The 144,179-nt window shown below is 41.0% G+C and overlaps 1 protein-coding gene across 1 annotated transcript; it reads right to left on the bottom strand.

The window, feature by feature from the left end:
* Positions 1–64,947: 64,947 nt before the first annotated feature.
* On the bottom strand, positions 64,948–135,203 carry PAH (phenylalanine hydroxylase). The gene is made up of 13 exons (XM_063075784.1): positions 135,144–135,203; positions 126,197–126,304; positions 108,587–108,770; positions 92,817–92,905; positions 82,941–83,008; positions 77,825–78,021; positions 75,549–75,684; positions 73,939–74,008; positions 72,142–72,198; positions 70,125–70,220; positions 69,436–69,569; positions 66,934–67,049; positions 64,948–64,991 (listed from the first exon to the last, which is right to left on the bottom strand). The coding sequence occupies exons 1-13, from the start codon at positions 135,201–135,203 to the stop codon at positions 64,948–64,950; spliced, it is 1,359 nt and encodes a 452-aa protein (XP_062931854.1).
* Positions 135,204–144,179: the final 8,976 nt, after the last annotated feature.

Here is a 144,179-nt window from a genome sequence, read left to right as displayed (position 1 = left end):
CCATTTTTGTTATTGGGGAACATGGTCTTCTTTCCCAGACTAAATGAAATGGGAATGGATGAGATGATGAGTTCTACCTAATGTGCCTCAGCTGGAGATAAGTACCGTAGTTATTAGCTGAAATGAATGCCCTAAAGGCAATCATTACCAACCCCAGCCTAATAGGAACCCAGGGCAGCTCTGATAATGCAGTCCTAATTTCCTCCTAACATGTTTCAAATAAAGTGAAACAACAACAGATTCCTTAACAACAGAAGACTAGAAGTCGCTATGCTGAGTGAATCTTGATGCAGAACTCAGTCACAATAACAGGACCAAAGGGGGTCCAAAAGTTACCCATTCTAATATTTTCTTGATGATGAATCTCCTGTGCCCCATCTCCAACAAGTGTCTGTGCTCTGATACCCCTAGGGTTGGAGAACTCATTCATGCTTAAGGTAGCCCATTTCAACTTTGGAATGAGCTTATTGGAAAGTCTATCACATATTGAGCTGAAACCTGCTTCAGGTGGCTTCTCCTCACTGGTTTAAATTTTCTCTCTTGGAGATCACTCAGAAATCTGATCTGCTATTCACATGAGTAGTGTTTCCACATGACTCTTATATTATTTGCCCTACCACACACTTATACATTGAATATTTGTTTGTTCAATCATTTTAATTTTACCTATTTCAATCTCCAACTAAGCAATAATATCTGTGAAATCATAGGTTGATGTGTTAGTTTTATGTTTTTCTAACAAATATTAATTACATTATTATTAATGTTTCAATGTGTCAATGGTGGTATGACTACCTCATTTGGGAAATCCCCAACATGTCCCTTCTCTACACACAGGATTTGAAGACAACAACCAATTTTCATTGAGTTTTTGCTTTTCAAAGACAAACATCCCAATCATATGACATTGTGTAAAATTAATTTACTGTCCTTGTTATTTGCCTCCAACTTATCGATATGCCTATTTAGGCTTGGGAGCCAGTCTCACATATGATTTTCTCATTGCGTAAGCTGTGATTTTATTCATCTGAGTTTTCATTAGCTTTTTTGGCAATCTGTATTTCTAAAGAGTTTACACATCCTTAAACATTCTTAAGCCTTTTTTACCGACAGCAGTATTATATCATCTTTTCTTGTTTATTCTTTTGGAAGCAAGTTCAAGAGATTGCATATATCCTCACTACATTTCATCTTGGCCTATTAATTTAACCTGTAAAGATGCTTGTTGATTTTGATTCTGTTTCCTAACCTATTCCTTCTCTCCTAGCCTTTAGCCATCTACAGATTTGATAAACATATTTTCTGTATCTTCATGTAAATCATTGACAGGCATGTGGCCCTAGAAACCACCAATCATTTTGCCTTGGACATTAGTTACTATAATCAAAGCCAAGTTCCTTTATTATCAATCTTCTTGAGACTTTTATCATTTAATATGGCCTATATAATACTCTGGTAATTACTTTTGACACACTTAAGTACTGCTCCATATGGACACTTTCGATTTTTGTAAAATTACTAAAGAATTCTTTAAAGATCACTCAGCTCTGGAAGTTATAATGAGGTTTATTGAATACCTGCTTATCTATTCACTGTACCAAACTCTGGACATATACTGAGCAGTTTTGCTAAAATCAACTCATAATGGTAGATATTACTATCTGTAAGATACAGGGGAGGAGTTTCTGAAAGATCATAACATCAATAAAGGTAATCCAGCTAGTAGATGAAGAAGATAAGATTCAAACTCAGGTCTGTCTGACATCAAAGCACATTCATTTCTATTCTAATATGGTAGGCTTGGAATGGAAAATGGATTTGGACAGATGGATATTTCTGCTTTCAAGTTTGCTGAGTACAGAGTCTGCATTTGCTAAGCTAGTACGTAACAGCAATCCTGGGAAAATATCAAGTCCTTGGCTGATGGCTTTGATTTGAAAAAAAGGAAAATCATAGTCACATAATCTTCACAGAAGAGAGGCTCCTGTAGAAGTGAAGATGAGTCATTCTTTGACCTTGGTAGGAGCCTGAGCATGGAAGCTCTGAGCAGAGAGCTTCATTAGCATGTGTACACAATTGAGTTTTGCACATTGGGGTGATACTTCTAAAGGCTGATATGCTAAGCCAGAAACTAGAATTTAAAGTGAGCTTATCTATGGTCTTTAGTTGTGGCATAATTCCTTAGAAAGAAGAAATAAACGTCTCAATTTATCCCCCAATCCCAAAGCTGCTGTCACCGTGGCTACCACTATCTTGCTTCTACTGTTGCACACACAGTAATGCCGTCTCTCTAACTGTTGGACTTTTCCAACACACACTTATGGACACATAAGCAATCCAGCTCCTCTCCTTTTAAGAGCTGCTTCCTTAGAAATGGAGCTACATTCTTATCCCATTCTACAGAGGCTATAGAAGGCCAATAAATATGGGGACCATTTCACAGTGATGTAGGAGACTGATGGCTCCCAAAGGAAAAGGCAGATCAGTGGCTATGCTGTACAGACTTGAGTTTCTGGGCATTAGGCCTTTTGGGAGAGAGTTGGGATGGCTGCTTTTCAATAGGTGCAGCCTTGGCCCTGTCTTCTAGCTCTTAGAGAGTGGGTAGTAAGCAAACTTTTCCAGCAGAAGGCTGTGTCTCCAGATTCCAAAAATGCACTTGGCCATGGAGCTGTTGCAGAAGGCCCCTGGGGGAGCCTCTGTGTTTTTGCATGGTTGTGGGTTGCTAGGTCTGGGATAACCCAGGGCAGGCTGCATTGCTCACCAAATCCTTAAATGAAGTGCTTCAGCAAGGGAACGTGGGGTAAGTTCACTTGGCTTTTCTGTCAGGGTTGGCAAAGCCAACTACATAGCTGCCATGTCAAAGACCTCACTCAAGGTATGTCCAGCTGAAAGCATGGAACAATTTGGTCAGACCAGATGGCTGGACTGTGTGGGAGGGAGCCAGACATCTACCAATGCTCATTTAAGGTAATCCGAAACATTTTTTAATAATAATTTCATTAAAAACTTTTTTCCACCTGCTTCTAAATAGCAGTGGAACCAAGTTCATGTAACTGGGGAGAATTTCATTGCATTGAAAACTGTTTTATACATGTTGTTTTCCTCTGTGGTCCAGTAACTGTGCTCCCAAGAGAGATTCAGCTGGGACTTCCCAGGATACACTTTCATCAGTGATGTCAGTGCCACCCAGAGCCCCAGAGAACCTGGAATCTGACTTGATCTATAATGTGATCTGAATGATTGCTAGAAAACAGAAGGCCCTCCCACAGCTCCAGAGAGAGAAAGGTTTGTGTCAGTATCCACTGGGTGAGGCCCCTCCACCCTGTAAAGTGAACCTTCTGCTGTTTTGGGTGGGTGCCTCTGATGGCCATCAAGGTGTTTTGACAGAGGCTAGCTGGCACAGAGTACCTTCTTTATTTGGCTCATGGGGTTTGCCCTTTGGGGTTCCATATCTGGCCCAACCAAAAGCCAGTGAAGGCTGTTTCCACAGTTTCCCAGCATGCCCTGATGTATGTGGCCATCAGAACGTATTTAGAAGATATCCACACAACAGAGTGGGGGAAATTATGTTTTTTACAGAGCGGCTGCTGTGATGCCCTTCCTTCTCTCTTTGCCTATAACACTCTTTCAAGAGCAAATCAAAGCCCTGTCAAACAAACCAGTTTCTCTGTAACCTTCTTAAACGGAAGCTCCTCCCTTCCATTTCCCCAAGTACCTCAAGACCTAGAAATGAGGTAGGCATCCTCTGTGCCAGGAATTACTAATCCTAAACTATTTCTTCTTCCTCCTTCAAAAACCCAGTTTCTTTGAGGCTCTCTTGGCCTTCCATGCCTCTATGTTGTTGACATTTACTGACCACGTGATGACTGGCCCCATTCATCGAGGACTTTAGCACCTACCGTAGTATTTTCTTCTACACCTCTGTTTCTGTTTTCATTCTTGATAACTTCCACATCTACAAGGATGACTCATTAACACTCTGCCTTCTCAGTTCTCTCAACCATCTACCACTAATAATCCTGCTTTCATCCCACCTCGACCACCCACTCCCCACAGTCACAAACCCCTAGTAAAAGCCCTCTCCCCCAATACGTTCCAAGCATTGTCTGCTCTAACTACACTCCCTCTTCTTCAGCTCGATCACTAGCACCTGGGCCCTGACAAGACCTCAGTCGCATTAACATCCCCCTCAATCCACTGGGAAGACTCTATTTTTCTCTCTCTCCCCTTCCTTTCTTCTCTTCCCTTTTCCCTTTATCATCTTGCCTGGAAAAACCATAGTCCCATTTAAACCTAACTGTCCATAGTGTTCATGCCTGCACCTAAGGAGCTTGATGTTGCTGGGGAAAATTAGAGGACTGAACTGATCGATTTGGTTGAATTTAAAAATCTCAAATTTCATAATTCAAAGTATACAGGAAAATGTGTGTAGGTGATATGCAAATACTATGCCATTAACTAGTTTTCTAAATGTATTTCAGTGTTATCTGTGTGTGTGTGACCATTAAGCTTCTGTCTTACTATAAAAGCTGTTACCTCTTTACAGAATTTAAGTCTGAAGATGCAAAGAGAGAATGGGCTTTGGGTAACAGGATTCTCTTTTATGTTCCTTCCTGTGATCACAGAAAAAAAAAAAAATCCAAGTGCTCTCTAGATTTTCTTGATAAATTTTATGCTTGCATTTAAACTTGAAATGTATGAGCAGAATGAGACAATCAGTTAAAGTCAGAAATGAGAAGGGTTATAATTTAATGGCCTTATTTTGCTGTACTTATTTTGCTATAGCAATAAAATGACCAAGTGCCATGACTTGATTTAATAAAATCATCTTTTAAAAGTTAGAAAAAAAAAATCTCAAATCTCAGATGATCATTTGACCTTCACCTACTAAACTTTCTAGTAAGTTCGCTTTACCACACTCTAAGATGGTTATTGTATACCTTCGCTCCTTTCTTCAAATTCCCACGCCCTCCTTTCTTCCCCTCCCCCCAACTCTTGGCTGATGGCCTTACAGGAAAAAACAGGAAAAAGAAGTCAGAATCCCTTTGTTTATTGGACACAAGCACTACAAGAACCTACCTGTCCTTACCTACATTCTCTGCCTACCTCCCTGTTACGGTGCAGTTGTGTTCCTGCTCCTGCCCCCGTCACCCACTGGAGATCCGAAATCTACACCTCACCATCTCAGCACTTTCCTTCTATAGCATCAGTTTGTCCTACTCTGCTGCCCCATTTTTATCAGCATCTAAACCTGTCCTACATCAGTGCTACATAACATGCTGGTCCAGGAGGAGATAAGAAGATCACACCACAATGTAAACCAATGAATTGCTTCCTTCACTGAGGAAGTCTAACTGTAAACAATAATGTCCACTGAACTAAGCATTTTGCGTAGTGATATTGTTGACGTACATTTGGTTCATAGACTGGCACGCGTCTGCAGAACCAGCACAGGTCTCTGAACCACATTTTGAATAGTACTGCTCTGGATTTCTCATCATTAAAAACTCTCCCTTGACCTCAGTCCCTCCACAGGTACTTCTGATTTCTGAACTCCCCCAGAAATATTTCACTGAAGAGTTGTCTAAGCCTGCTGTCTTGACTTCCTTGACACACATCTGCTGTTCAATCTACTCAAGTTTCGCTTCTGTCCCCTCTCTCTAGTGAATTCCATTTGTCATGGCTGCCTTCAGCCCCAGTCTTATCATATCATTATTACTTCTGTGCCCTCTTTTTCCTCTTATCCCTCAGTGGTAGTTAACTCAGTTAATCTTTCCTTTTTCCTAAAACACTTCAGTTGCTTAGCATTTATGCCATTGTGTTATCTTGGGTTTCCTCCTGCTTCACTGGGATTCCTGCCTTCTCCTACGCAACATCTAAATTAATTGATGAAGAAATAAACAGAATGCCAACTCCTTTGGAAAGCCTTTTCTGATAATCTGGGATGGATTTTAATTTTCCCCTGCACTTCTAGACTTCTTTATTCCAACTTCTATGTGTCCGTGATTTCATTCTTTTGTTATCTGTAGTTGTTTCTATGTCTTACTTCCCATAATCTAGAAACAATCTGAGGATTTCTGCTATAGTTTTTGCCCATGATCTTTTCACCTGGACTGCCTTTCTCTCTCTTCATGAATTCATTCTTGTAACAAATATTTACTGGGTGACTTCTGTGTGCTGAGCACCATGCTAAGTGCTGGACATGTCATAGTGTAAGCAAAGAACCCTGCCCTTACAGAGCTTACAATCTACTGCCTTTCCCCATTTCAAAGTCCTTCCCATTATGGGCACATCTCAAATGCCATTTCCTACCCCACAGTGCTAGATGACATCTTGTTATTATTAGTCTTCACAACAACCCTGAAAAGCACATATCATTGTCCCATTTTATAGATGAGGAAACTGAGGCTAATAAAGGTTAAGCAACTTGCTGGTTCACTAAGGAAGGTTAGAGGCAGAACTGAAACTCAGGACTGCGAAGTTTGAGTCCTGTAAAACCCCTTTCCCTTTTACTACACCGAGGACAGACTTACAGGGAAAGATGAAAGAGCATGAGGGAAGACAAATGCAGTTAAATGTACAGAAATAGGAGAGAAAGTGGGGCAGGGTGGACTGTGCCAAGGCCAAAGAACTATATGACAGTCCAAATGTATGGGGTTCCAAATTTGGACTTAGAGTAGACCCTATTGGAAGACTAATGTACAGTGGTGCACAAGACTTCTTATGATGTGTGTGCCTTCTAATTAATGCTCTGTTCAGTGTACCAGTTAGCTTGTCATGACCTCGAACCTGATAGCAGTGTTGTATGATAAGATGGTCATGAGTCTCCCATCCTAAAGGAATTTCTATTTAAAGGAGTAAACAAAAATAAAAAGTAGGTTTTTTCAGTCTCTTTTAATCTCTCTCTCTCCAACACACACACACACACACACACACACACACACACACACACACACACACACACACACACACACACACACACACTTAATACACTTCCTGGCTTTCTTTCAAAAACACCTAAAATCAGCATTTATTTATAGCTCTAAATCAGAGTTTTAATTGGTGCAAAGTACAAGTCTTGTTTACCAGACATATAGTAAGATGACCATAGTAAAGGGATTGAGTTCACATGAGAAACAAAGATTTTAGGTTTACTTTGAAAAGATAGGCTTCATTATAGGCATTTAAGTGTGTTGCTAAGAATCTTAAATGCTGAGTCAAGGCTTCACTCTGCTCCAGACTAGCCGTGTGACCTTGAGAGAATCTCTGAACCTCTTTGTGCCTTAGTTATCTCCTCAGGGAGCCTAAAGGCATTAATGGCAATTTCTGAACCAGCATGAATTTTAAAGAGTGCTATAAAAATCATGTATGTAGCCATTCAAACTAGCTGTGTGACTTTTAGCTTAACCTCACTTAACCTCTCTCTGCCTCAATTTCCTCATCTGAAAATGGGGATAATAATAGTACCTGACTTGTGGGCTTCTTGTGAGGATTACACAACATAATGCCCCTAAAAGAACTTAGAACTGTGTCTGCGATGTGGAAATTATTGGGTAATAAATGTTAGCTTTTGTTTTTATCTTCATCATCGTCATAATGATGATGATGAAATGGAAAAGCAGTGGTACACACTTGAAACAAATTAATTATTATCTAATTAATGTGGTCTGGTGATTAAAATATTTTAAAACAAGGATTTGAGGGGAGAATTTAAAATCAGTATTGAAAATCTGGTAACCACATCTCCAAGGCATATGGGAGTTAGTGGCTGTTATGCATCTGCTAGGTGCCTTGTAGCAGATGCCATACACATAAGATCTCTTTTAACAAACCGTCCCTTGGTTCAGACAATGGTCAGTTAACCCCAGCTTATACCTCTGCCATTAACACCTCAAACGTTTTGTAGAACATTAGCGATAAGCAAACTGCTGACCTATACTTCAAACTTAACACTTTAAAAATTTGTTTCCAACATTGGGCATATAGCACGGTCCCAACTCATTATGTATGTATTCTATTCAGTGCTTCTTTGTGACTCTTAAATGTACGACACTCCTACTTGTATATGTTTGGGGTAAGGAGTAGCAGACATTTACTGCATGAAACACTTAGAACAATTCCTGAAATGTAGTTAGTGATTGATAAATGCAAACTACTCATCAGTCGTGTGTTGTTATTCCTCCTTTGTTTAACAATAATATTGAAAGTGGTGATGGAGGTTAAACCATATTTTTAGTGACTGGTATGTGCCAGACACAGTACTAGATGCTTTGTGTACATTTTTCTCATTTACTTCTCAACTGCACTCATACACCTGAGCAAAACTGGAGAAAAACAAACAGCCATGCTGGTTATGACGTGTAATAGACTGGACCACTGTCCTTTGGAGACCTGCCTTGTGCAAGAATTATACATCTATGCCCTTTGCCATGTGACTTTGCTTTACCACCTACTGCAGTAGGCATATCCCTAGCCCATTACACAGAGCTTGGTTACCTGACTTGCTTTGGATAAAAGAACGTTGGCAGGAATGACTCACTGCCAGCGCGGGGCCAAGGCTTCAAGAGGCCTGTGGGTTCCACCTGCTCCCTTTCACTTCCACATTTCCTTGGGAAGAGCTTCCCTTGCGTATTTGCTGCCCCTTCAGCCTGGGCCCTGGAATGAACACCCACTCAGCAGACCTAAGCACAGTCAGCAGAGAGGAATGAATACCAGCTGGACTCATGGCCTGATGCAGAGCTGTCCTGCTTACCCGAGCACAGATCGGCCACCCCCCCAGACAACCTACAACAGCAGCATGTTAAGTAGAATGCTCACAGTGGTAGCCACTGGGGTTCTGTGGTCCATTACACAATGTTGATTTCACAATAGTAACTGATACATAATCACTTCAAACTCAGGATCATCAATCTCAAGTTGCCATTCAGTGCTACCTGGCATCAATGTACATTTCCCTACTCTCCCATCCTCACTTTCAGCTGATGTCTTTTGCTTCCTATTTCACTGAGAAAAGTGGAAGGAAGTAGGAAAGAATGTTCCCTCAGTCCCTATCCTACTGGCCAACACCTGTGCCCACACAGTCTGCCATTTCTTCTGCTACTCAATAAACTGTCCTTGCACCTATCAAAAGTGATTCCTCCCCTTGAGCTTTGGGTCATATCCCTTCTTGATCCAGCAATTTCTTCTCTTTCCATATTCTGCATTATAAGCTGTCCCCCCTGAAATGCTTTGTTTCTATCAACATACGGGAAGGAAGGAAGGAAGGAAGGAAGGAAGGAAGGAAGGAAGGAAGGAAGGAAGGAAGGAAGGAAGGAAGGAAGGAAGGAAGGAACTTTTCTTGATTCCTGTTTTCTAAACAACTACCACCTCCTTTCCCTGATCCATGCTACAGCAAAGTTCCTTGAAAGGATTGGCTATGTTCTCCATCACCAAATCTTCTCACTATCGAATCCACTGCAGTCAGAATTTTGTCCCTATCACTCCATCAAACCATGCTAGTTAAGGTCCCAATACTCTCCACATTACTAAATCCAGCGGTCAATGCTCAGTCCTCATCTTATTTGACATGTCAGTTGCTTACGACTCCATTATCACTTCTGCTTTTCTGAAAACACCATTTGTTTTCCAGGACTCTACACTCCCTGATTTTTCTCCTACCTCCCTACTCCTCCTTCTCAGGCTCCTGAAAAGCTGGAGTGCTCTAATACTCAAGTCTTGGGAACTCTTCTCTTGATAATCTTAACCAGGATCATTGCTTTAATTAACATTTAAATACTAATGACTCTCAATTTATTTTTTTAGCCCTGATTTCTCCCTGAATTCCAGACTTGTGTATCCAACTGCCTATTTGATGTCCTCTGCTTGGATATCTAATGGGCATCTCAAACTTCATGTATGTTTTACCAAACTCTTGATACCCCCTTACAAACACACACACAAAACTCTTTTTCCCATCTCAGTTTATGGTAACTCCATTTCTCTACTTGAATAATATCAAAACATTGGTGTCATTGTTGACTCTTTCTCTTGCATCCATATCTGTCTGTCATCAAATCCTGTCAGTTTCATCTTCAAAATATATCCACAGTCTCACAACTTATAACACCTCCACCAGCATGGTACAAGCCACTGCCATCTCTGGCTGGGATTATTGCAATGATCTCCTAATGGTCTCCCTGCTTCCTCCTTTGTCTGCTCAGTCTGTGCTTAACATAGCAGCAAAGTCATGCCATTCAAACCTAAGCTAGGTCACTTCACTGCTCTGGTCAGACCCTTCCAAATGCTGCATACCTCACTCAGAGTAAATTGAATGCAAAAGTCTTCCTGGTAACCTATAAGGCTTTACTGACTCTAACCTCATCTTCTTTGCTCTTTTCTTTTATCCACATTGCTCAGCCACACTGGCCTCCTGGCTCTTCCTCAGGCACATTTCTGCCTCAGCACCCTCACACTTACCTTTTCTTTGCCTAACTTCATGGCTTACCCCCTTATATCCTGTAGACTTGCTCCAATGTAATCTTCTCAGTGAGAACGCTGTCCCTCCTAACCTGTCAGCACCCCCCCCCTCCACTTCCTTGCTGAATTTTTCTCCCTAGTATTTATCACCATCTAACATGCTACAATGTTCTTATTTATTTCTTTGATTGTTTGTTTCTTCTGGACAATCTCTAGGAGCAGGGACTTTTGTCAAATTTGTTCTCTGTCGAATCTCCAGATCAAAAGTGTGCTGATAACATCAAAAGCATTCAGAAAATACGTTTTCAGTAAGTGAATCACATCATTTAATCCTCTCAACAAACTTGTGAAGCATATTCTGCTCTATCTATTTCACAGAAAAGGAAAATAAGGCTCAGAGAGGTTGAGTGACTTGTCCCAGGTCACACTAATGGTCATTGCTGTTTCTTGGGACAACCTGCTTATTGCAGAGCACCATTGTACTGCTTCTACTGTACGACCGCTCCGCCTAAAATCCTCACACCAATTTCTCAGTCTGAAGTTAGCAGCATTTTCATCATTATTCCATCAGCCCTTCCAAAGTAGAAAGACACACTTCGCCAGGTTTCAACTTATTCTTTGCCCAGACAGAGTGAACCAACGAGATAAGGGGCTCTCCTTTAGCCCAGCCCAGTCAGATACTAAAAAGAAAGTTTATAAAATAGAACATTCTAAGTAGATTTTCTGCATCATATTGGATATGAAATGTGCTTTATAAAATCTTCTAATTGTGTATTCTTCCTGATCACTCCAGTTCAGAACTTTGACGTTGGACTCAGAAAGTCCTAGTTCAGATTCTGACTCTGCTGTGGGCTAGCTGTGTGATCAAGGGCAAGTTTCTTAATATCTCTTTGACCTAATGTCCTACTATATAGAATAGTTCCTACTGCACAGGGCTATTGTAAGGAGTGAATGAGATTATGTTCATGAAGCAGTGATGAATATAATAAGAATGCAGAGAACATTTAGGATAATAAGGAGATGGTAGCACAAATGTCAAGAGTAGGGGTCTAAAGAGACCCACAGGAGCTAAGTGACTTGCCACCATTTCATAGCCACAATCCACACTCTTGATTTCAGAAAACTGATCTAATAAATGAATCCACCGTTGACACATTGGCCCAAGTTAGAATGTGTGAGTGAATTCATCACCATGGTTAGAAACAACTGTAAATCACCAAATCATCACTCAATCGAAAGACATTAGTTAAACAATTTCCACTACATTCTCTTCATCTGGTCCTGAGATTTGAAAAAAAGAAAAGAAAGGAAGGAAAAAGAAATAGGAACAAAAGGAGTCCCATGGGTCATACCAGTAAATTAATATATTCATGGAGATAAACATTTACATGGGGGGGAAAGAAAACTAAAAGTACCTTATAGTAAGTGAGTACAGCCAAAGAAACAGCAATGGCCATCAGCATTAAAAGGTAGAGATCTTTCCCAGAAAACATACTCAAGGAAAGCTTCAGAAGGGAGGTGGTACTTTGGGCTGGCTTTATATGTGAATTGGATCTCAACAGGAGACAAGAAAGCAGAAGTGTTACTTAAATGGTGAGGCTTAAAAGGAAGGCTGGAATTAGGAGCTAGAGGACCTTGAATAACAGTTGAAGAACTTTGGCCTCAATCCTGCAAGAAATCGGAGAAGTGGGTCAATATTTAAGAACATCGGAATGACATGGAGTCAAAGCAACCTGGAATGTTGGAGCTGGAAAGTATCTTATCCAGTTCAGCCTCCACCTGGGACCCAGGAAGAAACCTAGGGCCAGGGAGCTGAAGTGACTGTCCAAGAGACCAGCCAATCCATTGACAAAGCCAAGACTTCACTCTGAGTCCTAGTTCAGTATTCTCTCCAATCATGCTGTCTTCATAAAAGGACAACTATCCATGACTAATTTTATGGGTCATAAACCAAAATAGTCTTATATATCTTCTCCTATTTCCTTACATGTGAATAAACCATGAGCATGCAATGCAGGCTTACTGATGCCAAATTTTAATATCAGTATCACATGACCCAAGAGAGGTCCAATATTTTAGCGAGCAAAAGAGAAATAAAAGTTAGCACAGGCATCTATGCTTGCTTTTCTGACAGCCCGAAATCAAATGGTACCTGCTTTTCTTTCACATTTGCTCCATTTTCCCTTCAAACTCTACTTCTTCCCCTCTCTCATTATTCAGTCAGAAGACCCGAATGCCAGTCCTTGCCCATACCATGTCCGAGCCTTGCAACTAGGTCCTGGCTTGCAAACGGCCAGGTATTTTCTCAAAAAACTAGAATTGATTAGGCCCTGATTGGAATAAAATTTGCTTTTACAATTCACATTTGAAATAAAATTTAAACTTCTACTTGATGTGTTGATAGAAGCCAAAAAATAAATTGATAGTGAAATTGTTGTCCCTCCATATGACCCAGGAACCTCATGGGATTGTGATTTGCCTGGACCAAGAGGTGATGATGGTCTGATGGTGTGATGGGGCTGAATGTTGGATGGTGATCAGTCTGGGATGTGAGGTATGTTTCTCCAGGAATTATTTCCTGGAAACAGAATGACCTCACTGTACAAAACTCTTGGCTGTGTCCTTGTTTGCACATCTATAACATAAGGGTGGGTAAATAGGTGGATGAACTGGATGACAGGATGACCTTTGAGATACATTGAAGCTCTATTCAGTGTTAACCAAAATGTCTCAGAGTGATTTTTGCAGCATTCTGGCCATTAGGGGGAAGAAAGTCTATGCATTGTTGAATTGTACATAGTTTTAGCCTCATACTATATCCCATAGTCGGAGATCACAATGTGATTAAGTTATTAAAGGCTCCAAGAAGTACTGTAGTAAGTGAACTTTGGTTGAACAGCTATTGCCCACACTAATTTGACCATGGAATCCTTCCTTTTCCCGCACAAAAAATTCCTAGCTTAGCTATTTTAAACATATGACCAAGACAATATGAGTGAAAAAAAAAAAAAAAGAATTATTACCTGTGAGAACTGAGTAAATTCCTTATCTGCAAACATGGAAACATGATCCAGTAATTTATGACAATGAACTCTAGAGGAAAAAAACAAGAGGTGATGGATATGACTTATAGTCACATAGGATAGGCTATATGAAGAAGTATTTATGGAAAAAGCTAAACAAAATGTATGTTTTGACATTCAGAAATTATTCCAGAGTAGCTCACCTGCTAATTCATTAAAATAATGTTATCGCAGAAAGTCCAGCTATCTGGAAGATTAATTTCAATATAAAACAAATATTTCTACATGAGTACAAATAGGTTCTAATATCATAAAAACTTCATGGCAGAGGCACTAAATCTTAGCAAATACCCTGTAATATCAGCAACCACATTTGCATAATTATGTCATCATAAAGTCCTTTCTTATATCACATGTCAGTCACTCAACCATTCTGATTTTTATCTCCAGTTTTCAAATAAAAAAAAAGTAAAACTGAGAGATGCTAAGTGTAGCGGATGTTGTGGTTTGCCACCCAGATTCTGCTAAGGACCAAGGATTCCTTCTCCCAGGCAAAATTGCAGGCTGCTGATGGATCACAGTTAAGTCTCTCCCCAGGTCTCTGCCCAAGGTAGATTTCTTGCCCAAGTTCAGGTCCCCTTCCCAGAGCAGCCCACATCTACTGGTTTGTCAATAAAAGGGTAAAAACTTTATGCCCTTCCCTGAATTCAGGATATCTCTAAAGGGCCATCCCAGCTTCATAGCTCTTGTGTGATCAGCTGAGTCTTCTGTTGCCACTTCATCACAGTTTACCTTTGGCCTCTTCGTGGTTCTATCCCCCTCACTCCCTCATGGGTATGGATCCTCACTGCCCTCCCTGCCACACACACACAATAAACATCCTACATGCAGATCTCTGCCTCAGAGCCTGTTTCCTGAGGAGTCCAACCTAATGATGCTAAGCAACTTGGCTAAAGTCATCCTCCTAGCAAATAACACAACCAGAACTTGAAAGAAATTTCATTTTCTCTCCAGAGAACACCAATCTACCACCTGTCAGGTGGGCCTATGCTGTGGTCTGAATGTTTCTGTCCCTGCAAAATTCATATGCTGAAATTCTAGCCCCCAATGAGATAGTATTAAGAGGTAGGGCCTTCGGGAGGTGATTAGCTCATGAATGGTATTAGTGCACTTACAGAAGAATCCTGAGGAAGCTTGTTCATCTTTTCACCATGTGAGGACCCAGCTAGAAGGTGCCATCACTGAAGCACAGAGACACCAAATTCTGCTGGTACCTTGATCTTGGACTTCCCAACCTCCAGAACTGTCAGCAATAAATTGTGTTGTTTATTGTATCAGTCTGCCTATGTTGCTTATAACAGAATACCTGAAACTGGATAATTTATAAAGGAATAGAATTTATTTCTTACAGTTTCAGACGTTAGGAAGCCCAAAGTCCAGGGAACACATCTGGTGAGGGCCTTGTTCTTCTTGGTGGTGACTCTCTACAGTGATGCAAGGTGTCACAGGGTGAAGTGGCTGAGCAAGAGAGAGAGACTAACCTTCTCACTCCCTGTCCTTATGAAGCCATCAAAACCATGCCAATAACCACCATAAAATCCATTGACTAGGGCATGGTGCTCACAGTCTAATCACCTCTTAAAGGCCCCAGCTTTCAATTAACATAATAGAATTATTCACCTTCTTAACTCTGTCACAGTGGGGATTCAGTTTCAATGAGCTTTGGGGGGACATTCAATCCACAGCATTTATCAATTACCCAGTCTAAGATACTTTGTTACAGCAGCCTGAATGGACTAATACAGCCTATGAATGGCTTTGAGCTCTACAATAACATCTCTGCCATTAGGCACCTCATTTGCTAGCTTCAATCACGCTGGCCTCCTTTGCCTTCCTGATTATGCCAAGCCCAATATCAGGGATTTGCACTACCTCTTCAGTCTGTCTGGAAATCTCTTCCTCCAGATAATTATGTGACTGGCACTTATCATTCAGGGTTCAGCTTCAGTGTCACTGCCTCAAAGATGCTTCCTGGACAATCCAACATAAAGCAGTTCCTTTGTTCTAATACCACTGTCCTCATACCACTCTGCAATATGTTCATCATGGGACTTACTACTCTGAAGTTAGCTTGTTCATTTATTTGAGTATTTGTCTATTGTGTTCTTCCCCAGCATCTGAGCTCTAGAATAATGTGATCCCCATGACAGCAGGGACTTTGTGATTATTCTCAGTGCCTTGAATGGCAGTTTCCAAAGTGAGATTCATAGATGCCTGATTAGCCTATTTTCATAATAATTATAAGACCTTAAAAGCTTTTTTTCACTGTGTTGACATTTGCAGTAATTGTGCAAAAGCATCGGTAGATGAAACTTCTGTTTCCTTAGCACAAATCAAGCAGTGACACCAGACTGTACAAATAGTCATTGCATTCTTCTTTTTTATGCCCTTGCAGAAAAAAATTTAAAAAGCTTGTTTCACTAAAGAATGACAAAGCAGTAAAAATGAGTAATTGTTTTAAAATTGTGACCTTTGAGGACACATACTTTTAATATTCCATGTGATGAATAGGAAAGCATGTATAAAGCACCTCCCCCAACCCCCATGTAACGAAGTGTAATGATTGTCTTGAGGAAAAGTACTTGTGTGATTGATTTTGAGTTGCTCTAGTTGCATTTTTCATAAAGCACCAATGTTACTTGAAAGGATGACCTATAGTCAAACTAGACTTGGGTATCTGTCAGATATATTCTCAAAAATAAATTAAAATGTCACTTCAAAGAAAATAATTGATAGTGTAGTTGCCCATAATAATAAAATATAAAATTTTGAATGAAAACTAGAATTTCAGAAAACTGAATTTGTTACCACATTTGACAGCTTTCTAATATTTAAGACTTTTCGGATGAAATTGATGGTGATATTAACAAACGCATGATTTTTTTGATCTATTATATGTAGTATAATGTAATGTGCCAACTTTTTATACCTTGTTAACAAATCAATGAACCAATATTTTTCAAGTGAACAATGCATGGGGTTACAAAATTATGCATGGTTAAATGATCCATTCAGAGTTCAAGATAGAGAGATGACTTTTAATGTAATATAGTATGAAAAGTTAATCAATATGGTTTTAAATTTCTCATTGCAACTAATTTTTAAGAACTTACTGCTAATTGAGTTTTATTTTAGCATCAAAGAAGATTAAATATAATTATCTCAAAAGGCTATTAAAATATTTTCCCCTTCCTAAGTGCATAACTATGTGAGGCTAGATTTTCTTTATATACTTCAACAAAAACATATCACAGAAGATTGAATGCAGAGTATAAGAATTCACCTGCCAGATAAATCCAGATACTAAGAAATTTGCAAAAACATAAAACAATGACTCTCTTCTCACTGATTGTTTTGTTTTGAAAAATAAAGCTATTTTATAACATTTAATAAACGTAAATGATATATTAATACATAATTGATTTATTACTCACTTAAAATTAACCAGTCAATATTTTTGAATCTCTTAGTTTTAATTTCAAAATTGGTAAATATTCGTTAATATAACAATAAGCAAAACACATAAACAAAAGCTCTTTGGGGTTCTCAATAATTTTTTATTGGTTATGAATATTCATGAGATACAAAGCTGATTGTCATCCCTCATGCCCAAGATGTGGGGGCCAGACTCATACTGGCTGTATACCCATAACCACAAATTGCATTTGTACCCCTACGTCCCCCACCCAATTATCCCCAACCTCCCTCCCCTTACCCCCTTCTCCCCACTCCTTTAAGAGTGTTACAGGATACTGAGACCAAAAAGTTTGAGAACCATTGACCTAGAATCAGTTCCGGCATAGAATTGACATTCAAAAACTATTTATTGAATGATTCCAATATTTACAAAAGGAAATAAATAATAAAAATGCACTCCTTATTGGATTATACCTAGTGTCTCTGCACATTACAAAAATAAAATATTGTATCCACCTGAGTGGATGTGTATACTTTCACAGTGGCTAAAAGTAGGTAGCTGTCAAGAAAGAGTATCCATCCCGTTTCATGTTCAGAAAGGAAATCTCCATTTCCCACAGACAGCCAAAATCTCAGGTATTTTTAGAATACAGGAAATCTGTCAGCTTAAAGTTAGTTCTCTTAGGTCTTACCTTGCCCAGTCGTGTTCTTTACCTGTAGCCAAGGAACAATTATGTATCTATGCTCTACTCATCAGATTGCCTCAAAACATGATGGAAAATGCTTTCATGGAGATGTGTAAAATAAAATTCATAGTCAGGAGCACCAAGCTGATCTTCTTCCTCAAGCTCTCCTCTCGAGCCAGGGCATGATATCAGAGAGAACCAGAAAAACTAAGATGATCAACTGAACTGAGGATGCTTTGGCAGTGCCAATGTTAGGAAAGCTAAAATTAAGGAGCACTGAAGTGAACATTCTGGATATTGAGACTCAGAGACCCAGAGATGACTTGGGGCCTTCTACCCAATATTTTCTGAGCTGGCACTGAGACTTTCAACAGTTTGAAAGTAGGCATACTCTGTGGTTGGCCAGATTTTGGACAATAGTTTTGACCAGCTTTCATAAGAAAAGTACAAGAGGTTTTCTTCAAATTTTGGAACAAGGAGATTGCTCATATTTGAATTATAAAAACATCTTGATGAAATAGAGCCAAAGTAAGAAGACCTTTCCATTAGACACTTTTTATCATACAAAGTACAGTCTTCTGTACTTTCAGTGTTTGGTTGCACTTGATATGATAGTAACTAGGGCTCAAAATGATTCAGAGGCATAAGAGATTCAGGTACTCACCAACTCCTCATGCATTTTAGAAAGTTATCAGACACAATTGATCTTTGAGAAATTTGCATCATCATATCTTAGGATAACTTGGTAGCCTATGAGGTTCTGCAAGGCTAGACCACAAACTATTGCTATTGGTTCCCCTGGTGATGAACACCATCACACCAATAGACAATCTCAGTTAAAAAATAGTTGGTTACTTCTGACAAAGGATTAATATCCAGAATATATAAGGAACTCGAACAACTTTACAAGAAAAAAACAAGCAACCCAATTAAAAAATGGGCAAAAGAGCTAAGTAGGCATTTCTCTAAGGAAGATATAGAAATGGCCAACAGACATATGAAAAAATGCTCAACATCACTCAGCATCCGGGAAATGCAAATCAAAACCACACTGAGATACCATCTAACCCCAGTTAGGATGGCTAAAATCCAAAAGACCCTGAACGATAAATGCTGGCGAGGTTGTGGAGAAAAAGGAACTCTCATACATTGTTGGTGGGACTGCAAAATGGTGCAGCCTCTATGGAAAATGGTATGGAGGTTCCTCAAACAATTGCAGATAGATCTACCATATGACCCAGCTATCCCACTGTTGGGAATATACCCAGAGGAATGGAAATCATCAAGTCGAAGGTATACCTGTTCCCCAATGTTCATTGCAGCACTCTTTACAATAGCCAAGAGTTGGAACCAGCCCAAATGCCCATCAATAGATGAGTGGATACGGAAAATGTGGTACATCTACACAATGGAATACTACTCAGCTATAAAAATGAATGAAATACTGCCATTTGCAACAACATGGATGGACCTTGAGAGAATTATATTAAGTGAAACAAGTCAGGCACAGAAAGAGAAATACCACATGTTCTCACTTATTGGTGGGAGCTAAAAATTAATATATAATTCACACACACACACACACACACACACACACACACACACACACACACACACACACACACAAAATCCGGGGGGGGGGGAGAAGATATAACAACCACAATTACTTGAAGTTGATACAACAAGCAAACAGAAAGGACATTGTTGGGGGGGAGGGGGGAGGGAGGGAGGTTTTGGTGATGGGGAGCAATAATCAGCCACAATGTATATCGACAAAATAAAGTTTAAAAAATAAATAAATAAATAAATAAAATAAAAAATATATGTATAAATTAAAAAAATAAATTAATTAAATTAAAAATAGTTGGTTACTGATAACAGATAAAATATGAAAGGTGAATACAAAATTATCTTTATTATGACAGAATGGAAATAATAGTTTTAAAAGGATTAATGTGCTTTCTTTGCTTCCTTTTCTTTTTACTTTTACTTCCTTTTCTTTTTACTTTTACTTCCTTTTCTTTCTTGACTTCACTGTACTTGACCTGGTCATCCATTTGCTGGAGGACTAAGGATATTACAAAGAAGTCCACAGTTAAAGATGAGGGTGATTTTCCTACAAAATAAGATTTCAAAGCAAGAAACAAAATGTGAAACTGAAGTTTTTGTCCAGAAGGGTTTTTTTCTAGTCCCTTTGTCTCCCTTTTAGCATGGACCTAGCTCTAAGACTTTTCCTGTAGAGTGACAGGGATACCCCTCCTAGATGTGACAAGTGCTTGTTAATTCATGGTAGCAGAGTAGAATGTAAAAGGATACAAAATAAAAGTCATATCCCTTTTCCATATACCCAGACACCAGTCTCAGGAAAAAGAAAAAATAGAGACAGAAATCAAAGCAGGTAGATTGCATGTCTTGTTGTTCTCTCCTCCCATAATTGGACTGGAGAAAAGAAGGTATATTAGAAAAGTGGAGGCAACCCTGAGGGAAGAGGGGTGTCTCCTGCTCTTAACTTTCCATTTAAGGTTCTGGGACAGTGCCTAGTCACAGACTTCCCTGTACCATCCTGAGGCATACACTTGGCAGGGCAGTGTGGTCAAGCTAAAGGTGACCTGAGTTGAGATTTTCTGAAGCTGCTTTTTGTTCCCATTTGGGGTAAAAGTGGAGTTGAGAGTCAACAGGTTTGTGACAGGGTCTTTTCTGTGCATGGTGGGTGTATTAGTCAGGGTTATCCAGACAAACAGAACTAATAGGAGAAGTATATACACACACACACACACACACACACACACACACACACACACACACACACACACACACACACACACACACACACACACATATATTTATATAATAAATAAATAAATAAATATGCATAAGGTTTATTATGGGAGTTGGCTCACATTGCTATGGAGGCCAAGAAGTTCTACAATTTGCCGTTTGTAAACTGGAGAAAACACGAAAACCGTTGGTATAATTCAGTCCCAGCCTGAAGGCCTGAGAACTAAGCACTTTTGGAACATGGAGGGTCACTAAGTTATGATGTCTCTGGCCTTCTCTTTCTTATCTAGCTTCTTACCAACTTCCCCCATCTCCTCAGAAACACCACAAAATATTCAAGATGCTCTTCATGATCAAAAATAGCTTTCAGTTAAGCAGATACCAGAAACTTATCCTTTGACATGAATTTAAGCCAAATGACCACTCCTAAGGAGTATTGGGTTCTCACCCACTACGTATATTGCCCCATATAGCAATATGCTTTCAAGCTTCTGTACTTGCTTATATTCTGTTCCCTCTGCCTGAAACGTACCCCCTGCTGCCCCAATCCCCTCACAGCCTCCAGCTGCTTCACAGCATCCACAACTCTCTGCAGCTATTGTATTTGCATATGTGTTTCTTGTTTATTGCCCATCTCTCCCCCTGAGAAAGGAAGCTCATCTCATTCACTATGGTTTCCCTGGCACCAAGAACAGAGCCTGGTACATTTTTAGGACTAATAACTATCGTCGACTGTGTGAGTCTCTTGTATTCCTCAAATGCTTGTCGTGTTGTATCACATGAACATGTTCATTTCTCTCTGTCTCTCTCTCTCCCTCCTTGTATTCATATTCAGCTGTGTTTTCAGCACCTAATTGGGTAGCTGGTGCATAACAGGAGTATGTCAGATATCTAATAAAAAAAAGAAAGAATAAGTAGACTCTTTTCTATTTGCTTGAGGAAAAGTTTTGTCTGATTTTAACCATTCATGAGTGGATGCAGAAGGAGCTTCTCTGGTGTCCCTGAAAATGTTTTTCCAGAGAGTACCACCAGTCTGCCTACAGGTAATGCAGATGGCTTGGGGCAAGTGGTGATATTCAAAATACGTAACAACTACCTGGCAGCATTCACCTGTGAGTTCCAAAGTCAGCAGTAGGCTTGCAGCAGAACTCTGGGCCAGGAATCAACCCTTTACTGGCTCGATCCTATGATGTTTGGGGCATGAGGAGAGTGGTTGGGGTCATTAGGGATCACATAGCAAGCTTGGAGCAGCTGCTTTTATCAAGCTGTACAGACATGTTTAAATATTTTAATAATCACCACATCTGTATCCTGGCCCTTCGCTGAATCTCATCCCTGCCCTAGTACCCTTGCAGGGAAGAGGACCTTCCTGGGAGAGTATTCACAGGCACAGCCTGTGTGACTCAGCCCTGGAAGGATGCACAGTGAGAACAATGCTTTTGGTAGAGCCCAAGGCATGCAGAAACAGGGTGACCACTCCCAGCACATACGGTTCAAGGGAGCACTTCAGGGACAAGGGGCATTTGATGCACTGGGTGCTGTGGAAGACCTGAAAAGCCAGGCTGGCAAGGGAGTCCAAGACTAGCAGTCCTGCAGTGGCACAGCTAAAACTGCTGCTGGCTTGGGACTCCCTTGCCAGCCTGGCTTTTCAGTCTGTTCAGTCTGCACATACAAAAGAGAATAAGCCAGACTCTGACAGAATCCCAGGCCATCACCTCATGCCCAGATCCACTAGGACAATCTCTCATTGTAAGGGTGGGTTTTGAAGCCCAGGAAGGAGAAAGGGTTTACCCAGCTACTTTATAGTGGAGTTTCAACTAGAGTCCAAGTCCCCAGCTCTAATGCAGGAGCCCTCTCTCCTGTTCACCCCAGAGCATGAGAATAAGGCCATCGGCTTTGCAATCAGCCAGACCTTGGCCAGCATTCTGGTTCCGCTTCATGGCAACTATGTGTAACTGAGCAGCCCACTGTGTCTCTCTGAGCCTCAGGCTCCTCAACTGTGTAGTGGAAGCAGCTGTATCTGACTCACTTAAAGCTTCGAAGGTGCTAAGCACAGTCCCTGGCACATTGTGCAGACTCAGGGAATATTAGTTCTCACTAATATGACTGCTGTTATTATCTGCTTTCTAATGTCAGAATATTTTGGTTGGCTTAATCCAAATTTACGTGCTGAATGCTGCACTCAATCAGTAGGAGCTCAGACCCTAATCTTTGCCTCTCCATCCTCTGTACCCTATTTCTACTTCAGCCACAAGTAACCTTGACACTGAGCTTCACAAAGGGCAGCTGACTTGACCAGGGAGGTCCACAGTTGCCTAGACTTGATTGATGTTTAATACCGTGCTTGGAGAGAGGGCAACTCTGTTGAGCAGTTTTCTGATTAACTAGAGCCTTCCGCAGGGAAACCTTCCATACTCAGAGTCTCCCTGACAGTCATGTTAGTGGATGTGAAGGGCCTCCCCGCTTTAATGAAGCACAGGACGAGGAGTACGATTGAATTATGCTGATTCTGAATCTGCAGTGCACAAGGGTAGTTACTCTGAATCTGAATAGTTCCCGTTCTGCCAAACTGTCACTCAGTTGGGGCCTGCAGATGGGGGTCCCAGAAACAACGATGCCAGGAGGCTGACTCTAAACATTGTTTTTCAAGTCCTGATGCCAGCTGGTTCCTTATCCTTTTTCTTTAAAAGAAAAGATGTCTAGTTAACTAAAGGCTGTTTATTGCTCACTGGGTTTTAGTTAATTGAGAGGTTTACCATCATTCACACCAGGCAAACCACCCTTTGTCCCCTTTGTGTGATTAACTTGAAAGAAAGGAGCAGAATCTGTTTTTTTCCCACTTGATTTTCAATATGTGCATTGAGCTGACTTCGATGGTCTGTCACACCACCTCTGTGTCTGTTCCCTCTGGGTGAGGGAGTCTAGAGTCCACTGGAAACATGAGCAGTTTTGGATCCCAGCTAACAAGAAGGGGAATGTCTCTATTGTTGGGTTATGCAATTTTCCATATTGCTGAAACAGGCCTGTCCCACTTGCCAGAGGATCTACGTGGACTGATACTCTATGAAAGGAGCTAGAAGCAGGGAAGAAGGGAAGACACAAGGCAGCAGGATGTGCGCAGGGGATGAAGGCTCGTGGGTGGGACCGACAGAGGTGCTTGGCTGAACAGAGCTTGCTGTGAGTACCAGGTTTCCCTCTTGGCCTAAGAAAACCTTTGCAGGGGCCTAAATAAAACTATTTAGCTTAAAAAACTTCGGCAGTAATGAGTTCCAGCTGTGTGGCAGAGCAAATTCCCAATTCCAAATAGTTTCCCTAGAAAGAAACAACTGTGTCTGTCCCTGCCTCCTTAACTCTTTCATCCCTGAGGGAGAAACACATCCCAGCCTGTTCTCCAGTCCCTGGGAGGGAAAATGTGCTGAGTGGCCTTTGCAAGGTGGAGCAGGTTCCTGTGGCCTCCCCTGTCCCCATAAGATCCCTGAGATGGGCCAAGTTTCTGTCTCCACTGCTCCCTTGACCCTGTGTGTTACTATCATCATCTAAATCGGGGATGGGTAAAGTGAAGCTCGCTAGCCAAATCCCACCTGTTGCCTTCTGTTTGTTTTTATAAATAAAGTGTTATTGGTACATAGCCATGTCCATCATTTCCATATTGCCTGCGGCTGCTTTTATGCTACAATGGCCCAGCTGAGTTGTTCAGACCCAGAGAATATGGCCCACACAGCCTAAAATATTTAAAATATTTACTACCTGGTCCTTTGCAGAAAAACTTTGCAGAGCCCTGACCTCAGTAAAATTTAAGGCTCCTCAAGGTTTTCCTGTCTATATGTTTCAAGGCTTTGGTCTTGTTTTATTGTATAATTGGGTGAACAAGTTTCTTCGGAGATCATGGAATCCAATCCATTTTAGATTAAGAAACTGAGACTCACAAAGTAAAGTGATTTACCCAGAGTTAGTATTGTGACCTCCTGATTCCCAGGCCAGTACCCTTTCCACCATACAAGCTGCCCCTCAAATAAGGGAGCTCATTCACACAGCAATTGAACCAAAATGACAGGCCTTTGTGGTCCATGATCAATAGCAGAATATCCACACTGAACTGGTTTTCAGATGGGACATTTTATAAAGATATTTTTGCTACGTATCACACAGAGATACTCTAGTGTTCGATAAAATACAATTTGTAACTTGTGTGTGCAATGATCTAGAGTTTTAATAGTTGAATATTTGTATCTGATGATTAATATGGGGACACCAGGAAACTGATGATTCAATAATCATCAGATTATTTCACACAGGAAAAGGGCTCCCCAAAAAGTGCTTTCTGCTCATTTGATCGAACTCTATGAACAGTGACAAGAAATCGTATAGTGATTTTAATGGGTTATTACTCTTATGCACAGAATAAGTTATTTTTTCAACCAAGGTTTAATTTAATTTTTTCTAATGATTTTTCAAGTATAAATTTTGACTCTGACCAAAGAGATCAAAAGTTTCAGGAAGGTAAACAACAGATCTTTTGAAAGTTGTGTGACCCTTCCAGCTTTTTTAGAACTTGAAAAGTACAATAACACAATAGAGTGAACTCAAAATTAACTGGAATCCATCTAAACCAGAGCCTTCAAATAACTGAAATTCTGTTTTTGGGTCACTCTTCCCATCACTCAACATTTAGGGGGAAAAAAGCCTCATAGCAACAAAACAAGTGGGTGGAAATTTAGTTTAAAAATTGACAAAGCAACTTCTGGAAAGTGTCTCTGTAGTCAGTACCGACATGAAATGGGGAAGGTGAGTAATTTCCCGGGGTCGCGTAGCCTGTTAGGTATATGCCTCTTGGGGGACTGGGTAGTGGATTCCAGGAAGCAGCCAGAGGGAAAGGCGGAGTCACCAGCTAGAGCCCAAGAAAAAACAAGGCTCTGTTCTTACAACCAGCCCTGACTTAAACTGCTCCAGGCACCAAGGCTCGCTTGGCCCACGCCCTTCCACTCCTTCAGCCTTTGTCTCTCTCTCTCCAACCCCAGTGCTGAGCATCTGCCAAATTGAACTACTCACTACTCGAGGTGTTCCAAAGCACCCTTGCTCTCAAGAGGCAGAGGAGAGCAGTGTGGACTCTGTAGCTCGGTTCTGTGGGTTCTAATGCAATGTTTGTTCTTTATCAGTGGTGTAACCTTAAGCAGGTTACCTAATCTCTCTGTGCCTTTGTTTCCTCACCTATTAAACAGGAATTAGTTCCTACCTGACAGGGTGGTTGTGAGGTTTAAATGAGCTAATACAAGCCCAGTGCTGAGGACACAGCCCATTACTCCAGGATTTTGCACATGCTGCCTCTTCAGCCTGGAACACCCTCATGCCACCACCCAGTAGGAAAGCGACTTTCCTTGACTCTACCCATTCTGTCCATCTGCTCTCATACAAGGCTGGGTTCTGTTTCCTGCCCGTAGGTTCTCATAAATCCCTGTGCTACTAGAAGGCATTTTATCTATTTGTCTGATTCTCCCATTAGACTAAACTTCCTGACAGCAGGAATTTGGTCTCAAGCATCCCAGTGTCTGACACATTTTTAGCATAGACTGTCACCCAAACTCTAATTTTAAAATGAATGCATAATGCATGCATGAATGAATGCATGAACAAATCAATGAATGAATGAATGAATGATTAAGTAAACAAACGAAAGTCAAATTTCTCTTCCATATCTTCCATCTATCTGGACCCTAGATTGTGTCCATGACACTCACCTATCCAGCTTTAAGTGGATCAGAAAAAAAGAGGCCACTGCCTCAACACACTTCACTTCTTTCTCTAGAAAACTGTTGTAATATGTTGATTTTGTTAGAACAAGACATTTTACTGTCATCTTTCTGAAAATTGCAATAATAAATATATAAATCTACAGTGCTATCTTGTGAATGTACCACCCAGGGGTTGTGCAATGTCCAACCTACACAGAGATGGCAGCCCTGCCTGTGCTTCCTAAGGCAGGAAACCAGACTGGTGTATTTAGAGATAAATGTTTGCTTTCTGAAACTCAGAAATCAGACAATCCTGTGAACTAGCTGCTTGGCCTTCTTTTTGGATGGATATTTTGCTGTGAAGGACTGCAAGTCTAATGCACAAGGGGACCGACCATGGAATCAGTCCTTTAACTTGGTTCATCCATCCTCCGCAGACATCCTCATTCTGGACCTCTGTAGGCTTTTCCTTCAGCAGTGAGATGTGCAGTGAGAACAGCATGGGCTGGAAGCCAAGAGACTTGGGTTTTATTTCCAGCTCTACCGCTAATCAGTCGGGTGATCTTGGGCAAAACTCTTAACTGACCTGAGACTTAGTTCCCTCCTAGAAAGACAATTATAAAACAATTTGAAGACCACAAATTATCTGTGAAAGTAAAGTGCTATTATTATCATCAGTAATAATAATTATTATTACTTTAGTAATAACAACAGTAACACTATTTCTAATAAACCCACCGTGAATGTCACATTTTAAATCGATTCAAATATTTTATAAATTAGATGAGATAACACATTAATTCGTTAAGAAGGTTGCAAAGATGTGATCATCTGACCAACTCTACCTTCATCTCAGAACAGAGAGAACGATCCTAGGAAGAAGTGACACTTGATAAGTGTTGATTAGTGAGAAAGAGCTTAGGAACATGAGATGTCTCCATGCTGGAAGAGTTTGAAGCAGGAAACAACAGGAAAGCAATGAATATCTGAAAGGAGATGGAGGTTTTGTCATCTCCAAAGTTTGGCATGAGGATTGCTCTGAACATAGGATTCAGGGCTTTGGGATGGCTTCTGATGGATAACATACAATTACACATCTGCATGTGCACCAAGCACCACAGTGACCTTATTGGCCTCAAAGGGTCAGTTCCAACTTGAGTTAAAAGAGAGATGACCGGGAAGAAATTGTTTAAACAGAACCTTTCCCCTTAATATAGAAAGGGCCAGATTCTAGTGATACTTTGCCACCTAGGGGTTTAGGGTAAGACATTTTGAGTCAAGATGCTAAAACGGCAGAACTGGAAATGCAGATAATGTAGCCCAACAACATTCCTCCTAAATATAAGGAAACAGGTAACTTGCCCAAAGACAAGCATCAGATTAGTGTGAGAGCAATAGCCCAACCAGTTACCCCAAATCTGTGGATATTAACAGGCCACATTGCTCCAAATGTGTATACATCAATGAGGCACTAACAAGAGTTCCTGATGGCATCTGGAGGTGTCACTAATGGAGGTTCCCTGAATTCCTGTATCCATTTGCTCCACTTGCAGCCACCACAGGCGCTGAGGTCCCCCAGGTTTTCTCTGATGTTTGTCAGTACACAGCCGAGTGTAGCATTGCAGACTGATAAGTGTGGGGAGGTGGCAATAATGAAGGCAACGAACATGATGGGCTGAATGATGATGCTGGAAACACTCCTGTGTGCTGGGTCTCTAGAACTGCTGCCAAGGGTGGGACCCAGTACAGAATTCTGACCAGTGCAAGCCCTCTTTCCCAATATTTTTTGGGAGATTCATGTACCACTGGGAGACATTCCCTCTCCTGTCCAGGTTCACACCTCTATTTACAAACTGAGGCTAATTGCAGTGCTAGATATTGTTTTGTTTGGCAACTATCTGTTCATTTCTACCTGTTTTATGCTCTCCCCAGAATCTTAGGAGATGGAAGTCAGGGAACATCTCCCAGGCTCCTTTGCCTCCAATGTGGTCTAAATGTGATTTCACCTAAATATGATTTACTGTCTGCCAGTGAGATGCACTGTGTAAGACATGAGTATAAGACATAGAAGGTGGAAGAGAGACCAAAACCATAATTTTCTTTTGGAAGGAGCAGCATGTGATGCCATGCAGATATGAGGTTTTGTCATAGTCCCCTGGAATTTATCTGCCTTGGGCGTATGGAGGTAACTGCTTTCTGAGCTATGGGGAGTTTCTGAAGTTTTACAACTCTTGGAACCACAGCTTTAAAGCTAATGGTAGTCTTGCTGACTTGCCCTTTTAGCCTTTTCAATGATTTTGTAAGTACTTATTACTCAGTGTTAAATCTCTTTTTGATTGACAAACCTAGAGTGATTATATTTTATTGGCTGAATTGCCTGATGAAACCAGCCTGCCACCAACCATTGTGTGACATTGGGAAAGTGACTTCCCCATTCTGGGCTTCAGTTTCTGCTCTGTCAATGACAGGTTTGGAGGAGATGACCTCTAGGTTTCCTTCTAGTTTTAAGAGCAGTAAAATTCTGTGAAACTACAAGTTCTCTCTCATAGGTTTGTGAGCAAACAAGGATAGAAGGGAACAGAATCTAGGTGTGTATGTTCTGCAGCTAAGGGATGTGGTCCTATGAGTAGTCACAGAATTTCTCTGTAGCTGAAAGGCATCCAGGTACTGCCTACAGGCATGGGTTTGAGAGAAACTACTCAGTTTCTGAGACTTCTCTCCTGGAAAGAATACTGGTGGCATTTTTCTCCATTTTGAAAGTGGACTTCACCTCACTCAGAATCTCAAGAAAAGTTTGTGCATCTGACATATTTAAGTGGGGACTCATTTGACCCCCTTCCACCACAGAACCTGTACTTCCTTGTTCATCTTTCAATCTGAATAAGAGAAGCATTCACTGGAGTTAGGGAATTGTCTCATCCAAGCTTTTCTGCAGAAAGTCAGACCCCTTCAGGAAGGTGATTTGTGGTAGATGTAAGCAGCCATTTCACGTATAAGAGTTAGGGTGGCCAATGCTGTCAGCAGTCCCCCCACCCCCCGCCAGGTGTCTTCAGATCCACCACATCAATGTACCCAGTTATTTCCAGCCATGGGCATTTGCATCACTTTGCCTGACTGCTCTCTCCAAAGCGGAGAAAGGCCAATCTGCCCATGTGCAAGGAAGCCTGGATGTGCCAGAGGATTAACACTCCTCAACCAATGACTGACAGGGTAGTGCATGAGCATCCCAGCTCCCTTGCCCCAACATGAGATGACTCAGAGTAGGTGGCCTATTTTCACATCACTTTTTAGATTTTCCACATGGGGTAAGGTCAAGTTGCCCATAGTGGTAACTGGCTTAACTTTCTGACCCTTGATTGGCTGTCTTTCCTTCCCAGCCTCTCTTTCCAAATAAATGCCATGAACTTGGATTCTTGTCTCAGGGTCTGCTTCTTAGGGAACTTAACCTAGACTTAACCTTAATTCAGTTAGTCTACTGAATGCTTTTCATCATGCCAGCCAGTGGACTGAGATACCGGTAACTTTTACAGGTTAAGAGGGAAAGTAAATTCTGGAATTAGAGGTGAAGAGCAGCCTGTGTCAGGGGCTATAGCAAGCAGCGTGGAGTCCTTGAGGAACCAAGGAGAAGCCAGTAAGAGCAGGAGGCAGGGTGAAGTGCAGGAGGCAGGGTGGGGTGCGCAGGACACTTTCTTCATTGTCATCACATGTAAGGCTATGAACATAGAGCCTGACCTGTAACAAGGGCTCAAACATGGTGCTCTCATAGGGTGTCTTCATTCTCTTTAGCACTAGCCCTGGGATCTGATTACTCATTCATGTTTCTATTCATTGGTTTAGTCACGTATTCACTCACTCAACAGTCAAACTCATTTCTCTTTCTTTTTTTTTTTTTTTTTTTGGACTCATTTCTTAAATGCTTATATTGTGTCGGGTGCTGGGATGGAAAGATGAATAGGGCATAGCCCCTGCCTTTAAGATGCTTCCAGTTAAAAGACCCAGAACAAAAGTCCCTACTAGTCCCAAAGAAACCTCCCAACTCAGGCTCGCCTGCCTGGAGGCTTTGTAAAGAGGTCTTTGCCTGGCTCTTGAAGGGGTCGGCTGCACACGGTGTTTTGCTCATTCAAAGCAAACAAGCAATAATGTAATGGCAGGAAACCTCATAAAACAGTTATTTCTATTCCCGGACTGCTCCGGGGTTCCATCTAATTTATAAACATTGTTTTATGAAAAATTGAGATCATTCTTGGAAGTGCCCAGAGAGAGTGACCTTTGCTTGTTTTGGTGCAGTGTTTGTGTGTGAATGTGTGCATGGCTATTGTTGCTAAGGAGATGATGGCCAGCCTTGGGTAACAGCTGTCTTTCCATTCTGCACATTTCTTTAGTCAGGGTGGGTGTAACTGATACCCCCCTCCACAGCCAGTTCTCCCCAGAAGGAAAGAATGGAGTTCAGGCCATGGAGGCAGTAGCCCCACTGAGTGCCCAGAAAGGCTGGCCTTACCCACAACTCAATTAGGACAAGTTCCACCAATGCCTCCCGGTGCTTTCAGACCCAGAAATCTTTGGGCACAAGCTGCAAGTGGCTTCTCAGGGGTTCCTCATCTAACTGTTTTATGAGAGTCAGGCATTAATACCAAGCTTGGTCTCCAGGGATCTACATCAAATCCCAGAACTTGAAGCTGGTAGAAGCTTAGGATGCTGGTGGTGTCTGTGTGTGTGCAGGGAGAGAGGAGGAGGGTGCTTTATGTGGGGGCAGCAGAGAATCAGATTCAAGTGACTCCCAGGAGTGCCTAGTCCCAGGAACAATTTGACATGGGAATGCAAAGAACTGAGTTAGAGTCCCTTTCCAACTCTGCCACTTAAGGTGTTTGTGGCCCTCGGTATATCATTTCACCTCTCTGTGCCTCAGTTTTTTCAAATGTCAGTATAAACACCCTTATTATATTTTATGAACTAATTCAGCAAATATTTATAACGTGTTTAAAATACATAATGGCCAGCCTCAGTACATATTTTGTTAGGCTATTTCCTTTGTGTGGAATGTTCTTTCCTCAGATATCTGTCGGGATCACCCCCTCCCTGTATTTAAGCTTCTGCTGAAATGTTACATTAGTCAAGAAGTCTTCCCTGCACACCCCCTTCTTAAAGAGCAGCTCTTCCCTCCTTTTTTTTCTCTATCCTCTTTCCTGCTTTCCTTTTCTTCATAGCAGTTGTCATTATGAGAAATTATATCATGCATATCTTTTTATTGAATTAGTTTGTTTATCTTTTATGTCTCTCCTAACTAGAACATATCTACCCTGAGGGCAAAGACTTTTGTTCATCTTCGTATCCCCAATACCCATATGATGTCAAGCACATCATAGCTGTTCAATACATATTAGTTAAGCAGACAGTGATTATGTATATATAATCCCACGGTATGTATTCTGAAGTCATTTAGTAATTGGGAAGCCCAGATTAAACCTAACTGTTCATAAAAATGCCCCCATCAGAATTTTCCAGACTTAGTTAGGCTTGTGATTGGAAGAATGCATATTTTCCCTTAATACTCGCAGATATCGCTCTTGGGGGATCTCCTTTTTTTTTCCCCCCCCTGTGGGTATCATCTACCTCCTTTTTCTCACCAGTTCTCCATTACAGTTTGTCTTAGCCTTGGAGATGTTTCAGCTGTGAATCTTTCTCTGGGATCATTTCTTTTGTTTTTATGGCCCTGAGGCACCACCGAAGGGAAGCATCCTGCCACTGCTCCTCTGAAAGCCCCTGGAGGAAGCTGTAGTGGGCTATGCAGCTCCCTGGGGTTTTGCTGGAGCCATCACATGCCTGAGGTAATGGGTAGGACCCTCTCACATAGCCTGAGTGCATGAGAGCTAACTTGGAGAGAAAATTTGGAAAAGGTTGGTGTAATTGGCTCTGGGGGTCCCTGGGTGGGACTATGTGGGGAAGACAGCCTTTTCATTGGTCTGGCAAGGCCCAGCTCTAAATAAACAGGAATTGATTAATAGGAAGGTAAAGGCACAAGCACCAATGAAATATCAATATAGGTGGCAACCTACTGATTCTCTAAGGCCATTGGTACTTCTATAGGGGCTATGCTAAGCCAGGGGTTAAAACAAGAAAGCAGAGACCCATAGAGGTGAATTGGCTTATCCAAGGTCACACAGCTTGTGAATGGCAGAGCTGGGTTTAAAGCCTAGTTTGCCCCATTCTGAGCTAGACAGTAAGCAAGTTTAAGACAAAGACTGAGTCTAATTTGCTCATCATGGATTTCTCAGCACCTAGGACAGTGCCTGGCACGTATGTATTTGGAAGATTCTACACATCCATACATCCACCATTTTGAACTAAAATATTTAGAAAAAAAGAAGCCAATGAAGCAGAGAAAGCAAAAGCTGGAGAGGCTGCAGTAGTTATCCCTGCACTTCTACCAAGGGAGCTTTTCCATTTCCGTCCTCAGTTCCCCTCCGTCATCGTTTTGACCAGCAGATCCAAAGATCTTCTTCCAAGAGAGCTTTGAAATATTTGATTCAATGGCATTGTTGAGAAAAAATGTAAGTATTGTTGTTTCTCCATTTCAGAGTTATTTCAAACACACACACACACACACACACTTTTGGGTTTATCACATCCACATTGTGCCAACAGGTCAACTGAATCCAATTCATCAACTTTATGGAAACAAATTGGCTAGCTGAACTGACTAGCACTGGCTAGCTAAATATGTCCCTGGAAAGAGATAAATGACAGGCAGCATTGTGTGGGGCACAATGCAGATTCCTGGGTTTGAAACCCAAAGGTTCTAATTCAGTAGCACTGTAGTTTGGCCTATGAATCTTCATTTTCACAGGCATCCTGATTAATAAAATGCAGATTATCCGGAGCCTTTGCACAATATTTTGTGCAAAAGCCCTCATGCAGGAGTCAGGGATGGACATTCTAGTCAACAAAATGCCTCTACATAGCTATGGGAACTTATTCAACTCATTTGACTTTCTTGGATGTGAGTTGCTTATCTAGACAGTGAGCACATTGTTCAGGGCTTGTGAGCTGGTGGCTTGGTGACTCAGAGTGGCTTCCAGAAAGGTTTGGTATTGCCATTTTGTTCAGAGCTCCAGGCACTCTTTTTTTGTAGGCCCATGAAATATATCAAACATGTTTGAATCAACCATATCCCACATTCCAAATTACATATAATTTAAATTATCGACAGAATAGTTGAGTTACAGTCAATTGTTTGGTATGTTACATTTTGTAGGCATTTAACTAATATTAGGCTTGATTTTGTAATTTTCTTTTTATGTTTTGGAGCCAAAACATTTCTTTTTTCAGGTCTCAAACATGTCTATAGGGTCTAAAAAATTTTTAGATCGTAGAAAATATATCTTTCATTCACTAATAGATGAAACTGCCCTAATCTTGTCTGGCCAATAGAGTATTTTAACACTCAGTGAAACTAGCCAGGAGTTAGCTTGATAGGAATGTAATCAGCTTAGCCTCTGTGGTCTTATACACTATCCGTATCACACCATCTAATTTGTATTACCTGCCTGGCCCTGGGATTGTTACCCATTAATCTATCATGTGAAAAATTTTAAGGTGCCTTTCAACCCAAGTGTTATTTTATAAATAGAAACATCCCTGCCTACAAAGCATAGTTCTAGCTTGGCTAGCATATCTAAGTTGTACAAGTAGTTTTCTTCAATCAGTTAGGATTACCCGTCTGTGATAGAGAATAAATGTTTTGTTCAACTCAGACCTTAACTTCACCTGCTTAATGACACCAAGGGGACTGACATACAAAGTAACACATTCCCCAAGCCTGAATGGCAGAGCCATCAACAGGAAATTATACAAAGAATACATTCACGATGATTTTAGAAACTCTTCACAAAGTGTAAATACAATCTATATAAAAGGCAATGAATGAATGACTAAATAGGGCATGTTCACCAAGTTGAAATCTCCCAGGTTGTAATAATCTACTCTTGGCAAGGGATCATCACTTGAAAAGAAGGGAAAAAGAAAACACACAGAAAGACATTCTGTAAATTGATTCACACTTTCTGGTTTAGTTTCCTCCCATACAGGTGAATTAAATATACATGTCTGAGTTCTGTGCAAATTAGCTCCTGGATTATGTATCTGTACAATGCTCTCACAAGGCTGTTGTCTCAATGATGATGCTTGATGACACCAACACACCTCACCCAACTAGTTCTAAGTTCCATAATGGCAGGAATTATGTCTGTCTTGTCTAGAACATCTCCAGGATCTTGCCAAGTGTAGTCTTGCAATAAATAGTTATCAAATAAATGGACTCCAGTTACTTTTGCAATTTTCACACTGCTACCAAGTGGCAATAAAGAAAACAAGTAGTCAGAATTTAAGCCTACTAAGAAATCTGGAAATAGCATTACTGAGAGAGAGAGATGAGTCTGACCAAGTCAGTCTGGCATCTGCTCTATCTGGGGTCCAGACTGAGAAAATAATTTAAAAAGTTGATTATTAAGGTAAATTTTTGGTTATGCCATTATGATGTGATGTGTATATGACATCGTTTCTCATGCTTTGGGCATGAGCTACATCACACTATGTCAATCAGTTGATTGGTATAAAACTATCTCAAGATAGATTGCCCTTCTGTAGTGCAGTACAGTTAGCTTCTGGCTTAGTTCTGACTTCATTTTATCCTTGTCTATCAAACAGGCTAAAAACTATCATTCGATATTGGTCCATATCTCCCATAAGCAATAATGATGTCTTTCGTTAGAGTATATAATTTTCTCATATCAGAAAATACTATTTTAGCGTAAAAGCAGTTTAAAATAAAAAAAGTCCAGCTCCCTTAAACAGAAATCTTTTTTAATGTCTAAAAATTTTTAAGAAAAAAATTTTGATATGAGTTATATTTTCATTAAGTAAGAACATTTGCCTGTTCATATAAATCAATATATTTATCTCTGATAGCACTGAATATATGAGCTAAGGTCATCAAATAGCTGAAGATGCTATTTCATTTTTATTTTATCATACTGTAGTTGAATGCTTTAATTATGACTATTTATGAAACTAATTATTAAATAGAATACTCAAACCACTTTATTAAAATATGTACATGAACATGTGACTTTCTCTTAAAGAAAAGGAATCAACTGTGAATGAAAGAGTTTTCTCCACACTCTCTTTAAAAGACAGTATCTTGTGCAGAATGTTTACTACCCTACAGAGCTCTGTTTTCCATTGTGTAGGTGACTAGCTACCTTTTGTCATTTAATTATAAATTTAGATTAATTAAGATTAAATAAAATTAAAAATTCAGTTTCTTAGGCACACTAGCCATGTTTCACCTGCTCAATGGCCACATGTAGCTAGCAGGTATTGAATTGGACAGTGCAGAGACAGAACATTTCCATCATCATAGAAAGTTCTATTGAATAGTATTACTGTAAGAAGTGTCTCTTTTCAAAATAATCTGCTGATTCACATTTTGTTGAAACAGGTTTAATTATCTGTTCTTCAATTTTTATGTCAAATATCAACATGGAAGAATGTTTGGTGCCGTGGGAAGTAAATGGATCAATGAAATGTTATTTGATGGAATGGGCTTTGTAGTATGTTGACATGTCTTTTACTTGTTAGAAGCAAAAGATGAGTTTTTAAAAATTCAAAATTGATTTATAAAAACTCACACAAGCTAATGTTAACTTGAAGCTGCAATGTAGATGGTCATTAACAAAATGTCCCATATAGCGAACATCCTTCTGGTTTGACAGTTTAAGTAAAGTGTATTTAATGTTTTTGTTGCAATTATCAGACAGAACTTAGAAAAAGATAATCTACTTATGAAACTAGATCATCTGTTTATTCAACCATTGTATTAAATAGAAGCAAAAGAGCAACTGGTATTTTCAGAACAAGCTATGAAAAATTTGAAATTGTACCTCAAATTAGAGACAAATATATTTCATGTCTCATCTTTAGTTCTATCCTTCAACTTTATTTTCACTGGCTTTAACTCAGTCTTAATTTTCCCTTTTTCTTTTCTCACAGCACTGGCAATTTTTTATCCTTTAAAAATTTATTTCCAAAGAATGGCATACATGCTACTTTAGATGAAATACAGACAACTTTTTAATTTTAAAATGTATATATTAGGAAAAATATAATTATTCCCTCAAAACCATAAATTCTCAGATATTTTAAAAAAATAAATTTAAGCAACGATATAAGACAATTTAAAGAGAATACCACTTTGGGTAGTATGGACATTTTCACAATGTTGATTCTTCCAATCCAAGAGCATAGGATATCTTTCCATCTTCTTGTATCCTCTCTAATTTCTCTCAGCAGTGGTCAAAGTGATATACAAATTCAATGCAATCCCAATCAAAATTCCAATGACATTTTTCTCAGAAATGGAAAAAAACTATCCAGACATTTATATGGAATAAAAAAAACCCCCACACATAGCCAAAGCAATGCTGAGCAAAAAAATAATAAAGCTGGAGGCGTAACACTACCTGACTTTAAACTATACTGCAAAGCTATAATAACCCAAACAGCATGGTACTGGCATAAAAACACACACTGATCAATGGAATAGAATAGGAAACCCAGAAATCAACCCACACACTTACTGCCATCTGATCTTTGACAAAGGCACCAAGCCTATACACTGGGGAAGAGACTGCCTCTTCAGCAAATGGTGCTGGGATAACTGGATATCAATATGCAGGAGAATGAAGCTAGACCCATACCTTTCACCATATACTGAAGTCAACTCAAAATGGATTAAAGAATTAAATATACACCCTGAAACAATAAAACTTCTTAAAGAAAACATAGGACAAACACTTCAGGAAGTAGGACTGGCCATAGACTTCATGAATACGACCCCAAAAGCACAGGGAACCAAAGGAAAAATAAACAAATGGGATTATATCAAGCTAAAAAGCTTCTGCACAGCGAAAGAAACAATTAACAGAGTTAAAAGAACACCAACAGAATGGGAGAAAATATTTGCAAAATATACATCTGACAAAGGATTAATATCCAGAATATACAAGGAACTCAAACAACTTTACAAGAAAAAAACAAGCAACCCAATTAAAAAATGGGCAAAAGAACTAAATAGGCATTTCTCAAAGGAAGATATACGAATGGCCAACAGACATATGAAAAAATGCTCAACATCACTCAGCATTCGGGAAATGCAAATCAAAACCACACTGAGATACCATTTCACCCCAGTTAGGATGGCTAATATCCAAAAGACTCTGAACGATAAATGCTGGCGAGGTTGTGGAGAAAAAGGAACTCTCATACAATGCTTTGTGAAAGCATTCCTCAACATGTGCTCCATTCAATGCTAGTCTGTACATTGATGAGAAAGAGTAAAAGAGTTCCAAAGCCAAATGAATTTGGGAAACACTGAATATTAAATTCTTCCTCTTGGAGTCTTCCATTGCAAAACGTTTAGTGTAATGGTAAGCATGCAAGTCCTGTAGCTAGATGGCCTGAATTTGAAACTTAACTGACACTTACAAGCTCTATGCCTCTTTTTCTTCATTCGTAAAATGGGAATAATATTAGTGCCTATTTTATAGGGTTATTGTGAATATTAAATAGGTCAATGTAGATAAAGCACTTAGCACAGTGCCAGTCACAGAGTAAGCAAGCCAGTGTTGATTTTGTACCATGAAAGTATATTAAATGTTCTGAAAAGTCTTGCAGGGTTAAACATCTGTTTAACTTTGCTTCACCCAGAATTTCCCAAATGTATATGTCTTTAGAACCCTTTAAAGTATAATTTTGCAGAATATTAATAGGTCAACAATTTAGAATATACTATTCCAATGGTCTGTGTTAGAAAGCCAGGAGCTCAGAAAGCCAGTTGTTTCTTTCAAAGTACTTTAAAAATAATTTTTTAAAAAATTTATTATTAGCATATTCATTCTTACAAACCGTGATATTTCTTTATGCCCTTTGCTGGGCCGTACTTTTAAGGATATGCTGCCCCCAGGTGGACTGAAAGACCTTGGCCAGAAACCTAGAGGCTGCAGAGCCAAGGTCTCCATAGGTGTGGTTAGGACAAAGTGAAACAGACAAAACAAACCTTTTTTTTCTGTTCACATATGCTTTAAAATAATTTGAAGCATTGCTCTTTATTAAAATACTTATTACAAAAATAGATATTACCAGGCAAAGGGAACAGCAGGAGCTAAGGCTCTTGTGGCTCCCCATGAAAAGACAGTCTTCATTTTCATTTCATCGTTGTGTGGCTGATGCACTGCTGGGACAGGCCCACAACAGGTGACCAACCAATATTTGCAGAACAAGTGCCTGGCTAACTGATTTCTCTGCAAAGAGGTGCAGGACATCTGAGAGAACGATGTGTCTCTAATTTGGCTCTTTAGGGAGCTCAGGGAGCTGCTGCAGATCTATGAAAAATTCTAGTAATAGGGCTGGGAACCCTTTCTCTGGTGCAATTCAATACTCACTAAGTTGATAACATTGTAACAAAGGTGTCAACTAGAATGAAAATTTAAAGGTGCTGAGCAGTTAACTAGCAAATTTGATTAACCAGAACAGCCAACCCTATGAAAATTACAACCCTATAATTAAGATTTTCTCTGAAAGAACATGAAAAAGTGGAAGGTGGGACTAGTGGTTTTCAACAGGACCAAGTCAAAGAAGTTCTTACTTCCCAAGTTTCTAAAATTATTATTACCTCTTGTGCCTGTTGTCCTCCTCCTGCTTCTCCTCTCTATTATTGTTACTATTAAACATGAGCCCTTTTGTTAAATACAGTTGGAGATATAAACGTAAATGCAATGATGTAACTACTCATAGAGGAGACTGGAGTGACTGGGAGGAAATGTGGACATTGTTCAGTTGGGGAACTTTGGGTTATGAGCAACAGTAAGCGCCTTTCTTTTTTTTTTTTTTTTTTTTTTTGTGACATGTAAGGGGATCGTAACCCTTGGCTTGGTGTCGCCCGCAGCGTGCTCAGCCAGTAAGCGCACCAGCCATCCCTATATAGGATCCAAACCTGCGGCCTTGGCGCTCCCAGCGCTGCGCTCTCCTGAGTGAGCAACCAGGCCGGCCCAGTAAGCGCCTTTGATTAGGGAAAGCAGTAGTAAGGGACTTAGGAAGGTCCCTGGAAGCTCAGCACCCAATGTGTAGAAGGAATGGAAGCAGAAAAGCTCAAGATTCCTCAGCAGCAATTCATGGACTTTCTGTCACAAATCATTCACATATTCATTTCTAATGACAGTTTTGGTATCTCCACATTCTCAATCTCAAATTCTAGAAAGAGGGGAGCTGATTGGCCAAACTGAGACCAGACGTGCACTGAAAATATTTTCTATTCGCTCCTCCAGGTCCGTTATCCTTTCCTCACCCTTTTTGCCTCTGCTCTGTGCACCAGGGAGGTCAGCCTGTGTCTGAGTCATGGGCCCTTTGCCCTCTGACTTCCAGTTGGGTTCAGTGGATGGAGAGCACTGTAGGAGATGAGAGGGAAAGAGGGGACTGTTTGGGGTGTTTATTCCCCCAGCTCCCTCCCTGCTGGGCCATTTGGCCTGGCTACCTCTCTTCACTCCAGGCCGTAGCTCCTGTCAGAGGTCTTTCCCTATAAGTTGAGGGCTGCAGCACCATGCATCCCTTTCAGATTTCCTTACACCTTACCCATCCCCTACATCTAGTCCCAATATTAAACCCTCCCCAACTTACCCATTTTGAATGTCCCTTCTGTTGCCTTCTGGGTCCTGATAGATATCAGAAATCCACCACAGAATCCATCAGGCAATTACTTCACCTCTGTGGGCTACAGTTTCCTCGGCCGAGACATTAGGTCAGTACCTCACAGGGTTATGGTAAGGCTTAAGCAGGTTAATACACGTACAGCTTGACACACACACAAAACCTTCAATAAATCTAGGCTATTATTATCATCATTTTGTCTTTGCAATGAGGATATTAAATATATATACATATATGTAAATGTGTTTTAAAATGTTATGTTTGTCAGAGTTTTCACATAAGCACTTTTCAAATATGCAGGAAAAGTTCACGTGTGACCAAGTATCCCCATTTGAGTCAGAGGAAAGTGGGGTCAGAATGGCTCTGGTGTCCTGCCCAGTGGTAGGTAGGTGGCAGGTTCTTGGGGGTTATGGACTTATGTTAAAGTCTTATGTTGACGTCTGAGAGATGGCCTGTGAGCAGCTTTCCCACCCACTGATCAGCTCCTGCTGCTGAACACAAGGAGAGATGGACTCAGATGAGCCTGGAAAGCAGACACTGCCCTCTTCCCCATGGAACAATACTACCTGCTGGCCCATCCACAGGATTAAAAATATTCCCATGGAGAAAATAACTCACCTTCCAAGGAGCTCTGGACCTAAGAACCCTGCATGAGGGGTTCACTTACTCTTTGTAGCCCAAAGCCAGTTCTTCAATGTCTGCTCTTAACCTCTTGTACTTTAGGTCTGTGTTACCCTGGAAAGAAAGAGACTTGCTGAGGAAACTCCATCCCTGGGACATGGCCCCATTCGTGCAGCAAGAGTTTCTGTTTGTTTTCTCTCTCCCCAACAGAAGAAGTTACAGCAGTCCTGAGGTTGAGGAATGCTATTAAAGACAGGCAGCATGACATCATTGACACAGCTGAGCTCTGAAGCAAGAGACACCTGGGTTAAAATCTTAATTTGGGTCAATTATTAGCAGGAAGACCTTGGGAAAGTTGCTCACCCTCTTAGGGCCAAAAGATCATCATCAGTAAAGTGGGGGATACTTCCTATTTCCGTAGGATTCTTTATGAGGTTGAGAGAATATGTAAAGTGTCTAACATGGTGCTTGGCACACTCAAGAAGCAGTAGCTATTATTGGCAGAAATAGCAGTTTTTATTGTCAATGTCCTTGTCTGTCATGCAGAGGCTCCACAGCATCTCATAGACCCATAGATTCTGAGTTGGAAGGGACCAAAATATTTAGCTACTTCAACATTCTCAGCTCACCACTCCGATGCCAGCAGGACTCTGCAAAACTCAGCTGGGGAGAGTGGAGAAATCCTTCTGGGACTTCATTTGGTTTTCATCTAAACACATAATAATAGTGTGCATTTAATGAGGATTCACTCTGTGGTAGACACTACACTGACACTTTCATAAACATTTTCTAACTTAATACTCAAAACTGTCTATGTTATAGTTCCTACCTTTGCCCAATTTTACAGATGATGAAATTGAGCCTCAAAAGGATTAAGTGACTTTCCCAAAGTCTCATAGCCCATGAGTGGACTTAGCATTTGACCCAGGCATCTCAGAGCACTCATTTCTTCACCCCTCTATCGTACTGTCTCAGTACCCAGCTAAAAGACACAGCAAAACAGAGCCATAGGCTCTGCATGCCAGGATGGCTGTTTGGATTGAACTGATGAATCAGCATAGCAACTGATCTGATTGACAGGACATGCTGCATCTGTTGGAGATGCAGGTATTCTATAAACCAGAGGTTCTCAACCCTGACAGTGTATTAGGATCAGTAAGGGAGCTTTTCAAAAAGCACCCATGCCTGGGCCTCCCTGAAAGAGTTTCTTATTTAATTGCTCTGGAGTGGAGTCTGGGCATAGAAATGTTTTTAAAGCTCCCCAAGGAGTTCTAATACGCACCAGGGTTGATAACCACTCCTTGTCCTGGATGGTGCCACTTAGTCATGGAGCTTCTTGGAGTTCTTTGGGGGTTAGCTTTGTTTATCCTGACATTTAGTTCAGAATTAATTAGCTGGTACTCATACACTAGGCAATAGTACATTGTGTAAATTCTGGCTTGGGATACCACTTTGCATAGAAATAAGAGACTTTCCAAGGAGAACATTTCTCTCTATCACTAACTGTAGTCAAGTTTCCTCTGAAAAATGGCGATATCCAAATCTCCTTTTTCTACAAATCATGTATTGAGAAAAAAAAAAAAAAATGCCTTGCAACATTGCAAGGCAGCCAACAGCATTCAGTAAATTACACCATGTAACTGGCTTAGGCCTTATTAGGCTTGTCCTCTGTGACCTTATCAAGGGAACAGCCACTTCCCTTTGCAATCCCTCCTGGAAATGGATTTCTTCACTTTTCCCTGAAAGGTCAGGGCATCCTCTTTTCCCTGAATCCCTCATCAAGTAGTGACAGTTCAGCCTTTTGTTATCTTCTTGTGCCGCTCCCTTGAGGACAAATTTTACTTACAAATTAAAGCTGTTGGGAGTTTTAGGGAATTTACATTTGAAAAAGTCACAGAACACTTTTATTTTGAACGAGGATACTTATAGTGAATCCTGTTAGATGTCTGTGCAGCATTCCCCTTCCTCTTTCCTATCAGGATGTGATTTTGTTTAGATTCCTCTCCCCTCCTCTGTTCAGCCCATGTGTGCTCAGCACCCACACATGCTCAATATTCCATTTGCTCCTCTGAACGCACATTTAGCTTCTCACTCTGACCTAGGGCCTTGGTGCCTGACCCGGTGATGGATGTACACTGATGATGTTAACAACTCCCTTGCACTGTGGCTTTCAGAGGGAGGTTGGGTATTTATTTTGCTGGCTTCCTCCTTTGCTGAGCAGTTGCAAGTTGACAGCATCCCTCCATGAATGGACAAAGATCCTCTTGGGCAGCCCTCCCTATCCAACTCCCTGCACTTATTTTTAAAAATAGCTCCCTACTCCTCAGGCAGAGGGCAGTCTGGGCTTCTCGGTGTTACCAGCCCCTGCATGCTGCACCCTCTCTTGTTAGGTTCCCTAAACTTTGCCCACAACTTTATAGTCACTTTATTAAATTCTTTGCATTTAACTAGTATTAATGTGCCACCTACTTCCTGCTGGCACACTGACTGAGACATTGTGTGATTCACTTTTCCAGTTTCAGGGGCTGTATCATGATTAGTCTAATCTAGTCACTGTATCTGATTTACTAGTAGTCAATTCAGACACCCAGGGTTAAGGCAATCAGTGTGTGCTAATGTTTAAGAAATATTTTTGATATAGAGGTGAGCACCTGCCGTACATTGGCCCATGAGATGAAGGGGAAAAGGGAAGTATTCAGCCTCTACTCTCACAAGCAGCCACCTTATGGGTGAGAGGGAAGGCTCTGCAAGAACACAGACAACACACTCACAGGGCAGAGACCAGAATAATGGCGCTGGAGCCCTCGTTGTCACACCTGTGGACTTATGGGAAATAATAAATCTTCCCATAGGTTAAGATAGCTTTAGTTTTATGTCTTTTTTTTTTTTTAGTAATTTGCTGCTGAAAGTAGCATAACTAAAATAATTTCATCAGCATTTCTTTCACTTATGTAGCAGTCATAGGGTTTTAGGCATTTTCCACACATTATCCCATTTGATTTCTTTACAACCGTGTTAATGATGATAATAATAGTAAAGATAATATGTAACAATAATAGCTATGTGCCAAGCTCTATTCAAAGCACTTTATCTACACATGCTAACTCGGTTAATCATCACAACAACGGTATTATTCCTATTGCGGTGTATTAGTCTGTTTTTGTTGCTTATAACAAAATACCTGCAACTGAGTGATTTATAAAGAAAACAAAATTTATCACTTATAGTTTCTGAGGCTGGGAAGTCCAAAGTCCATCTGGTGGTGGCAACAGTGACTCAGGGGTCTCACATTGCAAGATGGTGGAAGCAGAGAGAGCAGAGAAAGCAGACAGAGAGCGCAAGAGAGACAGACTCTCTCTTCTTTTAAAGCCCTCAGAACCACTCCCCTGACCACCATTTTTATTCCATTCACTCTAGTATGATCCTACAATCCAATCACCTTTTCAAGGCCCCCCTTTCAAATTAGATAATAGGATTTCCCACCCTCTTAACAGTCATAATGAAGGCTAAGATTCTAATACGTAAAGCTCTGGGAACACAATTCAAGCTTCACTGAGTTTGGGAGTCATAATTCAATGCACTACATGTGGTTATTGTTAGATGACAGACAGAAGGCCTGAGATACATACATCAGGTCACCCAGCTGGTAAGTAGCAAAGCTGGAATTTGAACTCAGGCAGTCCAATCCCAGAGTCAGTGGTTTTGTTGCTGTTTTTTTGTTTTTGTTTTTGGCAGCTGGTAGCTGGCCAGTATGGGGATCTGAACCCTTAGATCTTGGTGTTATAATTGTGCTCTAACCAACTGAGCTAACTGGCCAGTCCTGTGTTCTCTATTTCTACATTCTACCATCCATATTTCAATAGGGAAACTGAGGCCCAGAGAGCCAGAGAGCTCTTTAGGAGAAGAATCGGGATTCACATTACATCTAGTGCTGTTTCCACTATGCCATATGTCCTTCCCAGTGAGCTTCCTATCAGGGCCTTTCTAATAATTTGTGAAACAGATAATGCAAATGAGAGCTCTCCACCCATTCAAGCTGTCCTTGAAGTGGAACTGGGGCCAGGTGTGAGAAGAGACTCCTTCTAGGGGGCACTAATTGTGGTGCAACCTACAGATTATATACATGATATTCAAACTTTTATCTCATACACTCCCTAAAAGAAGTTTGAAAATCTATATACTCCTCATGTATTTCTAGGTTACCATCTAAAAAATTTATGTCATATATTGGAAAGAATATAATTCTTGGTGTATTAAAATATTGACATTTAAAATAAAACTGTTAGATCATTCTTCTATAAGTATCTGTTGAAATTTGAATTCCATTGTAATTTGATATTCATAATAATGCAGTCAAAAACTGCAATAAGCACTTTGCTAATAGAAGATTTACATCCTTCCTTTTTTTCTTGGAATACTATTTCTATTCCATATTGCACACAGAATTTTATCCCAATGCAATATATTTTATTCTTAAAAGCACTTTATTGATCTTTGCAAGAAAAATATGAATACGAATTAAAAGTAAATCTATTTTTAAATTTTTCTGTAACCATAGATCATAAGGGTTAAAATATTTCTTTTAGATTGAATAATATTTACAAATATTACTAATACACAATTTATAATTAATTGTTAGCCACAAAAGTGCAACTTATTTGAAAATGCATTTATTAATTAAATAGATGGGAATTTTTTACCCCACCATATGAAATTTACTTGTTGCTAGAATGAGACAGGAGCCAGGATTGATTTTATTTGTTTGTTTTTTAAAGTTTTTAATAATTGTATGTGCTCAGAAACATTATTGATATAAATAGGCAAACGAAAATATAAGGCTTATTACAGTAATGTCAATCAATTCTTCGAGAACTTTCAGAGTATTTGCTAAAAGTGTATCATGATCTATTCTCAAAAATTATTTTAATGAGCAATCAGATGTTTATTTTCTTCATAGTCTTTATCACACAAAAGAATTATATTTTTTCTTTATTTATTTATGTCTCTCCTCCTGCCTCCCTATCCATATATATGAATGCAGACTCCACGAAAGCAGAAATCTTGCCTGTATTTTTTTGGAATAGTGTCAGGCACATAATAGGTGCTTAACAAATATTTGTTGAGCAAATGACTAGGGCAATCTGTTTCCAAGGAAAGACAACTACAACGATTCTGTTAGGACAGGAGATAAGTGAAGATTAGATGTGTAGGTGACTGGTTTTTCCATGAGCTCAAATGTTAAAACTTCCTTCTTCATCATGAATTGCCTCTCTGAAGTACACTGTTGCTCCGATAAAACAGATTCTCCTCCCTGCCCCAAATGTACAGTGAGGGAAACTCTTCAATTTCCCTGTATCTCTGGCCACAGGTACCTTGGAAGACACCTCTCTGTCCTCTCCTTAGTAGGTTCCCTTAGTAGATCCCCTAGTAGATGGAATGGACATCTGTGGTGTCCTTAGGTGATTTTGGTGTGTTTGGTGTATCCATCAAGTTTGTCCACTCCCCCGCAGTGTGCCACTTAGGGAAAAGCTTTTAGAAGGCTTCAGTGATACCTGAACAATACCACATTTAAATTTGCATGCCACTGGAAGGTCTATAAACTGTATTTTCATATTTAATTTGAATTCTTACCCTAGCTTTGTAAGGTGAACAGATCAGGTATCATCACATCTTAATTTAGAGGTGAGAAAACTGAGGCCAAGGGAGGTAGAGAAACACACCCAATATCATATCATCAGCAGATGGCTGAGTATAAGTTTGAATGCCTAGTTTAGAAATAGTACAGATTAGAATTGAGGTCCAGCCTGGTTCAGTAACTTCCTAGTGTGACTATAGGAAAGTAACTTAACCTCTCAGAACTTCAGTTGACTCGGTAAAATGGAATCATTAATAGAATTTGATTTCAGGAGGAAATTAATGCATTTACAGCCTTACCACTCACCAGTGCCTTGTCTTGCCTGTCATGAGGAGGCATTATTATTATCCCCATATTAAAGATGAGAAAACTGAGGCATAACATAGCAGAATAGCATAGTCTTCAAGAGTGTGGGGCTTTGGAGTCAAACTACTTGAGCTCGGATTACGGCTCTATTGCTAACTAGTCAAGTAACCTTGGGCAAGTTACTTAACACTGCATGACATGAAGTAAAAGTCAAAATATGTCAACTAATATTAGGCAACTTTTCCAACGCCACAAACAAACCGTGACAGTGCCAGGGTTCAAAGCCAGTCAATCGGGTTCTAGAGACTATGCTCTGAACCATAAATACTATGTTATCTTTAGAGGCAGGAAGTCAGAAGGAAACAGGAAGGTAAGTATGAGAGCGAGAAACAAAAAAAGCTGGAGGTTTGAGAGAGATAGAAAGTGCAGGGGAAAGAGAGGAGAGAAATTTGTGAAGTATCAGGGCATTTTACTATATGGCAAGTAGTGGACTTTCTCTTAGATGCCCTTTCCAAAGATTCCAGTAAAGAATTAAATTGCTCAACAGTGTTTCTTTGCCATGGTAATGATGTTTCTTTAGAAAACAATACTGTTTCTAAGCTAGACCACAAGGCAGCCCAGCTTTATTTGGATTAAAACTTCTGAAAATATTTCAGACGCTCATTCTGGATAGGACCACCAAGATGAGGACTTGTGAAGAAAAGATAGAAATTTGTAGAGCGAATGCCCTTGTGTTCCCCCAGCAGTGATGTGACCTACACACTGTGGATACTCATTTTATCTTAAGAACTGACCAACTGGCTGATCAAGATATCAATCCAGTAAGAGTATCTAGGCAGAAGCTGTGCTCCCTTCTCTGTTTCTGTCTACTTTTATCTCAGTGCCCATAATAATTAAACCTCCCCTTTCCTCTGACAAACTACACCCAGAAAGTCCTACCTCTCCTTCCAAGATACATAGGTTCCTGGCAATACTCTTGGCCTATGGAAGAGAAATGGTCTCCTACTTTCAGCTGATGTTAGGTGTTACCTGTGGCCACTTGCTGGATGGCAATAAATAGGGTTGTCCCTAACATATATCTTTATTGTCTTCCAAATACCAGCTGTCCCCTTTGCCTGTAGTACCTTTAATAACAACCCTGATATCAACAATCACATATAACATGTAGAAAGTAATTACTACATTCTCTTGCTGAAACCAATTGTGTGTCTTTTAGAATGTCACCTCATCTGACCTCAGTTAGGGGATTGCTGGGCTGCAGAATGTCTATGGTCTCTTTTCAACTTCCAAGTTTAATAAATTGAGTGGGTACTATGTAGTCCCTTGTAGTTCCTCTATAAAATGCTATTGTTGTCATTATCAACAGGAATAATGAGGGCTAACATTTCTTAGACACATACTATATGCCATTGTGTTAAGTACTTAATATGCATTAGTACATATAATCCCTACCAAAAAAGCCTGTGAGGACATTATTATTATTCTCAATTTTCAGATGAGGAAACCAAAGTTTAGGGAGATTAAATAAATTTCCCAAAGTTACACAGCTAAGAATGGAAGAGCCAGGATGTGAATTCAGCCTGATTCCAGACCACTCAATCTACTACCTGGAATTACTCTTCCCAAGGTACACATGAACAAGAGAGTTCAACTTGCCTCTGTCTATATATTTGGGGTTAGAGTTTTTGTGGTACACATGTACATTGGCCTAAATCCATATTCAAATTTCCAGCCATATTCTGAGGAAAGATAGGGGCCTGCCTGTCAGGTTCCTGCATGACAGTGGCAATGATGCTATTTACTTTCAGTGCAGAGGAAAAGCCTACCTGGAATCCTCTTTTGGAAGGTTAGGGAGTATAAACAATTAGTTACAAAATGAAATTAAGATAAATAAGGGCATTTAATTTACAAGGTGATAGTGGTCCACATTGTGTTCATACTTGGCTCCTGGGTGCTGGCAGTTGTCAAGATCCTGTATTTTCCTTGGAAACCAGGGAACTATAAGAAAGAGAAGTGAAGATATCTGAGTTAAGAAAGAAGTTAAAATTAATCGTGTCATAGGATCAGGGCTTATGGATGGGAATTTTGGAAGGAAACAATGCGGAAGCTTATATGAGCAACACGTCGCCACCACCACCACCACCATCATCATCATCAGTACGTTTGTCTTAGTTTCGGTTCTCTCAGAAACAGACCCCGAGAAAAGGGTTTTGGCACAAGTAGCTTAGTTGGGAACTAAAGATAGAAAAGTGGGCAAGAGAGAAAAGGAAAAAAAGGCAATAATTAGATGGAGTGTTAGCAAGCCGCTGTAATCATGAGCAACTGAGCTGAATCCCACTGGTGAAACTCTGAAAGCCAGTGGGGGAAAAGCCTCCACCAATTCTCACTGGCATTGGTAGGGATCTAATGGGTGCTTATTAATTCTCAGGCACTTTTGGTCTACTATAAGGGCAGGCAAAGTGCCTGAGAATCCAAGTAAATTTTTAAGAAGAGAAATTCAGGATCTGGTTGTTGCAAGTCAGCCACCCTACACTGAAAGGCAAAGGGATATGGTTGAGTCATTGACAGTATCTGAAGAAGTTTTGCTTTCAGAGGGTGAGAGACAGGGAGTAGCTAGCACTTATGAATGTTTAGAATTCATTTAATTATCACAGCCACCATATAAAGTGTGTACTATTATTGTTGGCATTTCGTAGTTAAAAAAGTACAGTGGTAACATAATTGCTTATGTGGGAATAGCTGGTAATTGATAGAGTCAGGAATCCAGGGGGCCTGACTCTAAAATCCATCATTTTGTTTTAAGTATGTACACTGTAGCTTCAGGCTCCTTAATCTATTCATCTTCAGCTACATCCCTCTTGTCCACCCTGGATGTTTTTATCCAGAAAGGATTCAAGTTGCTTCTGACAGGTTTCCACTGCCCCTTGATTTGCATTTTTCCAGATGGGTTAGTGGTAATAACTGCTGACAGTACTTCCCTGAGCTCTTTACAGGTTTATCTCACTTAATACTCTCATCAAACCTACGAGGTAAGAACTGTTATATCCCCACCTTGCTGATGAGGAAACCAAAACACAAGATGACAAACAACTTGCTGGAAGCCATATATTAGTGAAAGGGAAAACCATGGCTCAGTCTCGCTTCAACCCCCTCTCTTAATCACTTTGTTCTACTGTCTCCTTAGTCAGAAAGGCTTGAAAGAAGAAAGTTTTGAGTAGGCCGTGGCACTTGGCAATTCTAGGATCTGCCTTTAAAATATAACAAGGTTTCTAAGCATAGCCAATCCAGGCAAATGACCCAACTTCATCCTTACTCTGAGTTTTGACTCAGAAGGTATGAATAGGGAAGTACAATGATATTCTGCTTTCTTTTGGGTGAGCACACACATCTCTTGAGCTCTTGTTATAAGGCACCAAAAACTGGCTGACACTAGACTTAGGAATGTTACATTTCATATAAATTTCCACCTAGGAGAAAGTACCCTTGGCTTTGAAATCAGGTCTATACTGTAGATGGTGAATCTTTGCTTCAAAGGACTGAAAGGGAGAGATGGATCAGCAATTGACATCTTCTTCTTCTTTTTTTTAAAAATTTTAATTGAACTTTTATTTTTTTATTTTTATTTATTTATTTATTTATTTATTTATTTTAATTTTATTTTGTCGATATACATTGTGGCTGATTATTGCTCCCCATCCCCAAAACCTCCCTCCCTTCTCCCTCCCTCCCTCCCCCCAACAATGTCCTTTCTGTTTGCTTGTCGTATCAACTTCAAGTAATTGTGGTTGTTATATCTTCTTCCCCCCCACCCCCCGGTTTTGTGTGTGTGTGTGTGTGTGTGTGTGTGTGTGTGTGTGTGTGTGTGTGTGTGAATTTATATATTAATTTTTAGCTCCCACCAATAAGTGAGAACATGTGGTATTTCTCTTTCTGTGCCTGACTTGTTTCACTTAATATAATTCTCTCAAGGTCCATCCATGTTGTTGCAAATGGCAGTATTTCATTCGTTTTTATAGCTGAGTAGTATTCCATTGTGTAGATATACCACATTTTCCGTATCCACTCATCTGATGGAACCAGCCCAAATGTCCATCAGCAATTGACATCTTCACGTACATGTTTTCTTCTGATTTCAGGAGTGTCTGTTGATTATATAAAATACTGAAATAAAAAAATAAAAACAACAATCATAAAACAAGTTCAAATGACCTTCCATCACATTATTTTTCTTCTCTTTGAAACAGTTTGTAAGGTAGAGAGAGAGAGCAGTTTCTGACCCCCATGCCAGTCCCAGTAGTAACCCCCATCTATGCTCCTGTGAGCCAGTCTTGTTTTCCTCTGTGATTATACAAATACACATATATACCATGTACTTACATATATACACACTATAAACAGCTTTCCTTAAAAAATAAAAGTGTGATCATTTTTTCTGGTTTTGGGGGTTTTCTTTGTTTTATTGTTTTTTCATTTAACAATACTTCCTAGACTTCCCTAAGTCAGATTTACCTCATTTTATTTTCAGGTCCTGCACAATATTCTATATTATATGGATTATAAAATTTATCTGAACAATCTCTTACTGATGAACGTTTGGGTTGTTTCAAAATATTTGCTATACAAAAATTGCTACAAGGAACATGTTGGGTATCTTTTTATAATCCCCATTTTGCTGTCTTTTTAGAGCGTTTAGCACTTGCCTGAAGATGTCAGATGGTTGGGATTTTTCCCCCCTGAACTAAGTAGGTAAAGCCAGAATATTTACTTTTCAGATTTCCAGACTCCCAACCACAGATACCTACTGCTTCTGATTCTAATTTAGATGCTTACAACAAATAGCAATCATTTAAATCCTGAATCCTTAAAGGCAATAGCATTCTGCATTCCAATTCTAATTCCCAATCAAGAAGAACACTTAGTGGGCATCTTTCACCCTCTTTTCTCCATTTTCTCCCCTTCTTTCACCACCTAGGTCCAGCCTCCCACTTTGACTACTCAAGGCCAGCCCTAAGTCCTTTGGCATTCAGAGACTGAAGACTTGGAAGCCATTGCTCAGATGAATTGAAACATGCCCCCCACCCACTGCTCTCTCTCACACACATACACACACAAAGGTCCAACTCTGAACAAAGGCAGCAACTGTGAAAAGCTTCTGCAGTCTTGGAGAAACAGGAAGACATTTTCTTTCTGAGCTCTGTCCCTACACTTTGAGCTCTGTCTCTACATTTAGCCAGCAGAAAAGATGAAGCTGAAGCAGAAAGCTCTCACACTCTCTCTCCAGCTTCCAACAGGAGGGGACAGCCCCTAAACCCCAACCCTGGCTGGGCCCTGGAGACACGACCTCCCTCTCAGCTCTTCCCATAGGACCTGGAGATTGGCAGGTCTGGAAAGATAGAAGATGGGAAGTGTGGAGACCTCCCAGTGGTTGGCCAAATGGAAACAATGAGAAGGATGGTGGGCAAGGGAATTCCTCATCTGGCCAGCCCGTTCTCCCAAGGAGCCGGGTTAGGAAGGGCGAGGAGATTGGGTCGGGAGAAGGCGGAGGGGACTGCACTCACTATATTGGGAAATCTCAGCTCCACCATGTAGAGAGGCCTCCGGCAAGTCTCTCTCCCTTTTCTCTCACTCGGAAGCCAACACAGTCCCCAAGGGAAGCGGTACCTCGACGACTCGGGCTGCCTTGGACAAGCCGCTCCTGCCCTGTCGTCTCGGGGGCTGCGGTCGCCTCCTCCTCGTCGTCATCTCCTTGGACGCTGCCTCTCGGGCGTGGAAGTTGAGCTCCCAGCAAGCAGCAGACCTTGGTCTTCAAGGGGGTCCCTTTCTCGGCTCTCCGGCACTGGCTGTCACCCCTCGTGAGACGCCTCGCTCGAGGCCTGACTCCAACAGCCCAGAAGACGCCCGAAGGTGGGTGGGTGGGGAGGCCGCAGAGCAAGAGCAGGTCGCTCCGACCGGCAGCCACTCTCTGGTCCTACGGGGCAGAACTGGAGACTGCCCAGAGCAGGGAGGGGACAAGGGCCACCGGGCGGGAGCTGTCCGTGGTTCTGGCCCGCGTCGGCACAAGAATGAAAGGCCCAGGGCAGCCCACCGACCTGCTAAACCTCAGGGAGGAGTCTGGGGTCTGCCGAAAGGGGACTGGTTTTAATGACCCGGAGCGCAGGCCAGGTCTGACAGCCGCTTTTCTGCGCTTTCCTCCGCTCAGGGCATTGCCGGAGCGAAGCTGAAGGTTCCTTTCCGTGTTCCCCTGCAGTGCTACCTCTCTTTGAAGACTTCAAGACCTGGAGTGTTTCGATGCTTCTCACCCTCTCGTTTCTCCCGCCCAGGAATTTACTACCCGCCCCCACCGGGTCCCTCCCCTGCCCCACCTCCGGATCTAGGCGGAAAAGCGCCAAGTGAGGGCTGCACAGCCGAGTGGTCGTTTTCAGCTTTGATCCTCAAGCAGCCAGGCGCGCCCTGGCAGTTCAGGGCAGACTGAGGCTGGGGTCGAATTCAAAGCCACTGCCCTGGCAGGTCCGTCGAGGGGATGGAACTTTAAGTTCGTCAAATAGAAACTGGATCTTTGGGGCGGTGAGTTTTGAACATCTTAAAATGGACCGTGTGTTTGTGGTTCCATCTGAGCTGATTCTAGGCCAGGACTGATGCATGGAAGGTGCTCTCTTTCGGGCTGGAGCCGTCCTGGGGAAGGAAGGGAAAAGGAGGTCGAGGCATGGGGTGGTGCATAAGCAGAAACACAGGTCTGCCCAGTCAGCTCGGCGCGGTGGGGAGACAGAGGCGCTGCGCCCCGCGCGCTCAGCCACGTCCATGCTCCTTGTCCCCCGCTGAGCACAAAGTAAACGCTCAGATAAACACTTGAGTACTTTAACCCGAAAAACGCAATAAAATCCGTTTCTAAACATTGTATATTAATGGATTCCACCCACCCCCGCCCCCGTCAAACTATACACCTGATAGCAGATTTTGGCAACTTTTTTTCTATAATCGTTTAATGAGTGGGGATGGAGCAATACTCCTTGAGGAACAGGGTGCTTTTTAATCACATATTTGAGGGATTGATTTGTCTTACTCTATTTTGCAAGAATTGTTATTTCCATTCAACCTCCTAAATTGGCATCTTCTCCGGGCAGGGTTTGAGCAAAGCGCTCAGAGGGAGAAATGGATTGACCACAGTGCCAGAGACTTTTATTTTTAAAATTGGTCTTCACTTCCTGCCCCTGCAAACACAAAAAGCCTCCCAGCTGTCACTCTCCTAGGCAACCTCAAAATCGGAGGGCAAAGTGAAACCATGCTTTCACTTAATTGGTTTCTCAGTAAAGCAACCTCTGGAGAATGATCCATTTTAAAATCAATTTTGTTTATGTTAACCATTTCATAAAATCTGCACAACATGATATTCCCAACTGGAAAAAAAAAAGTGACCTTAGCAGTAGAGTGAATGCTGGCTTTTTGGAGGTTCTGATTTACAACTGCACTGGTAATGCTACAGCTCCAGGAGGCAAAGGAAAATGCAAAATGGCTAGCGCATGTCAGAAATGAGGGTGGAGGAATGATGGTCTATTGTCTTTACCTTTAAACAAAAAATTTCCGAAGTTGCCTTTTTCAAAATACAGTTTTAGCTTCAGATTGATGCAAACTTCATTATTTTATTGCTCACATTTACACACACACACGCAAGCACGCGCGCACAGACACACACACACAGACACACATTTGGACTGTTAAAATGTTTAAATTCTGCTTTAGTCAAAACTCTTTTCTCCAATGGAAGCCAGAAAGTCTTTAGGTAGGACTTCTCCATAAACTTCACCTCTCCTCCAATCTCAAATAGCAACATGTGGGAGTGCACTGCTAAAAAAAAAAGAAACAGGGTACCTGTTTTTGTCTGTATAAAGCACAAGACATGGAACAGCGTTTAAATGTCACACTTGTCTATTTTCTTTCCTTTATTCAGCCAAAATTTATTCAAATTCTTCAGTGAGAAAGGCAATTATCAGCCTTGTTTCCTGTTCTTTGCACTAACTTACTCTGGATTTCCTCCCATAAAAAGATAGGTTTTAGGGCTTACCACTGGGCACCTTGCCCTCAGTACCCTTGTAGAACTAGGAGCTGTCCGGGGTGCTGAGAATCTCCCCACTGGGAGGCACGGATAATCTGGTCATCTCTCCCTTTGCCCCAGACTCAGGTGCTTATCTTAGAAAGCATTTCACAATCTTAAAACCTCTATTTTGTGGTTCTAGGCTGCCCTCTGCACTGGAAAATTAGTTGTTGTTTTTTCATAAGCACGACTTTCCTGGGAGCCTCCTGCAAACTGGACTTCCCCGAGGACATTCTAGGGATAAAAACTCTGGGAAAGATTTTAATTCTTCCCTCCCCACCCTGAAATTTGATTAATTTTGTTAGTTAGGCCAAGGAAATTGAGCTCATCCAGCCCCACAGGTTCAGGGCTGGAAGACACGAGGTGTATTTGGGCTGTGTAGGAGCTTGAGAGCTTTCCTAAGCCAATAGTTACCCTTCACAAGCAACACAGTTGTGCCGGGCTGATTCTCTGCTTCTAAGTGCTGTTGGTGGCTAGAGGATCTCTGAGAAACAGCTTTAAATGTGTTCTTCCTCAACATACGGTTGGGTGGAGGCTTGAGGAAAGGGCCAGTTGCTCTGTGCTTTTGCTGATGGAGTCCTCAACTCAGCCTATCTTGTGGCCTCTGAGAGGTCAGAACAATGGTGATGGTGGTTATAGCACGAGTGACTTCTCAAAGAAACCTCAGAGCCACACTTTGAAAAGGGAGACATGAGGAAAAACCTCAAAGACACAAAGAAAAGTATATTCCTAATCCTTCCTTTCTAAATCCAAACTCCTTTCTCCCTAGATCCCTGACAAGAAAGTGTGGAAATCATTCCTGCGACATCATCCTCTCTATTTGCGAGGTGATTTCAGAAAAGGACAGGATCCAGCTAACATTTCTTTGAGAACCCTTAGGAATAATGAGACCTCATACAGGACTAAGTTTATTTCTTCCTTAATAGATATTCCTTAGTTTACTTCTACTCCTAGGAATAGTAAACCATAAGCATCCAAAGCATATACCAATTTTAATAAACTCAATGAAGAATACTGATCCACTTACTCTCTCTGGATATCACATACCCCCTGAGAATGATCTAAGGAGAAGCAAGGACTGCAGTCCAAGCTAATGGTTGTTGTCTTTTATCCATTTAGGCAAAAGAGAAAATAAATAATAGGTCGTTATGCTTCCGGCAGTAGTATTTCCTCTTTTTGGAGACTTATGAAGTTTGTCTCTCAGAAAGGCACATCTTTTAAAAATTTTTTTTAAATTGACAAATAAAAATTGCACATGAGTATATTTATGGTGCACGATGTGGTGTTTTGATATATATATACACTGTAAAATGATTAAATCAAGCTAATTAACATATCTATTACCTCACGTATTTATTATTTTTGTGGTGAGAACATTAAAATCTACTCTTCAAGAAATTTTCAAGTATGCAATACATTAACTATAGTCACTATGCTGTACAATGAATCTCCAGAACTTATTCCTCCTGTCAAAAACTTTGTGCCCTCTGACACCTATCTCTCCATTCCCCCCAGCCCCCAGCCCCTGGAAACCACCATTCTTTTGTCTGCTTCTGTGATTTTCATTTTCTTAGATTCCACATAAGTGAGTTCATGCAGTATTTATCTTTCTGTATTTGAATTATTTTACTTAGCATAATGTCCTCCAAGTTCACACATGTTGTCACAAATGACAGGATTTTCTTCCTTTTTTAAGGCATAATAGTATTCCACTGTGTATATATATGACATTTTCTTTATCCATTCATCCATTGATGAACACTTAGTTTGATTCCATATCTTGCCTGTTGTAAATAATGCTGCAATGAACACAGGAATGTGGATATATCTCGACATAATGATTTCATTTCCTTTGGATATATACCCACTAGTAAAATTGTTGGATCATCCGGTAGTTCTATTTTAATTTTTTTGAGGAATCTCCATACTGTTTTCCATAATAGCTCTTCTAATTTACATTCCTACCAATAGCATACAAGCTTTCCCTTTTCTCCACATTCTCACCAATATTTGCTATCTTTCATCTTTTTGATAATAACTATTCCAGCAGATGTGTGGTGATATCTTCCTGTAATTTTACTTTGTATTTTCCTGATGATTATTGATGTTGAGCATTTTTTATATGCCTACTGGCTATTTGAATGTGTCCTTTTGAGAAGTGTCTATTTAGATTCTTAGTCCATTTTTTAATGAGGAGATTTGTTTTCTTGCTATTGAGTTGTTTAAGTTCTTTATAGTGTATTTTAGGTAGTAATCCCATGTCAGATACATGGTTTGCAAATATTTTCTCTCACTCCATAGGTTGCCTTTTCACTCTGTTGATTGTTTTCTTTGCTGAGCAAAAGTTTTTTAGTTTGATGCAATCCCATTTGTCTATTTTTGGTGTTCTTGCCTGTGTTTTCGGGCATTCAAAAAAATCTTTGCCAAGATCAATGTCAGGAAGCTTTTTCCCAATGTTTTATTCTAGTAGTTTTATAGTTTCAGGTCTTATGTCTAAGTCTGTAATCCATATTGACTTTACTTTTGTATATGGTGTGAGATAATGGTCCAGTTTCATTCTTCTGCATGTGGATATTCAGCTTTCCCAGCACCATTTATTGAATGGATCATCCTTTTCTTATTGTTTGTTCTTGGCAACTTTGTTGAAAATCAATTGACCATAAATGCATGTATTTATTTCTGAGTTCTCTATTCTGCTCCATTGGTTGATATGTCTGTAACACCAGTACCATTACATCTTAGTTACTAAGCTTTGTAGTATATTTTGAGAGCAGGTAGTATATTGGTGATACCTCCAGCTTTGTTCTTTTTGCTCAAGATTGTTTTAGCTACTCGGGGTCTTTGTGGTTACATACAAATTTTAGGATTTTTTTTTTTCTATTCCTATGAAAAATGTCATTGAAATTTTGATAAGGATTGCATTGAATCTTAGATTGCTTTGGATTGTATGGGCATTTTTACAATACTGGTTTTCACAATCCATGAACATATTTGATTTTTTGAATCCACTTATTCAATTTTTCCCCACCAATGTTATATAGTTTTCAGTGTACAGGTCTTTCACCTCTTTCGTTAAATTTTTTCCTAACTATTTAAATTTGTTTGATGCTCTTGTAAACGGAATTTTTTAAATTTCTTTTTTGAATAGTTGTTTGGTAGTGTATAGAAAACGCTACTGATTTTTGTATATTGATTTTGTATCCTGCAACTTTCCTGAATTTATTAGTTCTAACAGTTTTTTTGGTGGAGTCTTTAGAGTTTTTTACGTATAAGATTATATATCTGAAAATAGAGACAATTTAACTTCTTCCTGTTTGGTTTGGAAGTCTTTATTTCTCTCTCTTGCCTAATTGCTCCAGCTAGAACTCCCACTACTATGCTGAATAGAATTGGCAAGAGTGGGCATTGTTTCTGATCTTACAGGAAAAACTCTCAACTTTTCACCATTGTGTATATTAGCTGTAGGCTTATTATATATGGCCTTTATTGCATTGCAATACATTTTTCTATACATAATTTATTGAGTTGTTATCATGATAGGATATCAAATTTAGTCAAATGCCTTACTGCATCTGTTTAGATGATCATATGGTTTTTGTCCTTCATTCTGTTAATATAGTATATCACATTTATTGATTTACATATGGTAAATCATCCTTGTATACCAGGGATAAATCCAGTCTGATCATGCTGAATGACGCTTTTAATGCGATGTTGACTTCTATTTGCTAATAGTTTGTTGAGGATTTTTGCATCTAGGTTTATCAGGGATACTGGCCTATAATTTTTTTCTCATAGTGCTCTTGTATGGCTTTGGTATCGGTGTAATCCTGGCCTGGTAAAAAGAGTTTGGAAGTATTCCCTTCTTTTCAACTATTTGGAAGAGTTTGAAAATAATTGGTACTAGTTCATCTTTAAATATTTGGTAGAATTCAGCAGTAAAGTCATCAGGTGCTGAGCTTTTCTTTAATGGGAGACTTTTTAATACTGATTCAATCTCCTTACTTGTTATTAATCTGTTCAGATTTTGTATTTCTTCATGACTCAGTAATGGTATATTGTATATTTCTAGGAATTTATCTGTTTCTTCTAGGTTATCCAATTTGTTGGTGTATAATTGTTTATAGTACTGTCTTATGATCCTTTTTATTTATTTGGTATCAGTTTTAATGTCTCCTCTTTCATTTATGTCTCGGTTTATTTGAATCTTCACTCTTTTTTCTTAGCTAAAGTTTTGTCAATTTTGTTTATCTTTTCAAAAAATGAACTCTTAGTTTCATGACTTTTTCTATTCTTTTTCTAGCTTCTATTACATTTATTTCTGTTCCGATCTTTGTTTTTTCTTTCTTCTACTAACTTGGACTTTGTTTGTGTTTCTTTTGCTAGATCCTTGATGTATCATGTTAGATTGTTTATTTGAGATCTTTCTCTTTTCTTGATGTAGATATCTACTGCTAATAAACTTCTCTCTGTTATTGCTGTTTATTTCTCCCTTTATTTGTTTTATATATTTTGGTGCTCCAATGTTAAGTGCATATATGTTTACAGTTGGCATAGTCTCTTGATGAGTTAACTCCTTTTTTATATAATGATTTTGTTTCTTTCTACAGTTTTTTACTTAGTTTTATCTGACATAACTATAGCTACTTTTCTCCCCTTTGGTTTTCATTTGAAAGAAATATCTTTTTCCATCCTTTCACATTTAGTTTATGTCTTGAAGCTGAAGTGAGTCTTTTGTAGGCAGGTAGATCTTGTTTTTGTCCACTCAGTCACTCTGTATCTTTTGATTTGAGAATTTCATCCATTTACAATCAAGATAATTATTCATAGGTAAAGACTTACTACTGCCATTTTATTGTCTTCCTGTTGTTTTGTAGATTCTTTGTTTCTTCCTGTCTTGCTGTCTTCCTTTGTGATTTCATGAATTTCTGTAGTGGCATGCTTTGATTTCTTTCTATATATCTTTTGTGTATCTACTCTATGTTTTGTGGTTACCATGATGCTTACATAATCCATTATATAATTATATAGGCTATTTTAAGCTAATGACAACTTAATTTTGATCTCATACATAAACTCTACACTTTTACTCCCCCCTCCTGCATTTCATGTGTTTGATGTCACATTTACATTTTTATATTATGTATCCCTTAAATTATTATAGTTGTAGTTATTTTTACTGGTTTAATATTTTACCCTTTATACTAGAAATATAAGTGATTTCCACACCACCATTATATTTACTTTTACCCATGGGTTTTATAGTTTCATTTGTTTTCATGCTGCTAATTAGTGTTCATTTATTTCAGCTCAAAGAATCCCTTTAGCATTTCTTGTAAGTCAGGTCTAGTGGTGAGAAAATCCCACAGTGTTTGTTTCTCTGGAAACATCTTTATTTCTGTTTCATTTTTGAAGGACAACTTTGGTGAGCAGAGTAATCTTGGTTGGCACTTTTTTTCTTTCAGCCCTTTGAATACATCACTCCACTCTTTCCTGGCTGGCAAAGCTACTGCTGAGAAATACACTGATAGCCATATAGAGATTTCCTGGGGCCGAGCCCGTGGCGCACTCGGTAGCGTGCTGCGCTAGCAGCGCGGCGACGCTCCCGCCGCGGGTTCGGATCCTATATAGGAATGGCCGGTGCACTCACTGGCTGAGTGCCGGTCACGAAAAAGACAAAAAAAAAAAAAAAAGAGATTTCCTTGTATGTGAGGATCTTTTTTTCTATTGATGCTTTAGAGATTCTTTCTTTACCTTTGATTTTTGACAGTTTGATTATATCTTGGTGTATTGCACCATATCTGATCAAAGTCTTTGAGCTTCCTGTACCTGGATGTTTATATCTTTCCCCATATTTAGGAAGTTTTCAGCCACTATTTCTTTAAATAAGCTCCTGGCCTTTCTCTCCCTTCTTTTTCTTTATGGACACTTAAAATGTGAGTGTTACCTCTCTTGATGTTGTCTCATAAATCCTGTGGACCTTCTTCATTCTTTTCATTCTTTTCTCTTTTTTCTCCTCTGACTGTATATTTCTAAATATCTTGTCTTTGAGTTCATAGGTTCTTTCCTCTGATTGATCAGTTCTGATATTGATGCTTTCTATTGCATTTTCATTTCATTCATCATATTCTTCAACTCCTAAATTTCCATTTGGTTATTTTTATGATTCAAATCTCTCTGTTAAATTTCTCATTTTTCTCACTTACTGTTTCCATGATTTTGTTGAATTGTTTCTCTGTATTTTATTGAAGTTCACTGAGCTTCTTTAAAATAATTATTTTGAATTCTTTGTCAGGCGAGTCATAGATCTCCATTTCTTTGTGATCAGTTACTAGAAAATTGTGTTCTGATGGTGTTGTTTCTTTGTTTTTCATGTTTCTTGTTGCCTTGTGTTGATGCCTGTGCATTAGATGGAGCAGGTACCTATTCCTTTTATGGACTGGTTTTGGTGGGGAAAGACCTTCCTTTATGGGTGGGTGCAAAGACCCTTGCTGGGTGGGCTAAAGTGCTTCTGGCTCCAGTGAGAGTACAGCAGCATGGTCTCCATGCAGCTCTGTCAGCTGAAGTCAACATTGATGAAGATTGCATGGATACCCAGCAGCCATAGGTAGTTGTTTGCAGTGGTGGCAATGGCCATCAAGGTCTTTGATGGCAAAGGCTGTTGGCATCCTCTTGATCTCTTTTTCTTCCATCAGCAGAATTGTGGCCAAGAGGATAAATTTTGGCACTGGGTCGCGCTTGTAGGCACACTTGTGATGGCAGAGACATTAGGATCTGATGAATGGCACTTCTGGTGTAGCCATGGAGCTAGCATCTGAATCATGGGCATGCGTGGAGGGACCAAAATATCTCTAGGGGGTCCACAGTAGTGATAGTTGTTGTTAACCTCATGGGTAAAACATGCTAGTGTCCTCTGCAAATCAGAACACTGGGGACCATGGTGGCATATGCCAACTGGCTGATACTTATAGCCCCCTCCTTCTTCTTTGTTTCTAGCTGTCTCTGGATGTCAGTTACACCAATCTTCCCAGTGATACTTTCTGTGTGGCTATTCTCCATTGTTTTGCTTTAATGTATTGCTGCAGGGTCTTAAATGGATACTTGAGCCCTCCCAAAGCTATTATTATTCATGGATAATGCTCTATTTATTGATTTTTGTGGAGGGATGAAGGCCTGAATCTCCTATTCCTACATCTTGCTGATGTCACTACCTGTATTTTTTCTTTTTTAGTGGATTTTCTATTATTTAGAGATTGTTATTAAAAAAGTAATATGCAAGAAAGATACAAAACAAGTGTTTTTGGAGAGTAAACCTGAACAATTACAAATAATGTTACAGGGGAGAGTTGCATTTACATTGCAGGGCTAGGATTAAATCTTTTCTGCAATTGTTTATGACACTGAGCTTATTCTTTAAAATAATTGTGCTTACTACAGATGAGAAGGTCATCTCTGCCTAGAAACTAGCAAAGTTGAAAGTAAGATTTTAAATGAGAAGAACATTTACAGCACAGAAATCTTTAGAGCCATTTCTAGCACATCAAATCTACTATGGTTTATAGCTTTTGAAACTGCACAGGATAGCTGTTAAAAGGCAGTGACTCGGTGTGTGTGTGTGTGTGTGTGTGTGTGTGTGGTAGGGTGGGGGGCGGTGCAAACTGCACTAGGAAGAGGAAATTTTTATCACATGTTTTTTCTCATTCCTCAGCAAAACCCATTTTCCATAGGCTTTCTATTTCCTCAGTGATTTTTTGTAACTGTTAAGTGACTCAATGCTTTCTGAACATTTCAGCTCCATTATGGACAACTGTGAAGTTTCATTGATGTAATTTTGTTTACTATATTTATTAACAAACATTTATTATACACTTCCCATATTGTAGTTATTATCCAAGCAGTATAAATACAAACTAACCAGCCATAATCTAGTGTAAACTGGTACAAGGGACAATATCTTTCTTTAAAAACAATCTCAACTTAGACTAAGGTGCAATTTTTTCAATAGTTTTTAAAAGAGAAAATTGCAAATTTCATTGTTTCTAAACTTTTTTATTATAAATTAGTCTGTTTGTGAGATATAACCTTCACTATATCCCCTGTGATGCAGCTCATTCAAAATATTCTTTAAAAAAAAATATTGGGCACCTACTATGTGCTAGGTGCAAAGGGTTTCAGAAGTGAAAATAAAGTCAAGGTTCCTGTTTTCATAAATCTGACATTTTATTGATAGAATCTTTGAAACACAACTAAATGATATAACTCAGAAACCTAGAATTAAAATTTAGATTTCTACTTTCAGAAACTTATTGAAAACCAAGGCTACACACTTGTAATGTTTTTATATGTATTTCTTTTATTTTCACACAATGTGATCATGTCAGTGAAACATCGCTATTATTTCTAAAAGACTGCTCATTTACTAGAAATTAAACAAATATTAATACTAACATACTGGAAATGTTTTAAATCCCATTGCTGTACACTGGGCTTTTGGATCCAGATAAAAAGAGCTAAGAAATAATACACTACTAGAAATTCAAAGTTTGTCTTCCATTAAGTATGTAATTTCTTTTTGTGAAAACCACAATGTAAACTTAAATTTAACTTCAAAAACATTAAAATATTTTTATTAGGACTAGAAATCACTATTCAACATTCAGTCTAAAATATAATATCTAAATTCCAAAGTCAATAATTAACTTCTAATGTCAAATAAGGAAACATTAAAATAATCCTTTTGCAGAATGTTTGGTGTCTAGAGGAACACCAAAGGAAAAAGTTCATTTTCACTTTTAAAATCACTGGGTTCTACAAATACATGATAAAATAGATACAGACATGAAAATTCTGACTACAAAGCAATTAAACCTCAGACACATTCAGACTAAATTACTTTTTCCTCCCAGCTGGCATACTTAGATGTCTATTATTATACCCTATTAGTGGATCAGAGACAGCTATTTAAAGACACATGGGAATTTGAATCATATTTTTTTAAGGCTAGAAAGGACCTCGGATTAAATAGTTTAACTCCCTCATTGTTAGAGTGAAACTGAGTTCCAAAGAAGAGAAGTGGCTTATTCAAGGTGATATAATTGGCAAGTGGCAGACAGACCAGCAGAAGTCAGGTTTTCTCATACTTAATGTACCCAGTGGATTTGGCTGTGAATAAAAATAGAATAACCTGGGCTACTAAAACTGCAGATCTCTGGGTTCCATTCACAGAGATTCTAATTGGGTAGAGCTGGGATGGTGCCCAGGATTTACTGTTGACAATGCTACAGCTGGTGTGAAAACCACACTTAAAGAAGCACTATACAAATCCTTTAAGACTTAACTATTTCCAAAATAAAATGTAAAGTAGTGTGAGAAGTAGAAATCATTGCTTGAAAGATATTGTTATTCTCCCCACTCCTTCTCAGGTATTCACATGTTCATGTAAACTACACAATTCAACAAAGTCTTGACTATCCAGACATGGCTTTGATGAGCATATGTGCTACATCATAAATGTCTTCAAAATGTCTCCCAAAACAGACTTGACAATTACGTTTTTTATTGGCACATAATAATTGTACATATTTTGGGGGTACAGTGTGACATTTCAATACATGTAGTTGGCAGAACTTTCAAAAACTTCTTTTTTTGCTATTTTGAAACACGTATTATTGTTAACCATAGTCACCCCACAGTTAGATAGAATTAATCAGTTCTAGTGTTTGTTCCAAACTTGACACTGAAAGTTGTGGAGAACAGGTGGGAAGTTCTATTACATTACACGGCAGTATTTATGATTACAATGAAACAAAAATATTTTTATATAATGCTATCAAACTTTAATGTTTGTAACTATTTTAATGGGTTCCTGAATTAAAGGAAATCTACACAGGTACAATAACAAAGCAGTAATTGGAATCCTAGTTAACTCAAATAGAAAATAAACTTTGTAAGTTAAGATTTATATTAAACCCAATAATTCAATTCTAATGACAGTCTTGCACTTTTTATTTAGCTATATATACCCCATTAGGAGTTCTCTGTGGCAAATAACAAAAGTATATATGAAGAATGAATGAAGCAGGTCTCAAATTTTAATTAACCTTGATGAAATGTGACTGATTATTGATTGAACTCAATTGAGAATATGGGATTATCATCTCTAAATCAAAGATGACCCCAAAAGAGTTACCATTATGCTTTGGGGTATGTATTAATGTACTGTAATTTCAGATTATTTTTATCTCTTTGTTGATCCTCCATCTTATTCCAAAAAGGATTTAAGGCTGTCATTTCAAATTAAGTTTTGCTTTTCAGAGTTTTTCAGATAAAAGAAGCAGTTGGATTTCCATCAACAGGTTCTCAGTTGACAGAACAAGCTTTGTTCATGGCTTCACTTTAATTTCTGGAGGGCACTGCAAAGGATTCCAACTTCACCTACAAATAAAACACCATCCAAATGAGTCACTCACATAATGAACAAACACCCTTCGAGTGTCCACAATGTGCAAAGCTTTAGGAGATCAGTGGATACATGGATGAGCCAGGTGACATTCCACCCTCCAAGGAGGTAGGATTTGGACAGTTATGTTATAGGTACTTACATGTTTTAGGAAGTGCAAGAGCTATTAATTAACTTCCTTTTTCCATAGGCCATTTCCCAGGAAAGACTTCACAGTTTCTCCCCAGGCAAATCACTAGCTGCTATGTTTCTCTTTTACATGACCATCCATAGATTCTTCAAGGAGCTAAGTCATTGAACCTAAAAATGTAGTTCACACAAACCTCCTGTGTCAGAATCACCTGGGGTCTTATTACCAATACAAACTCCCAAGACTTAGCACAAATTTAGTAAATTTAGTCTGGGGCTATGACTCAGGACTATTAATTCTTATCTAGCTCTCCAAGTGATTCTGATGTACACTGAAGTTTGAGAATGCATCGTCTAAGTGGATAGCTTAGCCTAGATGGCTAGGCCACTGAACTAAGGTGTGATGCAGCCACATCCACTTATGCCATGTTCTCACATGCCTAGTGGCCACAAGGACACAGACTCTTCACGGAAGTGGAAGGGGCTTTGGAGATGAACAAGTCTCACTCCCTTCTAGATCATGAGGAAACAGAACTAAAGAGAGGCAATGAGGCCTTACCTAAGGTCACATAGCTCTAAGGACCCTTCAGTTCCTAACTTTGTCATTCTGTGACTTTAACATTTGGGCTGGCTTCCTCAGTGGACAAATACACTCCAGTTGAGTGTCCAAGATGGAGTCTATGGGGGTGAATAAGCCTTGGGCTTTTCCAAACTGGTTGATCTCAGGTGGCCATATCTAATGGATTGTGACTGTAATAGTCCTAGGCAATGTCAGAAGGGTATTAGAGGAACACTCCAAGCCCACCTGCCCTTTTGGCCTTCATTGGTTTTACATATGGCAGGGATACCCCATACAACCTGGCATAAAATTCCTCTCTCTAGGCTCTGCCCCCACCCCAGCCACCTTTGGTAGTTTCATCCATTCATTCAATAGCTCTTGAGCACCTAATATAATTTTTAGGAATAGGGCTGAGTGCTGGGGATTTGAGAGTGAACCTGACTTGGATCTTTGCTCAGGTCTAGTTGGGAAGACAGACAAGTAAACAACCAGAAGACAATGTAATGATAATGTCCTCTGAGAGAGGGGTCTGTAGAAATGCAAAGACATAGCAGGGACATCAAAACCAGTCTTTTGACAAGAAGAGATACCTTAAAAGATGAACTGGAGCTGGACATCTCTAAATGGGAGTGGGAAGGAAAATATTTTAAACATATGGAACTGCATAGGTAAAAGCTGGGAACCGGGAGAGAGCATGGGAACTAAAAGTTGATCGGTGTTGCTGGAGGTGAGTATGAAGGGCAAGAGAGAGAAGGAGGTGATGAGCAAGGTGACACTGATTTTTAAAGAGCAACTATTATAATATCCTGATTACTGAGGAAGAGTGGAAGGCCACTAGTTGAGCTACTGGACGGTGGGTAAAGGAGACAGAACCTGGCTCTTAGGGGATGCCATTCTAGGCAGAGTGGTATTTAGACACGTGGAGCAGAAGGGATAGAGAGGCAAAGGAGAAAGCGGTACATGGCAGTGACAGGCCAGGTGTGGAGAGGTGGCATGGTGGCAGGAGGTGGGGTGGAATCTAGGAAGATCAAAGGAGAAAGGAGACTCAAAGCAATTCTGGCCTTTCTACTAAGTTCTCTTCCATCAATGAACCTGTGGCTTACATGGAGATGCTTTTCTCCTTAATTCAATATTCAGTAAATTTATGATTGTTCCTATAGCGGGGGTGAGAAAGCACAATCTTCTATTACTAGGAAAGAGAATGGCCTCAAAGGGTATAAGTCACTTACTGTTGATGGAGTCAGCCAAAATCTTAAGCTGCTGGGTATTGTCCAAGACTTCAATCCTTTGGGTATATGGGTCATAACGAACTGAGAAAGGCCGAGGGATTGTGGCAGCAAAGTTCCTGAAACCAAAACCGCAGGCCTGAGTGGAGAGCACCATTGGGAGGAAAGTAGTTCTAAAAGATTTCTCAGTGGCATTTCACTCTGCTGTAAGTGGCACTGAAACCTCACTAGGACAGAGGGTTCCAAAGCCAGCGCTAAGACGTGAAATTGAGTTTGAGTGGGGTCCTCTTGGGAAGCCTTTTTGTGTGTCTACGTTTACATACAAACACACAGATACATGTATCTATTTGGTTACCTAGCTCCAAAAAAGGCAGAGGTAGCTTATAATAAAAGCACCGAATATAACAGAACTGAATACAGTCGTTTAATTTTATTAAATAAAATTAAAAGAGTAAGCAAAACCTAACCAAAGAGTGCTTAAAAAAAAAAACAAAACTCTGAGATACTTGACAATCAACACAAAGAGGAAAACACAACCAAGTGTTGAAGAAAACACTATGTTTATAATGAAATTTCATGTGGATTGAGTGTTTCCTATGTAACAAGAAGTATGTTAAGTCCTAATGGCTCTTTACAAATATCATTCCTAATTTAACCTTCACAAAAACCTTAGGAGGGAAATACTATTACTCTTCCCATTTTAGGGATGAGGAAACTGAGGCTTGGGGAGGCTAAGTGACCACCAGGTTTATACTGTCAGTGAGTTGTGAAACTGGGCAGGGGCCCAGGCAGTCTGACTCTGGCCTGTGCTCTTTGGTTTCCTGCCTTCCCAATGCTCTGGGAGGAATCCACCATGAGGACCTTTATGAGGAACATCAAGCTATAATATAATTAATAAGATATTCCAAAGACATCTCAAATGATATTTCCAAGTTGGCCTCTGGTAAAAAGAGAAGCTGCTGTCCTGAGAAGACAATTATAAGGGAGATAGTTGGGCCCTCCAAGTTTGGCAAGAGTGGTACCCCATGTTTCTGAGTCAGGCTGGCTGGGCTCAAATCTTTCCTCTGCCAGTTACGGCCTTTGTGATCATGGGCAAGAGGCTCTACTCCTCTGCACCCCAATTTCCTTATTCCCCTGTAAAATTAGGAATTAGTAGTACAGTCTGAGTTTCCCTTATCTGAAATGCTTGGGACCAGAAGTATTTTGTATTTCAGGTTTTTTTCAGATGTTGGAATATTTGCAGAATACATATGGGTTGAACAACCTTAATCTGAAAATCCAGAATTCTAAATGTTCCAGTGAGTATTTCCTTTGCTCTTCATGTTGGTGTTCAAAAAGTTTCAGATTTTGGAGCATTTCAGATTTCAGATTTTCAGATTATGGATGCGCTAATGCACTAAAATTCATAACCCTTAAGGGGTCCCAGGCATGGCACAGTGGAGCCTTTGGGGACTGAAGGAAAACTAGGCTCCCACTGTGAGGAAGAGTTTAGGAGAGAACTAAAAAAGGAGAACAGGAAGGACTTGAGAGGCCTGGAGGAAAGAAGAGAAAGGGAGTAATTTTAGGCCAGACCAAGTCAACTGGTGAGCCAGCATTTCACCTTTAATTACCTAAGCCCAGTGCATTGAAAGGTGACATACCCAGCTCCACAGAATCCCAGAGGCCTACATGTCCTATTCCTGTCATCCATCACTGATAAGATTTTTTTTTTAAATGGCAACAGTGAGTGCCAGGATATCTGCATCCAGGTAGACCTTCTGCCCTGCCTGTCTCCTGCTTAGAGGAGAGTCTGTTGAGGGTTGCTCCAGCAGGCTGTGGGCAGGGCTATCAGCTCCAAGGCCAAGAGTCTCAGAGTCCAGGCACCGCTCTGCCAGCCTTGCTGAACTGCCTCTGACATTGGTGCCTTTACCAGTTATTTACTGAGTCTTACTCTGTGCCAGGCACTGATCTAGGGGCTTAGGAAAGACCAGGAAACAGAAAGGACACAAATTCCTGCCCTCAAGGAACTTATATATGTTATTATATAACATATTGCAAGTTAATACTTGTTAAGGAAAAAAATAAATCACAGAAGTACTGGTGGCAGGGGATGGGTAGAGATTTTAAATACTTTGGCTAGAGAAAGACCCACAGGGAAGATCATATTTGGGTGAAGATAAAAAGGAGATGAGGGAGCGAGTTCTGCAGGTGTCTCAGAGAATCCAGTGAAGAAGTGACTTCCTCAGGTTAGGAGACTTCTCTGACCGATTTGATGGAGGGAATTTTGTGGCCATGCTGTACACAGGAGCTACAGTGAACAGGGAACAGGTGGCAGGGCTATTTGCAGGGATCAGCATGCCCAGCCTCCCAACAGACAGTGGGAAAGGATAAGGGTGGAAAAGGTGGGGAGGTAAACCCTGTCTGCTGCGCAAAGTTGCTGTGGGGTCTGGAGTCCACTCTCCTGGCCAACACCAGCCTGAGTCAGGAACCCACAGAGCTAACGGCCCACCTTGGTCACCACCTCACCTCACTTTTTCCTTGGCATCATTAAAGCTCTCAGCCACATAATACAGGGGCTGGAACTCCGTGATGTTGTACTCCTGGACGGCTGTCTTTTCCAGCTCCAGGGGGAGGAGTTTTGGCTTGTCTGATAAGCAGTACTGCAGGCCCCAAGTAAAAAGATTTCACAGTTAAATCAGGATCAGTGGTCCCTGCTGCAGCCCACAGGCCACTTGTGCACCTGCCTCATCTCACCTTGATTCCATCACACCCCAGCCCAAATGCAGTAAATGAAAGGATTTGGCATACACTAGGTTCTACCCTTCATGGCTCGTCTAAAACACACAGCCAAGATAGAAAAGAGTAATTTGTTCCAACCACTTTCAGGTAGGGTGATTAACAAACAATATGGGAGCCAACCACATTTTTTGGCATGTGTTTTAGTACATACGAGGTTGTACGCACACTTCGTTCAACCTTGGGATCAGGAGGCCCCTCCTCCCTAGAGACCTGTGCACTTGCAGTTCAGTTTCTACCTCTAACACCCACAGCCATGATCAAATTAGAGCTGCGAAGGTACCAAACACTGGAGGATGAGCCCCCTGGTTGCAACTCAAAATGAACATAAATGGGTTTTAAACAATACCAAGAGAACAAGAACAGTCTCTTGCACCTACCACTGTCAAATCCATCCTTGGTTCCTGTTAGGGTCATACCTGTAATTCACCAAAGGATGACAGGAGCCCAGCACCATATGCCTTTATGGAGTCTCCTTGTTTGCAGAGCCCAAACTCCACAGTAAACCAGTAGATCTGGAATGGAAAGCCAAACTGAGAGCACACCCCAAGGAAGGGAAAGGCAGCAGACCCAAGGGCCAAGGACAGGATGCCCTGGTGGGAGTCTGCAGGTCTGATCTTTGAATCAGTGTGATGTGGGATCACTTCTCCGTGTTCTGTGTCTCTCCCTATCCAGTCACCTGTTGAGTCAAGAGTTGGCTGAATGTAAAGTGTGATGGGAAGCACTGGGGGATACTGAGGAAGCCCCAAAAGGATACCCCAGCAAGTTCCTCTCCCTATGACAGGAACTCCTTCCTCCCTTTTGCTTTTTTCTCTGTGGCATCAAGTAGAGTGAATTGTTCCTAAGATGCTCTTAAGTCAGTAGGGCTCGTGAATTGTTCCTAAGATGCTCTTAAGTCGGTAGGGCTCATTGGGCAATTCTATAAGCACACAGTGGGAGGTAGGGGATTAGGTAGTGATAGAACCAATGAGGGGAGCATCCCATCATCCATGCTAAAACTGTGGGTGTTTCTGAGGTCAATCACTACACTTATATCCCCAAATAACCAAGTCCTTTTCTTTCAACAGCTTTCAGTCCAACATGTCCTTGGTACCTGGCCTGGGAAAGAGAATCCTGGGGTTTTGGGACCAAGAGGAATTCAGGGCTCAGTTAGCTGCTGAAGATAGTCACAATCGTGGAGAATGATGGGTGGGTTAGTAGTTAAGTTTGTTAATTGGACTAAAGAATGGTAAACCTGGCAAGGCTGTCAGAGCTCAGTCTGACCTCCTCCCAACAGATGGGGAGTCTTCAGCCAGGGAGGCATACCATGTCTACAGTTACACAGTAAATTTAGGACACAGGAAGAATCCAGGACTGTTCCCAGCCTACTGTATCAATAACAGGATTTTTAAAGTAGAAGTTAGGTTGGTGATGGGTCCTTTTATCATTGTTACAGCGAGGAACCACAGTTTATTTTCTTTGTGCAAGTGAGACATTTTATCCAGCTCTGCAGCTTCTTTGAAAGCTGCTTCTTGCATCTCTGCAGAATCTGACATTTTAAAATTCATGTTCACACAAGTTTAACTCTTTAGACCCTCATGATGTACATTTGAGATGGGCAGAATATAAACTATTGTATCCATTTGTGGAGATGAGGAAGCAAAAACTACTTGCCCAGAGTCACAGAGCAGCTGGCCACTGAGGATAAACTTCCTAGGAGTTTCTAGCCTGTCTAATGAGTTGAATTTGTAAATTTCTAAGCTGATGCATTTTAACGAGAGGTTTGCATTCGTCTGTGGTCCCTAATTCTGTTATAAATTTTTATTTTTCAATTTTCAGACTGGGCACATTATAAGAAATGTGGCTTACCTGGGCACATTATATAAGCTGCGCACAGTATGTAGAAACATGGCTGGGAAGAGATGTGCTGAAGTTGGTAATGAGTATAAAGAAAGGAAATCACCTGCAGTGAAGAGTTGCTGCTTCTGTAGCTTCAATGGATGAGAGTCATCAGATATACTTGGGAGAGAAAAGTGTTCAGCAAGAATGGAAAAGTCCTTCCCCATTTCTACCTTGTGTTTGAGAAAGGAAAGATCCCATCGCTGGCTCCAGTGCAAAGGTAGAGATGTAAATATTCCCTCTTCAAAGCTGTGAATCCACATTACTTTATACACACACTTTATATCCAAGGGTTTTTGAGGGGTATTTTACAGTTGGTGCTTTCAAGACATTCTGTTTAAAATCATGTATAAACATCTGCATGCAGCTGATTTCAAAATCAAACCATTAAGGAGAAATCAAAATGTGAAATTTCCCTTGTGCAAATGTAACCCACCACATTCTGGTTTTTTTCCCCAAATGATCTGGCTTTAAGGGGAGGAGAAGCACTTCAAAGATCTGAGGGCCATTAGGCTGCATGGCATTCCCACCATCGACCTGGGGAGGGAAGGGACTTACTGTGGCGAGTTTCTCAATGTACTCATCAGGTGCACCCAGAGAGGCAAGGCCAATTTCCTGTAATTGTGGAGAAACAGAGTCAATGACACAGCTGGGGTTTGCCCATCTTCAACATCTACCCTCAGTACCAAGCCGGTACTTGACCACAGGAAAGTGATGGGTGGCCAGATGACTTTAGAAGGGCCCACAAGTCACCCCTGGCTACACATCATAGAATCAAAGATCTCTAGAGCAGGGAAAACCTTTTACCACCACTCGGTCCTTTGTGTTCACTTTACTGATGAGGAAACTGAGGCACAGAGAAGGGAGGTGACCTGCTCATGGTCACACAGTCAGTTAGTGTCTAAAGATTCATTTCTTGACTCCAGCTTAGTGATTATTCTCCCATAGCACAAATATATGGGAGTATTAGATAGAGTATTGGATGTCTTAATCATGTACCCTGAAAACACCACAGGAGAACTGCAGAGAAGTGATTGACACCCATCCACCAGGCATATACATAGCTGGAGAGTCTGAAATGTCATGAGTCACTTCTCATCACAGCTCCAATTGCAGTATTCCTCTAGTGGTCTCTTTGTCTTTTTTACAGCATTTGCTGTAGCCTTCCCATGTGTGTATGTATGTTTTTGTGTGTGTCTTCTCTACTATATGCATTCATTCATTCCAAAAATATTTATTGAGTGCCTTTTATGTACCATGCAGTGTACCAAAGATCCTTGACCACGTGGTTTACAGTGGAGACAAACAATAAATAATAAGCATACACATAGGTATGCTAGAGGTTGATATGTTCTTTGGAAAGAGAAACAAAAGGAGAAAGGGACAGGGGAGATCAGGAGTCTCAGAGCATCCTGGGGAGGCTTCAGTTTTAAATAGGGTTCCAGGGTAAGCATCACTGAGAAAGTGATATTTGAGCAAAGACTTGAGGGAGGTGAGGTAGTTGGTTCTACTGACATCTGAGGGAAGTGCATTGTAGACCAGGCATACTGCCAGTGTAAAAGCTCCCTATGGAAAGGAAATGTTGGTTGGTTCAAGGAATAGTTAGAATGAGTGGGGTAAAAGAAAAAGGATTCGATAATGTCCCCAAGTGCTTTTGGTTAGAGTTACTGGAAGGGTGAAGTTGCCATGAATTGTAGGTGTCCCAGAGCCATCATTCAACTCTCCCATGGTCCCAACTACCCAACCTTTGTTTTAGGCTGCCTCGCAGTGCCTGGAGAGAAGTAGAATTTTTTCACTCATCCAAAAGCAAGTTTTTGAGTTTGCTCACCACTGTGAAAGATGAGTCAAGGTCTAGGTTGCTGCTCTGATGATGATGGTGAGACATCTGGCTCATTTTTTGAATTAGCATTGTATTCTTGGCAAATATCAGATTATTTAATTCAAGCATACACACAAATGACTTTGCCCACTAGAAAGTGGCAAAGGTCCTAGAGGGAGTGGGGGAAAGTAGTAGGAGAACTTAAAAGATGTTGAGGTGACTTCTGCATGGGAATCAGGGAGAATTTCATGGATTAAAAAGGCTCTTTAACTACACCTGGTAGGACAAGTGTGATTGGCAAAATTCAACAACACACAGGATTCAGAGGATGAGCAATTCACCAGCCCATGCTGTGGTCCCTGGAAAGGGTATTTAGCTAGCGCCCCAGAACCGCACACCTGCCTCATATGGGATCATAGTACTATACCCAGTTCTCACTCTTGCAGAGGGTATGACGGTCCTCCATGGGCTCAACTCACTTGAGCAATCCAGGTCTCAGCCCCATAACTAGAAGGCTGAAGAGGTCTGTTCCTTACCTGGGAAAACTGGGCAAAGCTGCGATCTGAAAACAAGGGGACATGTCCCAACAGCTCATGACAGATATCACTAAAAGACAGAAAACACAGGGTTTGGATGGGGAGAGGGTTAAACCAGTCTTTCTACATGAGGAATGGGCAAGGAGAAAGGAAGTAACTCATGGAGGCTTATGACCTTGCTCCTCAAATAAGTGAGATGCACAGTTTGGGGTCAGATGAGGCAAGGTATGAGAGAAAAGGAAGAAGGAGAAAGAAAAGTAGGAACAGGCAAAGGCAGACAGCACACAATGCAGGCACATAACATCCAGGGTCTTAGGAGTATGTCCAATGGGGTGTGGGGCAAAAGAGCCAATATTCCTACAGGCAAACTCCCATACACCTGTGTGAGCTGGGGTCATGAACACTTCCCAACCCAGGTCCTCTCCTTGGTCTTGACTTTCCTGGGCAGATGCCATATGCTCAGTTATTCCTATGGGGGACTTAAAAAAAATAGTGCTGCTCTTCTCTTAGTCTGGAGGAGGGCAGTGGTCAGGGAAGAAAAGTTAAATTTATTTAACTCTTCATGTGCCACATCCATTAGGAACAGGTCTTTTCTGATGTGTAGCAATAAACATTGTGGGCAGGGAAAAACAATTTTGGGTTTCCTACTGTTTGGGGTCTTTTTTTTTTTTTTCCTTTTCGTATAAATTGCATAATTCCTATCTGACTCAGAAGATGGCTAAACCTCAAAGTAGGAAGCATAGTGACCAACCATTCTCTATCTCCATCCAGCCCAGACACCATCTAGGCAAAGAGAGACTATAATCATCTAGATGTATACTTAGAAGGTGTTGAAATGGCTTGGCTGCCACTTGTTCCTGTTCCCACTTGGAACCTCATAGCTCTGACTTTGGAACATGAACCGGACTTCTCCTTCCCTCAGCCAGGGGAGATCCTAATCCTTTGTTCGCAGGATGCCCACATCTGCAATCAATATGGTCTTGATACTCAATGCTGTACCCCACAGATATGTACAATCAACTATATTCCAAGAACAAAAAGAAAATGTTCCAAATTGAGTGCTAAAATGTGTTGTTAACTCCATATACCTGGCAAAATATTAAACTGACAAGTACAAAAATTGCTTTATAATGTTGCCATGTGAACAAGTCTTCACTGTATAAATGAATGCAGTTTTATGTGTTTACACTTGTAAATGCACACCCTTACATCTAAATAATAATAATAATAATATATTGAACTTTCCAAAGAAGAGTACAAAACTGAGATTACCAGAGGTGGGAAAGGGGGAGGGGCAGGGGGTAAGGGAGGAATTGGTAAAGGGCCATGAAAATTGATTGCATTGTATAACATTGAATATACTAATTATTCTGACTTGAACATCATGTATCACACACAGGTATTGATATTCAATGCAGTATCTCACATTCTGGTCTGTTAGGACAGAGAAAATCCCCAGCATAGATGAGTTTCTCTCCTAGTACTGCCATCAAACAATGCAGGCAACTAGTCCTGTGGACCAGCCAGCAATGAACCCAAACCTCGCTCCTGGAGCAGGAAGCAATGGCAATCCCTGTGGCTGGCACTGGCAGCTGAAGGACAGTACTCACGGTTCAGGTGTGTACATGGGCTTGGACCCATGTCTGATGTACTGTGTGCAATGGAAGACTCGGAAGGCCAGGCCACCCAAGAAATCCCGAGAGGAAAGCAGGCCAGCCACAGGTCGGAGGCGGAAACCAGTGCAAGCTGGGAAGCAAAGAAGTAAAGGAAATTAAAAGCCCATCACAGCAGAGCCAGAGGGGCCTGAAGACCCTCAAGTAAGGAAAAGCGCACACAACTGCCCAGTGACATGGGCCTTGATGCCGAGTAGGCTTGACTTCAAATCTCTGCCCCACTACTTTCTAGCTGGGTGATTTAGGGTCAAGTGAATCCACATTTCTGAGCCTCAGTTTCCTCATCTGCAAAATGCAGACAGATATGTCTTAGGGATATTTCAAGAATCAAAAGAGCTAATGACTATAACATACTTAGCACAGAGTCTAGCACTCCGGAAACACTCAGTTAGTTTGGCTTTTGTTATTGTTTGTTAGAGTGGGACACTTATTCCCTACCTTTCACGTTTCCAGACTGGGGAGAGAATTTTCACCATACTTTCCAGAAGGAAGAGTACGGAAGCAGCACTTCCAGCTTCCCTGTGCACCTCACAGCCATCCCGTGAGAAGGAGTGATTGTCTGATTGGAGCGTTTGGGAAGAGAAAATGAATATTCTCAATTTAGTCCTTTCTCTACTGCTCTTTCTCTCTTAACTGCCCAGCAGAAGAGTGCATTCTGGCATGTTCTTGGCTCTGCAATGGACTACGCACTGTGAATTGGCAGCTAAGTTTAATTAAGGGAAGGACATGAGAAAGTCCATGGCTGTGCACCTACAGCCCATTCTCTAAATAGTTTTTTTCTTAAGCTGACATTTTTCTCACCATCTCTCTGGTTCCTATATCTGTCTCTCAATTTGTTCTAAACTGGAAAGGCAAATCTTAATGACAGTGATAAGAATAATAATAATAATAGCTAACACTATGCCTTACCTACCATGTGTCAGACCCTGTTCTATGCATGTACTAACTAATCCTCACAATAACCCTCTCAGGTAGATGTGTTTCTCATCCCCACTTTACAGATGGAGAAGCTGAGACAGAGAGAGGTTAAAGCACTTGTTTAAGGTCACAAGCCACAGGCAGTCTGGTTTCAGAGTCTGTTCTCTTAGTTACTATTACATAACTCCCAACCATTAGTATTACTGATAGTTATTTTGGTATTCTTATTATTGGCCATGGAAACAGGAAGAACTAGGTAAAGCATGTCTTTAGAACACCATTGTCTCTCCCCCGATGCTCTCTGTATCTTCAGGCTGAAACTCATTCTGCTCGGATTCCCACTCCTTTACCTGCTGATAAGACTCTCTAAATGGAAGGACCAAAATGTCATCCAGCCCATCCCCCATCTATCCCAGGCACAACTTCTTTCCTACCACGTAGTTTCCCTGGCTCCTTGTCCCAGAGTTGTCCATCACTGCACAGCTCTGATGCATAGAAAATTCTTCATCTCTGTAAATCTGTGGTCTGTCTCCCTACTTTTCTTCATTTTACCTGGCACATAGTAGGTGTTCAGTATGTGTTAGCTGATTGTTTTGTTTTGATTTTGCTGAATTAACACCTTCCTGGCAGAAAAGAAAACACCTATCTCCCCTGGAAATGCTGTGCGGAGGCCTGCCACCCAGAGAATGGATTGACCCACTGACTTACTCGGATTCCAATTCAGTCTAAATTTGCTGGGCACCTACCATATTTGCAGCACTGTGCTGAGTGCTTTCCTATGCGATATTTTAATTAATTCTCACAATTTACCTCTGAGAAAGGCTAAAGGGCTGACGCAGTCTCCTTTTGACAGAGGACAAAACTAAGGCAGGTTCACCCAGCTAGAGAGGGTTCCAAAGCAGGATTCATACCAGAGGCATAGACTCAGAGCTCATCAGGGCTGTTGACTCTGCCCGACTGATAGCTCATTTCTTACACAAACACACACTGCAGCCATCTCACAACACCACAGGAGCCGTAGGGAGATCCCCAACCGGGCATCCTGGGCTTTGAGTGTGAAAGAAAATACTTTCAGACACACGTATATGGCAAAATCCACACCTGATGCCTTTGCTTGGATGACAGCAGATTAACAGTGGAGGCGACAGGGAAGGCAGGGCACAGTGAAACTCAGCTCTTGCTGGGAGAGTCAACCTGTGCACGTTACACCCCCACGTGCTTTCCCTCCCCTTCCCTTTCCTCTGCCCAGCCCTCCCCCACTTCCTGCTGGGCCTTTGACCCTGCTGAGGACTTACACTGCAGGAATTGAGAAACCTCTTCCAGCTGGGGAATGTTTTCTTCATGGAAGCCACAGTACTTTTCCAGAAGTGGAAAAATGTGATTGTGCTCGTAGCAAGCGTGAGTTTTATACAAGGACTTCAGGGTCCTGAACACTGTCCCCCATGTTTTCTTTTCTTCCTCTGTATATTCCACTCGAGGGATGGGCTGCCCACTAGAATACAAGCAGGAAACATGTGTCTCCAGCAGGGCAGGGCAGAGGAGACGACACAGTTAGGGTTAGCAGAAGGAGTCGGGGTTCAGAATCAGTGAGCTGCCACAATATAGTCGGTTGGACTACAGAGGATTTCAAATGTATTTGAAAGAGGAAACTTCTACTTCTTGATAGAGAAAACATTATTACTTTGGTTTCCCATGAGAAAAAGTGACCTGGTAAGCAACAATGTAAGCTCTCACCTCCCCAGTTGCAATGAGGATTTGCTGTCACTTTGGGAAATCACTTGGCTTTTCTGCTCTTCTAACTCTCCAATTGTTTATGCAAAGTAGAAATTCACTTACCTTTAGGGCCAGGTAGGTACCATAAAGGTGTAAAGCAGTATGTATAAGGCAATAAGGAGAGGGGGGACTGAGACAACTGAAGAATGCCTCTTCTTTCTAAACAAAGGCATCTAAGTTCAGTTAACGCAACATAGAGTTTTGTATTTGTCAATTAAAGCAATTATACCTGTGAGCAAAATTGTATTTAATATGTAGGCCATGAGTTTGAGATCCCCTCGTTTAGTGGGCATGCATTTGCTGGATTTGGTATTTCAGCTCCTGGGAAGTTATAAGGGTATTTAAATATATGTAAAGATTCTGCAACGTATACTTGGACATATATCAAAACATCACGTTGTACATCATACGTACAATTTTTATTTGTCAATTAAAACATAAATAAATACATTCTAGCTCAAAGGTAAAAAAATAATAAATAAATATGGGAACAATGGGTGACTAAGTAGATAAATAAGTACATGCTAAGGTATAAGATACACCTACCTACACTGAGCTTGTTAAAAGTACACATGCAGGACCCTGCCCCATAGATCCTGAATCTGTTGGGGAGGGCAAGACCCAGGCAACTGGATTCTAATAAGCTCCCCAGGTGACTCTGATGCAAATGACAGTTTAAAAGTCATTCGTTTGAAAGGTCTTTTTGGAAACCACTTGAGAATGAGCTGTGTTCTGAACAGCGAAAACAAATGAAAACCAAACAAAACCCGACTTCAAAGACCAGTGACTGTTCCTGGGCTGCAGGCCCATTTCTCTAACAAGGGACACAGAGTCTGGGACAGAGTGAGACTGTTTAGCTGGGAGTTATGGATCATCATTAGGTTTCCTCCTGCCCTTTCAGAGTTGTAGCTCATCCAAGGACATTAAAGCAAAGTCATTGTTATTTTCTACAGAAAGGTGGGCAGAGATTAAGGAAAAAAGACAGATTTTTGCTTAAGAATTGAAAGCAGTACAAGCTCAGAGGGTCTTGGGGTGGCCAGCAGGGATTGTGAAAAGAACTTCATGTAAGCCTCTGCCTACGAATGCAGCATTGTTTCAAAGCTAAGCACTGATGGATGAGAAAAACAGATGTTGAGGGCAGACAGAGACTGACTCAATATGTGGCCCGTCCATTTCCTAGTTATAAGGCCTCGGGTAATTTAGAAAATCTCTGAGCCTCAGTCTGTGCAGCTATTACATGTGCAAAGATAAGTAACTGTTTGCAGAGTGCAGATAAAACTAAGTGAAATACTCCATATATAGTACTTACCATTGGTACTGACAATAATCATTGGAAAGTTGATCATTATCATTATAACAGATTCTCATTTTTTAAAAAAGGCATTTGCTATTTCTGCAACAAATTTTAAGAGACGGTAACATCTGGACACCAAGATGTCCCCCTGGCTGACATTTGCTGTGCCAGGGTCACAAGTTCTGTCCCCATCGTCCTAGTAAGGCATCCTCCTCCCCTTTCAGCCTGTGAGGCTCAGATGGTAAGAAATGCCACCCCCATTTTCAGAGGTGGGCATGTGACCAGCCCTGGCCAGTCAGAGTGTCTCATTGCTCTGGCATGTGACTGGTGGAGAGATGGGCCCATGTCCTGATCAGAGCCAGTGAGACTAAACACAGAATGTTGGTTCAGTTTTTTGGAGAAAGACAGAACCTCTAATTGAGCTGGGGTGTCAGCCTAAAGGTACTGGGGTCCATCCCTAAAAGAGAGAAGCCAATGCTTGAGAGCAAGGACAAAGCAGAGGTCATTAGAGCCACAGAGAGAGAAAATGAGACACTGGGTCCCAGACCTCCTGTGCCTAAACTCCCCCTCTAAATTCTTCATTTATAGGAGCCAAGAAAGTCCCCCTTTTTGTTTGAGTTGACTTACAACTGAAAGATACAAACTCCTATGATCCATTTAGTCTATTTCTAGATGAAACTTTAAAGCCCAACCTCCACTCAAGCAATATACCCAAAACCTGCTGCAGCTGCCTTCTAGATAGTTCTAGACACAATTCCTGGAGCTGCCTCTGATTCACCACTTTCAATCTTCACCCTCACGTGGTCTCTTGGATTCATTCATTCATTCAACAAATATTTATTGAGCACCCACAGTGTTCTGTAAGGCAGTGAACAAAAGTCAAAAATCCCTGCCCTCCTGGAATCTACATTCCAGCGGGGGCAGACAGAAAGCCAACAGGACTGTTAGATGGTGGTAAGTGCTATGGAGGGAAAAAAAGGGAGGGTGAAGCTATAGGGAGTGTCAGGGTGAGATTTTAATTTTACATGAAGTGTAGAGAAGCCTGGCTGAGAAGATGACAATTGAATAAAGACCCAAAAAGCTGAGGCCTCGCTGCTTCATCCTGGAGTCTTCCTTTCAGCCTGTACATTAGCTTTTCTGCAGGTTCATTTGGTCAGCAATAGTCCCTGATGTTCAGAGCAGTGACAGCCCATTGCCCTTAATGTACTTCTGGGGGCAGCTCATCAGGAGAGTCTGAATTCTAACTCTGCAGCTTCCTAGCTGAGCGAGACCTTGGGCAAGCTTTAAAAAGCAAGATCACCAACACAAGCACCAACGTGAAAAATGCAACACTAAATAGGCCACGTTAAGGATACGTGTTTACAGTATGAGAGTGGAAATAGGAAAGCAGAATGTTGCCTTGTTTGACCTCCGCTAGGGATTGTGTGTCTGCGTAGACTCAAATGTCCCCCCACTCTGTGCATATCCAGGAACGACTGTAGAAGAGTACAGTGAATATTGATTTGGGGGTCCCAAATATACTTAAACAAGTAAGCAAATTCACAAATACAGAATCTGCCCATAATGAGGATCAACTGTACCAGCTGCCAAAGTAAGAGACTATTTCAAGGAAAGAAGGGATGATAAATAGCATCAGAAACTTAAAAGAGATGAGATTCCGTGAGGTCTGAAATAGGCTTTGAGTTTGAGGACAAGTTCAGCCCCTATCTAGCCACATGGCCTTGGGCACACCCGTTAACCACCTGGGACTCTATGATCCTCCCCTACCCTACTACAAAAGGTAGGAAATTGCCTAGATCTCTAATGCTCCTCGGAGAGCCCAGCCATGTAGGATGGTTTTCAATCACCAATTTAACTCACTTGATTAACGTCCAGGATTGTGAGGTTCTTCTTCATTAGGTTTAACATTTTTTACAGAAAGGTGGTTGAGGAGAATTAGTGTCTCCCCTCAAATCCCAAACCCCCAGAAAGCACCTCGTCTTTGATCATATGGAGAAGTGCGGTCTCCAGACTCTGAGAGTCCCCAGACACTCAGGGAAGCGGCTGAGGATAACTTTGGAGTTAAACCTGGATACAAAGCCTGATTATGTCACCTTGTAGTGACATAACCTTGGCAAGTTACTTAACCTTTTTAAGATCTAGTTTCCCTACATGAAAAATGAGGAGCTATTATCAAGACTAAATGAAATAATAGATACAAAAGCATTTAGCAAAGTCTCAGACACATAGCCAGGAGAAATAAATATGATCTGTTTTCATTGACTATCTGAAGAAGGGCTCTTGCCTGTTTCTAATTTGATGGTGTCCACCTGACCATGCTGGACAAAGGTGGGGACAAGGGAGAGAGGTAGTCACGTTCTGTGATTCCTACTCGGCACAAGCCGAGGCCCAGTTGGCCAAGCTCTGAGTAAGGGCAGCATAGTTCTGCATCCTTCCCCTACCAGAAGTCACTCAGAAAAGGAACTTTTCTCATTTTCTCTGCAGGTCTTTCCTTTTTGAAGGTAATTTTCTTTTCAGTATCCAAAGTCCCATCATCTCCTTTACCTCCCTGATATTCTTTCAAAGCTGTTCAATTTTCTCAGTGATCTGGACAGCTTTTAACTTTCTTCCGGTGCATGTCTTTTCCTAATTCCTTGACTCAGAAATGATGCTGTCCCCGAAACACGGTTTCCCATAATAGCATTTCTGTGGTTCCTGAGGACTCAACAAAACTGTCTCTTCCCCAAAAACATATTTGACATTTGCATTTTCTTTTGGATAAAATAGAGTAGGAGAGGAGCATAGAATTCCAGACAGAACAAAATAAACCCATCCTAAAATTGCCCTTCACAGTTGGGTCAGACCAGATAGAAGTAGAGCACTGAAGCTTGGCTAGCCTGAAATTTCAAATGATTTATTATTTCAGTAAAGCAGCCGGCTTTCTTGAATGTAAATGATCCTTTTTCCTTCTTCCCTGTTTTACGTGGAGAAGGCCAGAAGCTGTTTTATTCGGGACTGAGGCCTTTTATAATTATTTCAGACGCCACTGCATAATTAGACAACAAGTCTTGGGAGAGAGCTGGGTCCCAGCACAGCGGGTAATTTTGTTTTGTGCTGGGTAATTTTGTTTTGTCCAGTGGCAATTTTTTTTTAACACGTGTTCTTAAAGGGAGTATTTAATCACACACACACACACACACACACACACACACACACACACACACACACACACACACACACACACACACACGCACGCACATGCACACAGCAGCACTCTACTCCCCATGCTGTTATTTTCCAACCAAGGGCAAGGGAGAGGTAGGCTGGGGCTGTACTCTTCTTCCCTATAAGCAAGGCAGACTTACTGGCGGTAGTTGTAGGCAATGTCTGCAAACTGCTTCCGTCTTGCTCGGTACTCAGGATCTTTAAAACCCTAGGAGAAAGGAGACACTTGATGTTTCAAGGCTTTGCAGAGGGAGGCCTGGCACCTCCACGATGCCTAATGGGGGCTCATGAGCTATGACGGTGTGTGTCTCCTTCCCCTGATTACACCCTGAAAATAAAGTCTCAGTTAAACTTAGGACAAGCTCTCTCACGAGGTATTGTGAGTGACATGTTATAAGTGACACCTTCCATTCAGCTTGAGCTTTCCTACCCTGGGATTTCGGTGGGCAAATGGTGTGCAGGTGTGCTCTGGTCTTTAAGAAATCTCATCTACAGTATTTCCAACTTATATATTTGCTAAATTAGGCAAAGTTAGTAGGATAAACATCTATGATAAAGATATACAATATCCACTTAATTCCTGATCACTGGTATCTAGTACTGCCTCCTAACTTCTTGATGGACAAACAGCTACATGCTTATACATGCTTCTGTTATCGCAATTATTAAAAAATGCCATTTATTGAGTGCCTACTACGTGCCAGTCTGTGTGTGCTTGGACCTTATTTATAACTCTCACAATGAACTTGTAGACCAGCATGGGTAGCCCCTTATTTCCAGAGTAAACAGTGGCTCAGAGAAGTGAAGTCATAGTGAGGGTGAGGCCAGGATTGGGGTCACCCAGCTGCTCCTTGCTCTTTTCACTGCACTTCAGTAACTGTCAGCCTTTATAACTTGGCAGGGACTCAACTCATGAGAAATCTATCTCAGGACGTAAAAAGGATGAGTCTGACTTGCAGGCAGCCTTTTCCTTGTAATTCATAAGCAGCACATTTCCTAGTGAAAAAGACGAAGTGATCTTTGAATGTTTGGGGTGGGGACACATGCCTGAGTTGGATGTGATCTCAATTGATTAAGAGGTCCCATTTGCCAAAAATGTTGTTTGTAATATGTATTTTGGTAAGACAAGAGACTGGTGTCATTATTGTAAAACTCTGCTTTGTTCCCTCCAAGTATTTCCCAATAAGCAGTGCCATCTACCACTTAAGCTTGCAATTTTCCAGCCTGGCCATCCCTCCAAACCATCATTTTTTAACTTTTGATTAATGAATCAAAAACTAAGGCTTGTATCGTGGACCATAATAGTTAAGGAGTCTTTTTAAAAGATAAATATTCCCTGATTTTCAGATATTGCTTTCTGTTTTGTTTGCTTGATTGGTTGGGTGAATTTTGTTCTGTTCTGTTTTGGTTTTTGTTTTGTTTTGTTATATCAGGGCCTACCAGTAATTACAAAGAACCAGAAGACAATGTACATAATGTAATTTAATTTGAGAATCTGTAGCATAGGGTCTAGCACACAGAAACAACTACAGGCACTTATTGAAAGAAAGAAGAAAGGAAGGAAGGAAGGGAGGGAGAAAAAGAGTTTTCTAGTTTGTTTCTTAGAACTTATTTTGAGAAATAGAAAAATCCAAGTGTTTCACATTGGAAAAATAAAGTAAAATTACTATACATTTTTCATTCCAAATCTAAATCCCAGTTAAATTAAGTCATCATAGAAAAGATTCCATAGCATGATTATTATAAAGTATAACCCTAGAGCATTGAATGACCTTGAATCGTTACAGATAGGAAAGCTTAGACATCTGAGAACTTAAACTACCATTGGACCTCATTTCTACTGGTTGAAGATATGGTGATCTGGGATAATGTAGTAAGAAAATTGGGCACCACGATTTGCTTTTCAAGCAGCACTAACAACCCTGTTAGGAACCTATCTACTGGATTACACAAAGAACACTTATTTGTCCACATCTTCATACTTAGGACTCAAACACAAATTTAAGTATAAATTTAATATTTGTCATGTTCACCTGCTAGTCTTGTTTAACAATCAGTAATAAAAGGCTTTCTCCAGCCCCTAAGTATAAAATGTAAACTTTTGCACCTACAAGGCATCTTAAAGAATGTCTACATATTTTGATCTAGAAGCGAGGAAAGTGAAGCCCATAGGGCCATTTCCTGAAGGGTCCTCAACCGCAGAACCAGCACCTCCATTCTGGTTTTGGGGTCCTACCCAGGCTGGGAAGTTGAGGTTTAAGGGTTAAAGAAGGAAACCAGGGAGACAAGAGAAGAATCCTTTAATCAGTGGATTTCCACTTCATCATGCTCCATCCAGGAATGGGGTGCCCAGGACTGTTTGTCATCCCTGTTTGGCTCTGTTGTTTATCTTTAGTGTACTTATCTAAGTGGTTTTAAAAAGTTTTCCATCTGTGAAAATAAATGCTTCATGTACCATTGTATATCTAGTAGGCATCAACTATGTCATTGTGTATCTAGTAGGCATCAACCACAGATTTCTTTTATAATTAGAAAAAAACAAAATAATATTAAATGTCCACCTCAAAACTTTGGAGGGAAGTGGCAGAAGATTCACATATGGAGATACACGAACACACACATATCTAATACACTACAAAGATTTTCCAAGGTTTCTAACCATGGTCCTTTCCAGGTCTAAGTTTCTAAGAAGTTTATTGTCAGCCTGCAAGGAGCTTCCACCAACCAGATTGCTGGGACTTTTGTTCTCTCAGTTGCCAGTGGTCAGAAAGATCTGTGGCCTTGAAACCCAGCCTCTTAGGGATTTGGCCTTGCATCCTTTGGGTTGCAGGATGACTACAGGATTTCTGTGGTCACCCATGAGGGTTGCATTCTGAATTCAGCTACAGTTGGTGATAACTGATCACCCTGTCTCAATTTAGACTAATAGCAGTAATTTTGGTAGCACTGCATGTAATTTATTTATAATCACCCTGTCTCAATTAAACTAATAGCAGCAATTTTGGTTGCACTGCATGTAGCCAAGTATGTTTTGACAGGAAAATATACTGTTGGTGAAGGAGTGGTGAGGGGGAGGGGACAAAAAGGAGGAGAGGATGGGAGAAAGTGGAGAAAATTCTACAGGATGCCAAGTTATAAATAACATCACTTGAAGTCTACATGCAATTCCTTTTCTTACTCTCAGAAGTCTTGTTATTCGGGGGTGTTTTAGGGGTGTGTTTTTTGTATGGGGATTTTAGGGAGAGGGTACTACATGAAAAAGTCCTCTGAGGATTCTTCTAGACTTAGATATTTATTTTATCATTTCTTGATATCATAGCTGATGTTAAATCTCAGAAATACCATCTTTAGCCTAGTGAGGAGGAAAACATGGGTTTTAAAGTCAGACAGGCTGGGTTGAAATACCGACTTTCATTCCCTAGGAGCTTAGCCCAAGGGTGGTCAGTTCACCTCTCAGAGCCTTAGTTTACTCATCAGTAAAATGAGACTGTTAGTCATACCTACTCCACACATTGTGAGGATCCAATTAGGTAATGTAGGTAGTGCATCAAGTAGAATTCTGAGCACACAGTAGATACTTCAAGAATGATGCATTTGTGCAAAATGGTGGGAAATCCAAACAGTGAGGAGTCTGGCTCAGAACATAAAAGGAATATACGCTGGAAGAAGGCATTGAGCCTCACAACCCACCCTTGGGTTTCCAAACAACACCTGCAGAATTCTTACCTTGCTATTTATATTTCCACTAGGCCAATAACAAAAGGATTTTTGCATTCCATAAGTCCCATGCAAACTGGTGGAGGACGGCTCACAGGAGACAAGAGGTTCAAGCTAGTGTTTACTAAGGATCTGCCATTCCCATCCCATAGACGCTGGCCAAAGAAGGCTTGCAAACCAGTAGACTAGGGGAGTGCTGACCGCACCCCTCCCCTCGCTCACTCTGCCATAGGCCAGGAAGTCTATTCTGGGAAGGATTCAGGTTCATGGTTGCCCGAGCCGGTGGGCTGGGAGTCATTGTTTTACTTCTCCTCTCTTCTCTTCCTTCACATCCAGTAATCAATTTCTGCCCATTCTACCTTCCATAGATCTTGAGTTTGTCCTTCTCCCTTTATCCTCTCAGCTACACCTTCCTTCAGCCCACCATCATTTCTTACCTGGACTACTGCACCTGCTCTCCACGTGGCCTTTCATTGTGCCCTCTCACTCCCCTCCACTTTAACCCAAGTAGACATAAAATGCAAATCTTGTGAGGTCACTCCCCTCCTTAAAAACCTTCAGTGGCTTCTCATTACCTTTAGAATAAAGTTTGAGATCCTTAACACGATCCACAAGGCATTGCTCGATCTAGCCCTTCTGTGTTTCCAACTCTATGCTGAACCACTCTTGCCCTCATATGGGGCTCCAAATTATACTGGTCTTATTTTAACTCTTTAAATACACCGTGCTCTTTCCCACATCAAGACTTCACACATGCTGTTCCCTCTGATTGGGGTCCTCTTCTCACTCATTTAGACCCATAAGCTACCACCTGTTTTGTCCGTGTTGGTTTAAACTGCACTTTTGATTTCCCTCTACAACATGCTCCCTCAGCAACCTGCACACTGCTTCTTTTGGATGGTCATCACACTTGTTAATAACAGTTAAACTCAGGAATCTGTCTTACTTATCACTGGATCTTCAGTGCATGATGTACTCAGAATAAGTTTGGGGAGGAGCTGTTAAGAAAAATTATTCAAAACTTAGGGGAAAAGGCAAAAAACATTACTGTATGCCTTTTCAATGTCATATTAGGTTATTGTCTAACGAGCTCACTGTATACTCTAGGGGGACATATATTTACTACTTACTAAGGCCCAGACTCTTCAAAGTAGAAGCTAACTTTTAGAAGATCTATAAATTGCAGAATATTCATTTAATGATCGAATTGCAAATAATTTCTGTCCAGGAGAAAGGATAACGTTTACGATTATGTCATTATTGTTTTATGGAACATTAATTATTTATACATCCATCTTAGTGATCTCTTTCTGTCATTCTGTCTTTCAATGTCTCTATATGTTGGTCTCTTGTATCTTTCTTTGTATTGTCTTTGTCATCTTGCTGGTTCCCTCATTAATGAGTTGAATAGATCTCTGAGAAGTGTTCACTATATATTTGTAGGACAGTTACATTTTTAAGTTTTTGATAGTTATGCTTTGATAAAGCAACTTAGTAAGAGTACAAGTCTTTAGTGACTCAACTGGCTGGCTGATCCTCAGAATACGCTCCAACAGGGACCTCAGGTAAAAGGACGGGTGGACAAAAGGAAGAGAAAAGGAGAGAAGTATTGGAAAATGTAGCCTTGTTCTTGGAGAATTTGCTGGAGAGTAGGGAACCTCAATACCCACATGTTTAAATACTGAAAAGCAGTTTGAGAGACTTAGATCAGGAAGTAGAAATAAACACAGAAGGACAGTTTTGGTGGCTGATATTTTCTCCATCAGAAATCCCTCTCTGGCACACATCATCAGCCTAGACTCAAGCATAGGTGCCAAGCAAACAGGAATAAAGAGATTTGGGGTTAGGGTGTGTGTGGCGGAGGCTGCTGGTGCTGATCAAGATCTGTCTCTCCCTCCTTCTTTCAGAGTCCACTGCTAAACTACTTTCCCCAGTCCCTTTGCAGTTAATGGTGGCCATGTGACTGAGCTCTATGCAATGGAATTTGAGTGAAGGGATAAGATTCATCTTCAGACCTGGCCCATGAAACCTCCCAGGAGCAATTCTCATGCTCTCCTCCCACAAGCCGGCAGAACAGGGAGTGCTCCACGGAGCTGAGGAGCGTGCAGCTGTTAGCAAAAGCAGCCTTGATCTCTGAAAGACTGCGTGGATCAGACTCTCTACTGACCCACACTGGGAGTAAACTTTTGTTGGGTTAGGCCACGGAGATTTAGGGTTTGTGTGATAAGCAATTAGCCCATCCTGGTTCCTAGCAGGCTTGTCTCAGACCTCCCTCTTTCTAGAAGTCCTCCTTAACCATTCCAGTTCACAGAGACCTTTGAGCTGATAGCACACACTATCTGACTCATTAAACCTGGAGTTTAATTATGTACTCTTCTGAGTTATGACTTAATTAATTGTTACCCAAACTGTCTTCCATGGAACACTACCATTCAAGATAATGCTGCAAAGTATTCCATTAAAGAGGTTCCATGGGTAAATAAGTTGGAGGAAATATTAGGTTGAATGGGTTTCAATTTTGCAGGAATTTCCAAAGCCTCCAATGAGACAATGAACTTACACATGCTTAAAATGGGGTTATAGAATATAGCATTTCTCTCTTTGATCACAGGATTTTTTTTTAATAGACTACAGTTCAGGAAATATGCATAAGGTCCTTTCATTTGTGTATATACCTTGAGCCTTGTGTGAGGTTACAAGTCTTGAGAAAGTGAATGTATTTATTGTGTTCTGATACTCTTGCCCCAAGTATAAAACACAATGTGATTATTGCCATCACTGAGACATGCACACAGTTCTTTCTAAGTGTGAAAAGCTTAAGCCTGGAGAAGAGATAGGAGGAAGGCTTTGGGGAAGTCAAGATATATGAGCAGGGCCTTAAAATACAAATAGAGTAATCATATAACCCCAGGCAAAGGGAACTACATGCACAAAGGCTGAAAAATAGTCAAGGAAAGGGGAATCCATTTTGGAAATGGAAATCAAACAGAACCACCTGGATTCTGCCTGCCAAGTTTATAGTTGCTATCCTAGTTTCCTCCAACATGGCTCTGAGAAGTGTCAACACCCCTTCTCTCTTGAATCCACAAGTGGGGTCCTTGAAGAGCAGGGATCATGTCTTATTTACCACTTCAACTCCCTTTCCTTTACATGGCCTGGAACGTAGTCCACATACACATGAGGCCACACAGCCCTCTCCATCTGAGATTTCTCATCAGAAACTGTGATGTGCAACCCTCACGAGATGATGATCACATTTAAATTAAAAAAAAAAAATGCATGCCAAGCATTTAACACAGTGCCTAGCACATAGCTACACTCAAGAAATGTTAGCTGTTAGCATTGTTAGCTTAATAAGTGTTTGTGGAAGGAGGGAGATTGGCAACAAAGGAAACGAGGCAGGGTGGACACAGCGACGTATCACTATCTTATTTCATTTTCCCACTTAGCTAAAGCTGAAAGGCAGGTGCCCTTTACCCTCTCTTTCAGGAACAATCCTTCCTTTACCTCATTTCTCAAAGTGGCTGTTTGGGAGGGCCTGATGTGTGATATTGGATCACGCATCATTGCATACTGCCAAGGACAGGGGGTCAGGGGAAGAAGAGATCATACCGAACACAAGGGACAGAGCAGAACAGAGGGTCCTTTGGAGAAGAACACCCTGCCACAGCACTCCTCCTCAGGCTGGTGTCTGTCTGCAGCTCGCACATCTAGGCCAGGCATGTGGGGCCTTGAGTGCTGTGGGGAAGCACCCTGGAGGGTTTGCTTTGTCCTTGGCCCATGTTCCCGGGATCTGATGGGAAACTAAAGGAACAGAGAGAGCCTGGCGCCTCCTTTTCGGGGGACTGTGTACCTGATAAGTTGTGTTTTTATGATCAAATTTACGACACTGAGAGAGGCCAGGGAGTCGAAGATGTGCGCTGGGCTTTTCAAGAAAAATGAGGTCCAGAGAGTTTTAAGGCCAGCCCCATCTGCCTCGGAGGGGACATGAGGAGAGAGGGAGGGACATGTCCTACTCTCTGGGCTGGTTTCTTCCCCCACTGCCCCCAAATGAGCAGGGAGTGAGGCCAGCAGGAGAAATGTGTGGCTGGGGCAGGAAGATGGAGCTGGTAAGAGGAGAGAAACCCCTGACGGACAGACCCCATGGATGGGCTCAAGGGCCAACAGACAGCTTTTCTGAGAAACGATATCTTTGGAGATGCTTTGCTGGCAGGACTGACAGCTATGAGGCCCCAGACAGCAGCCTGTCCCAGGGGATACACACAGCTCCTCTAGGACCAGCTCCAGAGGAGTCGGCCGCAGGCACAGGAAGACGGGATGGAGACCAGCATTCTCCAGCGTCACCTTTAGTTTTGGGGGAGAGAGAGTATTGAAGTAATGTATATTAGGAGCCTGAAATCTAATTTCTATCCTTAGTTGAAGGGTTGTTTGGTTGAATTTTATAGCTAAGATTCAAGGAAAGCACGGGAAGGCCACATGAGGATGCACAGGCAAGAAGGTTCACTTTGAGATTATTTTAATGGTGAAGGACTTGAAACCTCCTGCGTGCTTGCCGTGGGCGCCGGTTAGCGTTAAACATGAGGAGACCTCAAAAAGCTCATGGAAAAGTAGAACCGGAAAATAATATAAATCCTTCCATGAACTTTTTGAAGTACGCTCACATGAATATATATTAAACATGGCCCTGTATTAGAGAGAGAGAGAGAGACAAGGAAGGAAGAACACCCAGATATTAATATTGATTATTTTCAGAGGGCAAATACTAGGTGGTTTGTTTGTTTGTTTGTTTTGAAGTCTGGGGACAAGAGGAAATTTACCTTTGTTTCTGTTCATAAAATATTTTCTCATTATTAAAAAATTCAGAATAGTCCAGACAGAAAAGCTAGAAATGACTGACCTTCTGGGCGATCTTCCTGCTCTTCCTCCTGCTTTTCTGTGTTTGAAGTTCACCGCCAGGGGTTCTACTATTTGAATTAGAACAAGCATTGGCTGTTGATATTTTAAAAGGCCGGCCTGCCCTTGGAAGAGCTTCCCCTGTTTCTGTGAAGGGTCCCGATTTCTGCCACTAGCTCGGCTTCGTCTTCAGGCACTGTGAGCCCTGGGGTTAAGAGTCTCAGGACCAGCGTTTAGCAGGGGACCCTAGAAAAGTCGTGTACCCCCACCGGGCCTTGAAGCCTCTGTCTGTGAGATGGGGACACCTGCTTCACGTTCTGAAAAGTGCCTTTGTGAGGAGCAAGCTCCTTGTCAGCTGTCAAGACCCACAGAGAAGTGCATAGAAAACAGGTTCCTGAAGAAGTGCGGGCGCCCCCGCTGAGCTACACTAAACCCTTCCTAATGCGAACAGCTTCTAGGCCATTCAAAGATGAAGGAGTCATCTGCCCAGCAGAAAGTAAAGGACAGGCAACCTGACCGTGGCCCTTCTCACCCAAGGAGGCTGTCAGAACCGGCCATGAGCCAGAGCCTGGGCTGCCCCCTAACCCTAACCCTAACCCTAGCCCCAGAGAAGAGGACACGATGAGATGCCCCCACCCTGGTCCTCTACTCAGAAACCACTGAAGGACCTGCTCTCCTGCCCACAGGACACAAGCAAGGCACAGTCCATATTCCTCTTCCTGCTAGGTCAGAAAATCTGACCCCTGCCCACCCCCACCACCCCAGCCTCACCTCTCGCACTCATACGTAACGCACCAACCAGCCATTCCCTAAGATTCCAGATACTCTCAGACTCTGAGGCTTTGCATAGACTATTCTCTCAGCCTTAACGCCTCCCCCATCTGACTAGCACCTTCTACTCAGCTTTGAAGATCCAGTTCCAGTGTCATCACTCCCCACCGCCCCTGCAGCTGGTAGAGTTGTTAATACCGTTTACTGTTTCCCAAGCACTTGATTTAAACCCCTGTAAATGTACAAAAGCAGAAATAAAGACAACTTACGTGCACGTGTGTGTGTGTGTATAAGAACAACACCTGCTTTACTTTCTGAAAAGTGCTTTTGTGAAGAGCAAGTTCCTTGTCAGCTGTCAAGACCCATGGAGATGTGCAGAGAAAACAGATTCCTGAAGAATACACATGCTATATAGAGACAAAAGTTTCTGAACAGCAGTTCGTGTTTGCTCCAACAAAAATATAACTGTGATAATGACGACGATGATGTCTTGTTAATCTTTGCTTCCCCTGGCCCTGGCATAAGTAGAAACTCAATATAATGTTTGTGGAACAAGTAAACAAATGCATCACTCCACGTGGAGCAAGGGGAAGGAGGGAAGGAAGTGAAAGACTCTCCCAGGGGTGTGCACTCACGGGGTGGTCTGCGTCCAGTTCTGCTCCATAGCTCAGAATCTGATTGGCAAATCTGTCGAGATCTTGAATGGTTCTTGGGAACCAGGGCACTGCAACACAGAAAGGCAAAGTCCTGAATGCAGATTGGCAGGACGGGGCAAAGGCCTCGCTGAGGTCGGAAGCACGGGATCAGTCCCAATTAGTCAAGTCGATGGTGATGGCAAGTCGGGTTTCAGATAACCCCCAAATTACTGTAATTAAAAGGCTGAATTTCATTTTCCATGGAAACTAATTTTTAAAACACATTCTCAAACACATTCTTTTTTCTGAAGATTTTATCTAAATTATCTCAAAACTCATCTCCCTCCCACCCATGGTGGTAGCTGTCTTTGATGGTTTTCTTCAGCAGAATATTACATGTAACCACTAAATACACGTTAGATAAAACCAGAGCTGTAAACAAGGGTGAGCCCATGAGACCCCCATCTTCCCATCATGCTTCCTTCCCTTCCCAAAGGCCCCAGGCTCTAGGCAAAATCTTTTGATCCCACGGCCAGTTAGAAAACCGCCACTGAAACAGACTGAATGGAGTCAGGTGGTTTGGGACTTGAAGATGGCTTGCCGTGCTGAAGAATCTGTGGGCTTGCTGTTGAAGCAGCCTAGGAGGGGAGGATCTGGGGTCTGAGTTGTGTGTACCCTGTCAAGACAGGAACCCCAGCAAGAAGAGTCATTGGTAGCGTCCAAATCCCTGTGGCTTATGGGGAAGAAGACACACGGGAGGTGGGATGGTCGCAGGAATGAACGGAGACTAGGAAATGGTGGACTGCCAGTTCTACGAGAGCAAGAACCATGAGTACTCTATAGTGGCGGGTCCATAGGAAAAGGAAGGAAGAGAGAGGGAGAGAAGGAGGGAGGAATGAGAGAAGAAAAGGATAGAAAGAAGGGAGACAGAGAAGATGGAAGAAAAGGAAGGAGAAAGGAAGAAATGCATGAATGAGCAGATGAACTCCTCTGGTTATGTTAACAAATAAGGCACCGACGACAGTAACCACCGTCCAGAGTGTCTACTCTGGTCTAGTTGCTTCTTCTGAAGTATCTCCAAAATAAGGAAGGTGGAACTCCTATGGCACAGATGAGTAACTGAGACCCTGAAAGCCCAAATAACTGGCTTAAGATCACACAGGGAGTAAGAAAGTGGTAGATCCAGAAAGAAACCAGAGAGCAAAAGAGGATATGGTGGGGGACCTTGAAGTGAGTCCAAGGCATCCAGGGCTTCCTCTAAAACGAGGTTGAGGGGAAAGATGCTGCACGTGCGTCCGCCTGAGGTGTGGCTCAGGGTCCTGGCTCCGGCTGCCTGCCTGTCCTCTCTGGGCCTGCTCTGTGAAATGGGGATAACTACAATGGAAGAACAGCAAACGTGTTTTGAAGCCTTCCCACGTGCCAGGCACTGTGCTTAGCATTTTCGGTGGAGCATCTCCTTTCATCTGAGGATCGCTATGAGGAGCAAACGACAACGCAGGCAAGGGCGCCACCCAGGTCTGGCACAGCAGAGACAGCTTTCCAGCCCATCGTGTCACAGATGCTGACAGCTCGGGCTGGCAGGAAAGAACACGCGCGCCATCTAGTGGTCAGCCTCAGGAAATGCCCTCCATGATCTAAACAGTGGCCTCAGGACGGGAATCCGCCACATTCCACCAAAACAAGGGGACCTTATCTCAACAGGTTTCACTGTTTGTAAAGGTCAATTTACAGCCTTGTTAATCAGAGGTGTTTAAACTCTCTACTGACTATGGTAATAATAAAAACTAATATTGAGTGCTGTACTAAATACTTTACCTAGGAGGTGGATACTGCTGGTATCTTCATATTACAGAAGAAGAAACTGAGGTACAGAGAGGTCAAGTGGCAAACCCAGTACATACACTGCTAGTAAACAGTGGAGTCGGGCTTCAGCTTCAGGTCAGCTGACTCCGAGGTCTCTGGTCTTGACCTCTACCCCATCCTACCTCTTAAAAAAAGGTGACAGAGCACACTGGTCAGTAGGGCTGGCCCTGGAACCTGACTGCCCGATTGGTTCTCTGTAGTTTCCCACCTGGAGGTCCCCATACCCTACAGTCCAGCCGGCTTCTCAAGATCAGCTCCCTATGGAGAGTATACACAGAAGCAGATGCTGAAGAAGGATTCCAACTAATGCTTGCATTGCACTTGCCGTGTGCCAGGCGCCGTCCTCAACACTACACACACGCTACCTCCTTCAGTCCTCACAACAGCCCCACGAGGTAGGTATTATTCTTATCTGCATTTTACAGATGGGGAAACTGAGGAATGGAGAGGGTGCATCTCTTGAGCGACCTCCTTGGCCCCACTGCCGAGACTCTGGAGTCTTGGATGACTCAGCACCCCCCTCTACCCCTCTGGCACGGAACCTGGCTTCCCATGCTGTCACCTAAACTTCTCCCCAAGGTCTCCAATCTCCTTGAGTCCAGCATTTGCTTTGCACAATCAACCTCTGTTGTCAGCACTAGAAATGGGGTCCATTTCCCAGCCAGGACTGGAAAGGCTTGGGAAAGGACACTCCCTTGGAGTCACCCAGGGCTTGAGATTTCCTGTGAGACCTTTCCTGTTTCTCCAGAATGGCTTAAATGAATGACACTCACCTGGACAAGGGGGCCTGTCGCCCTCCTCTGTAGTAAGGACCATTGACAACACTATCTCCTCACCTCCAAGGCATCCCTCCCCTACCCTCTCATCATCTCTCTTCTGTGTGGGATTTATCTACAATTCTGGCAGTAACAGCTGCCCCCAGAGACAGGTCAATCCAGCTCTTTCTTACTGCACCAGATTCTGACTTGAGGGAGCCTTAGACTCGCCAAAGGAGATTCCACAAATATGTACTGAGCACCTATTACATATCAGGCACTGGACATTGAGGGCTGCGTACCCTGCCCTGTGGTGTTTTCATTCTAGTGGGAGTGCCACAGAATAAGCAGCAGATAAATTTAAATACGTAACAGTGCCAGGAAGCTCTTGAAGAAGAAAGCTGGGTGAGGAGATGGAGAGTGAAGGGGATATTATTTTTTTAAATTTTTTAAATGTTTTTCCAGCTTTATTGAGGTATAACTAACAAATTAAAATTATATGTATTCAAGGTGTACAATGTAATGATTCGATATACGTACACATTGTGAAAGGATTACCACCATCAAGTTAATGAACACATCATCACCCCAATTGGTTACTATTTTTCGAGTGTTTGCGTGTGTGTTGCAAGAACACATACGGTCTACTGTCTTGGTATAGTTCAAGTATGTCATACAGTATTATTAATTATAGTCACCATGGTATACATTAGGTCCTCAGAACGTATTCATCTTATAACTGAAACTCTATACCCTTTACCAACATCTCCCCATGTCCCTACGCCCCCAGCACCTGGCAATCACCATTTTACTCTGTTTCTATGACTTTGGCTTTCTCAGATTCCACTAATAAATAAGATCATGCAGTATTTGTCTTTCTGCATCTGGCTTATTTTACTTAGCATGATGTCCTCAAGGTTTACCCATGTTGTCACACATGGCAGAATGTCTTTTTTACAGCTGAATAATACTCCATCATGAAAAAATACATGTATACACATACATACATGTACACCACATTTTCTTTATCCATTCATCTGTTGACACGTAGCTTGATTTCATACCTTGGCTATTGTGAATAGGGCCGCAATGAACATATGGATGCAGAGATCCCTTCAAGATATGGATTTCATTTCCTTTGGAAATAAGCCCAGAAGTGGGATCGCTCAACTGCATGGTAGTTCTATTTTTAATTTTTTGAGGAACCTCCATTCTGTTTTCCATAATAATTGCTCCAATTTACATTCCTACCAACAGTGTACAAGGCTTCCCATTTTCTTCACACCCTGGCCAACACTTGTTATCTCTTGTCTTTTAGACATTAGTCAAGGGATGCTATTTTATATGACATTCTATGGCTCCAGGCCCAAGGGTGAAGACCTTGGTGACTTGACATTGCTTTGCCATAGCTCCAGTGGGATCTGGGATAGTCAGGGTCTGTCCCTAGCCCAGAGCTGTTTTTCTATCTGTCTCGGGGAGAGTCAGTCTAGCAATGGTTAAGAGCCTGACAACAGAGCCAGACAGCCTGGGCTTGAATTTTGTCTCTGCACTGTCTGTCGGACCCAGGGCAAGTTATTAAACCTTTCTGTGCCTTAGTCTTCATATCTGTAAAATGGTGATAATAGTAATATTATAAAGTACTACTTTATAAGAATAATATGAGGTTAAATGAGGTATTACCAACATATAGTAAATACCACTCATATTACTGTTTAGCTGTCTGCTACAGAAGATATACAAGTTGAGTATTCCTTACCTGAAATGCTTGGGACCAGAAATGTTTTAGATTTTGAATTTTTTTTTCAGATTTTGGAATATTTGCATATGCATAATGAGATATCTAGGGAATAGGACCCAAGTCTAAGCTTGAAATTCATTTATGTTTCGTAACACCTTATACACATAGCCTGAAGGTAATTTTATACAATGTTTTAAATAATTTTGTGCATAAAACATGTAGTCAGGTATGGAATTTTCCACTTGTCATGCCAGTGCTCAAAAAGTTCTGGATTTTGGAGCATTTCAGATTTTGGATTTTCGGATTAGGGATGCTCAGCCTGTGTGTGTGTGTGTGTGTGTGTGTGTGTATACTTCAAAAAGTTTGTGGAAAATAGATTTAAATAATCATATGAATCTTTCCACAAACTTTTTGAAGTATCCTCATATATTTTGCCCTTGGCTCGTCATAGCACAGACAACAGAGTAGAAAGTTTTCTATCAAGGCTAGAAAGTCTGCCACTCATTTTGTTGTGCAACTGAGCAAGCATTTTATCTCTCAGAGCCTTAGTTTCTTTATCCACAAGATGGATTAAAACAATCTTTCCATATTATTGGATGAATTAGATGCTGTAGCAGATGTGACACATCTTAGCACAGCGACTGGCCCACAGTAAGTGCTTAATCAGTGTTAACTGTTAGGATGACAGAGATTTTAATTGATGATGATGATGATGATGATGATGATTTAAAAAGGAGGAGGAGGAGGAAGGAAACAACAGAGACTGGAGACAGGAAGCTGGTTCTTTGCTCAGGTTTGATATTAACAGACTTTCTAATCTTGGGCCTCAGTTTCCCCTCTATAATATATGGGTGTTAGATTCACTTGTTGCTACAATCCCTTTTGAGTTCCATATAGTGAGACCTGTAGAATCTTTTGAAGGGCTGAGACTGACCAGAGGACACATGAAAAGACAGTGCCACGTCAATCACTGTGTCGACCTCGTTTATTTTCCAGAAGTATGGTCACCACATTTGCTCTGCTCCCAAATGCACCGGCTCATTTCCCTTTCTCCTCTCACCAGGGAAACAACGTTCTACTCCACAGATTGAAGCCCATTTGCTCCCACCTTGACCTTAACCCGAACTGGACAGTAGACTGTCCGTGCTACTCTCCCAGCCAAACGCCAGGGGGCAGCAGAACCAGCATATTTCCAGCTCTCAGTGACTATTTTTTCCCCTTCCTCAAAGGAGGACACTAATGGGTCGGTCACATGGCTTACTCCAGACTGCTTGGTAGGGGGAAAAAAAAAATCAGAGAACTTAGGAAAATTTCAAAGATTCCAAGGATTCAAGTCTTGGTAAAGAGGAGACAAAGATCAAATAGCCCACCAAGCCCCAGGCCTTGACCTCAGGACCTTGTCACGGCCACAGAGGCTGTGAGGGTCTCCAAAGAAGCACAGTGAGGCTGTGGAGTTCTCACCCGAATCCAGGGGCCTCTGTGGGTTCTGGGCCCCATAATTATCCAGAAAAGGCCCAAAACACAGCCAGGCTGGAGAGATGGCAAAACCTGGCAGCTAATCACATAGATTCTAGAGCCGGCCTGTCTGGTTCCAATCTCATGTTTGGCATTTTGGAACTTTGAAACTTTGCAAATTACTTAACCTCTTTGTCCCCCAGTTTCCCATCTGCAAAATAACTAATAATAGCGCATCCTTCAGAAGGCTGATGTGAGGATTGAAAGGATCTAATGCATGAACAGTGCTTAGAACAGTGCTTGGTGTACAGCAAGTACTTTTTACCTATAAATACTTAATACTTACAAATAAGTAATAATACCACTAACTATTTCTAAATCTGGGATAGAAGGAGTACCCAGGTCAGGCCTAACATTCAAGAGAAGAAGTTCACCAGCTGTCACGTTGGAGAGCAGACACAAGGCTTAAGGGAACGGGACCCAGGAGAAGGTGTTGGGAGTGGAGGGGTCAAGGTCCTGATGTAGCTCACTTCTGGCTGTCAGAGCTGTGACATGAGCAGTGTGAGGACACCAAGAGCAAGGTGGGGAGACCACAGAGGATAACCAGACAAACTCAGCACCAAGCCTTTCCCGTTGGACTGACAATTTCTACTGTGGAAAGCATGTGCACATCTTGGACTTGAAGCCAGCAGGTCTGGGTTCAAGTTTCATCTCTCCCACCTTCCTGAACCTCTGGCTTTTCACCTGTGAAATGAGTCAGGCAACTGAGCCCTGGCTGCCTCCTCGTTTGGGGTGGGAAGAAACTGACCTATAGCAGGTCGATCTGTGCCATCAGTTATTGAACTTGAACGTCACAACAAACCCCAGAGACACCTGCCTGGCTAAGGAAATACAGTCACACAGGCCACTCATGGCAGAGCCAGAGTCCACACTTATGTCCCCAACCTCTGTACCTGGACTCTTCTAACTTTTCCCAGCCAAAAAGTGATAGCTACCTTTTTTTCCTTTAAAACTACATTTTTTGAGACCTTACTAAGCACCAGATATGGTGCTAAGTGCTTTACTTCCATTTCTCTTTTAGTTCTCCCAGCAATCCTAGGAGGTAGACAGTACTATTTCTGTTTGCTGATAAGCAGAAGCTCAAAGAGATGAAGTGACTTGCTCAAGATCACTGAGCCGGCTGAGCTGAAATTAGAATGCTGCAGCCTGTGTACCCCACCACCACACTGGGTGGGCTTAGCATCAGTGGGGTAAGGGAGGGGCTCCTTTATTTTAGATTCCCGTTCTCTCACCTCGATAGGGAAAGGAGGTGACAAGCTAAAGTAGAACTCTAAAGGACCTTAAACAAGATCCTTAGGTCAGCCTTGAGTCCTCCCCACCTTCCATCCCAAGTCTCCCTGGATTTAGGGGAGGAATTTTTCAACAGCTCAGTTCTCCTTCACATATCTCTTCTTCAGTGAAGGTAGCAGATCCTTCCCCCCACTCCACTCTCACTCTCAATGCTGGGAAGACAGACTGACCTCAGAGACCCAGGCCTCTGTTTTGAAAAGTTAAATCAGATTAGCTCACTAATGACCTTGCCAAATACCTCGGTGGTGGGCTGGCCCGTGAGCCCCTCCACAGCCTCGCAGGCTGCTGGGCTGGGCGGTTAATGAATGACTTGGGCAGGCTGGTGCAACAGAGGCCCTCTGTGAAGCCAGAGGTACCCGGGGGCAGGGGGGCAGATCATTAATAAATATTGATTTGGATCCAAAGGAAGCAGCCTGCTAGAGAGCTGGCCCTGGACACCCACGTTGTGGTCCCATTAAGTCGGGGTCAACTGCTCAGCCGGGACGCCAAGGGGTGGCTGGCTGAAGAGAGCTCCTGAGCGAGAGGCCCCTACAGGCCTGGCCAGAGCCTGCTTCCTGGCCAGCAGGTCAGAGCAGGCACATTAAATTTACAGCAGTTCAAGGTGCAGGCTGAGTCCAATCTAACCCCCTCCCTCCACCAGACGTTCATCAGCCCCGGGGTTTAGCCAACAAGGCACCCAGGCTTGCCTCCAGCCTGTCTCATGAAGAGCAATAAATCCTCATTTTTCAGGCCCAGAATAGAAGGGTGTTTTCACCCCCTCCTCCCAGGCTCCCGGATGTCTCCTCCGAGGCCCCCAGCCCTGCCGAGATGCAGTCTGATCCCAACAGCTCCGGCAAGGGAGAAGGGATGGCCTGCCAACATCCTGCAGGATGGAGACTGTGGAGGGTTTTCTTTTTCTCTTTTCAGGAGTTTCTACTTTATTTCTGGAGAAGGAATTCCCTTCAGGAAAGTCTTGGCCAGAATGGGTGAGCCAAAGGCTGGCTAATGGTGCCAAGCTACTGCCCTCTGCCTCCTGGACAGAGCAGTGGGCAGGCGTGGTGGGCTCAGGGTAAAGCATCTTTCTCTCTGCTCACATGTTAGGTGAGAATCTGAAACTGGATGAATAAAAGGGACCTAGCACATGAGACAGGTGAAAATGTGCAGGATAAATAGATGGAGTAAGTGCATGAATATGTGTGAAATGATGAATAAGTAATTGACTTACTCCAACCACCAACCTAAACTGGACCTACCCTCCTGATATCCTTTTAAGACATTATGTATCTCATGAAGGTATCTCCTGGCAGGTTGCCCACTATGTTCTCAGGTACCCAATTCTGTCTTCTGAGAGCTCACATTGCACTGAGATCTGGTTACCTGCCACTTAGAACTAGAGTCATGGTCAAACTACACTGGGTCTTCACAGAATACAACTAAGGCCTCCTTCCCATATAGTTTATCCAGCAGTTCTTCCCTGGCCCTGTTCCCTCTCCCCTTATTGGCTGAACCCAAGACTGGGCTCAGTGCACCTCCTGTGAGTACTTCTGAAGCATGCCACTCTTCCCTATGTCTGCCATATAGCAATGGCCTACTAGATTACAGGACATTTGAGCCTAAGCACTATGTCTGTCTTTTTCACTATGGAATCATATCCAGTGCCTGACACTGAATGGCTGCTCAATCAACGTGGGTGGCATGAATGAATGATCAACTGAATTAGGGGGTAAATGTGAAGAAAAGAGAAGAAGGTGGCAAAGCTGACTCTGTGGTTTTTGAGAAGGAATAGTAAGAAAGGAAGGTGAAAAAATTCCAATAGTCAGAATATTAAAAAGAAAGGACCACATAATTTATAAAATGCTAAAGAAGAGAGAATTCCTGGGGGATAATGGTGTCAAATGCTACAAAAATATCAAGGAGGATGAAAACAAAAAGAAAAGAAAGAGAGAGAGACTATTGGTTTTGGTAATGGGCGTTGTCAGAATGGTAGGAAAGAAAGGACAAAGAGAGGAAAAAAGGATGAAAGGAAAAAGGTGAAAGAGAGGGAAAGAGGATGGAAGCAGGAAAGAAAAGAGAAAGGAGGGAGGGAGAAAGAAAAATTGCACGAGATGCTGGTGTGCTGTCTCCTGTGCCAGTGCTGTTTGCAATAAAACATACAGCCAAGTGGATAACGTTAAGCACAGGGGGTAATATTTGGAAATGAGTGATCATTTGCAGGGCCCCTCACATAATCCGCCACATGAACTTGCCTGTAGCTGCTAGGTGAGGCTGGTCCCAATGAATGGGTGACTGCCAACTCCCTATATATTACTAGTCGGGTCAGTGTCTTTATCCATGGAGCTGGTGGTGACAAATAGCTGTTCCTGGCAGGGGTTATAGATCATAGAGATCTCTCCTTACTGAGGCCTAAGGATATCTAAGACCAAGGGCCTATTTAATTCAAGCAAAGTCAATTCAATCCTTCAAACAACCCCCCATACAGAGTATCTCACACGATCCCCTCCATGAACCACGGGAAGTGGCAGAATGGGTCTTAGCTACTTTTCACAGATGCAGAAGAAGAGGCTGATGAGGTCACCCAGCTGGTAGGGGTCGCGTGGGATTCAAACCTAGTGGGCAGCAGACAAAGTGAGGATCCAAATCCTGGCCTTCACTCTAAATTCATTGCTCCTTCTGAGTCACTATGATGCTCCCTTAATCCAGCATAAAGGGCAAGTTGACATTCAATTACAGTCATTTCATGTCCTCGTCTTACCTCCTTCAGGTAAGACGGAACACACCTGTCACACAGAGAAAAGATGTTCTCGGTCTAATTCTAACTTTCACAATCTTTTGGATTGACCCAAACAGCATGTCATGGTGTCCTTTCTTGGCAAAGATCAGGAGTTTTGGGATTCTGGACTTGCTCAACCATAGGATTTTGTGTATCCTAATGAAATACTCCAGGATAAGTTTGCTGGTAACGTTTTGCATGGATCCTACATGCCAGGCACTGTGTGCGAATTATATCATATAACCCACACAGCCACAATGGCACCCAAATATCTTCATTTTACAGATGGGAAAAGTGAGGCCCACAGAGGGCAAGCAACTTGGCCATACAGCTGGCAGCCCGGGAATTGAACTGGAACAATGAAAACTACAAAATCCATGCTGCCTTTCGCCTTTACCTGTCTTGTTTCCTAATATTGAAAACAAAAATAACATTATCTGCTTACTCTGGCCATCTGAATTGGCTGTTACAAAGTGTAAATGAGAAAACCTAATGGGAAAAAATTTCGAAAACACTGGGCTTGGTATACAAATGAGGGATTCCTCTTAGAATGAGAGCTTGCTTGAAATTTTAGGATCTTCCTTAGCTGGAAGCCCCATGAGCTGGCAAACTGGATGGGATACAGAAAGATCATTTGCTCAGGATCTTCCTCACCAGTGATTAGAACTGTCCCTGACAGCCTGTGGGAGCAAGCCATGTGCCAAGCACACTAAGAGCTTCTCTCTCCGGCTCTTCAGTAGGTGTCACCTCCCAGAGTGGGCTTATCATCCCAGCTGGGAGTCTGCTTGTCTCAATGAGGCAGACCGCTGAAACAAAAGTCACCTCCCCAGCTACCAGGACTTAGGGCTACATCAACACATCCAGTCAGTATCCAGAGAAAGATCAGAAAAGGCAGCCAATCCTGTGTGTTTTTGTAAATGTGCAGATACTTGGTCTCCTGCAGACCCAGGGCCACAAGCAGCTAAGAGGCACACAAGCCATGAGAGGCACGTGTGAGGAGCAGGTTTAGAACTGAGAAGAGGGCAATGGGAAGGCAGAAAGAGAGGGTGGATTCAGAGGAAGGAAAAGAGGGCAGAAAGGCACAGGTGGTAGGAATGGGGGAAACCCCAACCCTCTGGATCCCCCTCCAGCACTAAGCAGCTTCTCTCTAAAGATTCTTAACTCTTTGGGAAACATGACTTCTTTGAAAAATGTACTCTCTTAAAAAATATACAGGCACATGCTTTTATACCATTTTGCCCACAATCCCAGGGTCTCTTCAGAGCCCTCTAAGGAATCCTATCCTCCCCTGAACTCCAACTGATCTGAAATGTCAGCCTTACACAGACTGCTCTTCGGAGCAGCATATGGAAGCAGAGAAGATAAAACTTGAGAGGACAAGGACGGGGAGGGGGATAGGAAGAGAAAAATATGTATCATGATGTTGTGTTTGTCTTCTCACGGTCATCATAAGTGTCCCCAGGATGGATGGATGGATAGATAAAAAGATCGATAGGCTTTCTGCTCCCCACAGGAAATATAGCTGTACCAGCAGTCTGGACTCACTTTCCACACCAGGACCTTTACAATCACCACATCTTGAACCAAATCCAATAAATATCCTTTTGCTCTTGGAAAATAACTCTAAACAGATAAATTTCTCAAAAGGTGATGCTGCTTTACCTCCATCTACCCACAGCATTTTGTCTGTCTGCCTCTCCTGGCTGCAATCTGCCTCCACGTAGGAATTTTCCATTCCCCACTAAATGTAAAGTCATGCAGAAGACTCAAAGGGAAAGGTAAAAGGATTAGTAGATTGATCAATGGAAGACATTAATGCTCTTTCATGTTGGGTTGAAGCAGGATTTGAGGTCATCAAGAGAGAGGGTAGCAGGAGAATAGACCTCACGTATTCAAAAGACTCTCTGGATTAAAATCCTATTAAACTCACATCAGCTTCTCCAGGAGGCATTTGAGAAGGTTGAGGTTTCTTTAACATGTCACCATAATTAACCTTCCCTTAAGATGTTTTGGGTGGGGAACTTTAGCAATTAAGAAACTGAAAAAACTTTCATTTTTTATCATCCGCATGGCTTTTTGAATGGCTAAACTAGAGTGGAAAGTGGTTTAACTTAATTGATTTGAGGGATTCAGATTTCCCACTTGAACCTGCTGTCAGACTCGTCCCTGAGATCTGAGCTCCTCAATAAAAAGGGCATTTTGTCCAGAGAAAGAATCAAAGGTTCAGTTCTACTATGATGCCTTTCTTCCTCTGATCATTCTCCCACTGAGTCCTACAGAAAAAACAATTCTGCAAAAGGGACAGTCATTTCCGCTAACAGGATCTGTTTCTGGACCCAGACTCCACTTCACAAAGACCACCACAGAAACCCCACAGACCTGTCTTTCTCAGCAGGTGCAAGGTCGTGCCGTTTCAGCATCCGCTGCATTCCTAGCAGCTGTTTGGTTACAAGTAAGTGCAGGGCAGGTGGGGGCAGCCAAGACGGGACCGGGTGACCAACCGTTCAAAGAAATGAGGGTCACAAAACCCATGTTTTTTTAAGGGGTTAGTTTTAACTACTGTATCTTCACTAGGTAAAATATCATCTCAACTTCAGATATCAATACCCTGTTGTTTTGAGGTGAGGAGCCTCACTGGGGAATTGAACCTGTGCTGCTTCAACTTCTGCTAAGCCCAACAGCAACTATGCAGCACCTTGACATGAAAACATTCGTTTCTTTGTTTGTTTGTTTGTTTGGGGCTTTTTTTTTTTTTTTTTTTTAACTTTCACACTTGCTGGGTCCTGAGAATGAAACAGCAGAGAAGAAGCCAAATCCCATTAGCCCTGTGTCCATTACAGGACCTGTCTTTCTACTGCCTTTATGTGAGTGTTTTGTCGCCCTTGTCAGACAGTGAGCTCCTCAACAATAGACAGTTTGACCCTCTCTCTCTCTCTCCAGCTCCTCCCGCAGTGCCTGGCACAGAGCGGCACTCAACACAATCTTGCTCATGACTGCACAGGATCCACTCCGTGCCTTAAGGCAAGTCACAGCCTCCACTTTTACAATGAAAAATTAAGAAGTCTGAAGGGCTGCATGACCTCTGAGGTCATTTTCCAGTTCTCAGGATCTCTGACAAAGTGGTTGTGTACAGGCTGGCTTTTTGTGGCTCCTAAGGTCATGCCAGTATTTATAATAGCAATGATGATGATGGGAAGAAGAGAGAACATCGATTGAGCCCTTAAACATGCTCTGTGCTGTTCTCTGTGCTTCCCCCTGTGATTTCACTAATCCTGTAAGCCAGAGACTCTTGTTACTCCCATTTGATATAGTAGGAGACTGCGAAGGTTAGTAATTTGCTCGAAGTCACATCAAATGTGGTATGCCTGGTTCTGGGACCTGCACTCCTAATGATCCCGCTATATCCCTGCTAAGAACCTCCTTTCTGAGCCTCTGATTCAGGCTGCCAGCCTTCCAGCTGTCTACATACATCTTCCTGGCTCCCCAAGAGCCACCTGCTCCACAGTAAATTGCTTTGACATGCAAACCCCAGGGCTCAGCTGGCCTGGCCTCCACCTGCTCCAACCAAAAGCAGAGCTTGCCCCAGGATCAGCAGGTGCCTTGTCCTGAGGGTCCGCAACTCCAGTTGGGAGCAGGTGGCCGGAAAAGCAGGAGATGGAGTCATCAGGGACGATGAAGGGGAAAAAGACAGAGAGGGCTGATCTGAGGAGGAATTCCAAGTCCCTGCATCCAGAGACTGGAGCCCATCTGCATGGTTCTTCTCCCTGGTGTGGGCTGCCTTGCCGAGGTTATCCCCACAGCAGGACGAGGGAAGAAAAGAGATCTCCTAGGAAAGCCTTGGAGCTGCCTTTTAGAAAATTTTTGAGTGCTCTGTCCCTTGTCTCATTTTAAAGCATCTCTGCCTATTAAGATGCTATTTTCAGCTACAGTGCCTGAAATTCTCTTGGCCTAAAGTCTTCAGTGTTTGGGGAGAAAAAAAACTTTTGATTTTACAGTAGAAAAAAAACTGATTATTAAAAAAATAATGTTCATCTCAGCAATTGCACTCATAACTATTTTCCCAAACAAATTGAAAACTTACGTACACAGAAACCTGGACATAAATATTTACAATAGCTTTATTCATAATCACCAAAAACTGGAAACAACCAAGATGTCCTTCAATAAGTGAATGGATAAACAAAGTGTAGTATGTCAATACAATGGAATATTATTCAGCAATAAGATAAATGAACTACTAAGTCACAAAACACTTGAAGGAATCTTAAATGCATATTGCTAGGTAAAAGAGGCCAGTCTGTACGACATTTTAGAAAAGGAAAACTATGGGGACAGTAAAAAGATGAGTGGTTGCCAGAGGCAGGGTGTGAGGAAGGAGGGTGAACAGCTGAAACACAGGGCATTTCTAGGGCAGTGAAACTGTTCTGTATGACGTGTAATGAGTACATGGGATTATGCATTTGTTAAAACCAACAGAACTGTACAACATGATGTATGATCTTGAATGTAAACTATGGACTTTAGTCAATAATAATGTATTGATATTAGCTCATCATTTATAAAAAATGTACTGGGGGCCGACCCTGTGGCTCACTCAGGAGAATGCAGCACTGGGAGCGCAGCGGCACTCCCGCCGTGGGTTCGGATCCTATATAGAGATGGCCGGTGCACTCACTGGCTGAGTGCGGTCACAAAACAAAGACAAAAAAAGAGAATGTACTGCACTAATGCAAGATGTTAATAGGGGAAACTGACATAGGGGTAGGGAGGGGAAGAAATACGACATGGGAACTGTCTGTAGTTTCTGTACAATTTTTGTGCAAGCCTATTATTGCTCTGAAAAATAAAGTCTGTTAAAAAAAATAGTTCATCTGAATATGCTTTGGATGCTAAAAAGCAATCACTTTATTCCTCCATATTCTGTTTAGGCTAATCATAATCATAATAACAACCATATACTATTATTTATGCAGCCCTAGAATGTATCAGGTACTGTTCTAAGCACTGTTTATGCATCATCTCATTGAATCCTCATAAAAGCCCTATGAAAAATTGAGGTCAGAACAGATAGAGGGACTTGGCAGGGGTTTCAAAGTCAATAAGCGGAAAAAGTAGGACTTGAACCAAAGTTTATTCAGTTTCAAGGTCACACTTATGATTCCTACACTCTCCTACCCTTCTCCCCTCCAGGAGACGTCAAAGAGCAGGATTTCAGTAAGTAGATAATGGGACAAAGCAAGCCTTGACAACTTCTGTTTTTAACCATTCACTCACAATTATTTGCTGAGCATCTGATCTGTGTACGAAGAATGGTGCTAAACTCTGACGATATAAATATAGGTAAGAAAGTCTCCCTGCCCACAGGAGCTCAAAATTTAGTAGGAGAGACAGACAAAGAAGCAGATGATGTCAACGAAATTGCTAGGAACAAGGAGCCAGGCAGGTCCAGCTGCAGGACTGGAATGTTATGAGAAGGACTTGGGGAGAGGCCTCTGGTTGGAACGGAGATATCTAGGGATCTTACCTTGAAGGTATACCTTCAAATGTATTTATATAGAAAGCACTCTGGACACCCTAACCATCGCACCTCTGAAGATGAAAGATGGCGAGCAAGATAATCTAGAATTGAAAAATTTATGAAAATGGCAGCAATAGAAAGAAAACTACTAGTATAAAACATAGCTACCTTGAGGAAGGAGAAAAATAACTAATATTTATTAAATGCCTATAATATGCTAGGCACTGCTCTAGGTCTCTACCTACATCTTCTCTTTTAATACCCCCAATCGTATTACTTTTGCCATTATGTTATAAAGACAGTATAGAGTCATTCATGTTGCAAAATTCCTCTATTTCTTACCTGTGTCTTTCTTCTTATCTCGGGAAAGTTCATGCACGGTGGCGCCAATGTCATGCCTCAAGATCTTGATGATGTTTACCAGAGCAGGCATGCTACGTTTATCCAGATAAGTAAAAAATTCATACTCATCTTTCTTTAAACGGGAAGGTCTGGATTCAATGTGAGTCAGGTTTATATCATTCTCCTAGAAGAATCAGAAGTGTGAAGAGACAGTCATTGGGAGTAACATAGGCCAAAGGTGCAAAAACAAAACAATGCAATGAAATGCAGAGTTGAAGAGTAGTGTTTTTATGGTTTGTTTATTTTGGTGTTTTTGTTTTTGTTTTAACAAGAGTAGAAGAAAGTCCTTAAATTTGAAAAGTTGTTTACTTTTTCCTCTACAAAACCCAGTACCAACTGGCAAGAGGTGGGAGAAATAGTTCAAATGTTGCAGAATTTAATCACATGGAAATCTGCTAAAGGCCTAGAATTGCCACCATAAGATTTTGGTTTGGTTCAAATATCTAGGAGAGTGATGCCAAAAATATTTACACAGGAAAATTCCCTTTCCCAAATGAAATCCCATAGAATCTCAATTAAAAACATATATAGATGCAACATGGTTCTGCTTGAACAGGGTCCACTGGAGTCAGGCTTATTGAGTTTATATCTAAGTTCTAAACTATCTTGGCTATAAGACCTTAAACAATGTACTTTTGTGTTTCTAACCTTCAGTTTCCCCATCTGTAATTTGCTGGTTTTAATGTCACCTGCTTCATAAATGTGTTTTGTGCATTGGATGAGCTAATACATACACACTGCCTGGCACATGGTAAATGCTCAGTAAAAATTGTCTAATATGAACACCATTAATGCTTTTATATATAAATAGTCCCCAGCTTTTGATGGTTTGACTTAAAATTTTTTGACTTTATGATGGTGCAAAACATGTACACATTCAGTATTACATCAATAAATTACCTGAGATATTCAACACTTTATTGTATTTATTTATTATTAAATAGGCTTCATGTGAGATGATTTTGCCCAACTGTGTGCTAATGTAAGTACTCTGTGCACATTTAAGGTAGGCTTGGCTAAGCTATGATGTTTAGTAGGTTAGGTGTATTAATCGCATTTTCAACTTGATGATATTTTCAACTCATGATGGGTTTATCAGGAAGTAACCCCATCATAAATTGAGGAACATTTGTAATTACTTTACATTCAAGTCATCCAATAAATATAGATAGGTGGTGGTGGAGGCAGTAAGAAGAGGATATGTTCTAGATATTTTATATAATTTCCCCAAAAGTATGAAAGTTATCAAGGGACATGAGAAGAGTTTGCAGGTAGGAAAATGGGAAAAGGTCCCTTATATTCCATACCACCCTCAGATTTGACTACGACTTTGATTCACTATGTGGCTGAGTGAGATGGATCTCAGAAATCCAAGAGCAAGAACAGGCACCAATAGAGCCTTCATATCTCCCTGGAGAGCACTTCTTTAAATCAAATATATGGGCCAAGCTAGGTACTATGGTAATGCAAAGATGAAGAAGATATTACTACTTTGACATTAGCTATCCCTCCCACATTAGCCACCCTTACCCCCAACAGACAATTTTTAATGGTTGACTGATGTCCATTGTCTGGATGTGCCACAATTTCTTCAGCCAATATGCTAGTGACGCACATGCAGGATGCTTTTTATTTTTTGCCACTGGAAACAATCAGCAGCATTATATGTACATTTTTGCCTACTTTTCTAACTGATTTCTCAGCACAAATGTGTAGGAGCCAAATTGCTGGACCAAAAAGTATTTACCCCTTTAACGTTCTTTATATTTTGTTCCATTGTCCTCCAGAAAGGTAGCACTCACCAGTTCTTCCTTTCCATTAGGGGACCCATACTCCTCACTGTACCAACTTTCAGGGTTTTCAATGTTCTTGATAGATGAAAACAGCTCATAACTCATTGCTCTGTTTCTTTATTTAATTGTTGGTGAGACTAAACATTCTTCCCAGGTTTAGTGGCCATTTGTATTTCTTCTTTTATCAATTATCAATTCATGCCATTTTTCTATTATAGAGCTATTTTTTACTAGTAAGTAAAAATTGTTTATATATTATAACCACACTGCCTTTCCTGCCAAGGATAAAGTGAGCAGTCCACAAATGTCTACTTTTATGGTTGTTATTACTATTATGTCAAACACAAAAAACTAAAACCTCTGGGTATAGTAAACACAAAGAGTAACCTCAAACAGGCTGTCTTCCTGTTGGTTCTGCCTCATGATCCCCGAGAGCACGTGATGCAGCTTTTATTTATGGCTCCAGCTGCAGAGAACACAACCCTGACAGCTGTGGCCAGGTAAACCACCGTGAAGGCCCTAACTGGAGAGAGAGAATGTGCAGGACAGAAGGCCAGAGAGATAGAGGTAGCTTGGAAGCTGTCTGGCAAACAGAGGTTACATCCTAAACAAAGCAAAAAGCAATGTCATCCTTCCTGGCTCAGAAAGAAAGGGAATGAGTAGGCTCCACCTGCTGTTTACCTAGGTTGAAACTTCAAAAGAAGAGGTAACCATTCCCTGCCTTGTGTGGACCAGAGAGCATGGCAAAGGCAAGAACCAAGAATGGACACGCCTCTGGCACACTTACTTGTGTAGGAGTTTGAGAAGGCAGGGGAGGGGGAGGAGGCTGTGTGTGTACAGGATGGAAGTGCTGGGAGCAGACCACAGGACAGGAGTGCTCACGCCCACACCCCGAGCCTTGAAACAGCCACTTCCACTGAGAAGCTTCTCACTTTGGGAATAACAATAAAACAATTTATGCCCCATGACTCAGTTTTCTGATGCTGGAGATCTACCTTACGAAAAAAATTCACAAAACTTTTCATCAAAATCTCTAAGGTAATTAAATGATTAAGTGGACCATAGTGTAATCACTCAGTGGAAGATTATGCAGCCATTAAAAAGCAAGTGACCTTGTTTTTCTAGTTCTTTAAGGTGAAGTGTTAGGTTGTTCACTTGCCATCTTTCCATTCTTCTGAAGTGAGCATTTAATGCAATAAATTTTCCCCTCAATACTGCTTTTGCAGTATCCCACAGGTTTTGGTATGATGTATCATTGTTTTCATTAGTTTCAATAAACTTTTTGATTTCCTGCTTGATTTCTTCTTGGACCCATATGTCATTAAGTAGAATGCTGTTTAATTTCCATGTGTTTGTATAGTTTCCAGAGTTTTGTTTGTTATTAATTTCTAGTTTTAATCCATTGTGGTCTGAGAAGATACATGGGATAATTCCAATTTTTTTGAATTTATTGAGACTTGATTTGTGACCTAATATGTGATCTATCCTGGAGAATGATCCATGTGCTGATGAGAAGAATGAATATTCTGAGGTTGTTGGGTGGAATGTTCTGTAGATATCTGCCAATTCCAATTGGTCTAGAGTCTTGTTTAGATCTTGTGTTTCTCTACTGATTCTTTGCCTAGATGATCTGTCTAATATTGACAGTGGAGTGTTCAGGTCCCCTGCTATTATGGTATTAGTGTCTATTTCCTTCTTTAGGTCTAATAGAGTTTGTTTTATAAATCTGGCTACTCCAACATTGGGTGCGTACATATTTATGATTGTTATGTCTTCTTGATAGATCAGTCCTTTTATCATTAAGTAGTGTCCCTCATTGTCTCTTTTTATGGTTTTTAGTTTAAAGTCTATGTTGTCAGATATAAGAATAGCCACTCCAGCTCGTTTTTTCTTTTCTGTTTGCATGGTAAATCTTTTTCGAACAATCCAATCCTAAAGTTAGCAGACGGAAAGAAATCATTAAGATCAGAGCAGAACTGAATGAAATTGAAAACCAAAAAACAATTCAAAAGATCAACGAATCAAAAAGTTGGTTTTTTGAAAAGATAAATAAAATTGACAAACCATTAGCATGGCTAACAAAAAAAAGAAGAGAGAAGACTCAAATAACAAAAATTAGAAATGAAAAAGGCGATATTACAACTGATTCATCTGAAATACAAGGAATCATTCGAGACTACTATAAACAACTATACGCCAACAAATTTGAAAATCTGGAGGAAATGGATAAATTTCTGGACACACACAAGCTCCCAAAACTGAACCGTGAAGACGTAGAAAATTTGAACAGACCAATAACAATAAAGGAGATTGAAGCTGTTATCAGAAGGCTCCCAACAAAGAAAAGCCCAGGACCAGATGGATTCACAGCAGAATTTTACCAAACATTCAAAGAGGAATTGACACCGATTCTTTACAAACTATTCCAAAAGATTGAAACGGACGCAAATCTCCCAAACTCATTCTATGAAGCAAACATCATCCTGATACCAAAACCAGGTAAAGATATAACCAAAAAAGAAAACTACAGGCTGATATCCTTGATGAATATAGATGCAAAAATCCTCACTAAAATACTAGCAAACAGAATACAGCAACACATACGAAAAATTATTCATCACGATCAAGTGGGATTCATCCCAGGGATGCAAGGTTGGTTCAACATACGCAAATCAATAAATGTGATACACCATATTAATAAACTCAAACACAAGGACCATATGATCATCTCTATAGATGCTGAAAAAGCATTTGATAAAGTTCAGCACTCATTCATGACAAAGACCCTCTATAAGTTAGGTATAGAGGGAAAGTATCTCAACATAATTAAAGCCATATATGCCAAACCCACTGCCAATATCATCCTGAACGGGGAAAAGCTGAAAGCTTTTCCTTTAAGAACAGGCACTAGACAAGGATGCCCACTCTCACCACTCCTATTCAACATAGTGTTGGAAGTACTAGCCAGAGCAATCAGAGAAGAGAAGGAAATAAAGGGCATCCAGATAGGAAAAGATGAAGTCAAACTGTCCCTGTTCGCAGATGACATGATCCTATATATCGAACAGCCTAAAACCTCTACAAAAAAACTGTTGGAATTGATAAATGATTTCAGCACAGTAGCAGGATACAAAATCAACACACAAAAATCAGTAGCATTTCTTTTCTCCAATAGTGAACATGCAGAAGGAGAAATCAAGAAAGCCTGCCCATTTACAATAGCCACCAAAAAAATAAAATACTTAGGAATAGAGTTAACCAAGGAGGTGAAAAATCTCTATAATGAGAACTACAAACCACTGGTGAGAGAAATTAGAGAGGATACAAGAAGATGGAAAGATATTCCATGCTCTTGGATTGGAAGAATCAACATAGTGAAAATGTCCATACTACCCAAAGTGATATACAAATTCAATGCAATCCCTATCAAAATTCCAAAGACATTTTTCTCAGAAATGGAAAAAACTATTCAGACATTTATATGGAACAATAAAAGACCACGAATAGCCAAAGCAATGCTCAGCAAAAAAAATAAAGCTGGAGGCATAACACTACCTGACTTTAAGCTATACTACAAAGCTATAATAACCAAAACAGTATGGTACTGGCATAAAAACAGACACACTGACCAATGGAATAGAATAGAGAATCCAGAAATCAACCCACACACTTACTGCCATCTGATCTTTGACAAAGGCACCAAGCCTATTCACTGGGGAAGGGACTGCCTCTTCAGCAAGTGGTGCTGGGATAACTGGATATCAATATGCAGGAGAATGAAACTAGATCCATACCTCTCACCGTATACTAAAATCAACTCAAAATGGATTAAGGATTTAAATATACACCCTGAGACAATAAAACTTCTTAAAGAAAACATAGGAGAAACACTTCAGGAAATAGGACTGGGCACAGACTTCATGAATATGACCCCAAAAGCACGGGCAACCAAAGGAAAAATAAACAAATGGGATTATATCAAACTAAAAAGCTTCTGCACAGCAAAAGAAACAATTAAAAGAGTTAAAAGACAACCAACAGAGTGGGAGAAAATATTTGCAAAATATACATCTGACAAAGGATTAATATCCAGAATATATAAGGAACTCAAATAACTTTACAAGAAGAAAACAAGCAACCCAATTAAAAAATGGGCAAAAGAGCTAAGTAGGCATTTCTCTAAGGAAGATATCCAAATGGCCAACAGACATATGAAAAAATGCTCAACATCACTCAGCATCTGGGAAATGCAAATCAAAACCACATTGAGATACCATCTAACCCCAGTTAGGATGGCTAAAATCCAAAAGACTATGAACGATAAATGCTGGCGAGGCTGCGGAGAAAAAGGAACTCTCATACATTGTTGGTGGGACTGCAAAATGGTGCAGCCTCTATGGAAAATGGTATGGAGGTTCCTTAAACAATTGCAAATAGATCTACCATACGACCCAGCCATCCCACTGTTGGGAATATACCCAAAGGAATGGAAATCATCAAGTCGAAGGTATACCTGTTCCCCAATGTTCATCGCAGCACTCTTTACAATAGCCAAGAGTTGGAACCAGCCCAAATGCCCATCATCAGATGAGTGGATACGGAAAATGTGGTACATCTACACAATGGAATACTACTCAGCTATAAAAACGAATGAAATACTGCCATTTGCAACAACATGGATGGACCTTGAGAGAATTATATTAAGTGAAACAAGTCAGGCACAGAAAGAGAAATACCACATGTTCTCACTTATTGGAGGGAGCTAAAAATTAATATATAAATTCACACACACACATACACACACACACACACAAACCGGGGGAGGGGGGAAGAAGATATAACAACCACAATTATTTGAAGTTGATACAACAAGCAAACAGAAAGGACATTGTTGGGGGGGAGGGGGGAGGGAGAAGGGAGGGAGGTTTTGGTGATGGGGAGCAATAATCAGCTACAATGTATATCGACATAATAAAATTAAAAAAAAAAAAAAAAAAAAAAAGCAAGTGACAACAACCACCTGTGTAAAACAAAGTGTCAGTAATCACTTCAAGATATGTTTACAGTGGTGGTTTCTAGATGATGGGCATAGGGGTGATTTCATTTCCTTCTATTTTCTTTTTTATTATAGCTCAACTTTTCTGAAAAACAACATTTATTACTTTTATAATAAAAAATTAACTTTATTTCTTAAATGGTTATATGATAACCACTTGGGAAAATGCTTATGATATATATGGGTATGTGATAATTAAAACATGGTTAAAACAATTACGGCCAGGTCAACAAAGACAACAAAAAGACTATAAAGAAATGCCTCAAAATGAGTTATAATGAGATTAGTCATAACTTCTACTTATTTGGCGAAAAGTCTTATGTGAGTGAAGTTTCTGGTTAAGTATGCACTGAACATACAACTGAACTTTTTAAACCATTTCTTTCCCATTCAAATCAGTTTAATAATTATCCCTCTAGTCTGACATGCAATGTCCTTACCAGGGATTTTTCAGCTTATCAGTGTGGATCCTTAGAAGCCAACACTTTTGATTGCTAAGAGAGGCTTCAGAAATTAATTTCCAAGCCTGATTAGGATCATAGATTTAGTAAATGTATTTTTATTTTTCAACAAAAGTTCTATGCAGGTTTAATAAATTGGCCCATACACACTACTCACATCTTTGGTGAAGGATAAAGAAAGCAAGTATGACATTACTGCTATCCGCAAGAGGCAAGAAAGGCTACACTCTTCAAAACAAGTTCATGATTTGTGCAATAGTCGGTGCATGCATACAAACAGCATAAAACCCTGATTAATCAGGACTCTGGTCTGGGGCACAGTGAAAGTATGAGGCAAAGTGAAATGAATCATCTAATTTGCTGGGATGGACCAGAAACCCCTTCTGTACCATCCATTAGGAAGGCCTTTCTAAAGAAGGATCGCTCCCAAGTGAGTAAAAGTATAGACACACATAATTTACAATAATAAAATGTTCGAGCTGCACTTTTAGTGGTCCTCACCCTGAAAACCGTCTTTAGAATCCCACTCTTGCTTCCTCTTGGAGAGTCTCTTTTCTGATCCCCTGGATTTTTCGTCTCCCAGTCTTCTTCCTCCTAATGAAATTATTTCTTCCCCACCCTCCCTTCCAGGCAGTTAGTGCTGCCTCTAACTCAGAGGAGACTCTTTCTGGGGAGAGCCATGATAGCAGCTTAATTCAGGCTCTGTTCAAGGCTTTAGAGAAAAGAACTTTCTTTTCCTTGTGTTCCTTTTTTCTACAACCTTTCTTGCCATCAGATTGATAAGAATGAGGATCAAAAGGGCTCTGTGGACTGTTTCAGTGTAGGCTACTGATGAGCAATCACAACTGTTTAAAAAAGTGGAGGCCATGAGGCTGAGACGATTCCAGTACCTTGGGTTCCTATGTAAGCAGACCAAAGCCTAAAATAAACTGCAGAACAATATGAGAGACTTAAACAATCAGAAACTGCCAACTAACCTCTAACTAGGGTCTTTCCACCAGACCATGCCCAAATAAAGCAAATGCCTCGCAGCATCCAATCAGGTACCTTTTAAACTTTGTTTCCACATTCAGTGCATAAAAGCCCACAGCTCACGCTGCTAAAGCAGAGCTCTCTGAACCTCTTCTGGTTCTGAGTACTGCCTGATTCATGAATAGTTCTTTGTTCAAATGAACTGCTAAATGTAATTTGTCTAAAATTTTTCTTTTAACACAACTCATATTGCCATCAGTGGGCCATAGCACTCAGTCTAAACTGTCACAATATAAGATCTAACTTTACAATGAAAGATTAAAAAGCAAGCTCTGTGTTTCTATTTCTCAAATATGCCCAGCTATGAACTGTTCAGCAGCTAAAAACAGTGCCAGTTGTCTATCTGAGATGCTTCTATTCAATAAATAAGTCATCAGACCTAAACATAACGTTTGGTGCAACACTGTTTGTGTGGACAAACAATGGAAACAACCTAACAGTCCACCAACAAGAAATGGATAAAATATAATCATACCCTGGAATAGAGAGAGGGGAAAATGACCACACAATGGAATATAGAGAGGGGAAAAATGAATGAGCAAGAACTATATATATCAATATGGACAAATCTCAAAAGCAATGTTCACCCCCTCTTCCCCAAACAGATATCTGAAGAAGGAGAGATATATAATTCCAATATTAAAAAGACTAAAGGCTTGCAAAACTATGCAACTAGATATCACTAATGGATAGCTATATATAACCAAAGTATTGTATGTATGGAAATAACATACAACAAATTCAGATTAATAGCCACCTCTGGGGAGGGAAGTGTATAGGGAATGGGTACCCTGGGACTTTAGTTATTGCTGCAATAGTTTATTTCTTAAGCAGGGAGGGAGTTACATGGGTGTTCTTTATAATATTATCTATATTGAGGGGGTTAAAATAATAAGGAAAAAGTCATCTAGGTTATAAGAACTTTTTTTTTTTCTCTAGTGGAACTCAGACTCCTTATTTTCATTAAAGAAATGTTCCTGGTAAATGTTTCACTGCTCATGCTGCTCTGGACCCAGGACTAGAAGGTAAAAATAGTCCTTGTGATTCACTGTGATCCCATCCTTCTCACCAGATAGGTCTTTAAAGTCCAAACCTTAGAGCAATAGTCATTATGGATCTGCCTGGATGTACCCTTTGCAAGCCAGCCTCTGCCCCCAGAAATGCTGAGGTTGGCAGATAGCAAAGAATTTGAGGACTCAGTGATCTGACATTTGTTTATTCCCTCTGACCTGAAGTCAGTTGTTTCTTCATTGTAGAATTTAATTCTCCCTTCTTCCGCCTTCTCCTGACCAATCTTTGCAGGTTTCGGCTTAAACATTTTATCTCCCAAACATCTCCTCTGACCTCCTTTGCTTCAGGTCTAGGTTAAGGATGCCCATAGAATCTTGAACTCATCGTGTACTATAGTGTAACAGCCCATTTATGTAGAGTCTATAAGTTACACAGAAACAGAGGGTGACTATCTGGTTCACTCCACGGTTTCCATCACCTATATAGCATCTCACAATGGTGCATATTAAAAAAATAATAACTGGATGCATAAATGAGAAAGTATGAGATCACTGAATGTCTGATGAGAGGAAGGACTGAACCCTCTGGGCAGGGGTAAGGTACAGGAAGTGGATGCAACATATATAGACCACACTTTTCCATTTGTTTCCAAAAGACTGGTCCACTATGAACATGGAGGCTGGACAGTGAAGCAATTTTTAGCTCTAAGTGTCTAGCCTTGGGCAGCTTGTTTAGTCTGAACGTCTATGTCTCCATCAATTAAATGATACTATCGAGCATATCCATGCACCTCAGAGATGGTTGCAGAGCTCAGTGCTCCACATATCTGCTTGTTTGCTCGTTCCCTTCCCTGGAGAACACACAGTAAAATGATTAGCAGGTGTTGGTGGAGGAAGGGAGACCTCTTCTTTGCAACTTCCTCCAGGAGACTTCTTCTAATTTTATAGCCCATTATCAAGCCACTTGCAGTAAAGACTCTTGGGAGACTATTTTTCTAAGGCAGCACAGGACATGAGTGAGTAGAGACTAAAAATATAGTGAGCTACAGAAAATGTTTAAATAAATGCATACAGAACTGAGAGTTACAACAATCTACTGAGGGCAGGGAACACTTGCAGGCTGGCAGGTAGGGGGTGTGGTATATTCCTAATCATTTGGCCCAATTCACTAGACCATCTACTTTATTCCCCCCATCACCCACCCAACACACGTGAACACTGTACATCTGTATCTCTTTTATAAATATCAAACCTATTGTGCTGTGTTCTGGTGTAGTTACCAGCTGAGATCTACAAGGCCACAAGCCTTTTGGCAGGCAACATGATCATTTAATGGGATGGTGACTTTGGTGCTAATTATTCAAGGAAGAGATGGACTTTCAGACATGGAATTAAATCTGGCCAAGCCAGGAGAAGTCTGTCCCACACCCTGTAGACTTCACTTTTTCTTTAATTTATCCAAAGTGGTGAGCATAGTTACTGATGCACGGCAGGAACTTTTTCCTTGGCAATGGCTTAGACAGTGGTTCTCTTTTCTGACCAGGCATCAGAATCGTCAGTGAAATTAAAAAAAAAAAATTCAATAACATACAAAAGTCGAAAACCCATCAAAAAATGACTGAAACGTTGATTATATCAGGATTTAGAATTTCAGTGTGACAAATGATACCGTAATCCCAAGTAAAATGAAAAAGAATAGGAGAAAATATTTTTCACACATAACAATATTCAGATTATATAAAATGTGAAGAATTAAGTAAGAAAAAGGCACTTTTGCAACATAACAAAAAAATGACAATGAGTGGACAACTTACAAAAAGAAACATTCTAAGATCATAAAATATGAAAAGGCAACCCCATCTCACTCAGGGAAATGAAAATTAAATCAAGAAATTACCACATTTTACCCTTTTTATTGTCCAAGATTAAAAAGGGATAATAAGCACAGATTCTTTTTTATATAATTTTTTTATTGGTTATGAATATTCATGGGGTACAAAGCTAATTGTCACCACCTGTGCCCAAGATGTGATGGCCAGATCCATACTGGCAGCATGCCCATTACCACAAATTGTGATTATAACCTGGGTCCCCCACCTGATTATCCCCGACCTCCCTCCGCATCGCACTTTCCCCTCCACTTTGCATCCCTAGGTATGTTCTCTCCCTCTGCAAGTCCAACTCACCACTGAAGCACAGATTCTTAAAGGCATAGAAAAAGGAGTATTCCCATATTGAACTAGTGGTAGTATAAATTGTGATAGGACATTTAAAGAAAAACTTAGTAGTTTCTACTAAAACTAAGAATGCCCATATCCTAGGACCAGCAGTTCCACTTCTAAGTGTCTACCCCAGAAAAATATCTGCACATTACATAACTGTCTCCCCAAAATGAACAATGCTAAGTACTGCAGAATTGTCTGTGACTGCAGAAAATAGGAAACACCATGGATGCCAGATATAGGAGGAAGAATAAATAAAATATGGTACACATGTTAGGAACTAGCCTTCAGAAGTTAAAAGTTATGAACTTTCTATATATTGACACATATATATTTCCAAAAATGCTGCATTCAGAAAAAAATATATACATAGTAATTCTTACTGAACAGTTAATATGTGGCTATTCTGAGGGTTTTACACACATTAAGTCATTTACTCTTCAGAGCCACCCTGTGAAACGGATACTGATATTATTCCTGTTTTACAGGCAGGGAACTGAATGAAGCACAGAGAAGTCAAGAGACTCTCTCTAAGCCACAGCCCTGTCTTCCCCAAGTCCATGCTCGTGACCACTCCACTGTGCTGACTCGAAGAGGCTGCAGAAGGACATGCACAGCATGACTCCTGTCAATATCAGCACAAATTTTAAAGGGCTGGAAGGAACTACACTAAATTCATAACAATGTTGCCCTGGCCAGGAAGTTTATAGGATGGCAAGGAATGAGGGGAGATGAGAAAGCACTATAGCTTTACATTTAATGTTCTAATTTTTTCTTAAGAAACTGTGCTAATTTGTAATTTTTTGGAACCAGACTCATACATGAAAAAATGAGAGTGAGTATGTCAAAGTGTTAACAGTGGTTCATAATAGATGGTGAAAATATGGGTAGTTTGTTTTCTTGTACCTTGATGCATTTTTCAATTTGGAATAAAGAAAGACTACCTGGAGACAGACACCCCTGCCCCCTTCCTCCAAGAAAGGGACACTGGGACCGGGATATTTGCATTACAGATGTGCAGGGACAGCTGTATTTAGCAGAGGTATGGGGTATGATAGAGAGATCATGGAACCCGTGATCCAGGGTTCAAATCTTTCTTCACTGCACGTCAGCTGTGTGATCTTGAGCAAGTTACTCAACCTCTCAGGACCTCAGTTCCCTCATCAATAAAATGAGAGTACTGCCTTCTCTACCGAATTTAATGAGGATAAAATGAAGAATCATATATGCCTAGCTATCACATAATGTGGTTCCACAAATACTAGAATTTGATTCTCTCCCTTAACTCAGCACTTTAAATGGTTGTAACTTAACTCTAAATTTTGCCTGTTAGTAAGGGTAGAAGGTATGCTGGCTTATACAATTTCTTTTTTTTTTTTTTTTTTGTCCTTTTTCGTGACCGGCACTCAGCCAGTGAGTGCACCGGCCAGTTCTATATAGGATCCGAACCCGCGGCGGGAGCGTCGCAGCGCTCCCAGCGCCGCACTCTACCAAGTGCGCCATGGGCTCGGCCCATGGCTTATACAATTTCTAATCACAATTTCTGAAATATGTTTGGGAGAAAAAATACTAACAACAACTTTTTACCAATCACCCATACAGTGACCTCTGTTTCCTCCTCTGTAATATGAGTGTAATAACACCACTTATTGACCTGGGCAGTTAAGATCATGGATAATGCTTCAAATAGTTCACCCAGAGTATGCACACACAGACAGATACACACACAAACACACACACACACACACACACACACACACACACCCCTCTTCGGTGCATTCCATCCTGTTCTGGTAATTTAGTTACTTGTGGCTTATATATTAGGTTATGCACACACAGACAGATACACACACACACACGTCTTCGGTGCATTCCATCCTGTTCTGGTAATTTAGTTACTTGTGGCTTATATATTAGGTTGAAAACATCTTGTTCATTTACTATTATTTAATCTATTAACTCTTATTTAGGCTTAAGGGACAACCTCTCAAGGAAAAAATGCTGATTAACTGTATAATACAAAGGCTAAAGAGTTACATGGAAACGTTTTGTCACTCAGAAAGTACTCTGTCTCTCATCTCTACCACTCATTGCTTGATCTTGCTGATTTTTTCCCCCTTTGGATAGCCAGGTTTAAGTTTTTTAATAAACGTTTTTTTAGAACAATTTTGGATTTACAGAAAAATTGAGAGGATAGTACCAGAGTCTTCCAATATACTTTGCAACGAGTTTCCCCCATTAGTAACGTCTTACATTAGTGTGGAACATGTGTTGCAGTTAATGAACCAATATTGATACATTATTATAAATGAAAGATTAGACTTTATTCAAATTACTTTGGTTTGTATCTAATGTCCAATGTTCTAGGACCTCATTCAGGATGTCACATTACATTTAATTGTCATGTATCTTTAGATTCCTCTTGGTTGTGACAGTTTCATGACATTCTTTGTCACTGATGACCTTGAAAGTTTTAAGGAGTACTAGTCAAGTATTCCGTTTAATGCCAACTGGGATTTGTCTGATCTTTTTTTCTCATGTTTAGACTGGGGTTATGGGTTTGGGGAAGGAAGACCACAGAGGTAAAGTGCCATTTTTATCACATCACCTCAAGGGTACATATCATCAACATGATTTATCACTGATGATGTGACCTTGATCATCTAGCTGAGGTGTGTTTGTCATGTAAATTTACTTTTTTTTCTCCCCTTCACACTGTACCCTTTGGAAGGGAGTCACTGTGCAAAGCCCACACTTCAGGAGTGGGCAGTTAGGTTCTCGCTCTTTGAGGATAAAGTATCTACTTAAACTTACTTGGAATTTTTCTACCTGAGAAATCTGTCTTTTCTCCATTTATTTATGTATTCAATCACTAGGTTTAATTTTATTAAAGAGCTCAGGGTAAAAATTAATTGGCTCAATCACTTCTCAGCCTTTTGGCTAAGATCAAGTGTAAAAAATAATTGGCTCAAAATATTCTTTTCGAAAATCCAGGGCAAAAGAATAAAAAGATTCTAATTTAATTTGCTTGTATTTAAATTCAATTTCATTCTTCAGTGAACATTTAATGAATATAAAACTCTGGGTCTGTAGAGGATATAAAGATGGCTGAGATAAGGTTCCCTTCCTGAAGAAACCATCCTCAGGGCCAGACAGAAATGTGTACCTTGAACATGGCAAACAGTACTGCAGTAAAAGTCAAAAGTGCTTTGGGAACACTGGGCATTGATTCCAGGATCCTCCTTAGATACCAAAACCTGAGGATGCTCAAGTCCCTGATAATTGACAATAATTAATCATATGTATTTTCTCAAATGGTTAGAAGAGAGAAGCTCAAATGTTCTCATCACAAACAAATGATAAATTTTTGCAATGATAAATCTATTAACTACCCTGATTTGATCATTACACATTGTATACAGTTATTGAAATATAACTCTGTACCCCATAAGTATATACAATCAATATGTCTCAATGAGGAAATAATTACTTTTTAAAAAAATAGGTAGTATTTGCATATAACTTACCCACATCCTCCTGTATATTCTAAATCATCACTAGATTACTTATACTAACCTAATACAATGTAAATACTATGTAAATAGCTGTTAGACTCTATTGATTTTTAATTTGTATTATTTTTCATTGTTTTATTATTTGTTACTTTTTTATGTTTTCAAATATTTTCAATCCGCTGTTGGTTGAATCTGTGGATAAGGAACCTGCCTGTGCAGAGGTCCGACTGTAATTAATTCAAAGAAGGCTTGTTAAAAGAGGTCTGGCTTCCCAGGTGTGCAACCACCGCGGCCCTACAGCGCTCACACTTGGGGTTTAATGCTCTTTGTAGCACTCCTGAAATTCTTAATAATGTATCTTTGAACTTGAGTTTGGTAAACAAAGTCCAATGGGACAATGAAGCATGTGCTGGGTGCTGGGAACCTCAGCTCATGTGTCATGCCACCTTCTGCCCCTTCCTCCCCTTTGCAGCATGGGTTCAAGGAGGCTTGATCCTCCCTCCTTGTCACTCTGGGCCCCACCCAGCCTCCCCCTCCCTGGCCTCCCCACACCACTAATGCTGAGCTCCGCCCAGAGTGGTGACCAGGTAGCATAGGGCTGGAAGGTAGGGGGAGAAGCCCATGTTCTGCTGCTAGCCTCCTGCCTGTGGATTTGGCAAATTTAGTGGGTGACTTGTCCCCACATGAGCTCCTCTTCCACCTCCTTCCAGAGGTTGCAATCTCTTAGGGGGTCACCCATCACTGTGGGTTGTGCAGCAGGTCCATGGGGAGGGGAGATGGACCTGCCTACCCTCAACAGGGGCATGACTTTCAGTCTAGCAGCTGGCAGAGGGGGAGCCCAGCAGCTAGTGGGCCACAGTGCCCAAGGCAGGTGAGCTCAACTAAATAGCAAATAAAGAGCACCATGACAGGACAAGAGAGAGACCCCAGAAGAAAAGAAAAAGTTTTATATTTAGTACTTTTAACAGCTCTTTTTTCTGCCTTTTGAAGAAGAGATCCCACATTTTCATTTTTGCACTGGGCCCTGCATTTTGAAACCAGTCTTGTATGATGCAACACTAAATAGCAGTAATGTGTGTAGGTTCTGGAGTCAAAATGCTTGGCTTCAAATACTATCTGCAGGGCTAGTCAGTTGGCTCAGTTGGTTAGAGCACAGTGTTATAACATCAAGGTCAAGTGTTCAGATCCCCAAACCAGCCAGCTGCAAATAAATAAATAAATAAAATCTCCAGTATTTACTACCTTAGGCAAGTTACTTAACCACTCTAAGCCTCAGTTTCTTTCTTTGAAAATTAGGGAGAGAAATAACCCCTATCTCATGCTATTTTTATAAGATTTAATGAGATCATGTCTGTAAAGTTGCCATCACTGAGAGACCTTCCCATACTCCACTCCTGCTCCACAGCTACTCGGAACTTCCGCTAGGTCCTAGAGTAGGCAGTTTCTTTTCCTTGCAGCTTCTGTGTATCCCCCACCCCACACCAAGTACTGAAGACATCATAGGTTTTCATGAAGTATCTCATTATACACAGACAGATCCAAAAATCATTTGCTTAATGCATGACCAAACACATATTGAGTGCTATGTGCACAGTCCTGACCAACATGCTACCCCTGGCTCCGAATCAGCTGGAGATGTCACAGGAAAATGAGTACAAAGCAGATAAGAAGAGTCCCAGCTAAAACATTAGCAAAGCACTTGGGAAGAATCTGGATTACAAAGCCTGTTTGAGCTATATGAAGTTTGGATGCCTAGCTAAAACCCAAATCAGCATTTCCTAAACACTGTTCCAATGTGTTAATAAATGTTTTCAAAATTAAAAGCTTCCACGGTCAAATAAGTTCAGAAACTAATATAAACATTTCCCTGTTAGAATGGCCTCAGATACATTAGAGTTTTACAAACTCTAAAAGTCCTGCAGCAAAGAAATCAGATACAATGATATGAACCCAAGTTTCCCATGATCACGGAATCTCTTTAATCATAAGACATCTACCAATGTCTTGAATAACATTAGCTGGTTTTTAGAACATAGCTTAGGGTTAAGCTGCTTAAAAAGAGGGATGGTGACTTACTTATTATCTTATGCCTAGACACAGAAGATACTCAATATTAATTTAGTGAATGAAAGAATAGCTCTTCCATTATATTTTTGTCTAGTCTTTAACTATGATCATATGCAACATACATGTAGGCATTTTACAAAACTCATTATTTCCTCACAAAATCCCTGTTAAAGCTGGCAAGGCACATATTATCAGCACCATAATGTAAATAGAGAAACTGAAACTCAGAGATTTTGAATGACTTAACTAAGGTCACACAGTTAATCTAAGAGCCTGAGCTAAAAATCAAGTCTTTGAATTTCAGTTCCTATGTTCTTTTCACTGCATCTAACTAGAAAATAACACAAAAGTTTGCTATGCCATTATACAAGACAAACATAAAGAAAGGACTTACCTCAAATAAGCGCAAGACTTTGGCCAGTGCACCAACTTCTTCTCTGAGTGAGAAGATGAGTGATATGTCACCATTTTGATTGGGGTTGTCTTCAATATAGCTTGTTTCCTACAGGGTTAGATGCACATGGTTACAATGTTTTCCACAGCTTAGCAGCTTATTCCCATAGAACCTCTAAGGAAGAGGCAAGCATGAATTCTTTCTTGCAGTTAAGGCTTGGAATACAATGAGCTATGTACATACTACACAGAAGTATGTAATATGGTGGAAAATAATTAAGTCACAGGCAATGAAATGATAAATGATGCTACTTGGTCAGTTTTCAACTTTAAGAAGCTTTGATTATTCACTGATGTTACCAGTCAACCCTATAAAGTCAATGCCTTTTTTTTTTTTTTTTTTTTTATAGATGACCGGTAAGGGGATCTTAACCCTTACCTTGGTGTTGTCAGCACCACACTCTCCCAAGTGAGTGAACCGGCCATCCCTATGTGGGATCCGAACCCGTGGCCTTGGTGTTAGCACCACACTCTCCCGAGTGAGCCACGGGCCGGCCCCTAAAGTCAATGCCTTTTAATGAGCACCTGCTAAGTACCAGGCACTGTTCAGCCTCTGAGGTATACAAAGATAAATAAAACATGCCCCATCCTTTAGGAGCTCACGATCTGACTTAATAGACCCATATACAACAAACTAACAAATCCTTTGAGGTGATATAATATGGTCCACAAAGTGTCCCAGGAAAACATTGAGAAATACAGTGTGGAAAATACTAAAAATAGAATATACACAGGCTTTTGAGTCCAAAGTCCTTGGTTGGAATTCTCTCTCTTGCATTTACCAGCTGGACCACTTTGGGCAGATCACTTAGCTTTCTTAGTTTCATCTGTAAAAGTATGCTAATAAGCCCTGTCAAAACAGTATTCAGATGATGAAAACAGAAAGATAAGTTTAAACAAAATACTAAGTAGAATAATTAAGAGAAATATATAAAAATAATGGAAACATTTTAAGTACACAAGAATGATCTCTTGGTCTTTGGCAAAAATCTCAGAAAGCATTAACTTGTTCCCGTATTGTGGGATCCGAGTTACCCAATTGTTGAAAACAGGTCACAATATACACAAAAGTACATAAATAACCTATTAGAACTTGGATGCCTTAAATTAAATAGCCAAAAATGTTAAGGATCTAGCACTAACTACGTGGATGTGACCGCAAACTAAGGTGGGCTTAGGGCTGGCATTCCAGAATTTGCCAAAACATTTGCCTAGGCTTTACAATGACATACAAAATTCTATGTGTGCCCACCAACGAACAGCATATGCCTAAGGCTGGGAAGAAAAAAAAATATGGAGAACAGTTACTCTTGTAAGCAAGTTAATGAAATTAACGGAATGGATGTTACGTCATCTCAATGAGAGAAGTCTGTGTTAGGCAGACTCTTATCAGTAACTCAGAATAATAAGCCCTGTTTGAATACTGATGACCCTTAGGACAAAATTCTGTCAATTCAGAAAATTCAGATTTTCCCAGAACTTCACATAAAATAGGAGTGTGGGAGAAGAACCAAATTTATCAGCAAGTATGAATATAGGGATCTTCAAAGGAATTAGAAGACCAAACTGTTAAATATCCCTCTTTGGATCATGATGTTACCTTTCTAAAAAAAAATTTAATATACCATTTCTTAAGAGCCTATAATGTTCAGGTATTATAATAAGCCCTTGATTTGGATTATCTCATTTAATTTTTGTAACAACCTCAGAGGTATATTTTATTTTGCACCAAGCTTTCCTTTTTATTGATGACAAACGTGAGGTTTAAAGAGGTGATGCAACTTGCCCATACTTATGCAGTTAGCAGTAGAGCTAGGACCTGAACTGAGGCCATTCGGTTCCTGTATAATGTCTATGAATCACAGCATCCTGAAAACTCTCCCTACTCCCTCTTTTAAACCCTGCCAGAGACGTGCAGATGCGTCTTGACTTCAGTCTTCTTCTTCCTACCAGAGCACACTGAGCCCTCAGTCCTTTCCAGTTTCCTCAAAATGACAGAAGATTTCTGTTTCTAGTTCACTTGGCAACTTTATTTGCTCCTGTTGGCCTCCAAGAAAAGTGAGAGATTCCTGATACACCTCAACAGATGACACCTTTGGCTAAAGCAATTCAGACTCAAATGAGCCCGTGCTTGAAACTCAGTCACCCCTACCCTCAAGCCCACCCCATTCCTATCACCAAGTCCGTTCTGGTCTTCTCCAGAAATGACTCTTGGAGTCAGGTCCTTTTTCTATTCCCACTGCCATCATGTGAGTCCAGCTCTTACTGACCTGCACTGATCCAGCCCAATAGAATTTTGCTCACATCCCACTCCTACTCAAAATCCTTCAAAGGCTCTCTTGCCATGGCCATCAGGATAGAATACCTCTTGTTCATAATCAACAGACTGCTTGGTACCTTACCTCCCAAGGCCCACTCCCAGGAACCTCCCCTCCAACCAAACTGGTTTCCTCCTTGCCTTTTCCACTCCTCATTATAGCAAATCACTGAATCCCCTTTCCAAAATCTCACCCTTCCTCATCGGCCCTTTGGGGTCTCATTTCACTCAGAAAACCTTTGTGCCCCTCAGTCTAGGTGAATAATCACTCCTCTGTTTTCACTTTCTATCTGACTTCTGATACCCACATGGAACTTGGTAACTGACTGACATCTAGTCCAACCCCCTCATGCTATACATGGGAAACTTAGAGCCGAATAGAGACAGTGATTCACCTGAGGCCACACGGGTAGTGGTGGCAGGTCAAGAACTCAGGCTCCTAAATCAGTCGGTCTATGCAATTCCCTCTGCTATGGACATAATGTGGGAATTCAGGCCTCTGCTTCTTGCAAGGTAAGGGGTTCACTCTGGTCTGGTCACCAGACAGTTACTCATTACCACTCCCAACAGCCTGCATTTTGCCCATGCCTATTCTCACTTTCTCTAGTCTCCCCAGACATTTTCTAAATCACTGCTTCTCAGTGCATGTTTCTGGGGTCGATACTCCAAAATTACTCATTGATTCCTTGTTATAATGCAGGTTCCTCAACCTTACCCAAACCTATCAAATCAGAATAGCTGAAGCAGGTTCTTAGAATCTGCATTTTCAAAACCATCCCAGATAATTCTAAGCCACAGAAAATTTTGAAACCACTGATAAATATAATACTTTTTAAAAAATTCTGACTTTTCCCAAATGATTCTGCAAATTCACCTTTACATAAGGCACAACTGTTTGTGGTTATTAATATCAATACTAGGGCCTGCCATTCACTGAGTACCCACTATGTGCCAGGAGCCATACTTGATAACTTCTACACTTAATAAGCTTCATCGGCAGCAACTAGCACTATTCTAAGGGTTTACATGAAACAGCTCATTTATTTTTCACCATGGCCCCATGATGTAGGTGCTGTTATTTTGCAAATGAGGAAATAGATCATCAAGGTTAAATGGTTTGTCCAAGGACACCCAGCTAATAAGTGGTGATGGAGTTTGGGTGTGTTGTCCCCTCCAAAACTCATGTGGAAATTTGATCTCCAATGTGGCAGTGTTGGAAACTGATTGAGTCATGGGGACGGATCCCTCATGAATGGATTAATGCTCTCCCTGGGGGAAGGGGGATTAATGAGAGAGTTCTCACTCTATCAGTTCCCGTGAGAGCTTGTTGCTTAAAAAGACCCTGGCACCTTCTCTCTCTCTCTTGCTTCCTTTTGCCATGTGATCTGCTTGTACCCGCTGGCTGCCTGCCACTTTCCACTATAAGTAAAAGCAGCCTGAGGCCCATGCCAGATGCAGCTGTCCTAGAATTGTAAGCCAAATAAACCTCTTTCCTTTATAAATTACCCAGTCTCAGGCAATTCTGTTATAGCAACACAAAACGGACTAAAACAGAAAATTGGTACTGAGGAGTGGGGTGTTGCTAAACAGATACCTGAAAATGTAGATGCAGCTTTGGAACTGGGCAATGGGCAAAGGTCGGAGGAGTTTGGAGGCCTTAGAAGAAGGGAAAAAGACAAGGCAAAGTTTGGAATGCCTTAGAGACTTACGTAGTGGTGAGCAGAATGCTGATAGAAATGTGGACAGTGGGCCGAGCCCGTGGCGCACTCGGGAGAGTGCAGCACTGGGAGCACAGCGACGCTCCCGCCGCAGGTTCGGATCCTATATAGGACTGGCCAGTGCACTCACTGGCTGAGTGCCGGTCACAAAAAAGACAAAAAAAAAAAAAAAAGAAATGTGGACAGTAAAGACCATGTAGATGATGAGGTCTCAGACAGAAATGAGGAACTTACTGGGAACTGGACAAAAGATAACCCTTGCTAGACCATAGCAAGGAACCTGGCTGCATTGCGTCCATGCCCTTGGACTTTGTGGAAGGTGGGACTTAACAGTTGTGAACCAGAGTATCTGGCGGAAGGAATTTCCAAGCAGCAAAGCATTAAGGACGCTGCATGGTTATTTCTAACAGCCTATGCTGAGTTATGGCAGAAAAGGCATGATGTAAAGCCAGAATTTAAAATGGGAGCAGAGTGTAAAGATTTGGAAAATCTGCAGCACGGTCATGTGGTAGAAAAGCAGAGAGCATACAATGGTGCCACCCGTCGACCATTAGCTAAGAAGATCAGTACAAAGGAAAGGGATTATCAAGAGAAGGAGAAAAAGGCCCTGAAGGCATTGCAGAAGCCTCTGGGGCCAACCCTTCCATTTCAGGCCCAAAGGCCTAGGGAGAGAGAATGGTCTTGGCAAACAGGCCTGAGGCACCCTCCATGGCCTTGCTCCCCAGGGCCACCTGGAGAAGCTGCTTTCACCACCAGCACCCCAGCTGCTTTGGCTGCTCTAGCTGTGGCTAATTTGGCCCCAGATGTGGCTGGACCCACAGCTTTGTAAAATACAAGCCGGAAGTCTTGGCGGCGTCTATGTGGTGTTAGGTCTGCAGGCTCACAGAATGATAGAGCTGGGAAGGCTTGGGAGCCTCCACCCAGATTTCAAAGTATGTATGAAAAGTTTGGGGGCCCAGGAAGAGATCTGTCACAGGGGTGGAGTCACCACAGATAGATTTTGCTAGAGCAATGCCGAGAAGAAATGCGGGGTCAGAGTTGCAGCAGAGAAACCCCAAGAGCGCCATGCCTAGTGGAACCATGAGAGCGGGACCACCATGGAGACCCCAGACCTGTGGAGCTACCAGAGTGGAACACCAGCCTGGGAGAGGTGAAGTGTGGTCCAAGACCAGGAAAGCCATAGGAATGGAGCTGCCCAAGGACTTGGGGACCCAACACCCACACCACTGTGCAGAGGCAGTCGAACATGGAATCAAGGTACCTGATTTGCCAGCCTTGAGATTTAATGCCTGCCCTGCTGGGTTTCGGACTTGTTTGGGACATGTTTTTCCTTTCTTTTGGCCTATTCCTCCATTTTGGAATGGGAATGTATACCCAATGTCTGTTCCACCATTGTATCTTGGCAGTATTTAAATTTGGTTTTGTTTTTCACGTTCACAGCCGGAAGGACTTTTGCTTTTGGTCTCAGATAAGACTATGGACTTTGGACTTTTCGGTTGGTGCTGGAGCAAGCTAACGCTTTTGGGACTCTTGGGACAGAATGATTGTATTTTGTATATGAGAGGAACATGAGTTTGGGGGGGCCAGGGGCGGAATGATGGAGTTTGGGTGTGTTGTCCCCTCCAAAACTCATGTGGAAATTTGATCTCCAATGTGGCAGTGTTGGAAACTGATTGAGTCGTGGGGATGGATCCCTCATGAATGGATTAATGCTCTCCCTGGGGGAGGGGGATTAATGAGTGAGTTCTCACTCTATCAGTTCCCATGAGAGCTTGTTGCTTAAATAGACCCTGGCACCTTCTCTCTCTCTCTCTCTTGCTTCCTCTTGCCATGTGATCTGCTTGTACCCACCGGCTGCCTGCCACTTTCCGCCATGAGGAGAAGCAGCCTGAGGCCCACGCCAGATGCAGCTGTCCCAGAATTGTAAGCCAAATAAACCTCTTTCCTTTATAAATTACCCAGTCTCAAGTGTTTCTGTTATAGCAACACAAAACGGACTAAAACAAGTGGCAAGGACCAGCTAATAACCCAGGTCCAACAACTTCAAAGCCCTTATTCTGCCTCCCAGTGACAGAATCAACTGCGACAACAGCTTTTCAGAGTGGGAAGTGGTGTGGCCTTGGGTGGGTTTGGATTCCGGATTCCAGAACTACTGTGTTGACCCAGCCAGTCATGTGCCCTTGAGCAAATCTCTTCCAGAATATGTTTTTATTGATTCATAAATTCTTCCTTATTTGTTTCCAACAACCATGTGAGTTGACTTACAAACACATATACTCGGGATGGGTAAAAGGCAGAGAAAAGTAGCTCGGAAACTATATAGGAAAAAAGAATGCAAGGAGAAAGAACTTTATTATAAACAGGAAGGAAAGAATTTTGATCATTGAGCAATAGGTCAAACAATAGAAATACATTCTCTTTTGTTGTGTATAACAAATTCATCCTGTTATATTTGGAAAAAAGCAGTTTTCAAATTTACAAGCAATATCCTTGGGTGAGGATATGCCAGGGGTACTAACTTTCAATCTTACTGCTTATTGGGGTCATGGTAAGAGGTGTGTATGTGCGTGTGTGATTACACACGCACATACACACACACACGCACACCCGCACGCGCGCGCGCACACACACACACATCTGCAGTGTAAGACTACTGAAAACAAGTTGCAAACCTCTTGGAAGGACATAGTTTATCTCCACATCCCAGCATTTCTACACAGGAGAAAGCATTGTAGTAAATAATTGCACACAGCTGTTGGAGTCACATCTAGGTTTGAATACTGGCTTCCCTGTCCTTAGCTGTGATTTCCAAGTTCCCCTTATCTTCTATACCATTACACTGCTCTATTTTTCTTCACAGAAGTTCTATCTATAGGAAATTACATTATATGTTCACTTCGTTCATTTTTTTATTGTATGTCTCCTGCACTATAATATGTTTTACCAGGCCAGAAACTCTTCTGTGCCTGGCACACAGGAGGTGCTCAGTAAGTCTTTGCTGGTTGAATGAATGAGCCAAACCTCTTTTACAGGATTGTCATGCTTATTGCACATGTAAAACAATTGACATATCATATGCCATGATCAAATGGTGGCTACTTCCCACAGTCTGCCTTATATCAGAATTATGTCCAGTATGTGCCTTTTATCTGGGTTGGAAGCTTTAGGAAGGCATAAGTAGAGTCTCTTTTGAAGACTGTTAGAGCTAGGAGTCCTAAAGACCAATCTAGTACAACAGCCTCCACCCTAATTTTACAGACACCAAACCCAACCTCCTCACCTCAGTTAAATGACATCCCCACTACATAGTTGAAGTAGATCAAAGATGAGAAGATGAGAACCCAGGTCTCCCGCCTCCACATCCAGCAGACCTTCCATGACTAGGCTATGCCAGGCACAGTGCCTGACTCAGTGTTTGTCCTTCCTGCCAGTGTTCAAGATGCATTTTGTTAAACAAACAAATCAGTTTTGGCTGGACACATATGGGCACTTTTCTATGTTCCAGGAACTGTACTAAGAGCTTTATAGGCATTATTTCACTTAATTATCATGTCAACTTCAGAACATGGGTATTTGTATTTCTGTTTTCCAAACGAATAAACCTGAGGCTCTGCAAAGTTAAACACCCTGCTTTCGATGCAGAGGTGATTCCTCTTTACTAGTGCCCCAGTCATTGGTAGTGACAATTTGTAGATTCTCAGCCTAAGTGCAGTAAAAATAAACTTGAAGTCCCCATGCCTCCCTAACCAGATTGCTGCTCCCAACCCTCTCCCACAGTTGTGGGGGCACGACTGCCAGTGACACAGAAAGTAAACGGAGGATGGAGCCCAGTATGTGTTCTGGGATCTGACTCTCACATTGTCCCTCTTCAGCACTAAGTTTTCCTGTCTCCCAAGCACCGCACACCCTTTTCATATGAAGTCTTTCTCTTAGGATCCAAAAATGGTCAGTCCAAAGTTCTGCAGTCTCTCTAGGTACACTAACTTTAACATCAACCCTCCTCACCTCTCCAACCCGTTCTCTACAGATGATTGTTCTCTCTAATCCTATAGATGACAGGTGCCTGCAGACTCAGGTGACCTCCCAGGTCTGGGCTTTACATCTGAATCTGAGTCCGGGAGTGCAACTTCCTGCTCTGGGTGAATGTACATGTCAAACCAAAGAATGTGTTCTGCAATTGTTCACCTCAAGAGAATGACAACAAATCCTAGAGAATGGAATAGTCTCTGGGCATTATTCCCAAGTCACATTTAGGGTTCTTTCATATTTCATGCCCAGGGCTAACTCTTGTTCATTTTCCTCTCTGCTTAGTTTCTCCCTGCCCAGGTCTGAGAAAGTCTCTGAATCCTCATCATGCCTCATCCTCTCTCCAAAGTGAAAGGAAGATACAGTTTCTTACAATTTTTTTCATTTTGGTACCTGGCTGAGAGCACTTTACAAACATCTCAGAAGATACTGAGAAGAATCCCATCTACTACCCCAGATCATTAAGGACCAGCCCCTTCAATATACAGAAAAGAAAGCAGGCAACAGAGAGGGCTGGTGACTTGCCCAAAGACACACAGCTATTTGGTGGCAGTTCTGGAAGCCAGATCCCCAACCCTTAAAGCAGTGCTCTCTCCCCTGAAAGCCACACAGGACAGATGTTCGTTCACCCACTTGAAACCAATTGCTGAGGATGCACTTTCTTTGCTGACTTCCTGGACGTTCTCAGCAAATGAATTCAGACTTCTCGGTGAGCTCCTGAAACTAGGAAACACCAACATTTCTCAGACCTCTTCATGCCCCCACCCTAGCGGGAGTGGGGTGGACAAACTCCCCTACCTGAGTCGCTGAAGCCCACCCTGGCTCACCTGTCCCAAGTCGAAGGATTTCCTGCCGAAGCCTCCGTTCTCCAGGACCGCAGCTGACATGCTGGCTCCCCGCGAGCGAGGTCTCAGGCTCTAGCAAGGCAGGTTTGCAAACAGCAGGTGTGGCCGAGGGTTTTAACCTGGTTAGGGAGGAGAGGAGACGTTCCAAAGGGTGTCTCCTGCCGCGCATCCTGGCACAGTAACGCCCGCGGTGGGCGTCGTCCTGACGCAGTGGGCGAGGGCAGCCCTGTCCTGCTCCAGGTCACCGGTCTTGGGCGGCTCAGCGGGGGAGGGGACGAGGGAGAGTGTGGCGAACGCGGGAGGTCGGCCTTGGCCGTCTGCCCTGGATGGTGAGAAGCAGCCAGACAGCACAGGGCCACTTGTGCCCTGGCAATTAGACAGGGTTGGCACTTCTGGGACTCTCAGAAGCCTGGAAAGCGGGTTTTCTGCAAATGGAATAAACTTGTGACCAGCCGGTGACAACAATTATATGAATAATATTCCCCCCCCCCATAGAAAAAGAGCCATGATCCTAATTTAGATTGGGGAGGGGGGAGGGGTCCTTTCTATGGAGAACTAAGCAAAGCGCCTTGCTGCCCTTTGACTTCAGAAAACTGCATGTTTGTGAACCACGAGCTCAGCAGCTAAAGAGCTGTCGGGGTAGAAACCCAGCTGTGTGTTCTCCAGCTTTTTACATAATTGCTGGGAGCAGGGAAAAGAGGACCGTAGAGCCACCTTGCTGGATGTTTAAGACTATAAATAAGGGGCCGACCCCGTGGCTCACTCGGGAGAGTGCGGCGCTGGGGGTGCAGGGGCGCTGGGGGCGCCGAGGTCGCGGGTTCGGATCCTATATAGGGATGGCCGGTGCGCTCACTGGCTGAGTGCGGTGCGGGCGACACCAAGCCAAGGGTTATGATCCCCTTACCGGTCACAAAAACGAACAAACAAAAAAATATATATAAATAAGAATATTAGTACAGTTCTTGCCACTCAGTAAATGGAAGATATCGTTTAACAGTATGTCCACATCAACTTGAAAACAGGTAATTATTGAGGACCTGTACTGTGTGCTGGGTGGTGTCCTAGGCTTTGGAGATACAACAATGAACAAAATAGAGGGCCCTTATGTTATATATAGTTCCATGATAAAAATTAAAAAAAATAAATAAAGGGCCCTGCCTCCCCCACCATGCTGCCATTGGAGTGTGTAGACAGAAAATAAACAAACAAATAAGTTTAGGCGGGGTTAAGTCTTCTGGAAAAAATAAAATAGGAAGATGGGCTAGGAGTGAGCTGACGGGTGTTGGGGAGTGGCCTTCAGGTAGGCAGGAAGATGTCATTAACCCCATTTATTCAGGTGAGGAGAGTGAAGTGGGAAATTCATCTCCAACAGATGAAAGAAAGCATAAACGAACACCAGAAAGCCAGAGGTTCAGAAAAGATACAAAAATCAGGGATATCATGGCTTTTAGTGCCTGCTCAGTGTTTATCCAGGAGAGGATGATGGACTGTGTGAAAACAAGCCAATAATAGAGGTTGCTAGAAATCCACCCCTGCCCCTCCCAGGATTCTTTGGTCAAATGATCAAGCATCTGCCAAAAAAAAAAAAAAAAAAATTCGGGTTTGGGATTCAAAACAAGTAGGTTAACTCCTGGTTCTACCACTGATCATAGCTTTGGTCATGTCCATGACGTAGTTTCTTTGCCATTAAAATGGGGATTTTAAGGGCTGTTGTTTAGGATTCCTTAAGCCTCTATAAAGTGCCAGGCTTTCTACTGGCTGCTAGGAATATAGACACAATAAGTATAATTTCTGTCCAAAAAGAGTCCGTGGGTGTCTGATTGATATTTTCCATGGTTAGTTGGAAGCTCAGTTTTGAACATGAAAGGCCAAGTCCTTGACTTCCATCCTCAGGAGAAACTGTATTCTTTATCTGATGCTAGTATTTTTCCAGTGGTGGATGCAAAATGCAGTGTTTCCCTCAGCCCCGGGATTGCCTTAGAAACATCCTTTCACCCTTTCACCTTTTCATCCTTGTGACCACACCTGAAACATAATAGGCCTGCAATAAATAAAAGCAAACAATACTAGCTACTTACTTGCATGCTATATGAATCAAATTATGTCCCCCCAAAATTCACTGAAGCTTGAATTGTGTCCTACCAGTTTTATGTATTAGAAACTTGGTCACCACTGTGACTGTTAAGAGGGTGGGAAATCCTATTATGGTAATTGCAAGGTGGAGCCTTGAAGAGGTGATTAGATTGTAGGACCATGCAGTAGTGAATGGATTAATAATGGTGGTCAGGGGCGTGGTTCTGAGGGCTTTAAAAGAAGAGAGGAGAGTCTATCTCTTTCTCTCTTTGCTCTCTCTGCTTCCACCATCTTGCAATGTGAGACCCCTGGGTCACTGTCACTACCACCAAGACTTTCACCAGATATGCTCCCTGGACTTTGGATTTCCTAGCTTCCAAAATTGTAATCAATAAATTTTGTTTTCTTTCTAAATTACCCAGTTCCAGGTATTTTGTTATAAGCAACCGAAACGGACTAATACACATGCACACTGTGTGTTAGATGCTGTGTCAAGCTCTCCACATCCATGGTTCCATTCCTTACTCTCAGCAGTCCTAAGAACCATGCATCCTTTCTTTATAGATAAGGAAACTGAAGCCTGGGAAGTTTACATCAATAGCCCCAGTTCAAATGATGTTTCACTGACTCCAAGACACTGGCTCTTAAATACTCTTTTTTGCTATTTGAAATGAGGACAATGTGACTTTTAGGACAGCAAAATGATAGCCCTTTTATTTTCTCCCCACACCAGCTAAAAATAGAATTCTTAATCCTATCTCACATAAACATGCCCCAGATCTGGGTTGGGAGGAAAGCACACTTAATTGTCTGCTACCCCAGAGAAAAAACACTAACAGCTTCTTTAAAAATAATTATGCTGGTAGAAAGAGAAAATTTATCTATGCACTAAGAAAAAAATGCACTTGATATGAAGTTACTTGTGACAAATTTTGTAGATGATTTTTAGCTATCTACCCTCCCCCCCCCCCCCCCCAGTTTGAATGGAGTACAATGTGTTGTTGTTACCAACGAGAAAAGTGCTGGGTGCTAAGAAAATCAAGACAGCGCAAGTCTAGAAGAAGTGTCCAAGAGGTCAGTCTGTAGAACACTGAGATATTATTAATGGTCATGCAGGGGTGGGCACCATGTCACAAGATCAGCAGTTGTGTACTTGGCAAACTTTGAGCTGACCTTCACTGATTTAGAAGTTGAAGATTTCCCAACCATTGCAGGTTTATCAGCCCTTTTTATATAATCTCACGTGCACAGGGTTGAGTTAATCATAAATCAAGAGTTCATGGCACATAATCAAAACCTACACAACCCCTCTTTTATTTATTCCTTCTCTTTTATCTTCATTCCCCATTTCCATTGACTTTCCCCAGAGGCAACTTCTCTAATATGTTTGATGTTTAGCTTTGAACTTGTAAAATACATAGAAATGTTTGTGCATGTATGTATTTTCCACGGATATGTAATGCTACAGTATAGATTTACTATACTATATAGATGTCCTATAGATTCCATAGTTTCTTTTTTCTTTCAATTGTGTTCTTAGGATCTAGCCATGCTGCTGAATGTGCATCTAGTTCTTTGCTTTTCTAACTGGTGCAGAATATTCCAGTGTGTACCCACCACATGTGACTTCTGCATTCCCCAGTTATGAACATCTAAGCTGTCTCTAATTCTCCACCACCCCAGACAACACTATAATAAACATTTTCGTTCTTGTCCCCTTACAGAACTGAGAGAGTTTTTCTGGGACGGAAGAATGGGGTTCTGAATCATAGGGCACGTGCACTCTTAATTTCACAAAGTACCGCCAGATTACCCTTTAGAGTAGCTCATACCAGTCCATGTGCCCACCAAAAGGCAAAAGAGTTCCTGTTCCTGGCTATCCCTAGTACTTGGTGTTCTCCAAATGTCAGAATTTTTGCCAATCTGATCAATATAAAGTAGTATCTTTTTGCTGTTTTAAATTTGCATTTCTCTTATAACTAATGAGCTTGAGCATCTCTTTATACACTTACCCCTCTTAGCTTTCTCATGCTGTGAATAGTTCATTATATTCTTGTCCATTTTTCTACTAGGATTTCTGTCTTTTCTTGTTGATTTGCAGCAATAATTTTTATGGTCTAGGTATTAGCCCTGTGCCTTTGTCAGTCACTGAAGATACTATCTCCCAATATATCATCATCAGTTAACTCTCAGCTGGTGTTTTTTTCCTGAGCAAACAACAGAAAACAAGTAATTCTGATACAATAAAAGTTCATCTTTTTAAATAATTTTGTGGTTTTTGTGGAGTGTTGTTTACATCCATCCCCATCCCTAAGTTACAAAGATATTCCCCTCGTCCTCCTATCATTGTTATAGTTTTATCTTTCACATTTAGTCTACTTGAATCTCTTCTGTCTGTGGACTATGTAAAGAACAAGGTGCTTGTTTTTTGTTCTCCCTCCACATGAGTCAATACCATGTGCAAAGACTTTTTCCCCACTGACATTTTTCATGTTGGAGTTTTCTGAGATGAGATGAAAGGATCTCTTCTCTGATGCACAGCAGGAGACACCTCTTTGACTTTTGGTACCACATGCACAGTTTAGTAAGCTCCCACTTATACCTGTCTCTGAAGTTTAATTTTATTACATTGGTTTATCCCATTGTGTCTCTTCTTGTGTCATGATCATTCTGCATTCATTACTACAGTATGGTTTGGTAGTACACCTTAATATCTATTTGACAAGTCCCCTTCTTGCTCTATCTTTCCCAAAGTTTACTTATATATTAAACTTGTATTAATGTCTTCCATATTTCAGCTGAAATTTTGATTGGCTTAGCTTTGAATTTTTGGTTAATCTAGGGACATTTATGTAAACGTAATAGTAATAGTAGGCATACATGATAGGTCCCAGTCTTATGAATGCAGCAAAAATTTCTCCACGGACACTGTGCTTGATGTAGGTGTTTTACGTTAATTCGTGCTATAATCATCATCAAATTTACAAAATTCCTTTTCTCTCTAGAGTACTGAGGTTTGTTTATTTTTATCATGAAGTGTTAGATTTAACAAGTGCCTTTTCTGCATCTTCTGAGAAAATTATGTGATATATTCCTTTTAATCTGTTAATGTGGTGAATTCCATGGGCAGATGTTTCAGATATTAAACTATTTTTGCATTCTAGGATAAACCTTACTTGTTCATGATATATTAATTTTTAGTACACTATTAGATATGATAAGCTCCTTTTTTATGTAGAATTTTTAATCTATGTTTATTAGTGAAATGGAACTGCACGTTCATTACTTGTGCTGTCATTATCTCACTTTGAAGTCAAGATACAGTAAGTAGCCTTATACAAAAAGTTATACAGATTTCCCTGTTTCTGTAATTTATGGAATAACCTATAGAAGCTAAAAATTATTTGTTTCTTGAGAATTTGGCAGCCCCCTTTGTAGATTAGTAGATCATATTTCAACTTATTTATTATTGGCCTATTTATGCTTTCTATTTCTTCTTATTTTATGTTTTTCCAGAAATTAATTTAGTCGATCAAGGTCTTAATGAAATAAAGATATTACTGTTCATAACATTATTTTCTTGTTTTTAAAGGCCTACTTTGTCTATATTTATTTTCCTTTTTTTGTTTAGTGTTTTGTTTATTTGTACCTTCTCTCATCTCGCCAGATGTTTGACTGGAAAGAATTAGCATCTCCTAAAACTGTTCTACTCTAATATTTGTGTTGTCTTCTATTTCACTGATTTCTCCCTACTCTTCTTCATTATTTCCTTGTTTGAATGTGCTTTGTTGTTTCTTTCCCAACTTTTTGGGATGAATAGTTAATTCATTTGTTTTCAACCTTCTTTTTTTTCCCTGATAAATACATTTAATATGAAATATGTCTAAACACTATTTTAGCTGTGTCCCATTAATTTGATACATTTAGTTTTTTCACTATTGTTCTAAGTTTTAAATATAGTTTTTTAAATAACCCAAGAGTTTTTAGGAGTATACTATTTAAAGTCAAAGTACTTGGAATATTTTTAGCTTTGCTTTTCATCTCTAATTGTATTACCTTATGGTTAAAGCGCCAATCATTATTTTGATTCCTTGGAGATTATTAAAGGTTTCTTTAGTGGCCAGTTACTATGGTCAATATTTGTAAGTGTTCATGCATGCTAGCAAAGAACTGGCTTTCTTTATTTCTTGGCTCTCTCTTTCTATATATATATATATATATATATATATATATATATATATATATATATATATATATATATATATACACACACACATGTATATATGTTTGTATACGTTTCTTCAAACTTCAAAAAGTTTGTGGAAAAATGGAATTAAAGATAATATGAATTTTTCCATAAATTTTTTGAAGACCCCTCTTGTGTGTGTGTGTTTAATAAAAATGGTAGTTGGATATTTTAACATGCTCATTTCAAAAATTAATAGATTAGGTTGACAAACAAGATATAAAATACAAACAATACATTCAAATGTACTTAGATATAGATTATAAATATGTATATATATATATATGTATCTTGTGTTTTAAGCTAATCTAATAGTTTCTGTCCTTTGATTGGTACATTTAACCTATTTACATTTATTATAATAACATTTCTGCTAGGACATATTTCTGCCATATTACTTCATATTTTCCATTTCTTGCATTTATATTTATTTGATTTTCTCCTTTTTAACCTTTCACTGGATGGAAAGATCAAGTTTTTGTACTCTGACTGATTTGAAAGTTATTCTTTCTATTTTGATTCCTTTGCTGGTTATCTCTAAGTTATGTATATTTTTATTTATATGTAATATTTTTTTTGCTTATTTATTTTTAAAGAAGTGAATATCCAAATGGATTAAAAATTAAAAAGTAAACAAAAATAATAAAAATTCTCTCACACTCCCCTGCCCTTTAGGCAACTGATTCTCTTTCCCAATGACAATCAATTTTCTCAGTTTCTCTCAGATATTTTTAAGCAAATATGTATTTGTGTTTGTGTCCACAAATAGTAGCATACTATACATAGTTCTATACCTTACCCTTTTAAACTGTGAAATTAATAATGAATCTTGAAATCACCCTGTTTACTACATAAAGACCTTCTTTGTTCTTTTTTAATGATTCCATTGTACTTCTTTGTATGGATTATCATAATTTATTTAATTAGCACTCTGTTGACAAATACTTATGTGTTTCCAGTCTTTTACTAATAAAAATAATGCTTGATGAATAACTTCATATGTGTGTGTTATTTTACAAATGTGTCAGAATACATCTGTATGCAAAAAAATACTGTAAGTTGAATTTCTGAGTCAAAGGCTATGGGAATTTATAATTGTAATAGATATTAACAAATTATCCTCTAGTGGATGACCATGTAATTTATCATCTGAACTGGAATTTTTTGATAGTGAAAGCAGGTGCTAGCTATAATTACACTGAAACAACAGGTGTAAATTGGAGCTATCCCAAGCAAATTGTTTTGTATTGTCTCCTAACTCATGTGGGTTCTACCAATTTTTGCTCTACCAGCACAAGGTAAGAGTGTATATTTCCCTATACCTTTTCCAACCCAATGAGAGGTTGCATACCTCAGTACTGACAAACACCAATAAGTAAGTTCGGATTCACAGAAAAACAAGACATAAGTGAATCAAACATGTCTGCTAAGTCAGAATTTACATCAAAAAGATTATCAATATTAACTAGGGACAAGCAGGGGTGTAAGTTTCCAGCCTTTAATCTTCACTAGGGATTACACACTTGTGGATGACAGTAATTAGGTGGATGAGAGGCATATAAGACCTTATGGAAGCTCAGCTCCCCACTTCACACCCAGCCAGATGAACATGAGACTAAAGCAGTTCTGCATAGAGTCTCGACTAAATATAACACCCCTTGGTCAGGCATAACACATTCATCTTAGCCATGCATTTCACAATGTGATGAAGAGGATGTTGCACAGGGCACCCTTAGGCCTGAGCAAACCAGGCAGGACAGAGGCCTAGGCTTCATTCCTAACCCCCACCCCTGACCTCAGATACACTGAATTGTAGAAAGTACATGTTCTTCATGGAGGCATCTACAGTTGTAATCCAGTATCAGTGTCCTCAGTACAGAAAAAAAAAAGTCCGAATTCTGATTTTTTTCTCTAATGAGGTGTTTTGTATGTACCTTGGAGACTTCCTACTGGAGGTTTTTAAACAGTCCGGTGGTCCAGGTGATAATACCTGACTTAGAACAACCCATCCTACAGTAAACTATCTCTTTTGAAGTCATCTTATTACAAAGCCTATTTCAAGGAAAATATACCTTTGTCCTAGCAATGGTGGAGTTCAGCTTATTCTCACTGTGGCCGTCTGTCCATGCTCTATATTCAAAGAAGCCAACTAGTTTCTTGTCTTTACACATGAGTTAGGCACAGTCCCTACAGCCCCTAAGTTCCAGAGGAAACAGATCAAGTTCTTTGCTAACCTCTCTAACTTGGTGAGGAGAAAGGATTCCCCCTCCCCTTTCAATGAAAAGAAAAATGTCACAGCACACTAAAAAATCTCTCTCTGATGAAATTCTCTTTCTAGTCACTTGTTTTGGTCTCCTAATCTCTCCTCATAAATCCTTAAAGTGAGTATGGAGCCAAGGGTTGCAAAATAGGCTTCACTGTCTCATAACACTTCCTGTATAGAAAGTCTCCAACTCCAAACAGCAACAACAAAACAACCACATTTAACATGACATTAGAGTAGTAACGATCGATAAGTTACTACCTATAAGTTTCAAAAAAAAAGAAAGAAAAGAAATATTCTCTTGATTATTTACCTAGATTCATGCATTTAGGCAGAATTTAGAAAAGGGGAAAGTTGAGAGGCAATTTCCATGGCATTTCTATGTGTCTTGGATTACCTCTTCAAGGATATTTGCACATCAAAAAGCCTTGGAAGC

The sequence above is a fragment of the Cynocephalus volans genome, chromosome 12 (genome assembly GCF_027409185.1).
Source record: "Cynocephalus volans isolate mCynVol1 chromosome 12, mCynVol1.pri, whole genome shotgun sequence".
Classification (NCBI taxonomy): Eukaryota; Metazoa; Chordata; class Mammalia; order Dermoptera; family Cynocephalidae; genus Cynocephalus; species Cynocephalus volans.
This window is presented reverse-complemented; position numbering and strand designations above follow the sequence as displayed.

Excerpts from the sequence above, each read along its gene's own strand:
- PAH (XM_063075784.1), bottom strand. The coding sequence starts at position 135,203 with ATGTCAGCTGCGGTCCTGGAGAACGGAGGCTTCGGCAGGAAATCCTTC. Across the intron at positions 126,305-135,143 it reads AATCCTTCGACTTGGGACAG|GAAACAAGCTATATTGAAGA; the intron begins GTGAGCCAGGGT and ends CTAACCCTGTAG. Across the intron at positions 108,771-126,196 it reads AAGTCTTGCGCTTATTTGAG|GAGAATGATATAAACCTGAC; the intron begins GTAAGTCCTTTC and ends TGATTCTTCTAG.